The sequence below is a fragment of the Hippichthys cyanospilos genome, chromosome 8 (genome assembly GCF_059441005.1).
Source record: "Hippichthys cyanospilos isolate Australia breed blue-spotted pipefish chromosome 8, RoL_Hcya_1.0, whole genome shotgun sequence".
Taxonomy (NCBI): Eukaryota; Metazoa; Chordata; class Actinopteri; order Syngnathiformes; family Syngnathidae; genus Hippichthys; species Hippichthys cyanospilos.
Window position 1 is genome coordinate 16,537,093 of NC_142376.1, and position 144,179 is coordinate 16,681,271.

Sequence of the window (144,179 nt, forward strand, 5' to 3'; positions counted from 1 at the left end):
GTTCGTTCTCAGTCTTTCCACATTCATTGCTGCCAGTCAGCATCCAATATTCATTTGGTGTTGTTCACCACAGTAGTTGTAAATGTAATTTGGGTCCCTTTCACTACGGTAAAGACTTGTTAATTCATTGAGAAGTACAAGGCTCTGTGCCACATGGCTTGAAGCAGCTGAATTTGAGAATACTGCTGGCAGCCTTGAAGGAAGCAGCTGTGATCCACTCACTTCTCTATCCAGATGTTAGCTGTTGAAGGCTTAATCTTAATGGAGAAAATCAGAATCCGAAACAGATAAAAAGTCACTGCGCCAGTGAAGCCCAACTTTTATTGTCACTGTTAGATTTGCCTCAGTTTTGAAAATGAAATTAGTGCTTTGTTAGCTAGATAAAATCCACATTAAACATCCACCCATTATCCTCTATCTTCATTGCTTATCCTCAAGCGGGTTGCCGGCATACTGGATCATATTCCAACTATCTAAAGACTCAGGCACCATAACACTAGAAGCGGAGGAAAACGCCTATAGAGCACATTGTTTCATTCTCAACCTTGAATAGCACAGACAACAATAGGTTGGAATCTTTTACCTTATTATGTAGTAGTAAACTAGATGAATGTAACCAGAAAGAAAAGTGTGTGTAGAAGGTAGCACATATTTTTGCACTTCTCAGGAACACATACAAGAGCTTACTTTTTTTTTTTAAATAAATATATAATACACATTTTACTCAATATTAATAGTTTCAGTAGTTAAGGTGGACCTCTGCCTCTTACTCTTCCGATTTTTGTGTCTAGTCCTGCATTTGCCAAAACAGTTCAAGTGTCACTAGTTATCTTAAATGAGTGACACCATTTTGGGAAAGGATATGACTGGTCATTGACTGGCCCATCCCTTGCACCCACCACTTGATATGTCAGCTCTTTATTGTCATCGCTAAAATCAAGTATTCTGACGAAAGTCAACAAGGAATTGGCCAATATGAATTTTTGAGCCAAAAAGGGCTTCTGATTCAGAATCTAGCAATGAAAAGCACGAGACTGATCGACAACCAAGTTTTTGAATACATCTTTGATGCTGAACAAAAATAATGTGACAGAGGGGTGTGAGACCCAGAAGCCCACTTCGGGCACGTAGGAGTTGATTTCAGTTATCTGTTAATTAAAAAAAAAGGCAGAATTGGAGCACATAGATAGCAGCAGGAGACAGGCAGGTTTAGGATCCAGCAGGTGTTGCACAAAAATGTGCGCCAATCCGACAAAGACTTCACAGAAGGAATCTAGCTTTGTACTGTAAGCAGTATAAAGGCTTAATGACATGTTGTGTTTTACAGATCTTTGCGGCTTACAAGTTGTGACATACTGCACGGTTTGTGACGCCTTAACTGTTTCCCACTGGTTATTTAATTGCTATTTAACATTAAAGGATGGTTTGATTAAATACATAAAATTCCCTCTACAGACCTTTCAGTGTCATAGTCAATATTATTTCGATTAGTCTAGAGAAAATGTTTTTTAATCAGAGTTAGAAGTCAATGAATTGACTTGAGCCCTGAAGTTAAAGTAAAAAAATCAACTTCTATTAGGCTTTTTGATTTCCCCCCTCCTTTATTTAATATGGTTGTTGAATGATTTCATGATCCTGTTATTGTTTTTTGCTTCTTTCTTTTAATTAAAAATGCATGAAGAAAATGGATGGATGGATGAAAATTGCATGTGTTGTAAAATCCCTATAATATTCTAGATGTAGGAAAGATTTTTGAACACAGATCTCAAGATTTTAGCAAAACTGATTGGCCTCATGAGCATCATACAAAATACTAGCACAATACAATAGTGTTAAACCGCCTGAAAAAAATACTCATAAAAATGAAGTCAAATTCATGTATATATTTAGTGGAAAAAGAAGTCATGAATTTGCTAAGAGACTTAAAACAGGGAGTAGCCCAGTGTTCACATGTCTGCCACTAAGTCGAAGGGTCCAGATAAGCAACAAATCGAAGCGTGATTGGATCAGAAAACCAAAATCACGTCTGTAGTCTGAATCACATGCAACAAACTGTGACGAAAAAGCTGAGTTTCAATAAATTTCTGCACACTTGTTTCTGCTTGCCTCACAATAGGTGAATCACGAGCTAAAAGTATCCACGCAGCAGGTCATCTGTCAGGGCGGCTGACAGTACCAGCTGCTCCGTTCTGGTTGCCAGGGGTACGGGCGGGTTAGAGGGTGTACCTCCTGCAGTTATGGTTCTCCTTTCTAGAACAGGGACTGAATATAATGCCAAAGCTCTTGTTGTGGTGTACTGGCCCCACCGGACAACACAATAATAGCAGAATGGATCCAAGGAATTGAGGGAAAAACAGCAACAGAAGGAAAGGAGGAGCAGATTGCCCTTGCAGCTATTCATGAACATGAGTGCGGGTCAAAATGGGTCAAGGAGGAAGTATAAGAAGCATCTATAAATATGGTCTGTTGGAACCCACTCATATCACAATATTTTATATTTGGTGAAGAATTTAAAAAAGAAAGAGGACAGGGGTGGCACGGTGAAGGAGTGGTTATCACGTCAGCCTCAAAGTTGAGAGCCCCGAGTTGAATTCCAGCTCGCTCCGGCCTTCCTGTGTGGAGTTTGCATGTTTTCCCCATGCCCGTGTGGGCTCTCACTTCCTTCACCATTTCCAAAAACATGGCTGCTGGGTGTACCGGACTCTCTAAATTGTCCTTAGGTGTCATTGGGTGCGTGGATGGTTGTTTGTCCATGTGTGCCCTGCAAAACAGCTGGGATAGGCACCAAGGAGCCAGCAACCCAAGTGAGGAGAAGCGGCGAGAGAAAATGAATGGGTGGAAGAGGATAATCATCCCTGTTTTCTAAAGACAATCATCTGTTAGACATAACAAGGACTATAGTACTATATTTTTTATTGTCCCAGTTGAGAGCTGCTTTTATCTCTTTCTAGCTTCCAAATGCCACACTTGCTTGCTTGCTGAGTTGTGTACATGGGCTTCATCCAAGCTCCTTTAGCTCAATTATAAATGAAGTTGATGAGACCGGTGAACCAAAGCAGTAAAGCTGCAGGCTGTAAAATGAAAATATTGAGCCTAAAGACCAGGAACTCCACAGTCAGATGATAATTAGTCACTGCATGCAGCGTACGACCCTTTTCTTGTCACGGCGTGCGGCCTTTTTCTTGTCACGGCTGGGCGTTCTAGCCATTGTTGGTGTAATAATGAGGGATTTGTTAAACCTCCTAAGTATAAATGATGTGTATGTGCCCAGAATTAAAACATGAAAAGCTAAGGAAAAAATACAAACTTTAAATATTCATATTACACTCTAAATTGGAAGGTAAAGCTGGATTTGATTTGAGTAATGTACAATATTTTACAAAATGTGCAGACATAAACCAGGGATGTACATGCAACCTAATGGGCTATAGATTACAAGGAACCATTGGTTACATCAGAGTCAATCATTAATCAGTGACAACAAAGCGTAACATCGTAATTACATTATAATCATTAATTACTTTAATTTTTTTTAGGCTATAAAACAAGTGAATGAAAAATAGTATGTACAAGTGGTAAGTAAACAGACCTTGTGCTGCATAGCAATTTTCCCAATGACTTCTGTCCAAATAATATAAATTCAGTCCAATGTTATTGTCTTGGGGACAACAATAATGTTTGCTACCATAAATCAAACGGTTTGCCATTTGTAGCTAAGAAACATCGTAAGCCGAAACTGCTGTAAATTAAGAATGTACCGTAGTTAAATCTAACAGGTCAAAGTTATCACTTTTTAAGCAGAAGGGCAGAATGCAGCACCATGAAGAAGGTGACAATTTAGGTGTTCTCACAGGTGAGGCTAATTCTCCGAGGTAATTACCAACCCAGAGGCACTTTGTGAAATACCTGACAATTAACTTTGTGTCTCCCTTCAATAAGCTCCCCTAACTACTATTTTTTTTTTCCTGTGGAGAGAAGGTCGAAGAATAGCCAGTGCCCCTTGTAAAAACACTGGCAAGTAAGTTAAGTGACACTCAGGGAGAATGGAGTGTACAATGGAATTAGCACAGTAGTTTGGCAGCGTACGTCAGCATGCCAGCAGTGCTGAGGGTGAGAAGCCAAACGGACTGCTGTGAGGAAGCTTGGGTCAAAACTGCAGATGCATCAATTATTTAGTCAAGTTTAAATAGTAGAAGAAATAAAGGGGGCAGGGAGATGCTTGTCTTCAGTTTTCTCTTTGACTGCAAATTGCTGATAGTAAAATCAGATCAAAAGGCAATGAACGTGACCAGCTTCTATAGAACCAAATAAAAATGGTTCTTTTGTGATAATGTCCAGATGTCATCAGGTTCCCAGAGGTGCACACATCATCAGCACTGACAGACTGTCCCTCAGTCCGTCGCCGATGGACGCCCGTTTTGCCGATGGACAGACGAATGACAGGAACGCTTAAAAAAAATGATGAATTAAAAATGTCCAACTGGCATTTTAGCCGTCCTTGAAATCGTTGGGATAGGCATCACCTCAGATGTCTGTCAGCACACCATGCCCCTTTATGCTGACCGTAAAATTCAACTGACTTAGATGATTATCTGCTATATTACTGCCTCTTTAGAGTACAAACAATCAAGTAGTGGTGAAATATGTTCAGTTGGGTGAATAAACTGGGATCACTCAATTCACTACTTGTCATTCACAGCTCTATCAGAGTCGACGTTCCCAGAGATTTATTTGTAGTTGCCCCGTGTTTTAGTCCTGGTTTTAGGTTTCTTGCTAATAAGAGCATTCTGGGATGCATTTCAAGTAATCAATGAGTGCAGACCAATTTGCAATCTTTCTCTGTCCAGGAACTGTAAGATATCATGTTTTTAATTTCCTAATTGAATACGTTTTATTTTAGTGAATTCAGCCTCAGCGATACTTTGTTTTACTTGTGGTGTAATTGACAGAAGATATTTAAATAAATTAAGATAAATATAAATATAAATATTTAAATAAATATAAGATAAAAATAAGATAAATTAAGATAAATTAAGATATTTAAATAAATTAAGACAAATGTTAATGAAACAGTTTTCTATAGTTGTACTGCAGGCAGTTATGAATGAAAAACAAAAATCCATTACTTCAGAGTAATGCAAAGCATGGTAATGCCATCCAGTAGACCTGATTGTTAATTGCATGCTCATTCCCTGTATTAAACATCATGATGTAATATAGCCTAGGCTTAAACTCCTTCGCTGGTTTTGTTTTCATGTTACACTTATGTTTCTGTTGAACCACAGGCATAGTGCTAACTTTAAGGGTAAGTACAAAAACAGAAAAAAAAAACTTCATATAAATGCAGACTGAAGTAGACCATAAAAAATATTGTCAAATATTGTCAAATATAGCAACGGACTGACCGACCCATGAGAAAAATGACAGACCGACGATGACGAAAAGGGGCGGGGCTCTGAGGAATTTTGGACCACCAAAAAAATGGAAGTTGTCCACCTCCGGTAGTTTCACAGGTCACACCCAGAAACAAGTTTAAACGTCCATCTCTCACATCCTGGGCTCAAATACAAATATATGATTATGCAGTCCAGGAGTTTTCTCAATTTCTGATTTTCTTTTAGACTTTGGAACTATGTTTACCCTAGGTAAGAATGGAAATAATAGACAAGTAGTTTCATACTAAACCTGTTAGACACGTTATTCAAACCAAAGCAAATCTTTTTTTTTTTTTTTAATAAGCAATAATTAGGTGAGCAATGTAAGCAAGTTGTGTCAATAATTGACCTTGACGCTATTACTTCAAACACGACCTGAAATCACAGTTTGTTTAAAAATATTTATGTAATACTGTATACATAGGGCAACATAAATTAAGCATAATTCTGTTAAATGTGACATCAATTCAGTTGAATTGCTAATTGTACAGTAATCATTGGCATTGTACTTTTGAGGTCTCGCTATAATTTAAGATAGTGTGAATTGAATTTCATCAGAAGATTCAGTCACATCCAACATCGATTCCAAAGAATGAGGAGTAAATTAGTCTTTTGATCTTCGAAATGTTTTTGCAACACACCTTATCCCAAAATGCCAGTTGCCAATTGCTCATCTATGCATATCGTTTGACTATTTTTCTGAGGTGCTGTGGTCAAACTGCTTCTTGTCAAAGCTGGGCAATCTGTTGCCAAAGCGATGAGTTGTTGACAAATGCCCAACTTCGGAAAGCGTTTCCCTATTTTGGCGTGTATTTTATGACGCAAAGCCTCGAAAACAAATACACAGATTGAGCACTGATTGTAGCGAATTTAGGTCTGTCGATCGGGGGTCAGTACATGCGCTCCTTCTCAAGGTTTCCCCACATGCTTTATCTCATAATATATCCAGTATCAAATTGATGAGTCAAATATGAACAGAGCAAAATGTGATATATGTGGCATTATGTCTTACCATCTCAATAGATGCACATTTAGAGCATTGGCGTGACATTGACATACTCCTGGCCAAATGTTACCACAAATCATTTTTATTCTTATTAGTTTGCCCACTGTGTTCCAATTGACAAGTGCGTTGACTTGCACCTTGTCTAAAGGCGTTAACTGTGAACGCACTGAGATGTGTGCACAAAGGTCATCGGCTGACAGCGCCCAAATCACCAAAAGGTCAGACTCGTTGTGCCATTTGGAAAAGAAGTGGCATGATACAGAGCTGCCAATACACTTCCTGCTTCTCTATTTCATCACTGTGCTAAAACAACACTTTGTTTGCTAAACACTTCACAGTGTCCAAATCACAAATTATGTGAGAGGCTGGGTTTCTTAGGGTGAGTCATGGATACACTGTAAATGTAGACATGATACATTTTCAGATACAACTTCAAAACAAGGGCTACACGGATGACTCTGTGACTAGCATGCCTGCCTTACAATTCTGCTGAATCTCAGCTCCAGCTGTCCTGTGGGAAATGTGCTTGCATGGGGTTTCTCTGACTTCCTCCCACAGTCTCAAAGCACAAGGCCTATTAAAACAATAAAGGGTAAATGTGTGAGTGTAAATCCATTAAAACGCATCCTAGATACTGTATCTCTCTCTCTCGCTTTCTCTCTCTCTCTTTCTCTTTATAATTATATATATTGTGCCGGAACTATAGTTTGTTTCATTTAACTTTTCATTTATCTATGTTGCTACCCGAGTCATGGGGATCAAAAAGTCCATACGCCCAGACCAGTGGCATCATGTGACCACTGACCACGATCCAGCAGACCACGCCACTGGACTTATTCTTGCAGGTCTTTTGGAGCACGCCACTTGGTTCTGTGGTCCTGCATTCCTTAAGCAAGTTGAATTAAGAGAATCCACAGATGAGTCATAAACAAAGTTTGAGCTTATGGACCCTGAGACAGATGGAGAGATACCGCAACAGGTCATCACCCTTTCAACCAAGGCTGAGGGAGAATTTGGCATGTTTATTACAGTTTTACAGAAAAGAAATGAGTATTGAGATTGGCTCTAATTAGTTGTACAAGGCTGGAAAAATGAGGAAAGAACTTAAACTTCCACGCCTCAGGCTTTCATTGGACCACCTCAACTCACATGTAGGCTTTCTGTCTAGTTTGACACTAGAGTCACAAACGAGGACAGCATATATATATATATATATATATATATATATATATATATATATATATATATATATATATATATAAGGAGCCTGCCACTTTTAGCCCATTAGATAACGATCCACATGTATTAATGTTAAAGGAATAGTGTGTAAGATTTAGACCGTTTTTTATTACGGACAGTAGGGGGTGCTGCAGATGCTGCATTTACCATTGTCCATAGCAATAACAAACATGGCTGCCACCAAAGAAGTGCCACACCTCATGTAATATCATTTAATGATAACTAGACCTATATTTAAAACATACTGTTGGTCATTAAGAACACATTCATTTGCAAGTTTTTGAAATTTACAATCATTCAATGTATTCCTTCTTAACGAAAAACCGTCTAAATCTTACACACTGTCCCTTGAATGAAATTTACCAGTTTGTGACTAACAAGGTTTCAACTTGGTGCCAGTGATACATGCCTGGCGACTGGCTGGCCATCTCTTTCATAATGAACCTTTAATGTTTCCATGAAAAAAAAAACAAAACAAAAAAAAAAACAACATACCAACATTCTTACCGGTACTATTGGTGTTAAAACATATTTTAAAAAGCCAGTTCTGCTGGACATACTTAGACTGTTTACTATATTCTACAAATAAATAGAATACAGTATGTTAATCAAATTACCATGTTTGGATTTGGGATCCTTGATATATTAAATTTATTATCATTTCTCTGATGATTTACTGCAGCAGTAGAGGTAAGCATACTTAATTCCTTTATTTGTGTATGTGTGCTGGGTGTTACTAAGCTTTTTCATTGATTTAGTTCAATAAATGCCGTCTCTCAGGTAAGTGTGTAAATAATTATATATAAGGAAAATTACCACCTGACAGAATACATGTGGTAAATACCACAAGGAATTCCCAAGTTGCTTTCTGTAACTCAAGATCCCTGCCTGTGCAAATCACATTTCTTAATACATCATGTGGGATTTTTTATATTATAATTGTTCTTGGAACAGAATATATGAGGAACAAAATGTATCAAACCAGCATCATGACTATGCTGGTAAAAAGTACTCTGTGAACATCCCAGCAAAGGTTTTGCGTCGGTGTAGACTCGTATCTGAGGAACCAATCCTGTCAGCTGTTGTGGGGTTGCTTTGAGCCATCTCCATATCGTTAGCACGCTGCAGCAGTGGTTTGAGACCAGGCGCCAGGTGCTCTACTGCAGATTGGAGAGCTATGCTGATCAAATTAGTTCTTCCCAACAGCACATCTGAGTGTTTACCTTAGCAGATCTGTACTGAGGAAGATTTAAATTCAACATTGTCAACACTGAAAATTGCCATCATGTGTCAAAGTCAATACTAAGTTACATTAAAACACATAAGAATAAGTTTAACATTCTTCAGCATTAATTAGTCAGGCAGACACATGAGTTACAAATGACTTTAATTCTGGTTCAAACCAGCCCTGCAAACATAACCATAAAACATAGAAATGCCACTTTGGCAAATTCTGTGTTTTATGGTTATATTTGAATGAACTGGAAAAGAAATGGGCTAAGCACTGTTAGAACACGTCTAACTAAATTTGACAATTAAATGTCCAACAAATAAACCACTAAAAAGTGAGAGAAAAAAATCAGTATTAAAAACCACTTCCATAAAGAAAGAAAGAAAGAAAAAAAAGATACAACCTCTGAGCCGCTATAATAATAATTTTAAAAAAAACGGAACCCCACAGCGTTTAATAAATACAACCTTTGGTTGTTCAAATGGTTCTACAACCATTGGCCATAGATAGACGCAAAACTTCTAGTCTTCACCAATCACCAAACGAAATCATCTTCACTTCAATTACCAAACAAAGGCAGAAGAAAAAAAAAAAAAAAAACCCTACCCACTCCACAATCTCACTACAAAACAACTTGCAGACAATTAGGATCATGTCTTATAGCAGTGCTTCTCAATTATATTTTGCCAAGCCCCCCAGGAAAGAGAAATCTTTTTGCTCCCCCCAACTTGATGCACTAAGTAAAAATTTGATTATCTATAAAAATTGTATATGTATAAATAAAGATGTATCCTTTTTAACATTATCAAAAAATAAAGCAATGTAAATCAACTTTCGACAAGTGTTAATTATATTTTTACAGCGTGTATACGGGTTCGGCATATTGTAAACAGAAAAAAAAAATCAAGTGCATCAAATTGCCTGAAACTAAAAATGATGAAAACTGTATTGCAATTACACTTGACATGACAAAAACAAAGCCTTTTCCATAGCGTCACCTCACGCCCCCTCGGCTTCACCTCACGCCCCCCCAGGGGGTCCCGCCCCCCTATTTGAGAAGCACTGTCCTATAGTCACACTTCTGGACACTCCTTTTAAAGTGATAAGATTTTTCAGTCAGGCAAAAGCCACAGAAGAAAAAACGCGACTTACCTCAGAGTGTGCCATATTAATTGGTTGCAAACAAAAGAGAGAGGAAATATCCCTTGCTTTGAATTCTCATGATGGCACTGGAAATGAAACGATTCTTCCTGTTGCAGCATTCACTAAGATGATCTGTAGTTTCCTCATAGGGAGCAGACTGTAGCATTGTTTGGACAGCAGTGTCAAGAAGGCAAAGAAGCCCTGAATTTACTCGAACTGCAGATGCCAGTGAAGGGCCAGTGCTACCTGTGAGAGTCAAATACAAGCAGCCTGGGAAACCCTCTTAGAGCACTGAAAGAGAACGTCCTGCCCTTTCATAAGTGGTGGCATGCATGCCAGCGCCGACTCCATCATCTCAGAGCGGTAGGCGAGGCTCTCACCCAACAGGTTGCCACCCAGTCGCAGGGCACACAGAGACACAAACACTACATCAGAAGGCCGAAATTCGAATTGAACCCAAAATCTTCTCATACAAGGTGGACGCGCTAAGCAGTCTGTGCCTCTTCTTAAAGGACTGGTAGAGCCAAAAATCATTTTACTCCAATCTACAGTATATGTACTTGCTCTTGCGTTTATGGGAAGATATCTTCTGTTTCATTTTTATTTATATTTTCGAACTACTGGAGTGTCAAATAATATGAATCGCCTATATACAGGGTGTTCCAAAATGGTTGACCCCATTCTAAATGCCCATATCTCAGAAGTTACTTGAAGAATCTTAATGAAACTAAATATACTTTATTTTGAAGGTCATAACTTTTGTTGGTTAAATTTTACAAAGGAAAGTACAAATATTGGTTGGTTCTCTCTCAGATTTTCATAAATGTTCAATATGAATGCCGCCTATGACTGCACACGTTGATGGCCGTTCTGGCGATTTAGGTATGCATAAGCAGCCGTTTTCTTGAAATTAATGGTGCCAAGTCTGAATTTGTCTTGTCCCTGGGATTTTTGGTCCGATCAATTTTTTTGAAAATAATAATAATAATAATAATAACAATAATACTAATAATAATAATAATAATAATAATTATTATTGTTATTATTATTATTATTATTATTATTATTATTATTATTATTATTATTATTATTATTATAGTATAAACTTGCCAGAGAAACAAAAATTAACACCAAAGGACTATAATACATAGTAATCAGTGTAATCTATAGTAACTCACATATATAGCACATATTATCAATATATGTCCGCAGTACTGGATCATTATTTCACGAGAAATTGTACAAAGCAAGCTACCTTGTTGACAGTCGCCCCAGCACTGGCTTTTTGAAGATGTAAAAGTTACTTAATGCCACTAGAATCTGTAAATAGATTTCTATGAATCCTACACCCCCTGCCATTTTTTGAAAAGCTGTGGGACGCATTGTCCCAACGGTAGTGAAAGGGTTAAGCAGTGTCCTCTGCCTGCATATGTCCATTCCATTTGACATTAAAAATCTTGCCAAAATGGAAATGCTTGGTGACAAAGTACTTAAACCAAATGTTTATGAACTCAACATTCTTGCCATCAAATAGATAATGGCAGATAGGCTGTAGTTCTGCGATAAATCATAAATTGGCTTCCTTTATAAGGAGCTTTTCTACCTTCGGCAGTCTACATCGACAGATACGTCAAGAATGATCAATATGACATTTACACAGACCTGTCACCACGAGCCTGCCTTTGGGGGTCGTGCCAGCTCAAGAAGTTGCTTCTGCTTTACCGAATGATAATAAAAAGCGACTTCACGTGACGTATTTGTCTAATGTAACGACAATGGGGCTACCATAAACAGTGGTCGGAGTTAATTTTGCAGTGTGTCGGTGACCAGTATGCTCTGTGATTCTTATTTACATGTCTGTAGGCACATAGTTAGAATGAGCCATAGTCAAGTTTATTTATAATGCACTTTTTTTTTTTTTAAATAGCAACCTCAAAGGACTGACCAAGTGTTGTGCAGTTACCAAAATACGAAACGATTGGGCTAGAATACATAAAAGCAGTGATAAGAATAGAAGGCATAGGAATAAAAGGAATGAAAGAGAAGGTGAAACAGACAGAGCTGAGATTACTCGCCTAACATTAAGTGAGCAAAGTTTTCAGCAGAACTTTAAAATGTGCAACAGACTGTGCAGCTCTTACCTTGAATTGTAGGGGGTTCCACAGATTTGGGGCTGCCACAGAGAAAGCTTGATCCCCACGAGTGGAGAGCCTGGAGTGAGGAACTTGCAGGAGCAACTGGTTGGATGATCTAAATGCCCAGATAGTGATGTGAGGCTGAACAAGTTCTGATAGGTACGATGCTGCCAAACCTTTTCAGCATTTAAAAACAATTAATAAAACTTTGAACTAGGTCCTAAAATTAAGGGGCAGTCAGTGCAAGGATGAAAGGAAAGAACTAATGTGATCACACTTTTTCTTTCTCGTCGGCAGATGGGTAGATGTGTTTTGGAAAGCAGAGTGGTTGAGATCAACAAACAAAGAATTGCGGTAGTCTAGGCATGATGTAACAAAGGTATGGTCCAAATGGCACTGTCACATAGATCCAGGTTTTGTTGGCCAAATAAAATGTTCTCACTTGTATTTTCCTTTGTTGAACCAAATCGATTTTTTAAAGAGTTTTGACAGAGTTTGCAGCAACATTTTGCTGCTAGAGGGTTTCAAGGCGATATTTTCCATATACCCACGTGACTGCCAAGAACCAAAGGCCAATGACGGGGGCATTGGGTGATATCGCGCCGGGAGATAATCACTTGTCTTGTAGAAGTGCTCGCATGTGCAGTTACAGTCAACTTGTCTCTGTTTTGCATGCAGGAAAACCTTCACAGAGGGTCTATCTGGAATTTAGCTTTATTTTTTTAATGAGAAAAAAATGCAAAGCACTGAAGGCGCAACAGATAAAGCGTGAAGTTGCAAGTGAACACTCAGGTAGTATGATTATTCTTTGCACATCTATAGAATGAACACCTCATCTCATTCATCTCCACATGGAGGAGCAGCAGCTCAACTCTGACCCCCTCCCGGATGACCAAGTTTCTCACCCTATCTCTAGGGAAGAGCCCAGAAACCCTGTGGAGGAAAGCTATCTCGGCCACTTGCATCCAGGATCTTGTTCTGGAATCTTGGATTTTTTTTAGATCTAGAATCTTGAATCTTGAACATTTTCTTGCTTCAGATTAGTTTAGTGCCAAATGTGCTTCAAAAGGCAGTCCTTCTCAAAGAACCTGAAGAAATCTCAATCTTGCATTCGAGCCATATACTCTAGGGTGACCACACATCCTGTTTTAACTCAGTCTTAAAACATTATACAAGTTACATCGCCCACTGCCCGAAGACGGCTGGGATAGGCACTAGCAAGCCAATGACCCCACTGAGAATAAGCGGTGGAGGAAAATGGATGGGTTTTGAAGAAAAACATGTGCTTGCATCTAACAATCGATAAAAATGCAGAAGCAGAGAAAGTGAGTGCTGTAGTCACACAGTTGACGAGATGTGCAATGATCATCAACACAGAAGAATATCTCAAACATCATTATAAATAATAATTCAATAAAACAAACAATGACTAGTACTGTACATGAACACTTTGCAAGGGTACGTGGAAATATTTTATTATTCGTTTGACAAACCAAAATCAAAACAGCCATTGTCAACTCAGGTCACAGGGACAGGGGATGCGCATTTTACTACATTGGCGCAATGCAGGACCGATCCAATCCAATCCAATCCAACTTTATTTGTTAAGCACTTTAAAACAACCACAACTGACTAGAGTGCTGGACAGAAAAATAGGTACAAGCAAAAAACGTTGGATCATGGCGAGTGCATTGACTTGTTTGGGGTTTTTCAGCTGTCATTCAAGATAGCATTTAGCATTAGCTAAGATATAAACACATCCACCACTTACCAGATTGATGGGCAATTACTATAAATAATTCCTGATGATGATCTATCTATTTTATATTTCAACTTTTAGTTCTTGTGTCAGTTTTAAATTTGGAAAATTGCATGCAGTGGTTTGTAGGATAACAATATTTTCCAACTCAATGTATGTAATGTAGCCTGGAGACTGAAATCTACTGAAGGGTCTGCATAGACCTATTGTCATATTTGACAAGCGAAACATGTAGAAAGGCTGCACAAGACTCAATACCAAATGCCATTAATGTGTACTTTCAGAGATCTCAAATTTAAGTCTTCATGGGTAAAGTGAACAATATTGTTCGGTAAATATCTGGTGCTCCAATTTTTGTGTCTCATCCTGTATTTGCCAAAACAGTTCACTCAAATTACCCTAGTTAGTTTTAAAAGGCACCATTTTGTAGATTGGATGTCATGTCAAGTCCAGGGCCATTCTTGACCTCACAGACTGACATGCCAGATCGTTGTTATTATTGCTAAAATTGAGGATTCTGGTGAAGCTCAAGAATGAGTGGGCCAACATGGATATTAATTTGGGCCAGAAAGGGCCTATGATTTGGAATTCGACGAAAATAGCACGACTGCTTTGTCACACGAAAGAAAAATTAGCTGTTGCATTGGAAAGGAGGTGGGGCAAAGATGGAGGTTGCTGTTTTGATCGGATGCCAAAAAGTTTTTTTTTTCAACCCGAGTCCTTATTATGGCAAGTGGTGTCTTTTCTCATCACTCCTTCTCAGTCTTGCTATTCATTATGTATTTTTGGGGGGACACATACAATCTCACCTGCAAACAGCGATGCCTAACCTCTAATTACCGTCAGTCCTTTAGAGCCATCCCTTTAGCCCGCCCCTGACACTTACCTACACCCACACAGAAAGGCATACAAACTGAATTCAATCTAGCTAGCAGCAGAACTTTTGTTATGTTCTCTTTGCAACTCCGCTCTGTCACACACCCACCCACACAGATATGCATACACACTACAGTAGATCAAATTCAGCAGCTTGTTCTGTAACCAACCTTGTTCACTTGTAGCACAAAGACAATGGTCCTTGAAACCTACCAAATTTCTGCCAAATGGGTAAGTTTTCACCAAATGTTCGAGATCCATGCTATGTAACCACATTTCTGTGATGAAATTACATTCTGAATCAATAGGTTTAGGCATACAATGTAGGGCTAGGCTTTGTTTTTCCTCTTATTTATGGGGCACCCGTACGATTTACATTTTGACATTATAGCGTTCATAGACCTTTGCGAGCAGGTGCTGCCTCCCACAAGACTTGCTTATCAATGACTCTACATCACGGCTCCCCAAGAACCGAGAAAGAGTAAATCTGGTTGCCGCTATGGTGTCTTTGAAAATAAAACTGCCACAGAATCTTTGATACGTGCTCTAATTAAGCAAGTGTAACCAAAATACGATTGGATACCATTTTACCTTATTAAACATATACATTCTTCCTTCCGAGCTCCAGAGATACACTTTAAGAAACCATGCAGAATGTGACAATATTGATCTGTCATCTGACACATTCCTGTGTATTTTTGGACTGAAGATTGAAGAAGAGCTTCTAATCTTGCTGGAGACTCAAGTGTCAAAACACATTTTTCTCCACTCTAAATTATGTTAATACGCTTGAAGAAATGACAGTTGTATCAATTATGGATAGAGTGAGGTACGTATGAATGGCATCAATGCAAAGCAGGTTTACTCCATGGATAGCAAAGTGGAATGAATTGAAATGTTTGCATTAGAGAGTTGTGCTCATGCTCTGGGGGAAAAAATGCATGAATCAATGAAAACATAGATGGCACACTTCCAATCTTATATTATGTTTAGGGATTTGTGTGCAGTGATGCCGTTTTCTGAATGGTGTTTGTTATAGGTCAGTCAACATTGCATTTTTAGAATTGGTCTGGTGGCCTACTGTCAATCAACAACGTGTCTGGGTGAAATTCTCACAGAAACTTCAGCCACATCAAGCAGTAGACTGCTCAAAAAATAAATAAACAGAATTCTTAGCAAAATCAAATATGAATATGCTGTGCTTAGCACAATGAGCAGAATGTGTCAGTATGATGTCCTAGCTGATTCCTGAAGGTGAAAAAAATAAATGTATAAATCATAATAATAATTATGAAAATACAATAAAAACTAGTAAAACTAATAGGTGTTAGCTGCAATTGGCTCAGTCTTTCATTGCCCCATCAATCTAAGTGGCCATAACGATGACTCTAAATTCCATATTCTTACTAACAATGTAATAACCATTATTATGTCGGAAAAAAACGGCTTTTTTCTCGTACCTCTGCCATATTGAGTCCACGTAGCTTGACGTCACCAGGTAATTACTTTCTGCAGCTCGTACATCCATCCATCTTCTAGAGCCATTTATCCTCACAAGGGTCGCAGGCTTGCTGGTGCCTATCCCAGATGACTTTGGGCAAAAGGCGGAGGACACCCTGAACTGCTTGCCAGTGAATTGCAGGGCATACAGACACGAAAACCAGAGTGCCCTGAAAGAACCTACGCAGGCTCGGGGAGAACATGCAAAGACAACTTATTGGAGTTTAAAAAGGAGTTTTCAAAATCTGCACTTTATAAACTCAACGTGTACATCAATACTTAATTGTCAGATGTGACTCTGATATATCCTACTTTAATGATACAATAGTTTCCATGGAAACAAGCCTGTGATTCATCTGATTGTATCTCGCCGTCAATTCATCCTTTAAAGAAGTTGCATGCAAATATCAATCAATAAGTAATATCGACACTGTGGACAATGGTGAGTTACAGCTATAAGGTAAACGTGGATGTGTTTGAGGTAAAAAGATTTTATGGGGCGTTTGTGTTCCTGAATCGTCTCCTCTTGTCCAAAATACGCTCCCTCTAATCCTCTCTTTGTATAAGAGTGAGCGTTATCATCGCGTCCCACTCACAGGAGGATTATTCCCATATCAACAGCTCCACCAAGAGGTAAAATATAAAATGCAATTGTCCAGACGCCCAGGACACGCGCCGTCTCGCTGGCCAAAAAACAAACCCCCTGTCTGCAAATGATGTTGAAAAGAAGGGGCAAAACACTTACCTGTAACTCTGACAGGCAGAAGAACATTGCGTATCATCTGCCAGTACCCGGGAGCCCCTCTTCACGTCACCAGTGGCATAATGTTGTTGCAACAACAATAGCAAGCGCCACTGTACTTTACACAATAACCAAAACAATGGAGACGATATTCTCTCCAATTAATTCACGTCGATTACACAACTTAATTGGCCAAATACTGACCGCTGTACTGTGTAAAATGTACAGGATTGGTATAATCATTATTTGTATTTAAAACCACAAGCTTTAAAACATGTTATTGTGAGAACCATAGGAACATTAAGCATAAATATGTCTATCTTCTATGTGATTCACAATCATTCCTGGTGAGCCTGTTTGCAGACGCCGTGCTTCACATCAAATGTCAAATTTTGACGTGAAAAGACCTTTCTGAAAGTAATAGCGTTAAAAGTTGAAGATGCAATCATCAGGCGAAGAGTGAAGAGGTCCAGGGTGCCGGAGAATTTTGAATAATGGACCAGCATAACAATGTATAAAATGTACACCTCTGTTTGAGACTACTGTACCAAAAAGTCATGGCACGTATAGTGTGAACACTAACGCCATAAACAAATATAGCCATGGGAAAATGAAGCAATGTATATGTATTCATCTATTGCTGGTCACAGGGGCCACCAGCCTTTGCGAAACAGCTACTTCACAGGTTCAGATCAATGTGAAGATGGTGATGATCATGATGAGGAGAATTCCATAGTCGTCGTAGTAGTAGTTGTTATTGTAGTAGTAGTGGCATATTTATATCAAAAGATCCTTGACACAATATGTATGAAATTGAAGGATACTCCTCCCTTCGTAAGAGGTCAGTGTTTTGCCTAGTTATTGTGAATATTATAATACTGATTATTTGTATTCACTGTGTAATGTGTATTGTGTTATGTATTTTTGGTTGATTTGCTTTGATGCAGGGCTTCCTCATCTTTTTCATGTTATGTTGACAGAGAAGAGTATTAGTCTTCAGAAATAGGGTTTTCCTCTATGGACCATAGTGCACAGATAATACAGAATATTTACTTGAACAAAAGTGCTCAAGCAACGCATTTCTGAAGTCATAAACAATGGTTACATTTATAAAAGCCAGCAACATCAATATTTATTTATTTATTTATTTATTAGCGTCGTTTCGTTAAGCCCTTTACCACCAGGGCAGTGGCTCTCAAACTAGGGTCCATGGGTTTATTGCAAGGGATCCATGACATAATTTGGGTTATAACACATATATATTTGTGCTAATTTCATTTTATTTTATATTAAATTGTGAATGTATATATTACTCTTTAATAAAGCAATCAATGAAATTAGTTTTTTTTATTTTATTTAATAATTTTGACATTTGTTAAATGGACCTACGTAACCACGTTATCATCAAAGAGCTTGCTTATTTAGTCACTATATATTTGGCAGCAACCTTTTGGGGGGGGGGGGGGGGGATTCACCCACTTTGTTATGAGACGTGCAATTCACATTTTTTATTTTGTAAACTTCAGATAGCTGAAAAGGAACAAATATACTTGTCAAATTGGATATGTTGGTGAATAAAAAGGGCACTTGTGTTTGACTTGATTGTTTTTTTCCCGCAAAAATTCCGCAATGGGGGTCCTTTTAAAATGTGCTCTCCTAACAGGGGCCCCTGACTTCAAAATGTTTGATAACCTATACCCGAGAGAATAAAATAAACATGAATTCAGTTGAAGATCGAAGCCGGAGGCTACCAATGGATGTCGCTGCGGTTATTTCAGCACAAAAAAAAACCCAACCGGAAATGGACGTGGCAAGTTTAACAGCTCACTTCCTGAATTTTGCTACCGTGTTGACATCGCGAAGACTCGAAGTAATTTATAACCAATGTCAAGCCTGAGTTTGTCGGACCGGTTTTGAATCTACCTCGCAGGTTGGGGTGATTGTGATAAACACGCCGGAGTTGTACATGAGGAGCGCCCAGTTGGCGCTCGCTGGCGGGACAGAGAGATGATGGCTGGTCATGTTTTGATGCTCGGTTGGCTTCTGGATCTCTGTGTCGGCGTCTTGGCACACGGGGACGGCTATCCCTCCTTCACTGATGAAATTCCTTTTAAAATCACCTGGCCCGGGCCTGAAGTCACACTGGTATGCTACCCTTGATGTCAGTTCCTGACTGTTGGTGCTAACATAAAAAAAGGGCTCTAACAAGGTAATATCTGTATTTCAGCCTACTTCAGGCGCACTTTACAGGGAAGACAACTTTGTTATCATGACCACACTAGAGAAGGAGAAGTATAAATGTCTCCTACCTTCGCTAACCTCTGGAGAAGAGGTAATGTTTGCATTTAGTCACTACGGCATAATTTTCCCATTCAAAGAGTTTTATTTTGGCGTATAACCTATCTTCTGTTATGCAGTGAAAAATTAAACATTTTACTGTCTTTGTGTTCATTCCATAACCATAGTTTGATTTAAAATATATGTACTGCATTATTATTATTATTATTTTGCTCTACTCCCATCTTGTGGAATCACCTTACTAAGGAACTATTTTGAAGTGAGGTGATGCACTCCCTGTGTTATTGGTTTGTTATTGGTTTGTCACAATAATTAAGAAACAGCTGTAGTAAATATGTAAATCAAGAGTAATATATAATGTATGTAATGTATATGTCATATATGCATAATCTTCCTAGAAGATCACAATGTTCTATCACCTGTAAACTATTTGCAGAACAGGTCTGCGGGCTACTCATGTGATACTCGGGGGCTACCCAGTGGCCACGGGCACCACATTGGTGACCCCTGCTTTAATAAATATATTTTGCCATTTTGTGGTATCTATTGACAAAATAAGGCAGTTTGACCTTTTTTAGGTGTCCATTCTGTTCAGCTTTTTGCTAATATTGCCAAGGCTTGGTACACTGTATGATATTATTGTTTCAGCACAGTTGACAGTCATTAGCTAATCTTCCTCACATGCGTTTTGCCATGTCAAAATCATTAATGCGAATTACATAATGTTTTGTTTGTTTTTTTTCTGGACTCAGGATGATGACAAAGAGTACAGCGGGCCAAGTCCATCTGAACTTTTGGAACCTCTGTTCAAACGAAGTAGCTGCTCCTACAGAGTAAGCTTCATAATCTTTGCTTGTGTCTAATTGCACCAGCAAAATGTGTGCTCGCTGAGTGGAGTGTAACAAAAAGCCTTTTTTTCTTCGTTGGCTGGCAGATTGAATCTTACTGGACGTATGAAGTATGTCATGGAAAACATGTAAGACAGTATCATGAAGAGAAGGAGACGGGTCAGGTTGGTGTTTTTCAGAAGAACATGAATATAAAGCTACAACTGTTTTGAGAGTACGAGATATCTGTACTGTTGTGTCCACAGAAAATAAGTGTTCAGGAGTACTTTTTGGGGAATTTAGCAGGAAAGAGAAAAAACAAAGAAAATGGTATGCCTTTTTTTCATCTTCCAACAATATTTGAGAGCAAGCATACATTGAAAAATGTCTGTCTCATTTGGATTTTATCTAGATCTACATTTGTTGCAATTTGAAAATGCAATTTGGTTCAATTCCAATCCATTATCTACCATTTATTTGGGGTCAGGTCACAAGGTAAGTAGCCTTAGCAGGGAAGTCCAGACATCGTTCTTGCAAGCGACATCATCCATTTCCTCTGAGGGGGGTTCCCAGGCTAGGTCAGCTGAGAGACTTAGTCTATCTTGGTGGGACATGCCTGAAACACCTCACCAAAAACGCATCCAGGGGGCATCCAAAGCGAATGCCCGAGCCACCTCAACTGGCTCCTGGCAACGTGGAGTAGCAGCCTTAGAGTCAACTAAGGCGGAGTCGAGCCGCTACCCCTTGATTGATGTCAAATCAATAATTTGATGTCTTGATCTTACTGCGTATGTGTTTTTCTTGTCAGCTAAAGTTGAAGAGACAGACACGGCTCATTCAGCACCCGAAACAGAAGTAAGGTTCGCAATTTGAGCCTTCCACGACATTTGCCCAAATAAAGTGACCCTTTTTGTATGTGTTGTCTTGTAGGTGCCGTCTAAGAACATCGAAGGTCAGCTGACTCCGTATTACTCACTGGAGATGGGAAACGGGACACCTTGTCCGCTGAAACAGAACGAGCCACGCTCCTCGTCCGTGTTGTACGTGTGTCACCCGGAGGCCAAACATGAGATCCTGTCCATAGCTGAGGTCACCACCTGTGAATATGAGGTGGTGGTGCTGACCCCCTTGCTCTGCGCGCACCCAAAATTCAGGTAGAAAGTAGTAACCGATGTCGATCATCTTACGCGACGAGTAAGCCGGTGAAATGTGATGCGCAGGTTCAAGTCGTCCCCGATTAATGCCATCTTCTGCCAGGCGATGGCTGGCTCGCCACTGCGACCTCAGCGCCTTGCCCAGCTGGATAAGGCGCAAGAGGAGCAGCTCAAGCCTCCTTTCAGTACCACTGCAGAGCATAAAGAGGTCAGTTATTTACCAGTCTTATAAGAAGTATCCTAATAGAAACTAACTCGGAGGTAAAAGCCATTGAGTACAAGAGTGGTTGTCAACCTTTTTTCAATCATCTACCCTCTGTGAAATATATTTTCATCTAGGTACCGCCTAACCAATGCAAAACAATCGATCTTTTATGCCTCATGAGGTAAAAAAAATATCATATAAGCAGATACAATGTTTCTCTTAACATTATTAACATGTGAGATGTCACTGACCAAAGTTCAGAAGTTTTATTTTTAGTTTCGGCTATTTACATTGTATTTGTTTATCGGTGTAATTAAGTTCAGGGTTTAACGAGTGCAGTGCAAAATATTTACAAATCAATGATGGTGTGTTTCATACAATATGAAAAGGTGCATACATTCAAGTAGTAAAGCCACTTAAGTTTAATTTGTACTGTACATGTATGTAGCATGTTTACATTATCTTCCATAATTGTTCAACCCTACTTCAGACAGCTTGTTTTAGCTAGCCACTCCAGATGCTACTATAGATCACGTAACATCATCTGTTTTATTTCTGGCTCATCTGCTGGAAAATTGTCGCTGATGACAATGCACATCCTTATAAAGCTTAAAAATTAAAATAACGGACTCCTTTGCACAATGGTATAGGGCCTATAATAATAACATAAATCACAATAACATAAATTACGAATAATAGATATGATATAAATATACAGTATGTATATATGTGAGGACTGGTGACTAGTTGTAATATACTATAAAGAATATGGGCTGGAGTCCATGAATTGCTTCATGTTGCATTTTATTTGCTTTTAATTTCTATATCTGTATTTTTGTAAGATCTGTATCTGATCTTTTAATGGCAGTGTGAATGACACATTTTTTTAAATGCGACCAAGGCCACTTGGGTATGTGTTACCAAATCTCATAGGTATCTGATCTTTTGAGGTGTGACTTCAGTCTGAACGGCCAAGTCGCATTCATCCGACTCGCACGTAACAAACAAGCGACAAACGTCACAGTTCTGCGCTCAAAAATGCGGAAAAAAACAAAGCAACAATAACGGACCAGGCGTAGAAGTTTGAAAATATTCTGAGGGAGAACAAAATGTATTTTCTAAGTGTGCGTCTGTCTGTCTCCCGCTCGCTAGGAGCGAGCTGATTGCTCCAACATCCTGTGAACATCCTCACAGAAAAATTCAGAATGAAGCATTCAGCCCTCCAGAGTGAAACTCGCTTCTTTTACTTAAATATTGAAATTAGATTTCTGATATTAAATTCATTGGATGGTATTGGACTTCAACCAAAGCCCAAACACGGAATGTAATAATATCTTGATCGGCCACTTTGCGACCTACAGGAGGAGTCTTCACCACCAAGAGAGGAAGCCTTCACTTCCACACACAAGCCCATGGCCGTAGGCGGGCAGGCCCAGGTGGCTGTGGGCACCACTCACATATCACGGCTGACAGACGAGCAGCTCGTCAAGGAGTTCCTCAGCGGCTCCTACTGTTTACATGGGGTGAGGCATCGTCAGCTGAGCTGGAGGGGATTCACTCATCGCATTGAGACGTACATGAGATGTTAAATGTACCAATGGTGTGTTCTTCAGGGGGTTGGATGGTGGAAGTATGAATTTTGTTATGGAAAACACGTCCATCAGTACCATGAGGTGAGACGCAGCTCTTTCTCATCAATGTGTATCTTTTGGCTGCTTTGAGGTTCACATCCAAAAAAGACATGCACAATAGCAAGATTTAGACCGTTTTTCATTACGGCCAGCAGGAGGTGCTGCATTTACCATTGTCAATAGCAAACATGGCCGCCTCCAGAGAAGTGCCACCCCTCATTTAATATCATTTAATGATAACTCGACCTATGATTATATTTAAAACATACTGTTGGTCATTTAAGAACACATTCTTTTGCACGTTTTTGAAATTAACAAGCATTTAATTTATTCCTTTTTAATGAAAAACGGTCTAAATCTTACACACTGTCCCTTTAATGTCTTCAATTGGTTTTTGGAAGCAGACGCATCCAGTAGTTGTTTAGAGTTCGTGTTTGTTTGGCATTTTAGGATAAGGAGCAAGCCAAGAACATTGTGGTTGTCGGGAGCTGGAATGCCGAGGAACACATCGAGTGGTCCAAGAAGAACGTGGCTCGATCTTACCAGCTAAAAGATAGTGGAATGCAGAAAGTCAAGTATGTCGTTTTTTTGTTTTTTTTTGTACGACCAGCCTCAATCCAATAGTCATCAGTTATTCATCTTCACTTTTTTTATGGCCCTCTGCAGGCTGGTCTCCCATTTCTATGGCCACGGGGATTTGTGCGATCTGACGGGAAAACCTCGCCAAGTCATTGTTAAGTTAAAGTATGTTAATAATGTGACTGGGATGTGAGGTACGTTCCTAACTGCCTCTTGTTCTTCCATCAGATGTAAAGAGTCAGACTCTCCCCATGCGGTCACCGTCTATATGCTGGAACCACACACTTGCCAATACGTCCTTGGGGTATGTTTTCTTTTCAAACTGCTTTTGTGCAAAACGAGTGTTTTCCCGCTGTGTTGTAATTTTTTTTCTTTTACTTTTTTTTTTATGCTCCTTACAAACACTTTGGGCATACGAACTCTTCCATTGTAAAACAAACAGCTTGAAACGAGTATTCTGTGCCGCTTATTTGAAGAACTTTATGAATGAGGAAAGGAGAGAGAGAGGGCAGGCTCGAAGTGGCACTCAGAAACATATTTGAATATTTTGTAAGTGTCCCGTATTGAAGGGGGGGTGGATCCCTGTCAGCGTTATCAATAAATAGAGAGGAGGCAAGAATACAGTCTGAGCACTTGTCTTAATTCCTTCTGCAGAGAGCCTCTCCTCTTCTGCCTTTTTTTTTGTATCTCAAGCAGGGAGTGGTTTACAATGTCAGCAAAGGAATAGTGTACAACGTAAATGCATAGTTTGCCACTTAAATGCAAAACTTCATCTGTCTTTGTTAAGCCAGATCCGGTGCAGACAAAGACTTTATCCCATTGGGTCTTTCCCAAAGGCCGTAGTCTCTCCAATCTATAGAGAAATGGTTGAAAAACTTGGTTTGACCAATAATGGCATGCAGCTGTCCCATTTACATCAACATTGTTTACATTTATCTTGTTAACATACCACAAGCAAATACATGGTTTATACAGTATGTGTTTTACAGTATGTGTAACTTGTGCAGTATTTTGCATTCATCAAGAATATAGTTCCTGTGAAAAACAAGTTGATTTTGAGTCGGTTTTAAGCAATGTATCTTTAAGGAATCAGTTATTTGTTTCCGGGACCACATTAAATCTTTTTTCTTGTCCCAGGTTGAATCTTCAGTCATTTGCAGGATTCTTGACTCTGCAGACGAACACGGACTTCTGTCCATCTCCACTTAAACGAGCCAAAGATAAGAACACAAGAAGAAGGCCAAGTGGTGCAGTGGTGCAAGTGCCAGACGGACAAATGGTCAAGATGCAAAGGTTCCAACTGTGGTCATGTTGAAGCTGGACTTGAGGAGCCGAACTGCTGAAGAGACTAGTCAGTTCTCCTGTTCTGAGCAGTGGAACAAACCACATCACTGCCTCACCCAGCGGGGTTGTAGCTTCAGTAAATCACTTGAGGAGAATGTCTTGTGGATTCACCGTCCACATTCATATCTCTGCTTAGAAGATTTTATAATGTACAAGATCATGATTGACTGTGTGCATTTGAGCCATGGCGAATGGTGGGCGGATACTTTGCACTTGTAGTCTTAAAATGTTTTTTTGCAACAGCGAGGTGTGCTTTTTTTCATTTTATTAGGGGTGAGTGTAACTTATGCATCAGTGGGTGTTTTAAAATGACATGTACATTTCATTAAAATTTCCTTTTAACTTTATGGTGTGTTGTGAAGTGAAACTGTATTAACACAAAAATTTAGGAGCCGCAACGGAGAACCATACAATCATTTATTTATTTCAAACTAAGAGTGCAAAGACAAAAAGCACTTGCTAAACATTTATTAGGGGAAAAAGTGCACAGGGTTCACAAATAAATCCTCGAAGGATTGGCGTGGACACAGTCGCCAGGTTGTGGAGGTTGCAACAGCACGTGCATGTGCAACACAGCTGGCAGGAACATTGCTACGTACTTAAGTCAAATAATGAGAAATCTTTCAGTTACAAGTCTGTCTTTTTACATCCATTTTCTATGCCTGTGACCAATTACATTGTCATGTTGGAGAGTGGAGTCTGGAACAAGCACCTGCCAATCATAGGGCTGACACACAGACCTAAACAGCACTCGTATATTAGCACCAGTTTAGAGTATTCAATCAACTTCGGTTCTCTGTTCTGGGTTCATAAGGAATTAAAAAAAAAAAAAAAAAACAGCGATCATAATTTCAGATTTGCAGGGGTCACCTGGACCTTGATAGTATGCCTCATCAATCCACGTATTCAGCTCACGGTGTGGAGCCAAGCATTCCATTTTCACTCGCGAAGACAGCACTTCATCACAAGTCGTCCACTCGCAGTTGGCAATTTTGGGGGGAATCAGTATGTGGTGCATGCAGCGGACACATCACTAGACATTTTTGGAAACAAGCAGCTCACAAAATGTCGCTTTTGAGCAGAATCCTTGTACCGCCAAAATTTGACACATATCAAATCAAGTTCACGTTGCTAAAAATAAAATGCTGTAATTAAAGACCATGTTCAGGATTTGATCAATTTGAAAACAATACTTGAACAATTTTTCAATGAATTGAAGCCTGAATATTGACTGTGATGGATGTTTTCTTTCAGTGTGACTGCTTACATACTCCAAACATCAGACTTAATCTCCTGACTGGACAGTTCCTCGTGCACCCAAGCATTACAGCAATGACTTCAACAAAACGGGCTCACTCAAATGTGTAGAACCCATTTTCAGTCGTTGAAGAAGAAAAAAAAAAAAAAAAACAACAACGAGAGGCAACAAAATGCTGCTCGGTTCTGAGTGAGCAAGAGCCTGAGGTTTACAACATTTCTCACAGATTTCAGGTGGGAACGTGTTAATACTGTATATTTATTCACAAGCGTTTTGTTCTCCACTTTAGTTAAATAACGTGTGAAAAAACGTGACGACTTGGGACAGACAATTAGTGTCCACCAGACGGGGACAACTGAGTCGCTTGCTTTGGACATTTTTGATTTGGGAGAGCAAACTATCTGTATACAAGCAAAGAATTGCCATTATAAAGTATAGCGTATATTCCATTAAAGGTATTAAAGGGGCATTACACAAATTTAGCCATTTTGAGCAGTAAAATATAATTTGTCTATCGTTCATTTGATAGTAATTATTTTCGTCATCCAATTAATACCTTCAAAAATGTACTCTGTCACTCGCTGTCGATTGAAAATGACATCACGTGTTCAAGGCCCAGGTGAAAATCAATCAGGGCTGGCCTGTTTTCTGGGTTTGGCCCTGTGCCATTCAAAACCACATCTATGTTGATGAACTAAGGCAGGGGTGTCCAAAGTCGATCCTCGAGGGCCGCTGTCCTACATGTTTTCCAGCTTTCTTTTCCTGACACACCTGCTTCAAATGATCAGCTCATCAGCAAGCTCAGCAGGAACCTGATAACGATCCTGATCGTTTGAATCAGGAGTTTCAGGAAAAGAAACCCGGAAAACATGCAGGGCAGCGGCCCTCGAGGAACGACTTTGGACACCCCTGGACTAAGGGAAGGGGTCAGCTGTTTGCAGAAAACAGCGGGAATCCTAAACGGGTTCAGACAGAGGAACCTGATAACGATCCTGATCGTTTGAATCAGGAGTGTCGGGAAAAGAAACCCGGAAAACACGCAGGGCAGCGGCCCTCGAGGACCGACTTTGGACACCCCTGGACTAAGGGAAGGGGTCAGCTGTTTGCAGAAAACAGCGGGAATCCTAAACGGGTTCAGACAGAGGGGACTGGGATTTGTTGCACTGAGGTGCTCTCAAAGTCCTGCAGGGTGTCCTGGTGAGTGTGGTAGTGCATGGCCACGTAAGACTTGGCGAAGGCGAACGTCTGCGAGCTGGCAGGCTGGAGGCTGGTGGGCGAGCTGGGTCCAGCAGAAGGACTGCTGTTGTATATACTGTAGTAGGGTTCGATGCGCGTGTTGATGGGCGTGGACGTGCTTGCGGGGCGAGGTCTCCGCGCGCCCCTGGGACTGCCGCCGCAATCTCTGGACTGGCTCGGCCCGCAAGCCTGGTCCACCAGCCTCCTCTGCGCCTTGGGTGAGAGCACGTACGCCGAGTTGGTCTCGTGGTGCGAGGATTTATTGCGGTTGACTTCCAGGCTTCCCTTGCCCATGGCGTGCAAGCGAGTCTTGTGCTTGCAGCACAGCAGTCCCAGCGCGGCCCAGTGCATGCAGCAGAGCACGCGGCGGCGTAGGCCGGCGCTGTTTCGCGAGTACACGAAGGGATTGATGCCCGACTTGAGGAAGATGAGCACGAAGCCGCACAGTTCAAACTGGAAATGGGCAAAGTTGCTCTCGGGCGACAGAACGTCCTGCGCCAAGGAGATCCCCATCGGCAGGCAGCACAGCAGCACCGAGAACACGATGACCACACAGGTGACGACAGCCTTGGAGTCCTTGGCGGTGGCCAAGTTGACCGTGGAGACCAGCTGGCAACAGGTGGCCCCCTGGGCGGCCCCCGGGACCACCGGTTGCTTGGTCCTGTTGGCGTAAGAGTGCGTCTGAACGTTGTGCAACTTGTTATACATCTGGTTCCGGTACAAGGGGCCTTGGCTGCTCCGCTGCGTCCCCTCGAAGCCCGTGGCTGCCACAGGCGGGAGAGGTGGGGTGCACGTGGCCGCCACGGTGATAATGGGACACTTCCTCACTTGCACGTTCTTCCTCAGGGTCTGGGCGATCATCAGATAGGAGACGGACACCACGGCCACGCAAAAAGCAAAGTCAGCAAGATACGCGTACAGCACCAACCTGGCTTGGCCCCCTCCCAGACCAAAGTGGGGCAGGCAGGGCCCGTCCCTGCGTGGGTACGCCCGCATGGTAAGCATGGCCGCCATGGTGAAGCTGGACGTCCACAGCAAGGCGGTGAGGGCCAGGGTGCAAGGGAACGATGCGGTGCGATTGGGCTGCTGGCCCAGGACCATGCGCAGACGGTGCAGGGCGATGACCGCCACCGTCTCCAGCGACATGATGATGAAGCCCGAGCTGGTCAGGTGGAAGGCGAAGCAGAAGCTCTTGGACACGCCGTCCACGCCGCTCGCATCTAGGTAAAGCACCAAGGCGAACATCGGAGCCGTCACACAGCAAATGAACAGATCGCAGAAGGACAGGTTGAGGATCATAAAGTCGAAGTTGGTGCGGAACTTGCGGAAGGCCGGGTCGAAGAATGACAGGAACACGACGAGGTTTCCGTAGGAGCCCAGGCAGAAAATGAAGACCAGGAAGAGGGAGCAAAAGGTCAAGGTGGCCGTGTGGACGACTGCCCAAACTGGGGGGTTGTTTGGCGCCTGGGTGCCATTCAAGTTCACTTGCTTGGGCACATCAGCCAGCTCAGATGGCGTCTCCGTGCCGTTCATCATCTTATTAGCCGCCCGCCCTTAAAGAGGCAAACATTGTTCCCCTGAAAAGGAGGACGCTGGTGCCACCATTGGTGCCTTCTGAAATACAGACACATAAGGAACGCTCGCTCAATCACAAAAATTAGATTCCATGCTTATTTGTGGAACAACTAAACGACGATGCGCATGCACGCACGCGCGCGCGCAATACACACATCTTTGTGCACATCTCAGTTTATCTTGGTAGCTCAAATATGTACAAATCTTACCGTTATTGGTCAAGCCCTTGCAGACGATCATTTAACAAAGCCCATCTTCGTTATTCTAAAAACGGCTGTACGTGAAAGACCGCAGCTGCGAAGCGAATTCTCCATGTAAATGTTACGTACGTACACTCATAAAACGCATCAGCTCGTCGCCTGCTTTACGATCGAAAGCGTGCATTGTGCACCGATCGAATTCTCAATAACGTACTTCATTGCTGTGCATTTCTCGCCTTCTTGACGATGTATCCTTGCGTTGCACACAGGAGGCACCGGACGCGCAATAGTTAAAAAAAATCGAGCATGAAGTCACAGCGACGCACGCGAACAGAGCCCTCAAACACCGCACTCAACTAGTGCATTGAAAAATACTGTAATGCTGTATTTGTATTATTTTAGAAAATTTGGTCATTTGAAGCGCATTATTGCATCCAACGACAAATACTCTATTTAAAACGTTTGCTGAAAAAGTCATATTCGAACGTTTTCTTAAAAAGGTCATAGTAGTTACCATTTATGACACCTCTTAAGCATGAGCATATTAACCACAATTTCATTCTGATATTTTGCAGTTTTATTTCTTCCGATCAATTATTTGCTTTCAAACAAACAGTTACAAAACACGGCATAACCTTTTATTCGATTGACAATCCATCATTTTCTGTCACTTGTCTTCTACACTAGACGACTTTGGGTAAGAGGCAAGGTCACCAGCCCAGGGGCACATGACTAGCAACCAGTCACTCACGTTCACACTAATGACTACGTCTTCAGTTGGCACAAGAATGTTTTGGAGGTGTGAAAGGAAAATTCCACACAGGACACAGGCTTGCTAACCACAAGGTCTGCATAAGGTCATGTTGGAAACTTTGGAGTCAGGTGTAGTTTTATAAACAATTTATTCATACATATAATACCATAGGCAAACATCTAAAAGAAAAAAAAAGTCGCTGCAAATTTGGCACTACACTATTACAATGTGAGGTACTAAATGCTTGCATGTTTGGACATATTTCAGGTCATCAACTTAAAACAAGCTGAATCAAAAAATCTACAACGAAGGGGGACAAATTGATGAGAATTTGAAATACAAATTGTATAGTGTACACCATTTTGCACTGGAGAACCTTGAAAACTGCTCAGGTCTTCACAAAACAAACATGACAGCACCGCATTGGGGAGTGCACCCTCTCCCTTTTCTTTGCAAGTGTAGATGAAAATAGGCTCTAGTGCTTTAAAAAAAAAAAAAAAAAAAAAATCACACCCACCTGCTACAAAAACAGCAGAACGACTTGCTAGAAAAAAAATGCAGCACTTCAAGAATAAGAATAAATAAATATGTCTGTGCATATTTGCCGAAGCATGATATGTACACACACACACACACACACTCACGCGCACACGCACAGATTATCATATCTTGATCAAACAAACTTGTTTACAGTCTAGAGTTCTGTTGACAATTTTCTGAGTCAAAACAAAAGCTTCACTTGTAGAAGATGATAATAATAATAAAGAGCATGTCCTACACTAGGACACTGTGTTGGCTCAGAGTTGATTCTTGGGACGTAATCCTGAGAAATGTGTCCGACACCCCACAGGACTACAAGTGTGCACACGCGCGACAAAAGAACCAAAAAAAAAAAAAAACTGTACAGAAATGTTACACATTGCAGGTCACCCATTCCTGCCATGATTGATCCTTAAATATTAAGTATAGAAGAAATGTAAATGAACTACATAGATAATACACCACATTTCCAATTTGAGTGCCACTTTGTGGTGTCTTGAAACTGCAGCCACATCCTGGATGCAGGGTCTGGGAGTATTAAAACGAAAGAGGGGGCGGACGGGGGACCTAAGAAAGGAAAGTAGTGAAAATATTGTCGCTCAGCCCCGGAGAAAAGAAAAAATACGAAGCATTTTGTTTAGGTTGTCTTGTTAAATTGCTTTCGCGGGTTTTAGGCATAATAGCACGGGGAAACCAGCAGGTCAGTCAGCACCAACAACTGGTCGTCTGTGAACTGCTGCTTATGCTGCTGCCAGTTGTCGTGATGCGTCCTACGAAAGTTGGAAAGGGTTTTCTTCACAGTCATCTGCGGGGAAAGAAAATGCGGGCTGAAACACAACGGTTCATAACATAAACCATCACCCAATAACAAGACGTACTTCAATGGGTTGGGTATCATTGAGGTGGGCACTGAGGTCCATTAATAGCTGAGGCATCCAGGTGGGCACGTCGTACGGGCTCGAGAGAATGCAAGCACTCAGCCCGAGAACACCGGCATGGCGTCGCACCAGGTCTGACGCGACACCGAATCAAATTGAGTTACGCCAGAACTTCACCTGGATTGCAAAGTTATTTCCTGAAAGACAGTCAAGACTCACCCCCAGAAGGTATAGTGTCCACTACTGAGCCGACGCCCCTCTTTCTTTTTTTAGGCAGGCGGGTCTTGCACAGAGCCTCAAAGTGAGCCTGCATGGGGGCGTCCATGCGCAGGAAATTGCACTGGAGGAAGCCACTGAGCGTGGTGGCAGCCATTTCTCTTACCTGCAGAGGAAGTAGATGAGGTGGGGGTTAGGAGGGTAGCATTCTGTACACTTAAATAATCCAACAAAATCCAAAACAAGATGCGTGAATGGATGCTTTGTTCCATGTCAAAAAAACAAACAAACAAAAAAAAAAAAACATCAACCATTGGTGATGTGCAGGGCGTAACCTTTTTTCCTAAATCCCTGAGTGTTAACACAGGGGGCTCGTGCTATTTGCAATGAATTCAAGATATATGCAACGCTTTCTAATGATCACCAAGAATTATTTGGACGGGCTAACCCTGAAATCAGTTTCACACCTTTGCAGTTAAACGTATACTATAGAGGCCTAACAAAAATGACTACTTCCAGCTATCCCCCACTCATATCATTGTCTCTACTCCATCTCTTTCGTCCTCATTCAATCTGAAAGTTATCTCCATAGCAACAGATTACTGCAGCCTGTGGTTTCCATAGCAACAGTTAGAGGACCAGTGTGAGGGATGGGGGGTGCGAGTGGGGAGCCAGGAGGTGAATGCTGAATCACTACCGTGAAGCTAAAAGATGACAAAGGACCGCGAGCAAAATCAAGCATGTATTCATTTATTGTAATGACCAGATTTAAGAGTTTTATTATGCCGGACTTACATGATATAACCCAATTATATTTACATTTCACATGTAAATACATTTGTAGATACATGCTCGCTTTGTTTTTTTTTTGTTTTTTTTTTTTTTACCTCCAGCTGCTCGTCCTCCAGTAGTTTTATAACCAGCGCTCGTACGTCATTCACTGCTTTCTGGTCACTCATGAAGGTGAACAAATTGTAAAACGCCATGATCTGGAGGTATGTCAACACGGTGTAGCGAGCGTGCCAGGAGCTGCTGCCTGCAATCTGCAAACACACACGTCATCACATGTCAATAATGAGCTGCGCTTGTGTCACATCCGCGGAACAAGGCGCACAGTTTAGTTGTTGATAGCGGTTTGTCCTTAGGGAATTTTTAGCAATTCATGCAACAGCAAAGGGGGCCTTAATGAGTTCGGATTGATATTATATGACAGAAAGCTGCTGCATTCATTGACGTTATCTAATAGCATACCTTTAATATACTGTACGAGCTGTTGTTCCACAATCAAGTGCTGGGTCAATTACCCACTTAAACGTTTTACCTCAAATACACATTTTGTTTCCCTTCAGGAGAGAAAAAATATATATCCAGGTAGCTTTAATCGACTTTACTATAGCCAGGTTTGCACTCAGGGGTACAGTTTGGAACATTACACAATCGTGATGGGGAGAAAATCTAATCAACCGTGTTTCCAATACCACAATAGGAGTGACGCAAGAACAACAGAGCGTGTATGTACGGTGAAATATAGAAGAAAAATATGACTGTACAATTCCTTGTGCAGTGATGATCTATGGAAACAACCAACTTTACAGCCTGTGACATAGTCCAGAGCCAAATGTATTTGCATACCTCCAAACAAAAATATCATACCATCCAACACTGAAATAATCATGATATTGTCTTACTCACAAATGTTCTTTCGTCAGTGTGTGCTCTGACTTAATTCTGTTTATAGAAAATCAAGAGGTGATACAAAGGTTAAATTGAATATTTATTATTTACTGGGATTAAATGTCCCAGTACAGAGGTTGGAAATCGCTGCTTTAGGTACAAAGCAATGACAATTGGGTTAGAGAGTGCAAATGTGTGAAAATCTGAAGAAAATGAATTAATGGATGCGATGGGAAATTAGCTTAGGAACTTCTGCTTACAAAGAGACAGCATTACTGATAGTAGCTAAAAACAAGTTATTGGGAGGCAGTTGCACATTCCAATCCACACTGCTATTGCCACGCAGCGAACATAACTACCAAACTCATCTTTATCTTTCTCCAGTTTAAAGGTTAGTGCCTAACTCACCAGCGTATCACAAGCAATAGTACATTATTGTATGCAACTGGTAAATCTGGTTTGCGCTTACCAGAGCAACATTTTGATTGGACTGCAGAGTCATTTTCTGCAAAAAATCTGACTATATATGAATTCAAAACATAACAGACAACTTGGGGAAAAACCCACAATCAACTTTAAAATATATACTGACAGGTACTATCTCTTCAAATAAATGCCTCATCTTGAATAAACATCTCTGTAGTAGAGTAAATATACTGCTATTGTTCATCAAGTAAAGTGACCATTAAGAAAATTGAAAATCTTGTTAGGTCAGCAATTGTTGCTCAATGGCTTACCTCCTGAAGGGCATTGAGCACCATGGGGATCTGCTCAGTGTAGAGGAGCCCCTGGGACATGAGAGACAGGCAAGTCTTTGCATCCCTCTTCAGCTCATCATAACTGTCATCATTCTCTACTGGGGCAATCTAAAAGTGAACACAAATGTCAAAATTGGTCAGCTTGTGTCTATTTAAGTGAGTCTAGCGTATGTGAAGGAGCTACCTTGAAGAGTAAGGGCAGCAAGCGCAGGTGCTCTGGGACAGCGGTAGAGTAGGAGCGGCCGGCACTTGCAATCAACCACTTTAACACTGCAAAAGGTTCATGTGGAGCATATTACATGGAAGATGTTTGAGATGGGCCAACCTCCCTTTACTCACCTGTTTTGAGAAGTTTGATGGCTTGAGTTCGTTCATCCTGCTCCCCCACCTCATTCTCCTCAACCACGTGGTTCTGTATCTCCTCATCACCCTCAGTCAGGGGCTTTAGCTGTACCAAAATTCTGTCGGTGAAGTCCGAGATGCGAGGCGAGGTGGTTGGCTGAGTGTAAGGCAGGTTGACATCTATCATGAAGATGTAGGTCAGCACACTGGAGGGAGGGGGAAACAAAATGCAGGGTTAATACACCTAATTCAAGATCAAGTTTTTTTTTTTGTTTTTTAATCATTTAGGGCTGAGGGTTTAGGCAGATGACACAGTATATCCTTACTGTATCTCAAGTTGATCAACAAATATAAAAAAATATTAAAAACAAAACACTGTAAAAATCTTAATTGAAAATCAAAGTAAGTTGCATGGATAGATGCATTACAGGACTATTGAGTACAAGATTTTAACCTTCCCAAAATGACAACCTAGTGACAGTCAAAACACAGAATCTCACTTGGATAGTCTCTTAAACCTGTGTTGGGGGAGAGATAGTGTTTTAGGAGAATTTTCTTGTGTGATATTGCCTGCAGAACAACAACAAAAAATACACAGAGTAAAACATAATAACTGATTATCTTTCATCATAACTCTTATTTTGTGCTACCCACGGTCTCCTTCTCTGATTGGTAGACACATTTAATTTACAATGATCCTCTAATATGTTTGGACAAGGGTGGCACGGTGGCAGACTGGTTAGCACATATTTCACAGTTCAGAGGTCCCGGGTTCAATTGCCCCTGGCATTCTTGTGTGGAGTTTGCATGTTCTCCGTACTCGCATAAGTTTTCTCCCACATTCCAAAACATCCAAGATAGGTATATTGGACACTCCAAATTGTCTTTAGGTGTCTTTAGGTGTGATTGTGAGTATGAGTAATTGTTTGTCTCTGTGTGACCTGCGATTGGCTGGCAACCAGCCCGAGGTGTCCCCCACCTACTGCCTGTAGACAGCTCGAATAGGTGCCAGCAAGCCAGCGACCCTAGTGAGGATAAGTAGCTTAGGAAGATGGATGGATAGATGGATGGATGTTTGCACAAGGAAAAAAATCTGAAGATTTCTCCAAGTCAAAGTGTCAAATTACAGTGATGTTAGAAACAGTGCTACTTGCCCTAAAACCCCTAAACTTGAAGGGCCTGTATTATGCAATTTCAACTTTTTGGAGCTTTTATCCATGTTAGAAATACCACCCCCCACACATAGTCTTTTTTCTTTTCCTCCATTCATGCATCTCTTATCATTCCTGCTCATTGCTGTGCTTTTAGTACCAGCCTCGCCCAATCAGAGAAAAAAACCTGGTCCTCACTTTGTAATGTCACTAATTGAGAACCATTCCCACGCTGCCCAAAGAGACTAAACACACATTCACATTTGTCAAGCAGTCAGCAGTGACTAGGACGACTTCATGAAAGGGGAGCCATTAAGGTTAAGAAACAATTTCAAATTGATCCATTTTCTCCTCACCTTCCAATTCGCTCCCGTACATTCTTGTAAACCTGAGTCAGTTTGGGCTCCAGGTACTGCAACAATCTGTGAAGGAGCTCTGGCACACGCCACTCCTGCTGAGCAAGGCCTCCCTGTAGCACATAGAGGCGACTGGGGGTGGGAGAGTCAATGTTTTTTTAGGGGTTTGAACATTATTACTATTATTGCATTATTACGATCGTCTTACTGACCAAGCATCAACAAATGAGCCTCCTTCCCCGTTGACTGGCGACTCCATGAGCATCTCAAATAGCCAGTGAAGTTTACGAGGGTCTCTACTCTCCTGTAGATGGGGAAAGAAAAGACATAAAATTCATGAACTCCAGATATTTTTTGTTTTTGTAAACAAAAAGACAAGAGGAATAGAGAGTGTGGAGTCTTACACAGGCTGTGGCAATGCAGGTGCCCCAGTCTGCATACGTTTCTATGGTGATGTTGGACAAAGCGGTACGAAGGAGTGGGCACAGCATTTGCCAAAGGCTTTCAACCTACAAATTTAGCATTTTAATTGAAGTCAAATTCAAACAAAGAAAGAGCAATCGTTTCTGATTGTAATTGCACCTTTGAGTAATTCCAATGCTTGCATCCTCTGATTAGGCCAGATATGATCTCGGCAACGCAACGTTGCTTACTCTCATGGGTGTCTGCGACCAAGCGCTCCATGTGAGGCTGCAGAAGAGGCAGGAAGGTGTCGCTGAAATTGCGGAACAGACCCTGGAAACAGAAAACAAAAGCGGTTTTCACCAGCCTTTCCGAGAAACTGAAAGAATGCTTAAGAAATGTGCTTGCCTTGAACAAACAGAATCTGCGTGTGCTAAACTTGTCTTTGCCCTTTCGATCTTCGAGAGAGAGAAACTCTATGAATTGATTGATAAATACGGGGTCTGAGAAATGGTCATAGATGATTTGCTCCCGCTGCAGAAAAATAAAAAGTTTAAGATAATGCAGTTATATAGGTATCAGCGATAGGTATCATTGTATATTAATCTAGACAAACCTCTGTCATTTCCTCCCTTGTTAGGTTCTGTTTGGGCTGCTCTTCTTCAGGAGCATACATCATCAGTTTCCTAGAAAATAATGTGACCAAAAAAAAACAAAAACACAACCGCTAAATACAACAGCATCAGCCACAACCAGCAACACAAAAGTCTCAAACATGAACCTTGGCCAACTGTAATAACCCCAGTGAGTCTTTTCGACAAAAACACAGTGATCCCAGTCCTGCTGACTTCTTGGCAGGCTGCTGCTGTTATATTGCAGCCATTTGTTGTCTGGGCGGTCACCAGCCACTATAACGCCCTCTGTCTCTTCAAGTGCACCTTACACAGCAAAACGACAAAACACAAAAATGGAAATTCAAGTTTGTTCAAACAATTATTTTAGAAAAGCAAACATACAGAACGGGAAAATTTTTTGTGCTGCTTACAAAGATCAGACGGACTGACTGGCACTTTTTTATGAGGCCTTTTTATTTGTTTCATGATCCCTGCTACAGCTGATATTGCCACCTATTGGACAAAACACAACATTTCAATTACTCTAGCCGCCAACCATCAACGTGTAACCATAGTTTGCCCACGATTGCGAGACATGGACTAGACCCACTCACCTTTCGGACGTAGAGGGAATCATGGTTGAGGGTTTTGACAAAGAACAGGACAGCTGCTGGCGGGAGTTGGTGGTCATCTCTCAGGAGCAATGACAAGAAGCCAATAGCGATATGTTCAAATTTCCAAGGCCTGTAAGATTAAAAGCAAAGTTCTAGACAAACATACACTGAATGGTTATGCACTAAATATCAAAGAAACCTACAAATTCCTATTTCCAAGGCAGTTCAGTAAATCACCAATGAGCTGCTCGTACTTCCTAAAACATGGTTGAAAGCATATCTGGGTTAATATTGACACGTCTTAAAGAATGCACAAGTTATGATATCGTATCAGAAATAACTTACTCGCCAGACTCTAAATTCTTGAGTTCCTGTCTCTCAATACCTCTTGATGTTTCTTCTTCTGAAGGAACAGGGTCTTTAGGAAAAGGGTTTCCTGTGATCATAAGTTGTTTGGCCACATTACAGGTCTCTTCGGGAAGCTACAGGATGAAAATGTACATTGGGTAAAGTACATGTGGTAAGGTAAATACCTTGTTAGATTTTGTTTGGGGGCTTCTGTGTTTGCTAAGATCATCAAACAATATTAACATTTTCTTTAAAATGTAAATCTTACGGAGAAATCAATGCCAATGGTCTCATACTGCCGGTGGATTTTGTCTGCAAGGTCGTCAAAAAGCCGCACAATAGAAGGCTTCTCCAAAGACATGGCTGAACTGAGGCCAGATCGAACAATAGCAGGCCACGTCAGGGCAATGCACTCCCAGTCATGTAAATTGGCCAGGCACACTCCGCTGTGATTCCCAAGGAGACAATACAAGGCACCCTGGAAAGGCAGAGACAATCATATGCCAAAATTTAACACCTACACCTATCCAAATCATAAATAAGACATGATAGAGAAATATAATAGTTTGGATATGTCATACTTTGAACTGCTGCTGTGTGACACTGCTGTTGTCAGGGTTGAGAAACGCAAGGACATGGGGTATCACATCCCTGCAGCAGAAATTGTATGTGCCAAGTGCCGTGAACAGTACACTTTGAGCTTTGCTACGTACCTGCAAAGAAAAGGATATTTTGAAGTTCAATACAAAATATTGGATGAGGCAAAAATGTAACATATTGATATGAACAAATGAAAACAAAGCAATGCCAGAAAGGACTCAAAAAAGTGTGGAGACAGGAGACTTTGAGGTGTCCTCACTTGGCTGTAAGTGCTTGTGGACAGTCGCAACAGATCTCTCATCAGCTCCTGGTGAACGCTCCTGTACTGACACCCTTCCACTGTCAGCTTACGCAGCTAATAATCCACAAAGTGCCAAAGTAATAAGAATTATCCGCCATGATGACATAACTTGCAAATATGTCCATGATCAACTTACTTCATGCTGGAGCATGACTCTGTCTATGAGCAGAGCTCTGATATGTTTCTTTCTGCCATGCAGCTGACAAAAAAAAAAAAAAAAAAAAGTTGAAATGGTTTAACATTAGTCTTGAGGATATTTATTTTTATGAGTTTAAATTACACACATCGAATGGCAGCATAACATAAACATAACAAAGATCCTTACCCTGTTTTCCATTGATTTTTTCACAAGGTTGAAGCTCTTCCAGCGAGAGTCAAATTCATGTTTGTGGGAACCTTTAAAATGCAGCAATTCACTGATAATCTGAAAGATATTAAAGACAACAACAGGTTTGTGTTTGATGAGATATTACACCACTGTCCTTAAATGTAACAAATCAATCCAAAATGTTTTCAAATGATGACGAATAAACTCTCTTTATCTTCAAAACACATCTTTTTCAAATGTATTTTGGAATCAGGTGATGCACAAGGATTCAAGATGAAACAAAGCAACATTGTTCAACACAACTATGCTACTCTCATGTTTTTCACCTAAAAGTACGTTCTAAACAATATATATATATTTTTTTTTTTAAAAGACGACTGTTGGTGCTTACCTTGATAATGGAAAAAAGAGACTTGGTGTCATCTTCGGAGTTCTCCAAAATGTAATCTGCAAAAAGACATCAAATAATCTCCCAATGAAAACTGATTAAGGGTGATAATTTGTGATATGGCCAAAACACTTACGAAGCAACTGCCTCATAACATCACAAATGGAATCTCTGTAGTTCTCTTTGGACTCATCTGCAAACCAGTATTGCATTACACTTACATTATAGGGTCAAATTCACACAAAAACATTATTTCACATTCAATTCTCTGAACAAAAAGGGCTGTGCATACCATACTTCATTCCAGTATACAGTGTGGTCTCATCAAGATTCACCATACTATGGACCCTGTACACAAAGTTATGTAGCTGTGTGTTTATTTTTTTTTCAGAAAAACAATGCAACTATCACATGGATGGCTTTGTAATTGGAACCATTTCATAACCATAACACAACCATCACATGGATGACTTTGTAGAAGGAACCAATTTTAAAATAAAACAGAAAAATTGCTTACAAATCAGGTATAGGCTCTCCTTTCAAGGGAGGCATAATACCACCAGCACCCAAGAGGCAGTGCTGAACAATGGTGAGACTCTGAAGGACATCATCCCTATAGAAAAGACAGAAATCAAGCACAACTTCACAATTAAGCTTAAACAACATTAAGTGAAACAAAAGGTGAAAAAGATGGGGGGCAAAAAAGTGTTGTACGTTCCAAAATATAATTGCATTATACCTGCTCATTTCTTGTTCTCCCTCTGCATAACTTTGAAGCCTCTTCAGTTCTGGCTTTAGGATGAGGTCCAGTATATAAAAGGTAAAGGTGGTCTCATCAGCACTGGGCACATGCCACCGGATGTCCAAGTTCCACAAGTCACCTGGACGACCCCAATCCTGTTTGGGATTATTAAAATTAAGTAAATAAATGAATAAAACCAAAGTAAAAGTTGAAGTTCAAGATACATTTTCACTACCTGTCATGACAGTTTATAATAAATGTCATGGTGAATAACATAAAAACTGACTATGTTCACACAGCAGGGCTAAATGCTCAATTCAGATTTTTTTTTTTTGTAAAATGTGATTTTTTTTTTTTGGTGAGGTTCAGATTAGTAAACAAATGTGACCTGTGTTTGAAACAGGCCCAAACTGTCCCACATGCGCATTGAGAACACTGTGATGTCACACAGCAGGCGTGCTTAACTTTTGTGTTACTTATGCAGCAACACAATATAATATACGTCATATGTAGAGACATCACCTTGATGGGTAAGTAGTCTGTGATTGGTTGGCGGAAGCCACTTGGCACACTGCAGTACTCCGTAGGATAAATGAGGGTAGTGGAGCGGAGGATGTGATGCAGCAAGTTGCACGCAAGGATGTAGCCCTGCTTACACTTGAGGTGAAGGGTCAACTGCAAAATCTGGACCAAGTCAGAGGAATAGGGCAGGAGCTTGTGACCATCTACCCGAGTAACCTGTTGGCGCACAAGGTGAGACCAAATGATGGTGAAGGGAGGAACGTAAATAAATGTGTAGCTGTGAAACCAGACAAGGATCTTTGTTCACCTCTGACAGTAGCTGAAGACTCCATAAAAACTCCTTGTCAAGTTCCTCTTCGTGTAACACCTCCTCATCTATTTTAATAAAATCAAAGTATATATTATAGGAAATACTAAAGACCTAAATTCGTTACTTTGTGAGAAACTGCTGTTTTGGCTAGCAGTGTACTTACTGGCAGCAATTTGGTGTATTTGGCTGCAGCAGTGAGGCACAAACATCTTAAGAGACTCTGCAGGGTGACACTGAAACAAAAAGAATGAGCAAAGTAAGCAGTAAGCTCCAAAAAAACGATTAATGCATAACCACACAGATTGGCCAGATTGGATAAGGTGACTATAGTGGCTTTCAGACAAAAAGCACAAGAACTCTGAGTATATGGTACCAAGTGTTCCAGGGGCTAAGAACTGGTGTGTGGCCCACGGTTTGGATTCACACCAAGCGACACAGGGTGAGATAGTTCATTCAAATAAGGCAGATGGTGTATATCAGAAAAAAAACAAAAAACAAAAACCTGCATTACCCTTGCTCTCAAGAAAAAAAAAAAAAAACTGACTACAGTAGTGAAGTTAACTGCTGAGTTAATAATAATGACTTTTGATGGTGAAACAACAGAATACCTACTCAAAACAGCATACCCAAGTTCAACCAACCACTCAGCATTAATAAGCACAACACGCTCCGCTAGATGGTTCCAAGTTAGTCCACAAAGACCCAAGTGTCCTAGTACCTCCGTGGTACGTGGGTCTTTGTGGAACCTTCCTGACCTAGAACATTTTTTTTATTTGTGAAAAAGGGAAGTACAAACTCCTTGGGTACACCAGGAAGTTCTTAAAAGTGGTTTTTGTAGTCTGAAAGAGAGAAATTTTCACCCGACGCACTGACTAAAAATAAGATTATTATCAATAAAAATTGTATGAGTATACAGTAACTAAATATGTACCCTTTTTCAGCCAGCTGAGCTCTCAATGTGGGGACACGCCCAAGCAAGGGCAGATTTGTACAATTGTCAGGAGATTGGAATATCTAGTATATACGGTGTGTACTTTTTTTTGTTTTGTTTCCCAACAGCTGTTGAACTGTACCAGAAAAGCAGATAGTGCAGCATGACGTGGGCTTGGGCCTGTCTAAACAGGCAAAAACGGCCTTTATTGGGCACATGTTTTTCTATTTTTAAGTCCTAAACAGGCAAGAATACACTCGTGTAAAAAAAAAAAAAAGATAATATGAACTGTTAATGAATTGTGATTTACCTTTGAAGCAGCACGACACATGTCCGCAACCATCCTTCCAGCTACACGTGTCTCAAAAATGTTGGTGGTTGCGAAGTTAAAAACCTTTTCTAGAGCCACCTGTAAAAATAACAAACATGATGGGAATTAAATGTTACGCACGTTTTTCAAACTACAGAATGTTCTTCAGTGTGTACCTTGAATATGTCCAGGGAGCACTGAGTGAGGATAGTACTGAAAGTAGAAGACAAGCCGAGCTCCACCAAACTCTCCAAATGGGTCATTTTTTCAGTTTCAGTTTCCTCACGAGTTTGTTCTAGAGTGCTGCTGTCAATTAAGGCAAAGCACCTGCAGACATAATCGAGCAAATAAACAAGCAAATAAACACTCATAATGGTAGTGTTAAGAGAAGAAAAATACAGTATTTATATTCTTCAAAATTCAAAACAAAAACCAACAAAATGGGTAGTAACAATCAGATAATATATCTATCCATTTTCTGAGTTTTTTTTTTTTTTTTTACACAGTGTAAATTGTATCCTGCAAATAACATATTGATTGCAATGTCACAGTCATCCTCCATTTGCCAATCGCACAATTTAAATATATTTTTAACCCCACCTGTCCATGAACTGAAGCACAAAGTCTTCGAATTCCGCAGAGGCTGAGCACATTTCCCTTTCCACCTTAAAAGTTAGGTAAAGTTTAACACAGATCAATAAACATGCATACATTGTTATTCTAATTGAGAAACTTGAATGAACAGCTCTATCACCTCTGTCAAGTCTGTTCTTTCATGTAGAGCAGACGAACAGTCGACCAAAGGCACAAGTGTCACAAATGTAGCAATAAACTGGAAAGTGATCTGTATGGCGAGAAATACTTGGATATCTATTTGTTTGCTATAATAATAAAGGTTTAAGAGTGGTGGAAAAAGGATCCTACCATGCACTTGCTGAAATCATTTGGATCAACGCCAGGCAGGGACCTCATGAGTAGGGGCAACATGTGAGTCGGCCCCTCAGGAAGGTACTTTCCACCTGACACTAAACTCCGTGCAACACCGATCATGCAGCTTAGGGTAGCTGTCAGCTGGTGTGGCTCAGTTAGCGTTTCCAGCGCGGGGTACGTTCTGCAGAAAAGACAGCAATTAGTCCTTTGTGCTCATCCCGAAGTGTGTGCTTCTTTCTGGTTCAAAGCGGAAAACTAGCAGCAGCTTGTCAGAAAATAAAAACGCATCACTTGGGGTATAAAATAAATACTATTAAACTTACCTCTCCAGAACTGGAGGAATGACCAACTCAGGCCTCATCAGTGCAAGGTTCTGCAGAGCCTGAGCAGCATCAAGGCTGCCTGTTTTGCTGAACATGGCCAGCAAAACTGGCTGCATCATACTCTCCACAAAGCGTGTGATGTCGTCCTCTGTGAGCTTGTGAGTGTCAGGGATCGGTGTGAGCCACGACGGCTTTCTGTAGCGCTCTCGATGCAGCCGGCGGACAACACTTGCTGGGAGACGCTGTAGCAACTTCATGAGCTTCATCTAAATAGAACACAGACAGGACATATTACAGTAATCTGTATGTTTAATCAATCCAAATGCAGTTTTAAATACTGTGGTTGATACCAGAAGAAGCTCAAATATCAGAAGAGAGTTTGCAACATTTTTAATACTTCATAAAAAATTGTGAATGCAAAAGAGACTAGCTCAAATACAATAAGTGTTTTTAAATAAATAGCAATGTTTTTTTTATTGTTTATGTGACATTTTAAAGATATTTGATGATGTTAATTGTTTATGTGACATTTTAAAGATATTTTAGGATAGCAATGATATTTATTGTGTGACATTTTAAAGATGTTTGAAAGATGGAGTTCACGAATAAGCGTTACTTAAAGAGGAAGTCAAACATTAACAAAACATGTTCTACGCAGACCCACTTGTCTAAACGCCATAATCTGGTTAATATTTCTTTTGTGAAAATGGAATCAAGCCATTTCAGGGGATGTAAAATCCATCCTTTTTTTCCATCTCAGGGGGTGGCCATTTTGTCACTTGCTCAGGGCTCAGCAAATGAGAATTTTGCTGCTTAACCCTTTACTGGGCACAGCGACCTCTTTCAGCCGCTAGTCTAAACACGCAAAAATGGCCTTTAGGAACAGGTTTTTCTTGTTTTTAAGTCGTAAACAGGCAATAATTCCCAAGATTTTAAAGAAATGTAGGGGTACGTTGGAATTTAAGCAATGGCTGTTACAGACGCTTTTGGCCGTTTTGCCTGTTTAGACTAATGGCTGAAAGTGGCCGCTGTGCAGAGTAAAGGGTGAGGTCACATTTCACAAATAACATCATTATTCAGAGAACTGTGTTTAACTCTTTCAGTGCCATTGATGAGAATTCTCATCATGCAAAATACACTGTGTGCTAGTGAGAGAAATAACAAATATCAACTATTTTTAACCAGGAAATAGGGCTGCATGATTATGTCCAAAATAATAATCATGATTATTTTGGTCAATATTGAAATCACGATTATTAACCACGATTATTCCTCATGTTTGGTTAGACATGTCTATTTATTGCCCCCCCCCCCCCTTTTTTTTTTTAACAAAAAAGGCTTCAAGGCTTGATACAAATAATACTAATAATAAATAATATAAATAATAACAAAACAAACAATAAATTAAAATAAATTAAAGTAAATGATACTTAAAATGAATTCAACCAAAACATGGCAAAAACTTGGACACACCTAACCTACTTGCTGAATGCAAACCAATGAAAACAATTAAGCCTACTTAGAAGCAACCACATTATTTACTTTTAAGCAAATTTTACTCAATTAGCAGTCAAAATGCTGCAATGCAATTTTTTGCCAATTGGATTTTTCGAAATGGGTCTCAAGTGACATCTAGCACGGTATAATGTACATTATGAATCAGATGAGAAACTCAATGCCAATTCACACTTGTAAATAATAAATTAGGGTGAGAAAAGCAGAGGCTTTTGTCATGCAAACATGTGGGGAACACTGTCATCTAGAGGCTTCTAAGGTGGAATTGAAAGCTGAAATCTTGACACACGCTGTGAAGTTTCAGCATCGTCATCACGTCCCACTCTCTCAGTTGAGGCTGCTCGAGCGGCTCCACGCATCAAAATGAAGCCATCATTCAGCAACCACACCCCTCCGCGCAGGAAAGATTTTCTGGAACGTGTACCTTCCAGAAATTCTTTCTGCGTGGAAAATATGGCCGATCAATGATTGCAAATGGAAGTTCGCCGGTGCAAACTTGTTTCTGATTCAGCTGAAAAGGACTATTGTGACTTAAATACCGTAGACACCTCCTAGAGAACATGCACACTGGGGAGAGGTGAGGAGTCTGTTAAAAAAGCTTTGAAGGCTTTAGATCATTTGACTCTACTCGCTTCTCTACCTCTGTTAAAGTGTTATTTGTATGCTGTAGACGCTATTTACTGCCATTTACATTACATATTTAGTATGTAATGTTGCTGCCCTTCTTACCGCTGCAACAGGATTTGCTTGCTTGCTATTTCTTAAGCTTATTGAAATCTGAACCTTGCGTTTGCCCCCTGATCATAGGATGACAAAAGGCTTTGATTTGACTTTTGTATGGTAGCCAACTTTTTAAATGTTAATATCGCCGAGGATCAGCTTAATTAATCATGACAGCCAATATCGTGATCACAATTAAAATTTGATTAATTGTGCAGCTCAACCAGGAAGTAAAATGTCTTATTAGCAAAGACCGCACCGCTGACCGTATGCCTACCTAGCCCCCTTCAATGCCGGCAAACATGCATCCAACCATCATATTGACCGTTCATTCTCATGAGGCTCGCGGCTGAATGAGACTATGCCAAAGAGTAGATAACGGGGCCAAAAACATGCATTTTGCTCCCATTAAATGCAAAACGGCGTCAACATACCGCTTTCACTAACACGCCTTTCTCCTATCAAATCGTGGGAACCCAACTCTCATTACAATAGTTCCGCCCGACGATGAATTATTTACTACTGATGTTGATTGTCTAACCTGTGTGCTCCAAACACAAATTTTTGCCACTTCAGCAGTTTCTACATTAAAAAAGATAAAACAAGGAATGTTTAGAAATGATCAATGAAGAAAAATAACACTTTGGAGACAGGAGCGAGACAGGAGGAGTCGAAACATTAGAACATGTTACGGGCCCTTCTAAGCCAGTTGGGCACTATAGTGATTAACTGTGACCATTGGATGACAGCGTTGATGTCGCTGGCTAAGAAACATTATCAGCCAACTCCAATAAAAAGAGCAGTGGAGAGCCATGCAGTTGGGTGGACTTGGGGATCTGGAACACCTCTGGGAGAATGTGAAAAAACAAAAAAAAAAAAAAAAAAAACAAAACAAAAAAAAACTCATTTTTACACAAACAGCTCATTTTCGACTTATTTTGTCCAAAATAGCTTGGTGTCACTCAAAATCTATTTACAAACAGTGATTACTAATGTACGGAAAATGATAGATTCTTACTTTTTCTAGATAAAGAAAGGAATCCAATCTTTCATATGGTACCTCAAATGTTTAAGAGTTAAGTGGAAGTGGTTTTGCAGCGCACTTATTATTGGAAAGGACATTTTGGGGTTGACCGCAACTTTAACAGTTAAGAATTTCTAGATCATCCTAAGAGTGACAAAGAGACAGACTGGCATTGACACTCACAGCTACAGGCAAATTGATATGTTCAATTTACCTAGATATTAATAGATAAGACGCTTTTGAGAACAAACGACTAACTGGACACGGAAAGCAAAATGTCCATGCAAGGACAGTCTTTGAACTTCAAAACCTTGTTGTGACATGCTACAGCACTGGCACAGTGTGTCACACAACACATCCCTTCTCTAAAAATAAAAGTTGCACATCACTGCTCGTGCTGTGTCGAATTGGGAAGAGTGGCTTCCTCATACAGAATGGCATGTGCGCCTGCTCATGGGGGCATTTAATACTATTGCAGCTATCTCACTCACGTGTTTTCTTGTTATTTCTGCACTAGACATGTACACCTAGTCAGCCAATGGAATTCAAGAAGCAATGACAAATTTGTAAGCCCCCTCTGACGCAGTTCATATTGCTAACATGATTTGGAAAGAATCATAGCCAAAGACTGGAGTTGTACTGGCAAAACTATCACTTACTGGTATGCAAGACTTGTCAGATGATGTGTTTTATTCACACACACATACACATTCACACACACACCTATACACACACATTTTATATATATATATATATATATATATATATATATATATATATATATATATAGACACACACACGTGGACAAAATTGTTGGTACCCCTCAGTTAAAGAAGGAAAAACCCACAATTCTCACTGAAATCACTTGAAACAATGAAACAAAAGTAACAATAAATTAAAATTTATTGAAAATTAAAAATTCAAAATCAGCCATCACTTTTGAATTGCTGATTAACATAATTATTTAAAAAAACCAAACTAATGAAACAAGCCAAAAATGATGGTACCTCTATAAAAGATTGAAAACTATTTGACCAGACCATATATATACACATATATATATATATATATATATATATATATATATACATACATATACATATATACATATACATATATATACATACATATATACATATACATATATATATATATATATATATATATATATACATATACATATATATACATACATATATACATATACATATATATATATATATATATATATATATACATATACACATATATATATATATATATATATATATATATATATATATATATATAAATAAAATCAGTCATTGGGGAAGGAAAAAAAAAAGGAACTCACCAACCACCGGCCATGGTTTGATGGGTGGAAGAAAGATGTAATGCTGTTGAAAAGGCCAGTGAGCTGTGCTTGAGTTTGTTTACTTGGTCCACCCTGAAATTAACAGTAAGGATACTTTTGGACTTTTGGATATTTTGACTGAGGGTACCACGTTGTGTAAACGGACCAGAAGTGATGATATCCATAGTACCACATGGCCGATGTCGTAGGCATTGGTCAAGTATCGTGGGAACATCATTTGGCTGGTCCCCACGGGAAGATTGAAACTCCTCAAGACTCTTGTAAAAATCTGAAATGTGGTCAAAGTGTAACTAACTTTTCAGACCATAAAAAACACAAAATTCCATTGGTCCTCAAATTTAGTAAGAGCAAAGTTAGAAAAAAGTTTGTTCATTATGTTTTTCAGAGAAGAGTCATGCAGTAGGAACATCACAAGCTACATTATACCAATGACTAATTGCGTAAACAAAGAAACATGATATTTTGTTTCTCAGAAGCTGTGGTGGCTGTGAAACACACACCTTGAGTTATAAACACACCAGCATGAGAGAACACATGCATGAATTGCTAAAAATGCTGAACCTAATATGCTGTGGTGTATAATTAAAAAGTACCTTCGGAATATAAGGATCCCAGTCAATGTAGCCAATGTTGTCATTGGCCAAGCGAGCAAAAAGATTCACCAGATTCTATAAGATGAACACATATACATATTAGCAGGATTAAAACTAGTTTTTACATGTAATTAAAATAAATATCCGCTGATCTCACCAATTCCCAGCTTGGCAGATTCTGCACAGACACCCACAAGCTGATCAACTCTTCAAACCACAATCTGTTGGAAAATCAGCTTAGTATAAATACATTCTCATTTTATAGTTTTGTGAAGGAAAGACTGAAGTTGCAAAAATCAGGAGATGATAGGTAGTTTTTTTATTTATTAGCAAAAAACACAGAATCAAGTCAAAACTGATTGCGTTTACATGCACAATGGAGAAAGCAAGTTGTGTATGTCAAGGCACTCTTACTTGAAGCCCTTATGGTGAAGCTCCGGTGGTAGGGTTGTGGGTAGAAAGAGTTCAAAGTAGCAGATTCCTCTTTGCATGGTGACATCAAAAGGACAAAACAGCGGTCTCCATTCATCCAGCATCTCTTGGGTTGCAGACTCTGGAAAATATCTGTATGAAAAGAGTCACATTAAGACCAATGAGAGTTTTAATCATTAGGTATTATGTAAAAGGATCTTGTCTTTCTGGAATGTAAAAAACATGTTTATAACGATGGGTATACTGCACTGACAAACAATTGCAATAAACAGACCCCAGCACTAGCAATAACTAAAATGTATGTTCAGCAGCAGTGAGAGGATAAGTCACACACCTGGCACATTCTGGCTGTTAGCATCAATCCAGTGGTTCTAATGGACTCATAATCTCACAGGGGCATTTCAATGGTTCATTATTTGTGCGTAGACTCAGTAGGTTATGTCAGGTCACTAGGCTCCTTTTGGGGAACCGCAGACAATGTTACTTGTAGCCAAAGGCCACTTGGCCCTGCCTCATGCTGCTGTACCAGCTCACCACAAATTACACATTCTAGTCCCAGTGACAGGAAACTCACACAAGACAGAATTAGATGAGATAATAGGATTATCTGACTTAGTGCGAAGTGAGGGACATCCTAGTGCTTGCTTAAGATGCATGCACATATAACCATGGTGGACAAAGTCAAGGACCAGCTTATTTATGGACAACGGGATCATACTGCTTGTCTTATGCAAATAGTCCTATCCCTAATTTTCTCCCATTTCAACAACAAACACAATCATTCCATCACTCCTTTGTGATGAAAAAATTTTCCAGCAGGCATTTCATTTATTCTACAAATTTGAATCCCTGAAGTTCGGTTTGATTTTATTTATTATATTGAATAATAATCATTTTATGCTCTTTACTGAATTTTTGGTGATCATTAAAAACACAATGAATGTTAGGATTTGGCAACTTTTGGATTTCACGATCACCTTGACTTGTTTTTGTACAGCTATTGAAATGTATGTCTAAATCAAGGTAGCAAGATATACGTACGGCCTGCAGCTTTTCACAAGTGTCTTCAGCACACCTTCCACAGAGCTGTAATAATAAAAACACAGAAAAAGATATCATGGTTATGTCCAAATTGCAAAATCATTTTTAAAAAAAAATAAAATAATAAAAATATATATATATATATATCTCATTCACAGATGCAGTTTGACTAAGACCCCATGCTTACAGCAGCCTTGTACACAATTTTGAGGATGCACTAAAAAAAATTGAGAATAGTATTTGTGGCTGTAATAATTAATTTCAAAAAAAGCAAAACAAAGAAATTTGTCCCAATATGTGGCTGTAACAATCTTAAAAACACACAGAAAGTGTGTCACTTGTTTGTAATCCTATCCTGTCATGATAACGTTGGTAGTCAATGTTCAGAGCAGAATACTCAGGACTGGAGTCATAAGTACCAATATAACTCAAGCTTTGGAGCGCCTTGTCCACAATCCCATCTAACTGTGCTCACATGCACGCTAAAGCCATGCCTTGTTGGGAAATGGCCGGCCAAACAAAATCATCAACGCAAGTTGCTCTATGCTTTTTAGAGCTCACACAATTGGACTATACTTTGGTAGTCTCCCCAGGTAAAATTATGAGTGAAAGTGGTCAAAGCTTTAAGCTCACAAAGTAAAAGGGACACATGCGTCACAAAACTGTCACTCCAGAGTCTGTCATAAGGAGTCAATTTAATGGAACTAGACACTCAATGAGGTAGATCCTGATTCCCAAATAGGTTAGGAATGAACCCTCAAGTTTCTCCAGACACATTCCAGGAAGGGAAGAAACGTGACAGAAGTTCCTGCTGCTCTCACACTAGTGGAAGTACTGTGTAGTGTTGTGTTTTACTAGCAGTACATATACTAGCAATTCTTATCCGTACAGTATAGAGGGCATTTTTATAATGATCTCTCAGGGAGACTGGTTAAGAGGGCAAGGAGGTAAAATATGTTAGCTACAGCGTGTCAATCTCAAATATGTATGGGTTAAATGTTAACATTGATTTATCTTCTGATCCCAAGCTGCATATGGGCTCTCCAGTTTTCACATGCAATGTGGAGTGAAAAAAAAATAGTGTGAGTGTCTCGAAAAATATATTCAAAAGGAAAACACAATGAGGAACGGTGTCCTTACCACCTCTGAACCAATTTTATCATAATGAGTTTAGAGGATGAGCGAGGCCATGGAGAACTGAATGTGAAAGGGGGACAAAGGCATAAAGAACACATTCAGCACCAAGCAATGTGTCATTCACGCAGAATATGCACATATGACAGCTATACTCTGGTTTAAAGTGCATTTATGTCATTTTTGAAAAATGAACAACTGGCTCTCAGCCAAAGCAGCTTGTTCACATAGGCAGTAACAACATAGATTTCCTAGCAAAGCATCATATACATGCAACATTCCCATTAGCACCATAAATGAGCACCTCTCACTGCTTGCCTTAAGAATACAATGGATGAGCAACATTTAATTGGCTCTCAAAAACCGAATGAAATGTAATTGTGAAAGGACTTGAATATTGGTAGGGTCAAGTCCATGTTGCCACTAAAAACAAGAACAAATATTGTGTTATGACCATGGGCCTGATTTACTAATATCCCAAATCACATTCTGTGTGTTAAAGTAATATATTTGCACATACTGATGCCAGAGTGCAAAAAATGTACAACACAGCCTTTCTTATTTGGCAGATGCAATCCTGGGTATGCCTGTTCTGAGTGAGCAATCAAGTTTGCGCTCATTTTTGCACATGCAAATCTGTAAAATCAACCAGGATATTAATAAAATTAAAATGAGTTTCAAAACACAAACCGTATATTGAGAACTATTGTATGGTATCGTTGTGTGTGGAGTAACCTACATAGCAAGGCAGCTTTTTGGGAATGTTGGCAGATGTACACAGAGGGAGGACATACAGTACAGTGACGCCTCCAAAGATGAACACCTCATACAACGGCCATCCAATTTGGAACTGTCCAAAAAAATTGGATTAAATTATCCTGCCTGCAAGCCACAAAAACATGGGAGCTCAAGCCCCACTTGTTTACTTTTTTTGGGTCTATACCAGTAGTGTCAAACACAAGGCCAATGGGCCAGTTCTGACACACAAATAGGTTTAATCCGGCCCGCAACATAATTTTGTAATGTAAAGTAGAAAGAGCAGATTTTTTTTCAATAAATGAAAAACTTGAAATGTTTTATGATTAATAGTAATGTTAATGTTTTACGATTAGTAATGTTGTGCTTGTACTATTTTGGACAGTATCAAAAAAGGATAATACATGTGAAGATGTTTTTTGAAGTTATATGAATATATGCCATGGTTTTATTGGGGATAGATTTTCCTCTATGCAGCCTGCAAGCTCAAACGAGTTTGACACTCCTGGTCTATACAATATTTTGTTGGAATAGCAAAAAGAAAAAGTACAATGCCAGCTATAGCATTATATCTTGCTGTACTGTAGCTGTGGCACACATGCATCAGTGTCCTAAATTGTAAAATAAGTTAACATTGACAGACATAGGGAAATATCCTCCTGAGACCCAGCCTATGAATGTATGTCCACTGTCGTGAACATCTGTTTTTGGTCAGTATCTTTTCACTCATTTGAGTTTCCCTACGAGTGTGCTCTGTAGAGGTCATTTTGGCCCTTCCAATAACGTCAAATAATGTGTTTGGGTGATACACAATTAACTTGTCTGTTTTGCAAAGACAAAATGGACTCGACTTAAGACACAAATGAATAAACTGATAACAGGAGGATAAGGCAACAACTATTTTTCTTTTAAATGTAAGCCCTGTGGACACTCACAAGTGTTTCCTCTTAGTAAAGGAAAAGAGGCACATGCTATCTCATTTTCAACATGCATCTCAGTTCAGACTGCAATGCTTAGTAGAATATGACAGTCAACAATAACTTTACAACTAAAATCCTAGAACAGTCCCCCCCTATTTATTCATAACCATGTTTCCTGACATATATACTGCACTACATTTCTTAATTTCATGTCTTGTTTTTAACACACGGCCTACTTATTTACCAATTGTATGCGAGGTGGGACTATTAGAATTCTACGGTTTTTAAAACATTGACTGTATTGTTAAAGATTTACTAATGGTTGCAGTTTGACCCTTTTTATTCAATTACCCTATCTAAATTGTTTTGATATATGGACAAATCAACAGGTCGACAAGTGTTCAAGTTTAGAGGTTACACTGAATAGCATTCAAGCACTAGATGATTGATGAGGTACAAGCCTTAAGTAATGTCTGCCAAAGCTTATAAAGATTCTAATGAACAAATGGAAATAAATGTGTGAAAAGAAGATGAAGTCATTTGGGAGTGTGCATTCATTTATGTCACAGCATAAGCAACAAAAGCCTACTTGGGAAACCAATTGAGGCCCAGATGCTCTGTCTTGGAGAAAAGTATCCTGTCGTGCAGCTCATATAGAGGCCTCCAAGGCAATTCCAGGTCCTCCCTTGAGAGAAGCTCTCTTTTCCTTAGAAGGACAAGAAACAGCCATGCTAATGTGTAAACAGGTTCACTGCCTCAAACAGTGTGGGTCTTACTTGAGCAGGTTGATGAGGAGGCGAGCCAGGCCTTGCATCATGCTGATCTCTAGACGGGGAATGGTGACTAGCTCATAGAGCAACTTGATAAATAGCACATGGTCTTCTTTGCTGAACTTCCGGCCGTAAAGACGTATATACCTATATTAGAGTGGAAAACATTTAGGTATGTACATGTTGGTTTTGTTCTTATGACTTACAGTGTCATGTGTTTATGCCTGAAAAAAAAATCATGACACACTTCGCAAAAAGCCAACTTTCATAACTTTGTCTTGTAGTCCCATGAAAAGCCTGCGGAGCTGTGAAACGGACTCTTTTGAATTGGTTGTGTCACCACATGTATGCCATAATAGCAGTGAGCAGAATCTGGGTCAAACCCCATAGTGAACTTTCCATCTCTCTGAGCCGGTAGTGCTTCACTCTCTGGGACACAGCAATGTGCCAACATGGGGACAGAAACGGATTAATCAGCCCAGCAACAAAGTACAAATTGAAACAGCACTCTAACTAATCCAATGTCATGTTGACAGATGCCATCATGTGATTCATCACTATGGACACAAAAAACGCACGGCGAACTAAGTGGAGACCATTCGTGACAATAATTGTCTAGTATTAATGAGTTTGTCGAGCAAAACTGAACGTATATATTACCCAACATTTTGATTCTTTGGATTAAATGTGTTGCAAATGCTATGATTTCATACATTTGGCAGTTGGCACAACAATTACACGAATTGCAGTGTTTCCATTATCCTCTTAAGAATGTATTACGATATCAAATAGATTATACAGATCCAGCAAATACAAACCAAAACGATCACGGGGACATACAGCCATGTCTCCATCCAATTATAATAACGCTGTTTTAAAGATTTTTTGTTAAAAGTCAATTTCAAGCGAATTTGGACAAAGCTAAAAATCTCGACGTTTTAGCATAACTTTCGTTAACTTGTCGTATTACAAAGAAACAAACTTAGCAGCTGTTTCTAACTAACTTCTTTTGACTTGGACTCAAGTCTCGCTAATTAAAACAAAACAAAAAACGGATGACTAATTGGATGCCGAAACATATTTTAATACTTACGTGGAAAGTTTCCTCGTCCAAAACAGCACGCCAGGCCATATTTCTCTAAACTGAACAGCCCGGGCCAAATTTCCCTTAATTTTACTCAAAATATCGTTTGATTCTTCATCGAGCCTATCCGCATAAGGAAGAAGTTTGTTGTATACTATGTCTTTTTGAGGTACAAATCCCAATCTATCCGACTGTGCCTCTTTCATATTATCAAATACAAAACGGCAAGTTTAGATAAGAAAATATTCTTCTGATTTTGTTGTTGTGGTATATAGTAAAATCAAATATACAAATTTCTGCGCTAGCTTAGCCAGCTGTTGGCCGATTATGTGACTAAATTAAGTCACAAGTTGATGACAAGCTCGGTAGCCATTTAGTCCAAGTTAAGTTAGCTTCTCTCCACAGTAAACGCTAGCAGGAGCCAATCAAAATATGTTAAGGCCAAATCAAGGAAGAAAAATAATCGACAGGATAACCGTTGGCACTCCAGCGCTTCTTCTCTTCGGCAAACGGATTCCCTAAATACGACAAGCAGCTAGCAGCCTAGCTAAAGTTAGCCTTCCACTACAAAAGCTCAGTCACTTCCCAGAGACCATTCAACGTCGACTGATTCATCCAACTACAGTTTAGCACAAGGGCAGACAACAACCAGTCGCCAAGCGCAGTTCTGGCGTCATATCCGATTGTCTGCAATTACTACATTTCCCAAGGTTCCAGGTGTCGGAAAAAAAATCGGTTCAAATTACGTCGCAGTACTTTACCTGCATTTTGTAGACGAATGTGATTCATCTTCTCGGCTTCTTTTTTTTCCAGTATTTATTTCTAGCTTCCTAGTTTAAACTACCGTATAGCTACAGTACTTACACGTCGTCAAACTATACAAACCAATCCAACAACATTTTGCTTTTCGAGTATCATCATACCGACCAGTAAAGGAGTTGCATTTACTTATTATTTATACTTTTTTTTCAATTATACTAAATGTTGCACAATCACGGCTGTTTATTTTATGCGCATTTTCTGCTGATATTGTTCAGTTGGGTATTTTTTTTTTACTTTATTACACGTTTTCAACTGTTTTTTAATCACTTATTTCGTTTCTTTCTCTTAATGTGTAATGAATTATTGATCACTAAAAACAACAACTAAAAATCAATGTGTCGCATGTCACGGCCAGTTTACACACCAACTATTGACTGCCATCTGGTGGTTGAAGATGGTGCTAACAAACAACAATGAGACTTGATTACCTAAAACAGACGTCCCACTCTGAAACGAATTTCTGTACGACTGACGCCATAATAAAAGAGATAGACACATCAATCAATAGACAATCTTCATCTGTACATAGCCACAGGTCTCCTAGCAACCGCAAATGTTTGCGTGACCACACGAGACTTTGTAATCTTGTGGAAAGTATTCGTTAAGGCTGACCAAACGTAGTTTTTGAGTTAACGTAATTTTTGAAAGTAATGGCTGCTCGTTATAATTGTCTGAGTTGCTAGCATATTATGCTAACAAGTAACGCCTTAGGTTAATGGTTTGCCGTAGATAAGTAAGATGATCATTGAAAGATTCAAATGGACTTGCGACAGACTTGTATCGTGCCAGCAGCTAGCTTGCAACCCCTATTACTGTGGCATCTCTCAACATGGCAAGGAAATTCTCATTTACAGTAACGTGGACGTTGGGCAGAAGGTTTGTCACCTCAACGTTTAGATGCTTGTGACGTCACATTAAGGTTAAAGTAATGCTATATGCGTAGAATGGAATGTATATTGTAATTTATGAAATATTTGTATGAAAAAATACTTCACGTGGGGGGGGGGGGGGGTCATAATTTATAACTGTGATGTTGAAGTAATGTATTATTTGGGGAATATTTATGTTTAAAAAAATAGCCAACGTGGCGAAAATAAAGGATGCTATGTTGGATTTTTTTTTTCAACTTTATTCAGCGACATTCAGCCCCAGCCAGAAGAAACACCTGGCTGGCCCCCCCACCTAAACTCAAACTTTGCTCATGCACTTGAAACATTTGCACAGACTTGCTGCTGCCATATTTATTTATAATTATACTTCTATTGCACTAGCGATTACACTTAGAACTATAACTACCACCTCAAATGCACACAACAGGGACAAACACAGTCAGAGTTGTCTTGCTTTGTCTCGTACTGTTGGATTGTTTTGTCATATGCTGCTACTTATGTCTTGCCTTGGGGTACTCTTGCCATACCTGGTTTTTCGTATTTAGTTTTTAGTTTTAGGTATTAGTTTAGCAACACTAGGCAAAGTAGATCTAACATACTGCACTTTACATTACAATAGATAATAATCTAGTTTTTAGGATTGTCTCATCTTGCGCACCTGCACTTTGTTATTGCACATGTAAAACGCAGAGGATAGTGAGAAACGCAATTTTGATTCCTTTGTATGCTAAGCACATGTGAAGAAATTGACAATAAACTTGACTTTGACTTTGACTTTGAAAACTAAAATGAAAATCGGACATATAGTGTGAACATCCAAATTGTGTTTTATTGTATCTCCACAGGCTTTGCTGCTCACTGGCCATCACGGTGAAATAACATCCATGACTTTTGGGAAAAGAAACTCACCTGTCCTTCTCTGTTCTGCATCTGCTGATTACATTATCGTCTGGAATGTAGAAGTATGTCAGACAAGAGTCAGCCAAGGTATAGAAATGGAAAGTTGCTTTGTGCAAATCAGATATCCAGAGACAAGTGCAAATAATCAATCCGCTTTTACAACAATAATTGTTGAAATTGTTGCAGTGATTTTCATTTTGATTTTTATTGATCCATAAGTGTACCACATCATTGTGATTTTAATTTGTATTGCTGAGCAACTCTACCTCCTCATAGTGATCTTATGTAAATAACTGCATTTGACCAAAGGTGAAATTGCAGCTGGGACAATTATTGGAACCTTACCGGGTGCAGTGGTCCATCTTTCTTTCTGTTCATCTGATGAAAGAGTAGCTGCATGTTATGGGGCCACTGCATATATTCTCAGCTCACAGGTACATTAAAAACATTAAATGCAGCAGTTTTAGGATTTGAATTCTAAAGCAGAGCTTACACCTGTAATGCAAAAGTAGATACAGATGACAAGCTATTATGCTTTTCTTTTTCCTCATCAGAAAAAAGAAACAATCTCAACATTAAATGGCCATTTGGGACCTGTGACATCCGCAGAGTTTTGCACGTGGGATAATCGCATTCTTGTCACCACATCAGAGGACCGAACATTCAGGGTACTTTGTTAATGCTCTGAATGAATGATATACTGTATTGTTACACAAAAAAATGTTTTGGTCCAGAATTGTACAAAAGTATCTTTCAGGTTTGGGATCTTCAAACGGAATCTGTTTTCTATCAATCGTATGTGCTGTCAGGTAAGACATTTGAAAATAAAACACAACTGGGCTTTTTAATCATTTAACGCACTTACCCAAACTCTTATTTTTAAGCGTATCCACTGCTCAGTGTGTTCTTCATGAAGGAAAATGGACACATAATCACCGGCTCTGCAGATGGACAGGTTGCTACATTAAACGCTAACAGTAAAGTGACCCTCAGAAAAAGTACTTCCATACTGTGGACAAACATCTATTTTTTGTCTGTTTTAGATTTGGTGCTTTTCTCTCCATGCTGACTGTTCTTGTCATCTAGTGAGCAAAATGGACCTTCACAAGAGTGAACAAAGACACCAAGCAGGTGATAACAAACAGAAGTACAAGTTACTTCATTTAGTTTGAGAAGTGACTATTACTAATACATGAATATGATATACTAAAACTATACTAATCCTGTGTTTTATTTAATGATGTGTTTCGTGAACTCTTAGGAGTGCGAGAAAAGTCATCAGAAGTGGATGTTTCAAAGCCCATTCTTCAGATAGCTTCTTTCCCCTTATGTAATGACAACTCTGATACAGAGAAAAGGTAAGTGTGAAATCAATCTATCCATCCATCCATCCCATCATCATCAGCCCATCCTGTCCACATTACTGGTTGTGCTTTACTTGTCTTCTAACTCATTTCCTGCCAGCCCACTTAATTTGATTTTGTGAAATATAGCTTTTTTTAAATAGTTGCACTGAAATAGCAACACTGTGTGTGGTAACGGTTAGCACATCTGCCTCACAGTTAAGTTTTTTGCGTTCAAGTCTCCGACAAGCGTTATCCTGGCTTCCTCACATGTTCCAAAATCATCAGCGTAGTAATGATACTCTTAACGACTAACGATTGCATAATACTTGACAATCCTCAAATTTCATCTCCTCTCTTTACTTGTTGTATCTATCGGTTGTTTCCAAGAAGTTGTTCTCCAAAATACACCTTTTTAAATGCTGTGACTTGATGCACTTTTTAAAACAACTTAACACCTGCAACAGTTTTTCTATTTTTCTAGAGAAGAGAGCTGGTTATGTGTTGGAAGCACTGATGGTCTGTATGTAGTCAATCTGGCTACATCAGAGCTAGTAACAATTCTACATTTCAAAGGTAGGCATTTATAGTGCTCCTGGTACAATTGCTATTATGATTGCAAAATTCATTGCCGTGTGTTAACATTACTCAGAACGACTGTGACTGTTTCAACTGATTCTAGACAACCCCAGTTTGAGCATCACAATGGCTGGATCTTGGGTCTTTTCAGACAAGCAAAATAACTCTGTGAGTATACTTGAAGTATTTTCCCATAAGCAATGTATTATCTCACTTTAATTAACACCCATTGAAATTTGATTTCTCAAAGTATTGTAAAATGTGGTTGCTATACACACATAAAAACTTGAGTATTCACTTTAAGTTTGTGCTTTTCGGCTTTACCAATAAATAAAGTCTTTGTCAATTGGTAAAAATCAGGGATGTTTTATGTTTATTTTTTTAAAATTATTTTATTTTTATTTTTGTATTTTTTATTTTAAAAGTTCTGTTTGTTTTTTTTTATTCCTGCCAAGAGGAATGCAACAATGTGTTTAACATCCCAAATTGTTTAATTTCATATTGTAATATAACAGATGATCAAATTTACTTTGACAATTATTAAATTCTTGTCACACAGATGCTGTTTTTAGTGAGCTCTTTGTTCACTCCATGTGTCAACCTGTTGGAGTTCTGTTTAGGTAACGCAGAGAAAATCCCCACTGGAAGTCAAGGCTTTTCAATATTTCCAGGGTAATCTTGAAATGTCATCTTACTCACACTCATGCACACAAACACACACATGCACTGGCATGGACACGTTCACACACAATGATATTAAGAAGGGGACGAGACTCAAATCCCATGTCTCATGAGATTTGAGACCATTAAATCAGACAAAAAATTCTCAATCTAGTGTGCAAACAGTCTAGCGTGCATACAGAATGTAAATATAAAAGAAGCAAATTGTCTTCTTCAAATTTGCCAATATATGGGAACAACTTCAAAATAGAATTATACCAAGCGGTTAGTGTCTTAATGCTATTTGATATGGTCATTTATTTTGGAGTTCGCACCATATTTGTCAGCATGTTTTACTGCCGTGCAGCGCAGTGCATTAACAGGTTAGCAGACTCCTCTATACCCTATTTCAAAAACAGCCAAAAGAAATAGTCTTGTGTTCTCCAGGTATGAGAAATATTGTGGCCTTCTAATCTCATGAGATGTTGTCATAGGAGATCTCATTCCATTCCTGTATAACTTTCATGTATAACTTATATTGTGGTTCTGATAATGGGTGGATAGATACCCAAGAAACAGTGAGGTAGAGAGAGCTAAACAACTTAACACATATGTATTATCTGGTGTGAGTGTGAGTGTTTATCCATACTGTATATGCCCTGCAAATGATTGGTGACCATTATAGCGTGTGCACCACTACTCACCTAAAATCTTCTTAACCACAACACAATCCATACTTTAATGAATCGATGTTTAACCTCTGAACCTTTGGCACAATGGAAAAGTGCAAGGAACAATCTGCAGTCTTGATTTCTGCTTCTAAATAAGATCTTTGATGAGTCAACAACGTTAAGCCAAAACAACTAATAATCTAGCACTGGAAAAGCTTATAAGCATTCAATTCCAGTAACTATCCCCCCCCCCCCCCCCCCCCCCCCTTTTTCCAGTTCCCCACCACTGCTAGAGTCTCCTCTTAATGCTGAGTTGAAGAAGAAAGAGACGAATCATTTGAAGAAAAAAGGTCAGGATGTGTTGTCTTTTTTATGGTTACAAAATCATTGCCTGTTGTTAAAGTCACAATATATGGATATCAATTTGACCCGCACGGCTTCAAAGTCATCTTATTGGTACACTATTTCCCTTCGTTACCATGGCGACCCTGTATCACAAAATGTTTGCAGTTTAAAACGGACAACACTCATGTGTTAGTGCTAGACTTATTAGCACTTTAAATTTACATAATGGAGAGCTTACACACATTGTTGTACCCCCAATTAATTATACCTGTACATTAATAGAAAGTGGATGATACCACATTTTCCACTCTCAATTTATACTTTGCCTTAAAGTGAATTATATTTTACAAGTGTACAGGAAAACTCCTAAAGGAAAACAAAATAATTGTGTTTTTACATCTGTTTTAAATTCTACTTCACAAAACGTCCACATTAAAAATGAGAGAATGGAAAACATTATTTCCTTTGCACGGCAAGGGATACTAATTACCTATTTAACTCTATTCAATTTCATCACTTTCAGCACTTTAACAGGCACTTGAGATATAAGGGCAGACAAACACATTGCAACGAATATGTGGGTGTTAATTTTGTTCTGTTTTGTGCAGTCATGGGTTCTCTGGTCAACGCCTGTTTGTGGCCCGGGTGTATAATTAGACTCTGGCAGCTGCTCAATTCCCTTCTCTGGGGCAGTCAGTGATTTTTTTTGTGGTTTTCATGTTGCTCTCAGGCAGAGGTAATGGTATATACTGGAGCTGCATGGAGATGCAGAAGCAGCTGAGCCACACTGTGGAGTTGTTGAGATGTATTGTGTGACTGCTATGTCAGATCCAAAGCCACAAACATTTACTGACTAATGTGGCCTTAATCACACTGCATTATTAAGCGTACAGTATCTGCTGAATTTAAACATGTTAAACCATAAACCTCCCAGGTTCTTGGAATAGAAAACATTATTCCATTGTAAGACTGGAATGAGTCTGCAGGAGCTCTTTTTAAAGAGCCGAGAAAGGATGTAACAATTCACTTAATTATGATGTAGAGCTGGTGACCAGGATCACTCACAACTTTAATGTACTGTCATGATTTGAATTTAATTCATTTAGTTCAAAAAGTTTATTGAAATGATAATTAAACTTGAATTGTATCCCTTCATTTAAAGGCGGCCGCCACTACTAGTCAGCCATACATATTCTATATTGAACAGGTCATAATTTTTTAATTATATAATTTTCAGAAATAATTAGAAACTGGATAATGGATCTGTTGCATCATACTGTGAAGAGAAAATAACAGGGAGATACAGGAAGCAACACAGACAGCTCAGAAAATTACCACAGCTAATACTATATGCATGCATCATTCAAGAAAAAAATAATTGAATGTAGGTGTAGCCTATCTTGTATACTGCTACCCCCAAATTTTGGTCTCTGTTACACCCATTAGTTTAGCTAAACATTGGCTACTTTAGGACATATAGACGCAGTATTTCATACATTTTTGGAAGCCTGAATTATTATCTTTGTATTTTTCTTGGACCTTTTTCACCATGTAAATTTCCTCCTGGGCTATGTCTAAGAAAACGTCTTCAGAATGAGCTAGAGTCGCTGTTAAATCAATCATTTTTATGTCTTAAAAATCCCAGAATGTAATATACTTATTTGCATCCAAAGAGCTTAATGACTCATGACTTTTAGTCCCACAGATGCAGTAGATTGTTCGGGCAATTATTGTTTCCAGGAAAAAAATATTTAAAACAACACTAATAGATGTGTTTATGATCTCTTCCAGTCCTCCATAAAACCCTTGTGAATTTAAAGTCTATAGCTGTGGCCTTTTATAATTATTACATCTTTACTAAGAGTAGGTACAGTATATGCATTTTTTGTATAATTCATGTCAAGAAGGATTTTTTATATTTGTTTTTTTTTCTCGTCTTGTGTTAATAAAAAGTAAGCAATATGAAAGTAGTGATTATCAGGAAAGTGTACAGTTTGAGTGTAACCCTAAAGCTAATGTAAAATATTTTTTTCACGATTTGGAAACCACTCATAAACTGCACTTTCATACGGACATATTTTCTGCCATACTTTACAAGCTTTTTGGGTGGGTATTGTTTTTCCCACAGGTGGTGTAAAGGAACAGCCACTTGTCTTCCACTCCAAGGTGAAATCGTCAGGATACACAAGTTCCCCAAGGTATTGTAATCAATATTGATAAATATTTGCCTGTACATTTCAATTGAATTGAATTAGGTGGAAACGGTCTTTCAGCCAGAATCTTAACAATTCCACCTCAAACCCGTTTATTCTAGCATGTCCTTTCCTGTCCTGCAGCAATAATATTTTTGTTTATTACAGAAAGCTTATATTTTCACCAAAAACAGCTTCTCAGAAAAGTCAGACGTCGAAGAACAAAAAGAAAAAGTAAGTGCAATATAAAAAAAACATTTAAAGCCGATATGGAAACTACAGTATTTTTTAATTAGGTTCTAAGTATATAATAATAATAATAATAATCATAATAATAATCATAATCTTGGCAATTTCCAATTAGAGGTTTACTGCTCAATGATTACCCAGAAGACACTGCAGCACCTTCAGTTCTTCATGCCCATCTAAGTCTAACAAACAAGCCAGTCTATTGCCTTGAATATTCAGGTGAGTTTTAAAGGCTACTTTGTAATCTAAATAGTACTAATCCACCTCACAATATTAAAAGGAGAGGATTTTGTCTCATAATAGCTATTTAAATTTATCCGACATATTTGTGATGTCTTGCATTTCGTCCAGGTGATGGGAAACAAATCCTGTGTGGTCTGGGTGACAACTCTGTGTTCATGTACAAGTCTTCACTTACTGGAAATCCAGCTGTCTATACAGGTATATGGGGCCTTTACAATTACCACCTCATGGCCACCTATCAAATTGAGCTGTTTTACAAAAGCACTCTCACGGTTGGCAAAAATGGTACGGTTCTTTTTAGTTTTATTTTGCTCAATTGACTCCCAAGAGAGTGCATACATTCCAGTGTAGTTCAAGGCTTATCTATTCTCTTGTTGTAATCATTTTACGAGACAAGAATGACAAATTTGATTTGTTACTAAGAGAAAAGCCTTTCTTGGACTACAGTAAATAACTTTAAATTGAATTTTTGTCTTGAGATGAAACACTTCACAGACATTACTGCATCAACTATAACTGTCAAATTTATACGTGAAGATTTTTACTGCCAATCCTTTGTATTCCTCGAATGGCCTTTTAGCACCGTATACAAAGGCGCCAGAAGGGGGCAGCACAGATACAATGAGCAATGTAAAGCGACATAGGGATTCTACAATCTTACTGTCCACGTCCCACGGGATTTCCATGAAAGTAAATGTTGCAAACAGACACTGTATTTCTAGGTGATCACGAAAGGCGTTCTTTGTGTGCAGGGCATGACAAGCCAGTGAGCAGTGTGAGCTGGAGCCTTAACAGGCAGTACTGGTTAAGTGCATCACATGACCAGACTCTGCGACTTTGGGCTCATGAAATCCCAGAGCCTGCTGTTATCATGGTATATGTCTCATTCCAATTCTACGCTATTTTGGGTCTTCTGTGTCATTTCTATTAAATACCAGCCTTATTTAGATTCAATCATTCACGTGCTATTAGCACATAGAGTGTTCATATACCGGTAGTTTATTTGCCTTTCTGTAGTATCTCACAACTGTCTTTTTACGAACTTGACAGCGTACTGTATTTGCAAAAGCAACCGAGCAACTGTAAAGATACAAATTTATTGTACTAGAGTTAAAATTTCAATTGTAAAAATAAAGCTGTAACCTAAACAAAACAATACGGTACATGCTTATTGATTAATTCAGTCATTATCAGTCCCTGTTATTTATTAGAAGTCTTCATGAAGTGTTTGATTTGGAGTATACCTGTATATAGTAAATACCATAAGGATATTTTAAGATTATGAATATGTCTTTTGTATCATTTTCTTACAGGGAAAAAATATGTTCTCTAAACATATAAAAGCTGCTCAATTTTATTACTTGGACAAATTTTTGCTGCTTGCTTCTGGAGACTCACTATGCTTGTATTTGTATCATGTGGACGTTACACATGATGACATCAAAAGGTATTGTGGGCTAAAAGGAGGGTTGATACTTTTTTGTTAGGTCATTTTTGCCAAGTATTGCATAATTAACAATGTCAGTCATATTTTTTTGTTCATTTTATACTATTTGTCAATGGAACAATTTTACATATACGGTACATATATTTACAGTATTGATGGAAGGTAATATTTTATTTGTTAGTAAATAATAGTTATTGAAGCTGTAACGACTGACTGATTAAAAAACACCTGAACATTAACATAATCTATACGTTCATTTGTAAGGAATAAGACTACTTCACTGTATACTGGTCTTCGTTTTTTAATTTTTCAATACCAGGTATCAGCAACGAAGTTATGCCAAATTGTCAAGCTGCTTTTCAACATCCTCAGGAACGGATATTACAGACTTGTCTGCTATCAATGATTTCTTCGTCTGTATCCTTTCATTTCTCTTACCTACTGTTATCTCGTTACCTAGCCCTATGAACCTGATGCGATGAAAGCTGGCCTCCTTTGAAGCCCCTGCTGCTGGTTTTATTGTAATATATATATAAAATTTCATTATTAATTATCCTGGTAACCTGGTTTCCTCACACGTTCCAATAATAATTATTATTGTTTAATTGTGATGTCAACCAAACTGGTGGTCTACTTGTTGACTACAGTATTATACATGGGCAAAGTAAAATACTGATAATAATGCCTACTCTTTCTTTTTATCTTATGTCATTTTTCCCTTAATTTGAACTTGATTCTGTACTTGTCTTGATCCCACAATAGTTCCCATAACTTTCCTGCCTCAGACATTGTTCTGGCATGTGCTTCCAATCGTTCTATTCAAGTGTTTGACCTGAACAAAGGTATGGTCGCTGCAGAGGTGCCTGATGCTCACAGCAGAGCTGTCCATTGTATCACACAAAACAAGGTAGTTCTCTCAAAATTTTACTGCCCCTATTCAAAATGTATTGTTTTTTTTTAACTGTACTTAGGTTTGTCATGCTACTGTTTTTGTGTCAATTTCAGTAACACCTGTTTTAAGCTAAATAACCTAGAAACCCCATCTATACCGTGTGACAAATTGAAGTTATAAGGTCTGTTGGATGCATTAAAAATATACATAGAGATGAAAAATTGTTTTAAGACAATATATTGTTTTAAGACAATATATTTACTATCAATGTCTCCACACAGCTGAGAGGTTTTCAATCCTGGGCCCATGTTGGAAACACTCTAGATATCTAATTTTTTCGTGTACCGGTACTCTAGATTCTTCCCACATTGCAAAAACATATGTGTTAAGTTAATTGAAGACCCTGGAAAACCGGTTTGTCTTCTGTGTGGAGAAATTTTGGTGGTAGTTAAACAGTATACTTTGAGAAAACGGCATTGTAAAGTGAAACATGGAGACAAAAACAACAACAAAAAAAACATGAAACAAAGGCTACAGAAGGTGGAAGGAATTAAACAAGGTCTTAAAACCTGGCAGGTTCTGTTCAGAAAAAAAAAAAAAAAAAAAAAAAATATATATATATATATATATATATATATATATATATATATATATAAAGGGAGGCAGAAGTGTTCGCGAAATCAGCCCGGCCATTTACGGAGTGGGATTTTATCAAAAACTTTATGCTTCAAGATTTTGACGCAATTTGCCCAGACAAAAGGCAACTCTTTTTAAATGTGAGCCTGAGCAGAAACACCATTGCTGAGCGTGTTTAGCAATCTAAAAGAGCAAAGCTGAGATAAAGGAAAAATATTTAATCGCATTTTCCATGCTGTAGATGAGAGCATGACACTTCTGACATTACCCAGCTATCAATTTTCCGCAGAGTGCACGCCAGCCAGTTGTTAAGTGTTACGTCCTATGCGTGGCACAACTACACTCTGTATAGAGTGGTGTCCAGACCCCAGGAACTAGTGTATGGTAGGCGAAGGCCAAAGATGATTCTCTCAGGTCGGTTATATGGACAGTGTTTGAGTCCCCCTGTGAAAAATTTACCCCCTGAAGTTGAAGTGCCCCTAGATTTAAATAAATTACCACTAAGTTATTTTTCAGACACCATAAATTGGTTGCCAGACAATTGCAGGGCATATGGAGAAAAATAACTACTCACACTCACACATAAGGGCAATTTGGAGTGTCCAGTTCACTTACCTATGTTTTTGAGTTATGGGAGGAAGGAAACTGAACTACTTGGAGAAAACACATGCGGGCACGGAGAGAATATGCTAACCGTACACAAGGAAGGCCTGTGCGGGAATTGAACTCGATCTGTGAGGCGAAAGTGCCACTCCTAAAGTGCCAACCCTAATCCGTGCCACCCAATATTAATGTATTAATTCAAGTGAGGAGGGAGGGGGGTGCAGTGAGCCGTTCCACCTCAAAGACTGACACTTGCTCATACTCAGTGTTACTGTGTTATTTTTGCAATGCCTGTTCAGCTAAATGACTAGGTGATAAAAAGGATATAAACATGGACAACCCGTTTCTTTTATTTGGCAGCTCCCATGGTTTGTTTTTGCTGCCACTTTTGTTGTTTGTTTTTCCTTGTTTGTCTGTTACTGTGCATACTTAAAATAAAAAAAATAAATAATTCAACTAAAAATGTTAGACTACAAAAAATCAAGATGACTGATAAATACTAGTGTAAAAAATAAAACCATATTAATCAGTGAAGTTTGTTATATAGCCCAATGTACCATTCAAAAAAATGCAACTAAAGTGCAGCAGTTCATACATTTTTTAACTTAATGTACTCTTTGTTTTTACAAGACAGAACTCCAATAATCTTTAAAAGGAGTAACCTTTGCTTCATGAAATAGCATGAAATACGCTGACACGTTTAATTCCCCTTATCTAATTTATAACTCAATGTTTCCACAGTTTAAGAGCTTAACCCAGTTAAATTCCTTAAAACTCATCCAACTGTCACTACAATGTTTAGCACATATCTCACTTGTAGTTGAACTAAAATGCATATTGTTACTGTATATAGGTCATTTGTTTTGTGATTGGGAAGACTCAAAGAATACCCTTATCTAGACCAGACCCACACAAAGGGAAATTTATTTGTTTTGGCATTAAAAGGTCATGCAAGTTCCATCTTCAATGTGAAGGATCATCTATTTGGCAGATGTTATGTAGTTGCGTAAGACATCTATGAGCGTTAGTGTGGTTACATAAGGAGCACATTATCTGTCGGGCAGCAAACATGTTAGCTCGTGGTGTGATGAGGCAAGTCAGTGGCTAAAAATTCATGGTCATTATCATTCATCTCGTTGTCTGTTTGAACCCTTGGTTTATTGAGATTATAAGTGCCATGTGAGATGGCAGGAGGATATTCCACGTAAAATGATGGCCTTGGAACACCCCTGTTCCATGATCCCGTTTTGGTTTCTGTTTTTCAGCGTGCGCGCAGTTTGCTGTTGTCTAACAAGTAGACACCTCGGGCCTGCGTCCATAGCCATTATTGTGCTCTGAAGAACAGAATTGTGAATCACTCACAATGAAAACTGTAAATATCAGATTAATTTAAACGGGCGATGTCTGCTGATTATTTACAGTCAATTAAGTAAATGTCTTAAACAAAACCATGAGAACTGTCCCTTTCCAAGTGAACAAGGATGGACTCAGACATTGGTTCAGTCTGCTCACTTCTTTTTTTTTAAATGATGACGTAACAACCTCAGCTAGCATGAGCTGCTGTTAGCTGCAACACGCACTGGCAGCTAACAGCCAAGAGCAGTCTCTAGCTCGTACCTTTACAGTAATTATTGTAAGAAAGAAAACAAGCCGATATAAAAATGCACATGTGACAAAACTCGGCTTGTGTGGCTGACAGAGCAATTCTCCTCCCAAAAAAAACCGTTTATAAGATGCACCTATACATTTGGCCTTCATTTTTAGGAAAAAATGTGCGTATTATATTTGGAGAATCATGGTACTTGGGAGCATGGAAGTGTAAACACAGTCTAAATAGGCAGCAACCATACATGTATGAACCCAGGAATTATTGGCTGAGTGGTAGAGCATTAGTATGGAACACTGAGCCATATTTAATCCATATTGAAGGTAGCCCACATCGGATGTCAATTTAATGAATGAATTAGATACTGTAGTACACAATCTTGCAAAGTGCAATCATTATACAGGCCTAAAGTAAAAAGCAATTTTTAGAATTAAGTTTTAAGAGTTTTGTGTTATTAATATGATTTCAATGAATGAATTGCTTACACATAGTTGAGCAAAGCATTCTGAGATGCCTGGGAGGTGATGGCATTCAAGTAACCAATGGGCACATCCAAAAGTGACTCTGATCTCTCTTACATGTAGCGTCCATCATCATTTGCTTTGGGCCTTAAGTTACTTTTTAGAAGATCCCAGAATCTTTGTCAGGACAGACAAGTCCACTGTGCATTTTTTCTGTGAAATAATTGTGAATGTTTTAAAAATGTGTCCCACAACTTGATGATGGGGAAAATGTTTTTCCTCCTGAAGGTAAACCATTTGAGAACTACTGCACTATCCGGAGCAGGGGTGTCAAACTTGTTTAAGATTGTGGGCGCATGGAGGAAAATCTATTCTGATCTATTATTCTATTATTTATTAATCTATTATTTAAAACAACAACTTCATATATTTTTTTCAAAAATACTGTCTTATATGAGTACAACATCATAAATCATAACATTTATTACGTTACTTTTTTCAGTAGGATCAAAATGACGGACAAAGTTGTTGATAATGTTCATAAGGCGTCAAGTTTTGTTGAATTAAAGAGTTGATGGACAATGATTAATATTTTGATGTATTAAAAAAAACAATGCGTCCGAGGGAAGCATGTTGATTTGAAAGTATGTGTCCCCTGGCAAAAGCTATGCATCGTGGATGCAGGGACACAGGCGAAATGGAACACTGTAATATGTATCAAGTGAATTTAGTTTTATGCTAGCATTTCTGAAAAAAAAATGCCCAGAAAGATAAATGTGCCTGAATCACAGCAGTTTGTGTGTGCTCCCGAGTGAATGTGATTCACAATGATGTGTGTGTGTGTGGTCTCTAGCGAATGTAATTGCTATCTGCAGTCTATAGTCCTGACAGCACAAATTGAACATACATGCTGTTTGATATGTATGCTCCCATGTGGACATGATTGCTTAGTGCAGTGCCAAGGGAACACACACTACACATTTGTGGTGTATGATTAGTTTATTTTGTCTCACACTCATCTTATTTAGTTTGGATGATTGAAGTGAAGACTTAGCTTTTGCTTTTTACTTAAAGGGGCCGTAACATAATATTTAAGCACTTTCCACAGTGTAATGTGTGCATATAAATTATGTTTGGGACATTAACAATTTTACTTCTAATTGAATCTGAGTTTTATGGTACCTATTTTTCTAACCAGGAAGTAAAACATCTCGTTTGCTCTGACTGTGTAGCTGCCATGCCATCTTTTCTAAAACTTGTCATGTTACGGCCCCTTTAAGGCCAAGCTGTGTAAAGTAGTTTAATATGATTTTTTTCAGAGGTTTAATCATTTTTATTTTTTAGTAAGATGACGGAGAGTTTTTTTATTCTTTGAGGAGGACAGAAGTGAGTGACAGACCAAACGATTGGCTGACAAAACGACAGAATGACGATCATAAGTTATGCTCTGAAAGAAACGGCAGACCGGCAATGACAGACCGGGCGGGGCACCAACGACTGACAACTGATGGACCAGCAAAAAATGTAAAATGCCCACCACTAATCATTCTCAAGATCCTCACCAAAATAAATGTGTGAACCTTGGCAGCGCTTGTACCTCATTACCCCGTGCGGTTGCATCCCATTCTTTCTGGATTAGCTAGATACACTGCAGCCAGTGGCATGGATCAAATGAATGCGTTCGTGTGTTGTGTACGCCCTACCCTCACAGGTGCCCCTTTACTGTCACGCCAGCTAATGTGCACCATCATTGTTGACAGTGTTGTTTCAGCTGAGCTATTGCATCAATGGGTGCTCGAGGGGTAATACCAGAGAGGATCGTCAGGATTGCCTCAGCCTGGACACATGAAGTCGCTTATCATTTACCTTGCTTTCGTGTCAAAGCTGACCAATCTGAAGAACTGCAGCATGGGAAACAACATTCCCCTATTGAAATTTCCATTGTCTTTTCAGTAAAACCTCACCTGGAACTCATCAAAGCAGAAGCGCAGAGGACTTCTCGGAAAACTGAACTGGAAATGCCCTCTCAGACACCCGTTTTCACACTCTTAATGGAAATCCAAACACGAAACCTCTCCCTCTATTTCAGACACACTTTTATGCTTCATCTGATAAGTTGGTAGGGATGCCATATGTGTGCTGTGGAAACTTTATATCTTACAGAGTGTGATCTCTGTGGAGGATCAAGGATGGAAAACAAATTGTTGAAAAGAAAACATCTCACATTCCAGCTTCACTACCATTGGCTTCAGTTCTATTTCTCTGCACAATATTGTGCGAGGAATAAAATATTTGGAAGCCGTTTGCTTATACAGACTATATTGCAAAAGTAGTTTCCAGCACTTGATATTCTAAGAAGCTAAGTCGCAAACTATTTGAGTGATGCGTGTCCTGACGAGGCATTTTTCTCCATTTGTGTATGCTTCACAGGGTTCAATGTTCAGCACACAGGCAGCAGAATCCTATAACCTCTTCCTCACCAGTGCAGTTACGGATGGCTTGAAGATGTGGGATCTTCGCACCCTTCGGTTAGTGTTAACTTTTTTTTTTAAATATAGGTGACCAAATTCATTTTGATTTTGTATAAGCCAGTAGCAATTCAATTCAATAAATTGAACAAATTAAATTGAAAACTTATTTTGCACAAAATAAAATATTGTGTTTATATATACCGATCAGAAATACTTTAAACTAAAGCATTCTTAACTTGGCTTGATGTTAAGGGAAGAGATTTGATAATGCATATGCCTCTTGTTTTGTTTTTTTGTGGTCTGTTGAAACCATCTACAAACATATTTTCTCAAGAATAACATATTTTTCATTGGACAAAAGTGAGGTTAGCAAAAATACATCAAAATGCTTGGTCATATTCTTGAACACGTGACACAGAGCCAAGAATTTTTTTTTTCATAGTTTTTGCGACATCACACGAGATGGCTCCATCTCACACTAGAAAGCGGAAACCGCTCTTAGGAAGGTTTGAGTTTTGACAGCCAAAACTGTTGTTGGTAAGAGAACTTATTTTACAAATAAAACAATGTGTCTAAAGACAAGAAATGAAATTAAAAGAAAATAGAGTAGAAAAAAACTATAAATAGTAAGGAAAATAATGTTTAACAGGCATTTTTTTTTTGACATTAAAGAAGGAACATCTTACTGGCCTCATTAATTGCATCCTCAGTGTATCCATCACTGAGGAATTAGGTCAAAATTAGAAACATCAGAAAAAGTAACTTTTTTTCACAAAATGTATCTTACTCCTCCCAATAGCAAACTGAACAATTTCCCACATATGCACCAATGATAAGTAGTTTTCCTAAGGCTACAGAGCTGTTTAGCACAAAATTATTTGATTTATTTTTGCATAATGGGTTTACTTCTTCTATTAAACATAGCTGTTGACTGTATACCTCTTGACCTCACCAAATATCAAAATGATCTCTCAAGATTATTTTCCAGCCAAACATCTTTCCAGAAAAATATGATTCAATGGTCATTTTACCTCTGAAAACTGTTGGGTCCCCAAGACTCACATAACTGTACTGTAAAACAATTGGTCCCAATAGAAATGTTCGGAGTCTCAAAAATCGCGTAAAAAAAAAAAAAAAAAAAAAAGAACAATGGCTATTACCAAATGTTGCAGTAAAATCTATTAAAATAGAATGAATTTACATATAGCATCCATCATCATCATCTTCTCATTGCAACCACTGATAGTTTTAAGTAGCACGTGTTATGTGTGCTCTGAAGGGTTTTTTTTTTCTTTTAATTGATGAAATTAGCATGTGTCTCGATGAGCCATGATGCGGCTGGTTGTAAGGAAAGACAACACACAATGCTTCAAAATAAAACAATTTTAATCTGAAGTTACTCCGAAAGCATGGTCATAACAATAATCTGGTTGTCATCTCCTTGATCCCCATTCTTTGGGAGGCTGAGAAAATAGGAATAGTATAAATATATTTTAAAATATCAAATAAAATATTGCATGGTATTAACAGCACGAATTTATGATGACGCTATGGAAATCCAGTTTACACCCAGTATAGAACCTACCCATGTAGACTGGTTGGGTGAACTTCCTTGCAGCCTTGTGGATCCTGCTGAGGATCCCGCCCCTCCGGGTCTCATTTTTATTGCCCACATGAGCATTGAAATCCCTCAGCAAGGGAGTACCCAGAGGGAGCAGTCCGCAGCAGCACACCCTCCAAAGACTCCAAAAACTGTTGTTTGGTGCAAAGGCACAGACAACAGTCACGAACCGTCCCCCTACCCAAAGGCAGAGGGAGGCTACCCTCTCATCCACCGGGGTGAACCACGTTGTACAGGCGTCGAGCCGGGCAATAAGTATGCACACTCCTGCTCTGCTCCTCTCACCGTGGGTAACTCAAGAGTGGAAGAAAGTCTAACCCCTTTCAAGAGGATTGGCAACAAAACTTAAGATGTGTGTGGAGGCAAGTCCAAACTTAGTCTATTCTGAAATGTTCTGCCTCATACACATCTCAGGCTCCTTCCCTGTCAGAGAGGTGACATTCCATGTCCCGAGAGCCAGCTTCTGCAACTGGAAATGGGAGGTCCCCATCCCTGGCTGCTGCCCAACTCACACTGCACCCGACCCCGATGGACCCTCCCACAGGTGGTGAGCCCATAGGGAAGGGGTACCCACGTTGCCTTTTTGGATTATGCCCGGCTCCAACGCTAGCCAAAAAGTCCCACCCCCAGGCCTGGTTCCAAAGGGGGCAGGGAAACCTGGCAAGGGAAACCTGTGTCCATTATTATTACTCATTATATGGGTTCTATGAACCGTGCTTAATCTGGTCCCTCACTTAGGATCTATTTGCCGTGGGTATGGGTGACCCTGACAGGGGCATAAAGCCCCAGACAACTCTGCCCCTCGGATTATTGGGACATGCAAACCCCTCCCCACGGTAAGGTGACGGCTCATGGAGGGGACCTTAAAAACCAAAGAAGTGTTTAAACTCGAACTGGGTACACTGCTTATTGTCAGAGTTGTGTTGATCGGTTGGGTCATCTTTTTTTACATCTCCACATGTTTTTCATTCAACAGTTCAAAATTAGTATTGGACAACAGTGTAAGAGCTGGGTCACATTTGACATTCGATATGTGGACCTTTCCCACCAAATGGGAAAGTTCCTCTGTGAGGTCAAAGACAACAGACTGTTTCAGAATTTAGGTTTTACTCCCAACAGTGCTACTCTCTTCCTGTTTTTCTTATATCTCCCAAGTTTTACTAGCTCCCATTTACTTGACATGTTGTCACCGCTATAATATGTCACTGTACTTCACATTTTTATTTTTAAGTGTCTGTTTTCTCTATTTACTGTTTTTAACTGGGTCACAGTACTGGGAAATACCTTTCTCGTTTTGTCTAACTGGGCTTGAACTCATGCCAGCATAGTTGACAGTGCTATTTGATGTTCCCCAGGGGATCCAGAAGGGATGTTTTTTCAGTTAACTTTTTTTTTTCCCCTTTCGGTCGCCAACTAGTTCCACTCAATGTGTTTTAACACTAAATGTTCAAATGTATTTTTGTGTCAGTAAAAATTACTTGGTAAATACAAAAATGATGAACTGTCCCTCAAGTGTTCATGTATGCATGCATCCATGCCTGCATCCCTTCTCCACCACTTACGATTTTAAGGATTATGGGTTAGCTTGGCGGCAGCCCATTTCATCGTATTTTGGGCAGGGAATATCTTGGCTTGGAAATATTTTCTTTTTTGGTGTTATTTCTTGCTTCTAAGGTGCATAAAATAAGGAGTCTGATTAGAACTTAATTGGCCGTGGATTACTCATGGGTCGCTATGTCTCAGTTTTCAACCGATTTCTGACTAACTCCATGTGAATACAATTTGATATGTTATTAATTATTTGTTTTCTAATTGCCCGCCAGCCTTGTGAGGATAAGCAGTCAGGATAATGGATGTATGTTATTAATTCAAAGATACTGGGCATCTTTCTACCGGTCAGTAGGTCACAATATTTAAAGTAATTAAAATGCAATGTTGAGACTGTTAAAGATAATGGTCAAGACGTCTTGTGTGTGACATCTTTGTATGATGTGTTAACGTTTTTTTTTTTTTCGTATAATTGTAGTTCAAGTAAACTGTGATATATTACATACATCGCGCCTACCTAACAGGAGGCTGACATTATTTGCACTATGAGTAGGAGAACTTGGTGAAGGTAGGGTGGTCACTAAATTCTACACATTGTCACTTTAAACCATTTCTGTTGAGGGACCTTCGCAAGACAGAGACAGGTGAAGTCAAAAGAAATACAGGTGAAGTCACAGTCAGTGTGACCTATTTCCTCAGATGTACCAGCAAGGCACCTTTTTGAAACAACTCCAAGAACATTTTACAACTATGATGTTGAAAAAAAACTGCAATGGTCTATTAAAAAGTACACTATATATTATAATTCTCTCCACTTTCATATTGGAAATTCAGTAGCCTATGTCTTTGACCTAATTTTTGCTCAGTTTGATTACAACAACATGAATGTCAAAGGCATGTTCTCACCAGATCCGGTTCAGGCTTGAATCTGCCAACATTTCAGTTTATATAGCGAGACCTTAGCTCAAATAGCTGTCAGTGGCATTGTAAAGACATTTCATGCTGTTGCAAAGCAAGCGCACAGCCCAGCATGTGGTGACAGGCAGCCATTTGTCATCCATTGCCTCCTCTTTCCTGCATTTTATTTTAGCCACGGTCAAATTCTTCACCACCACAGATTCACATTTTTGTGAAATGTAAAGAAAACATTGGCTGAGGCAGCAGTTGGTTTCCGTTGTGTGCTGCTATGATCTAAGCGTACCTACACATAAATCATGCTGTAGTGCACAAGGAGCACTGTCCTGGATATCCATCTTTCAAATAACTGACCTTTAAATGCATGGTACAATATTGAAACACTCCATCAATTACCAATGATGCATATGTTCATGTTGAATTATTAGTAACCCAGTATTAGTACTTTGAATGTCATCACCTTGTGACATGAAAAGCCAAAGAAAAAGTAAAACACAATTATCATAGTTCATCTGTAGGTCTTGTGAGGTATACTATGGCGTCAAGTCATAATGTGAACGTTGAAATTGTTTGTTCTTGTTTTTGCTCATTTAAATACCTAGTCCCCTGCTAAATTGGGTTAAATTTCAAAGCAGAAAAAGTTAATTTGACATATTTTGATACTTGACTCTCGTGGAAGATGAAGTAGTTTTTTCAGGTAAATGATTAGTACTGCATCCCCTTTGTTTTGTATAACTCAGAATTCCTTCCCATTGTACGCATCTTCTCAGGTGTGTACGCCGTTACGACAACCATGTGAACCGTTGCCATTCCTGCTCTTCTGCTTTTTCGCCGTGTGGTCGATTCGTTGCGTGCGGCTCAGAGGACAGATGTGTAAGTAGTAGCTACATAAAATTTTCCGTGTGCCCTTCAAAGTGACAAATTAATGCCTGAAAATCAGCTAACAAAGCAAAAAGGAAAGAAAAACCACAGAGTGCCTGTGAATGAAGTCATTTTAGGTTCTGGATGAACATTTGATTTACGGGACGATTAAGACCTGTGCCATCACTGTGTGGTTACGATGTGGTTTCACAACATGTAATTCAATGCACAAATTGCATCTTAATCTAGGCCAATATATCAGAAATTTGATGAATATAGAGTCTATATACAGGACATTTTCATACTTGCCAATATACGTTTAGGATTTGTTTAGCTAAAAAAAAAAAGTAATGAACTCTTTAAAGTACTTAATTGTTGAAATATTCAGAAACTCAAAACTCTGAACTCAAATAACAACACAATACAAAGCTTCTTTGCTTTTGTTCCATTTTATTTGTACGGTCGTATTTCAATACTATGTTATATCATTGTACTACCAGTTATGTGGTGAATGAATGTTTTTTTCCGTATTGTAATTTTTTTCACTGATTGGATGGGAAAAATCATGACATTCTATTGCCCCACAGTGATGTGTTTGGGGTTTCCAATTTAACACCAAGATTTAACACAAGATTTTACAACACAAGATTTTTTTTTTTTAACTTGACGTCGACACTTTTAATTGGTCTCAGACCTTTTTCCAAAGTCCGACTCAACATCATGTTGAAATAGTGTTTTGAAATTGTTTTTCCAGACAGTGACTTACACTTGCCTTCAAAGTCTTTTGGAAAATGTACTGTTTCTTTTTATGCTGTTTGTTTGAGTAAAACTCAGTGGAAGGAAATATTCACTTTTTAACATTTATTTGGACAATGCGAAGATTTGAAAATACTGCGAGCAAATGTGTGTTGCTGTTAAAGATAAGCTAAGCAGATTCTACATATATATATATATATATATATATATATATATATATATATATATATATATATATATATATATATATATATATTTTTTTTTTTTTTTTTTTTTTTTTTTTTTTTTTCTAAGTACTGCTCCCACAATAATAGTAATATAAATATCAGGTTGGCAACCAGGGAAGGATATATACTGCCTCTTGCCCAAAGTCAGCGATAGATTCCAGCTTACCCTCTATCCTAGCAGAATATGCAGAACAGGCAACGGAAAGAAAAAGTATAAAATGAATCGAAATTATTGAATTAGCGTAAGCTAAATTGCTGCTCTGCTGTTCTTATAAATGGAGATGTCTGAGGTCTCACGTTACATTGAATTGACAAAATGTCCCCAGCAGTCAAGTCATGCCCTGTTAGACAGCAAATGTATCACAAGCCTTGGAGAGGAAACCTTCTACCCATGGATGGTTTTCCAGTTTTCCTTTATCCTTTTTCGGAGAATCCCAATACAAAACAGCTGCAGGAATCTGATGAGTCGTCGTCTGGTAGAGAACATGTATCTCCAAATCTGTTTGTATCTGCTTGGTGCACTCAAGCAAGCACAAGGCTCTTAAAGCTTGATGATTGCAGGCAGAAAAGGAAAAAAGTTGGGCAAATGATTCATAAATTCATATCTCTGAGAATCTTCACATCTTCAATGTAAGTGTTCCTAACAAGCTGTCCTTGACCACAAGTGCTGCTCTTGACTGCCGATACAAACAACACAACTTTGTTCTGAAAACACATTCAACCCACAACTTTGTTCTGAAAACACATTCAACCGATGATTCAGGATGTCAACAAACAGCTTACCGTAATTCCCAAACTATCAGATGTATTTTTTCCTAAAAATGAAGGCCAAAAGTATGGTGCATACCATGAAAGGTAAGTTAAAGATTTGGTTTTTTTTGTTTTTTTTCTTTGACACCATCAGAGGAAGATTGATCCGTCAGCCACATATGCCGGGTTTTAACGCACAGATGCACATTTTCATATTGGTCGTATTTTTACTTAAAATAATTACCATAAGTGGACAAGCTATAGAGCGGACGTCAGTTGGCTGTTAACAGCCAGTGCCTGTTGCAGCTAACAGCAGCTCGTGTTCGCAGAGGTTGTTTCAGCATTATTTTCAATTTTAAAAAAAAACAAAAAAACCAAGTAAACTGAACTAACGTCCGAGGACAATACTTCTTTACACACAGGAATATGACTAAAGCAGAGAGTTTATGATGTCTCCAACTGATTCAATTAACAGTGGAAAGGTATTGAGCTGTGTGCACCAGTTAGAGAACTCAGTTTTCTCCATTTGACTCATTTTTTAATTGTGATCTTTTGGCATATACACAATCATAAACAATAATGGAGCACCATGGTGCTCAACTTCGGGTATTTATGGCAAAAAGAACTCAAGCTGCGCCGCGAGGAAAAAGAAAAATAACTGTATGGAGTGCATTCAACATTACACTGAAGCTGCATTCAGATTTATTCTGTTTTGCTATAGTTTTTACATTATTGCCAAAGTGTTGGTGTGTCTTACACACAGTAACAAAGAAAAGACCAGAATTTTACCCTAAAATTAAGGGTGTTATACAGTGCTCTCATTTCCTGGGTACCTGCATCCAAGACGCATCTTGTTTGACCAGGACACATACTTTCAAATGAACAGGCGTCCTTTGGATGCATTGTTTTTTGACATCAAAAAATGAATCATTGTCCATCTACTCTTTTATTCAACCAAACTTGGCGACTTACGAACATTTTTGACAACTTCGTCAGCATGTTTGTTTTGATCTTGCTTAAAAAAAGAACGCATTTTTCTTTACATAAATGCTGGTCACGCCGTGAGGTAATGATCAAGTAGATGACAACTACATCATTGTCACGACCATGCAGGTAAAGGTATTTTGTAATGAATTATTGCAATTTATTACAAAATACTTTTACACTACCCTACCTTATAGTGTAAACTGTGATTGTTATCATGTTTGGTCAGTTACAGGCTTCACTTTAATTAGACTTCTGGGCACCGCTAATATAATTGTGTCTCTCCATGAGACCACAGTGAAATGGGGGAGGGACAACCGTACAGTTACAAGTTAGTAAATTTGTCTTGAATATATATAGTATGAAGACTTTTCACATTTAAAAATTCAGCTACCTACATAACACATGCATGAAAAGGTAAACAAAATGTTGGTGATAGAAAAGACTTTTCAACATGAATGCATGTTACATTTCAGAAAGTTTGTACAGTATCACTCTCAAAATATATCAGCTTTACGGATGTTGTGATGAAATCTTGGTACTGTATGTGATGTTCTTTTTGGGGATACTTTGATTTATGTTCAGTTGCTGGGGAGACACTTACACAAATTTTGATACATATTCATGTTCTCATCTCCATAATAGGCCTCAGTTGCAGGTGTTCATTTAGTCCATCATCTTGATTTCAGGCATATGTGTATGACATAAGAAGTAGCAGCTACCTCCACAAGCTCCAGAGACACTCTGAGACGGTGCTCAGTGTGGCCTTCAACCCTGCCACTCCACAGGTAGGAGATGAGATGATTTAGAGTTAACTAACCCTGTGGTAAATACACATAGATATACACATTCCAGGCATTAGTAGTTACACGCTCTAAATGCTGTTTGATGATTATCGTTATTGGTGTGGGAACCATAGAGTCAAAAGGCAAATAAGTAAAGATCACTAAATAATTAAGATTAGTATTTCAGAGGCACATGAACAATATTTTACTGTCTGGTATAATAGCTCATTCCTCCCACTCTTCCATAAGATCTGTTGTTGTTTGGCATCGAGATCACCTGTTAGAAGTCTACAAGTCTTTGTGTATCACACAACATAAGGGTTCATTCAAATTCCCAAGTGGAAAATTTAATCCTTGGCCACTGACTGGCTGAAATACAGTAATCTGAACTGTTGGGAAGCACACGTTGTCAATCAGTACCTAATTGCTCTTTGTCATAACTTTTTTTTTTTTTTTTTAATATTGTAGCATGAGCAAAAAGTATGCATGCTCTCTTTAAGTTTTTTCCTATGCATGAGTTGCTAGAGATGAAATAGTGTTTCATATTACTAAGGCAAACTATTCATTTACCAATATACATTCAATCACTTTTTTACATTCTTTTTTAATTATTTAATTTATTTTAGCAATAAAATTCTCACTCTTAATTAATATCAGGCGGTTAAAGAAATAACGGGAATATGTATTCAGTCAAGACCAGGCCAACTAGTAAAAATGATGTGCACGCATACATTTTAAATCTTATTAAAATAATAGTATTATTCAAAATATTTAAAATATTCATAAAATCCTGTCAATTCATGCTATACATTCTTCTTTCTTTGAATTTGACAGATGTTAGTTACATTACTCTTGAATAGTTATTTTGATAGTGCCACATAATTGGTCAACATTACTATCGCTTATACTAAGCAGTATAGGGTGGATAATTTGTGCGAGTACCACGGAGGGACAATTGTAATGGCACGTGATGCATAAGGACTTTTTTTTTCCTTTGACCTTGCGGACCAGTCAAAAGTTTGGAAACACCTTCAAAACCAATGTCTTTCTTTTATTCCAACATTGGAAATTATTACCAAAGCTATCCACACTATGCAGCAACATATTCAAAAAAAAAAATCAACCCTTTACCAGAATGACAACTTTGCACATTTTTTTTTCCTGCAGCTTTAAATTGTGAGTGATGCTTTATGACCTGTAATGACTTTCAGTTCACAGCTGTGCATTTTTAAGAGTTAATTTAAGCGACCGTATTAGTTGAAACATGTTTCCAAAGTTTTTACCCAGCTATGTTACTAAAGATAAATGCAATCATCTTTTCCTATGAAGGAGTATAAATAATTGTAATTACTATTCTACAACTTTCATTGAGGGCTGGTGTCTTTTAATGATTGGGTGAACTTATGACGATCCTAAACATTATTCAGTTTACAACATTGGCCCGTTTTTACAGGAATTGTAAAATTTCCTTCCCCTTTACTCCAATTATTTGCCATTTGTTATGCATCAATGAAATATTTCCCTATTTAATAAAGTAGCTTCTTGTTAAATTTGACAAACAATGTTATTTTATGAATAAGTCCAGAAAATTAACTCTGCTAGTGTAATGTTTTTGGGAAAACTATTCTCTACAGGGAAACACAACATCAAAAGAGTTCACCCAACCTGTGCTCATCTTGCTTTTTTGAGGCCATATCTCTAGGCCAGATGTTGTTCATATTTACTGCTGTGAGAACTCTCCACCGCAAGGCCCAGACAGATAATGCAATGCATATTTTCCACTCATTTACCACTCATGTTTTCCACGGCTAATACTCAAAAGACCACCAGATCCAAGTCAGTGGTTCAATCCCCCAGGTTTGGAGTATTTGCTGCTTAACATTCTTTTGAGAAATCCCAGCATTTGACTGCCACTTTGTTGAGTTGTAATTTCATATTATACTGTAAGGATTTCAGGAGGCATACATGTGTAAATTAATTTTTTGTATAAATGTTTGTTAGATTCTTCAGTTTTTTTGTTTTTTTTTGCATGAGAGAGTTCCATTTTTAGCAATACCTCAAAGCCAATACAATTTGGTGCTACGTTCCGTCGTAGGGAATGTACCGGTACATGTTTCAGTGTCACATATAGAGACAAAGCAAAGTGTAGTTAGCTCAAGGCAAATGAACAAACAGCTCTGAGAAACAGGTTAGTGGGTCATACAAGGGAAATAGCCTGAGGGAGCCTGTGTTTTATTTGGGTTACCGTTCTGTTTTCTAATCTGAAGCTGATGATAGTTTGTCTCGTGATGTTCCACACCAGAGATGGAAAACATCATCATCACATTAAAAATCTATACAATTGGCTGGAAAAGTGTGTAAATTGTTGCCGTCTGTTTGCATTTCACTGTCCCAATTTTCTTTCTTTGCCATATGTGGTTTAGAAAAGTGGATTTGTGGTGTAAAATTCACAATGAATTGTTAATGTCCAAACACAATATTCAGTAGTTAATGCACATAGTTGTTGTAATTAATTTTAGATTTAAAATGAATATTAATGAATGGATATCAAATTGAAGATTGCACAACATTAGTACATTTGTTGCTAATGTCTGAAATTATAAGAGGATATGAATGTGATCTGAGCAGGGGAATGTAGATCAGTGCTTTGTGGGAAATAACAGACATTCTAGGCCTACAGCAGCATTACTGAGGGATGATGCTGGACAAGCCCGAGCCAGTTTGAGCTCAAAGCTTTCAATCATGCAAACACACTTGTCAAATGACACAGTTCATCTCTTAAATAATCTGCTACCTCCTTGTTTGAGTGGAAAGAGCTTTTTTGATCCATTTCCAATTCCAATGAAGAAAAAATTGGCTCAATAAAAGGTTAACACATCAGGGTAGGAGATAAATGCACACAAAGAACCAATGTGGTAAGCTGTTTTTATATTGGCTACATATTGTAAAATATGAGAGCTACATAATTAAGTGTGTTTTTGTCCATTGGCTGACTTGAGTAGACATGTCTCATACAAGGATTGGAATATTCACAAAAGTTCTCAGAACCAAGCTAGATTATGGAATTTACAAGTTAAGAAGTCATATACGAGATACCTGTACATCTGACAAATCTCGAGATCTGTACCATGATTTCCAGACTATAAAATGCTACACATTGAAACTTGCATCTTAAAAAATGACAAAGTTGATTTATGGATTTATTTTTATTTTTTACACTTTTTAAAGACTTATGTCCACTGTGATGTCATGTTCAATTGAGTCAGAATTTAGAGCTCACGACACTGTAATGGCAGATTTGGTCCTCCGAGTGCTTTCTTGCCTCATGTGGGCAAAAAAAGAAAAAAAACATGTTGGGTTAATATCATGTTGGCATGGTTACAGATAACATTCATTCTATGTCAGCCTGGTAACAGCCTCTGCCTTGCTGAGTTTGACAGCCGAACTCAGTAAGTCATTAACATTTTGATTCAGAAATGCAAATTATTGTATTTTCTTAGTAGTTGGGAAACAACATGTGCCTTCCAGGCACAGATATTTTTGTTGCCTTAAATGGAGGAAAGTGGAGGGAGGGATCCTTGTTTATGAAACAACGAGACATGCATCTTTCCTTCCCCTTTGCCATCTGCACCCATTCACATGGGCACCTCTCAATTGCGTTTTTGCATGTGTACTTTTCTTCAGACCATACTCTTAAATATTACATTGTCGATTGAGTATCTGTAGCGTTAGCTGCACTAGTTCAGAGAGCTATGACCGCTTCATGACACCCAGCAGATGTTCTGTCAGTCCTCCACCCGCCACCCCCCTTTTTGGAAGACCAAGTGAATCATCCCATTGGCTCTTGTCCCCAAGGGTCCACATGTATCATCTTTGCTCTTTCCAGTCTGGAAAAAAAAAATGCAGCTGGCGTCCCCCTCTGCTTTCTTCATTGCATTATTTCATTTGTGGCCAGTTGGCATTTGAAATTATTCCCACTACCTTGCCCCTATTTTCATTTTCCTGCCCCAGGAATGCTCTCCACTTGATGCTCAGACAGCAAATACAGAGCCTCCTTTTCCAGAATGTCACATCCGAGTGAGACTCAGACCGAGCCGAGACAGAACTTCTATGAGAACGGCAGGCATGTGTTCAGAAGAGGTGGAACAGCGTTAAAGAGGAAGCCATGATTCTTTCTAAGCCGATAAAGTATGTGAGAAAAAGTATTGTGTCACCTACAGGAACTGGAAATTGAGTTCAGTCGCAGGACACTTAGTCCAGACCAGACTGATGCCTCAAAATGTCTGATCTGAAAAATTCACTCTAATGTCCCAACAGTAGTAGGAGTGTTTTGAGAAGATTCCATGATGTAAGCAATGCACCCATTTGTTTGTTGCTGTTATGATTAACAAGACTACTGTAAACATTAGCTACAGTGGTCGTTTCAATCACGCTGCTGAACCAGCAATTTTAGAAAACAAAAAACAAAAACAAAAAAACTCACCATGTTCAATGAATGTCAAGTCAAATTTATGTATATAGCCCTTAATCAAAAGAGTCTCAAAGGGCTTAACAAATCCACAACGGCATTCCTTGCACTAGGTTCCCAAAAGGGCAAGGAAAAACTTTAAAAAAATAATATCTGGGGCAAAAGATCAAACCTTGAGAAGGTTCCACTAGTGGAATGAAGTCATTTAATCCTCAGTCAGCAAACAACTCTCACATCTTGCTTGTATACAGTATCCAATTCTCCTGCCTGACGCTCCGGCCGATCCGTGTACCCATTTCCGTGTACCCATTTAGAACAGCTCCGGAAACCCAACACTGACCTAGTAAGCGCCGGGAGGCACACTGATCATGTGTATGGGATCATGTAACCATTCAAGACAACTAGCTCTGAGGTGTTTGTCCTTGTCTTTTCATTCTGTCTTGACATCGCTATAGGCAGGTGTAATTTTGCCAAAGATAAATTAATTCATACTCTCGGAGTAGGAATTAGTTGACGGTGCCTAATTTGTGTATGAAGAGCGCATGTGCCACGCCCAAGGCCAATCGCCATATGCGTTGTTGGCTCACGTTCCTTGCACACAGAGCACCAAAATTATCTAACTATTTGGATATCAATGGTCTAGAAAAACGGCCCCACATACTAGGCGGCAATGGTAAAATACCAAGCGCCAGCGTTGACTGAACGCCGATGGCACCTCATGTGCTCCTGGCTAATTACCAGAGAAACTGAAAAACGGTCAAGTGAAGAATCAACAGATTATCTTAGATGTTCATTCAACCTTCATGTCCGGGGCTATGTTCATACTGTAGAGCATGTTGGCTTTAAATGACCGCAGAAACTGACAAATGGTCAATTTAAGAATCAATAGATTATTTTAGATGATCATTTTCCTTCTTAACAGATGCTGTGCTCACACTGTAGTCTGTTGCCCAATTCATATTTTACTGGTAAATCTGATTTTTTTTATCTGTTTACATTATAAAAACATATCGCTAGCCTTGAATGGAATTCTCGGATCTCCAAACTCTTAATTTTTCAGGTAACCTAAAACGTGTTTGTTCACCCATTATCTTTGCTTTGTGAAAGTGAGCAAGCAATTTACAACACTTTAGATTGGTCAAAAAAAAATTAAAATCACATATACATGTATGGGCTGACCAATAGTGTAAATGATTGAAAAATATGGCACATTGTGTTCATGGGATAGGTTCCCCAGGTCTCAGTACCTGACATGGCAATTTCAAGCTATTTTGTGTTATGCACATATATGCTATCTAATGCATAGATGCTATAGTGCTTCTCATGTCTTTCTGTGATGTAGCACATGTCTCATAGATGACTTACGGCGTCGTCTCCCGTCTCTCATGTGCATGTTGATTTCCGTCTGTACAGAACATTCTGTTACTTTGGTCATAGTCTGTGCTCTCCGTGTGCTCATTTAAATCATCCGTGAGGATGAACATTGCATTTTATTCATTCAAAAGCTCACTTAACGGACACTTTGTATGATTCCAATTGACAGCATTTAACACTATTTGCTGACACTTTTGGCAATATTTGAATAGAAGCCATCATAAAATTAAACCCACATTTGTTCCTACTTTGAACTATGTGTATGTAGTATGTTTTTCCCCAGGTGTCTAGGAAGCTTGCCCAGCAATAACTTAGATTGTGTAATGTCGATGACACGTCTTGCAGCTTTTTACTTTGATTTATGGCTTAGAGGGAGAGTTCAGTATAACTATTAAAAATGCTGCAACTTCCTCTCATATCTAAGGCTGTGTCTTGACAATATAAAAGACCACTTCTTGTAAAACCCTCTCAAAAGGGAAAAACAAATTTCACAAGTCACCATAACTCTATAAACATTAATCTGGCACTGTCATAACTTATTACATAATGATTTATGACCCCGCTGGTAAATTTTTCATGCAAGATCGTATCAATGTAAACTGTTCTTTTTTTGTAAGCTAAAAATCCTGGGAAGTCACACAGTTGGAAGGCAAGCTTTACCCTCACATCTACATTGAAACAGTGCTTGAAAAAAAAAAGGGTCTGATCTGTGACCCTTAAAAGCCAGTCGTCGTCAGCTTTGCTCAAGTTAGTCTCAGTGAACAAAGGTCGGGGGTGCTTAGATGGAATGTGTCTGATTACAGATGCTTGCTGCAAATGTACAAAGGTAAAACAATCTCAACACTTTAGTTTATGCTTCAACGCCATAGGTAACATGTCAGACCTGTTGCTGTTCTTGCTAATGAAGCTGCTTGCTGACCCTTTCAACTCCTGAGCGTATACTGCAGCAGCCAGGGGCAGAGGCGATTCAGGATTAAGGTCAATGAACAGGAAGTCACGGTGAAAAAGTAAAAAAAAATAGTGAAATGCTTTCTTAGATCAGTTATTTAGTGGTGGGCCGTCAGGGCCAGCAAGGCATTCTCTGCTGGCCTAACATAACCTGACATCATTATCATAACTTTAATAAACTATAATAATTATAATAACCATAATGAAAGTCAATTTCATTTTAAATTTATTTTTACTAAATAAATATACTTATTTTTATATATAAAATGATAGTCTTATTATATCCATTTGGTTACGTTCCTGCCAGTGTGGTAGTTTTAAGTTGGAGTTTTTAGCCAATTCAGGTAACTTGCGTTGCTTGGCAGTATGAAATCTAACTGTACCCAGGCAGGGGCTTGGGCATTTGCCGCAAAAGTTGCAGGCTTCTGCGCAACTTCTGGATATGTGAGTGGCCGTATACTTAATAGACAGTTGTAATAGCCAATCGAGTCATAAGATCGCCATCTAGAGGCCTCACAAATCACATACTATGCTCAGCAACCAAGCTGTTGGTTTGTGGCTTGGTTGGTCTACGTTAAAGACGTAGAACGTGGGCGTGGGAACGTATTTTGTCCACTACTTCCAATCAGCGCACTATAAGTGGCCATTTTTCTGGTCAGGGCATGAGCTCGTCTTCTCTGTTTTACTGGCTGGGCAAACAGGGCCGTTCACTGGACTTTTCTGGGGTGCTAAACCTGGCAAACACTTCTGCTGTGAATGCCTTTTTTTTTTGCAAGGGATCAATTTGGTGTTTGGAGCAACACTGGATTTTCAAACTTTAAAAGTAACATGGGTGATTTGAGACTAACTGTTTTGGCAAATACAGAACGAGACACACTAATTGACACTACACTAGACACTAGAACACTAGATATTTAGCAAACTCTACAATATTTCTGCCTTTACCCATCAAGACTTCAATTTGGGATTTCTGTAAGTACACTTTCAAGCCAAAGAAATGAGAATTGTGTCAATATCTCATTTATGGACCAAGCTGTCATTTGTGTTCATAAACTGGTCAATTACAGGTGTACTAGTTGTTTGCTCAGCACTGAAATACAGTTGGGTATGACATTAGAATCCTCCTCAGACTGCTGCTGGCTACAGCAGCATTACTCGCTGAAGATTTGTGTACGTCAAAGCGCGTTAAAATGTGCATGAGAAATATGGTGGTCTGTTGTTGAGCTAAATGTGTTTCCTATCACTAATTGGCAGATACTGTCGTTCCCCCCCACATTCCGACTGTTCACGTGTTTGAAAAGATGCTCTACTGCAGACCATACTTGACATTTAACTAAAGGGAAACTTTAACCCCTGATTGGAATACACAACATTTATACTCATGATCGGGCCACAAGTCTCACCATAGAGCGTTACGATTAAAATTTTGAGAAAATAAGTATCAAAATTGACTGCAATGATTAGCAAGGTGTGAAAGTTAAATATTTTAAGTGATTTAATGAATGTACCACAAAACTATTAAACATTCATATCCAAGTTTTCCATTTTAGGATATTACTTGACTACGGGTCAATTAAATTTGTTTTGTTGTGACTAGTGCTGGAAAAGTAAATTCTGTAAAATATATCATCGTATTCTATATAATGCACTTGTCAAATTGCTGCTTTCACTCAGTGCTGAGATGAAAGTTGATCTGCTGACTGTTAGAAATGAGGTAATGCTTCCTTTTACAAAGAAACATCGCTGTGATTGCATAAACATGTGCTTGTGTGAGTGTGTGTGTGCGCATGTGCCTCATCTGTATCTTGTGTGGGTTCTGTGTGTGTTTACACGTGTGCAAGCTTCTAGCAAAACTGCAGATTTTTCCATAGCATCTTGTTATGATGTACTATAGTAATTGAATAGGGACATGGGAATGTGTACCATTTTTTCTGCACCAGAATGACTTGTATTACCAATATATAATTTTACAGTTGACGAGCGGTGAGTTTTGGACCTGAGCCTTCACCGAGTACCACTCCCCACCCCCTTGTCGTCAGTTATTGCCAGGCAGCACATTGAGATGGGCAACAATTTGCGCTTACTTTTGCACAACAATTTGCATTTACTTTTGCACAACAATTTGCACTTACTTTTACGCCACTGACTTAACGTGTGAAGTGAACCCACACTACGTGCACTAACATCGGGTGATTTACAGTGTTCAACTTCAAATTTTCTCGCAAGAGTTGAACAGTTTACCTTCTTATTATCTAATAACGTCATAAAAGGCATAGTATTTTGGTACGCACCCTTTCTTTCATTAAAATCTTCCTGTTGTCCTTCTTGTCTCTTCAATATTAGCAGCACATTGTCTGTGTGCACACAGCCAGCCTGCTTCAGTAAACAAACAAATATCCTCAGATTAAGAATACTTGAAGATTAAGAATGATTAAGATTAAGATTAGATTAAGAAAAGATTAAGATTAAGAATACAGGAAGATTTCTTTCATTAAAATCTTCCTGTTGTCCTTCTTGTCGCTTCAATATTAGCAGCACATTGTCTGTGTGCACACAGCCAGCCTGCTTCAGTAAACAAACAAATATCCTCAGATTAAGAATACTTGGGATGTGCATTCTTAGCTGAAAGGCCAGAGGAAAACTAATTGAAAGAGCTTGCTTTGTCCTTGTGGTTTGTCTCTCCATCTAGAAAGAGGGCGATGAACTTTTGCTTCTCAATTAGCTTGTTTGTTCGCCATAAGTTGAGCTACATTCACATGTTCTTTTCTTATTTGTCAAATAAAGGATGACAAAAAAAATGTCCTCTGGCAGGCCCTGGAAAATATAAATGGAAAAACAGTGATTCCTTGCTACTCCAGGCCTCTCCTATCACACCCTCAATGCATTGCAGTTTTTCCCCTTTCCCGGGGCATTTTTGGTCCCCATTAACCGTAAAAAAAAAGAGGGGTTACTGTATGATTGTTTCAACATCTTAAGGAAAAAGTTAAATAATAAGAATGATAATTAAAAAAAGGTGGCTCGTGGCGCAGTGAATAGCATGTCTGCCTCACAGGCACCTGAGTTCAAATCCACCTCGCTCTGCTTTCCCGTGTGGCGTTTGCATGTTCCTCCGGTTTCCTCCCACATTCCAAAAACATGCATGGCAGGGGAATTGGTTTGTTCATCTCTGTGTGCCCTGCGATTGGCTGACAACCAGTTCTGAAGCCAGTTAGGATAGGCACCAGCAAGCCCGAGACCCTTGTGAGAATAAGCGGCTCTAGAAATGGATGGATGATAATAAAAATAATAATAATAATAATGGTGTTCATAAGAAATTACACAATAATAATGAAAAATTAAACAATTTCACTAATAATAATAATTATAATAAGAATATATTGATAATAATTAATAATAATCTATCTATATTTGAATGGGGCCTACAAAATTGAGTCTGAAGGCCTTTGGAATGTAATGCTAGCCTAGCAACAACACACAGAAGCTGAAGTCTGATCAGACAGAAAAATTATAATAATGACCCATTTAAAAAAAAAAAAAAAAAAAATTGGGCTGCCCAAGCAAGTCCTACACAAATAAATAAGGGCGAAAAAAACTTGTTGGAAAAACATTTCTACAATACTCTATGCATTTTTACAAAGTTTATTCCTTCAATGATGGCACACCACTGATCTTGACACAAAGTGCTTTCTTCCCCTTTAGCCAATACGTAATCTGTTATTCTACTTAAATATCAATATGATAAAGTTTCTGATGTATTTTTCTGCAGCTTCTGACTGGGACTCTGGATGGGAAGATAAGCCTCTTTGACCCCAGCAGCGGACACCGTCTATCTCGTGACATCAACTCAGCTGCACATAGCATGTCTAATTCACCTTTGTAATCATGGGATGTTTCTGCAAGGTCCACAGAAGTCCATCCTGGCTGGTGTGTATTTAAAAAATGCTGATGAATGAATGTTCGTTCGATGTAATGTGGTCCCATACGCAGTGGACATGAAAAAAATTAACAACCCTGTTCAAATGTCAGGTTATTGTGATGTATAAAATAAATGACACCTCCAAAATAATTTCAAAACATGTTTCACCTTTGTGATATAACACTTGTACAACCTTACTGGAGAAAAAGAAAAAAATTGAAAGGAGAAAATAATTAGACATATTTGTATACCAGGAGATGGGGCCATGTTCAAAATGTACTTAGTGACATTCACACTCATGTTAAATGGGAGTTAGAACAGCATTGTTGTCTTTTCTAGTGCCTCTGACTCACCCCAAATACATATACATATCACTAAATAAAAAAACACAACAGAGGTTATGGTGTTTAGTTCCAGTGGCCCTTGTACATTCATTCTATTGACCTGGGCTTCCAGGTTTCCAGGTGCTTCCAGGTGCTGTTGTTGAACGCATCTTTTTTCATCTCAGGCAAATTGCCTTAGGTCCTCTTTTTCCAACAGCTCTTCAAAACAGCAACTCATACCTATGTTCCATCTTGTGGTGGTTTAGGGGTGGTTTGAGTGCTGTAGAAATCAAGTTGAATTCATCAGTTCTAGTAGGCGTTTCCTGACTTTTTTTCCTTCCGAAGATTTTTTTTCCCTCACTGACTGCTATTTGGAATCGTTTATAATACCCTTCACCTTGAACCCCCCCTAAGCAAAAGGAAAACAGGCCCAAAGCATAATGCATTGTTGCATTTGCACCAAATATAAAAGGTTTTTTTCAACAAAGCTTTTATTGTCCATTTTCTTAACCACTTGTCCTCACGCGTCATGGGCGTGCTTGAGCCTATCCAGCTGTCATTGGGCAGTAGGTGAGGTACACCCACTGGTGTCCAGCCAATCACAGGGCACGCAGTGGCAAACAACCAATCACACTCACAAACACAACTAAAGGCAATTTGGACTGTCCAATATACGTTGCATGTTTTTTGAATTGTGGGAGGCAACTGAAGCACCCGGAGAAAAGCCACTTGGCCATGGGGAAACTGTTGTGGTGAACCGTGAGGTGGACGTGCTAACCACTTTGCCCCCATGCAGCTTTCTTCATATTACGTACATTTTCCAACATGTGGTGAATAGACTTCAAGTGTGGTTTTGCTTAGGTTTAAAACCAAGATTGATCTTTAGGCCCGATTTCCGCATGGTGTGTTTAGTGCAAACACAATACCGCTCACAACCAAAAGAACACCATAAGGGTCATTTCAGAATTAGAGGACATTTTATGTCGCACCCATCAAATTTTAAATAATCTACATACACATCTAAAACACGCAGTTTCTGAGTAAGTGTACTTATCCTGAGACCAGATCTAAAAAAAAACGTGTTCCACAACATGCATGCAACCCTGTTATCATAATTTTTTTGACATGGTAGAAAAGATGAAAACAGTGACTGACATGATAGGCTGGAGGTGACATTGTGAAACAGTTGTCCAAAAAACCACCTAGAGCAATGCTATGCCCTCTCTTCTATTTAGCATCTTTTTATAAAATAGTTAACCTTACTTGAATGTCTCACTCTAGGCAACACTGCAATGCATATACCCAGAATAAGACAATGATTTTTTTCTTCTACTTTTTTACATAAATTGGTTTGTCCTCTAGGTCAGCAGTAATAGCTAGCCTCCTCCTGAGAAAAAGCTAACATTAACACATATTTGAAACCCTGTTACTGTGATTAGAGTCAATATATCTTTTTTTGTTAACAAAATCATGTAATAAATAGTGTAGCAATGATCTGTAGGCTGTACTAATCACGCCTATGATGGTTGATTACCTACTACTGATCAATATGTTGCAGAAAAAAAAACTGAAGGTTGATTTTTGAAGAGTTTTGAAATCAAAATGTCCTCCATTTCTGGAACGACCCATAACTACAGTGAAGCGTGATGGTGTCAGATTCATGGGTTGAATCTGTTTTTCTTCAGGTAGAACTAGGATGATTTTCATCGTCAGCAGAATAATGTGCACTTCCAAATACCAGGTCGCACAAAAGCTACTGTATATGCATCTATATACATGTATGTTGCCAAATCAGACGTGCTTTGAAAAGTACCTGGTTGTGAGCTGCCTCCCATTTAACTTGAGTTTGAATGTGATATGTTATAGTATGTTTATGTCACCAAAATCTGGCACATGAATCGGGTGAGTAATTATTATCTACCGTACATGAGCTTGTCAAAGAAATAACACCCACCAAAAGCCCAATTTGTATTTTTCCAAACCCTAAATTGATGTCATTAGACAAAAACAATCCCATCAAGTTGTTCCCAGCCGTTTACCCACATTGAGCTCAGAGGCAGGTCAAGGATCGAAATGATGTAGAACAGCTGTAGTATTGCATGGCTGGCCGTGATCACCACTTAGCACACGAGGCCATGACGTCAAGTGGGTGCAACCTGTGAGGCTGCCAGGCCCGCAGATGCTGCTACTACTGCCTGTCACATTGGGCTCAAAACGTTTTTCTCTCAGACCAAACCAAAATGTCACACTTGCCTGCAAGGGTTCACGATGTAAGTGAACATGCTGCGTGTTGCTATGGTTTCTGATGGATACAACTAAAACATTGCCTCATCATGATTACTCTCTCAATTATTTTACAGTTTTTACACTGACTTGCAGTTTCACTACAAAACAATGGTCACCATACTACACATGTTTTTCGACTTGGGACTACATCGCATACTGTATGAGTCCAATCCATCCTTTAGGAATTATTTCTTGCCAAGCTCCAAACCTGTGAATTCAAACTGAATTATCACTGGGTCAAAAGTGGAATGAGTATATTACTGTATATAGTATGTATCGCAGTTTTCAACTAATATCCTTACAAACTGCTGTGATTATGGTTTTTTTGCTACACAAGAAGCCAGACGATCCCAAAATGTTAAGATGACGAGGTAGTATCTTCAAAGGTGAAATCTCAGGAAAAAGTTGCAAGTTCTAGTTCATAGCTACTGTCGATCAAACTCAATTTTCCACTGAACGTTAAAAGTAATGTAATATCACTGTAGAAAGCTGATAAATAATTGGCATGTGACCAGTGCTGTCTAGAGATAATTAAGAAGGGTGGCACGTCTGCTTCACAGTTTGAGTCCCTTACTTACTCCTGTGTGAATTTGCATGCTCGCCCCAAGCCTCTGTGGGTTCTTTCCAGGCACTCTGGCTTCCTCCCACATTGCAAAAACATACACGAGAGGTGTATTGGACATACTTTGTTGTCCTTAGAAGTGATAGGGTGCGTGAATGGTTGTTTGTCCCTGTGTGCCCTGCAATTGGCTGGCAACCAGTTTGGGGTGTCCCCCGTCTACTGGCCGATAATGCCTGTGATAGGCACCAGCAAGCCTGCAACCCCAGGGAAATTAAGTGGCTATAGAAAATGGATGGATGGATAATTAAGATTTGTAATTTATTGATCTATTTAATCTTTTGATTTCACCTAAAAATTCCTGAGAAAAAAAACCCCTCAACCAATACATTCAGCTGTATTTGAGACTAGTCCAAAGTGTTGGCTGGACTCACCTAAACATTTCTGAGAAAAACCCTAAACCAGAATTTGTTTTGTACTTGATATACATTGTCTTTTTGTGTTATATGAAAAGATTCATATACCGTATAACAATTAAAAAGTGGATTCAGTCATTATACTTTCTCAGACTTGAACAGTTGCAACCATTAAGTTGTAGCCATGCCGATTTTGAGACTAGTCCCAAGCGCTGGCTGTAAATGATCGTTTCAACCATCAGGGGTAACGGTGCTGTTTTCTTCCATCACTCGCACAAATACGTAGAAATTAACATTTAAATAAATCATTGCCCACACTGTCTGTCACAAAGGTTGTGGCTGCAGTTTAGCTGGCTGTTTTGTATTTATGTGGTAGGCTAAACTTCAGCTGTTTCTATGGTAAGCAAACTCCTTACAAGGAATGCATATCACTCTACTTTCATCAAAGGAGCCCTTAAGGCATTTTTTTCAAATTTACATTTACTATTCATCAGACCGACAACACTCACATGCTCTTCCATTTTCACATCTTCCTTCTGCTCTCCCACCCAAAAGTGGAGCCCATCAAGTGATGCCAAACTCAATGACCATCAAGCAGTTTCTACGAAAGGGTGTGATTGAGCTTTCCAACCCCTTGTAATCAAGTACAAAATGCCCTATGGATAAAAACAAATCTATTCATCATACATAAAGCATTACAAAAGAGATGAAATATTAGATTATGGTTTAGGTCTCAAACTCCAGTCCTTGAGGGCCGCAATCCTGCATCTTTTGGATGCGGCTCTCTTAAACACACCTGATTCATATGATTAGGATATTTTCAAGATCCTGCAGCACTTGCTGGCGAGCTGATAATTTGAATCAGGTGTGTTTAAGACAGAAGCATCAAATACATTCAGGACTGAAGCCCTTGAGGACTGGAGTTTGAGACCTATGGATTAAGGCAAAAAAAAACAATCTTTTACTGACATCCAGTTTATTTTATAATTTTATTTCAGGATTAACCGGGTTCTATCACAGTAATCCCAAATCATCACAGCAAACTATTTATAGATACTAAGGAACAATCAGATCATCTACCAAAAACGAAGACGCACTCATACATGCCCCATAAATTAGACATAATGTGTTTAATCTGGCTGGTTATCTGATCTTAAAGCTAATTACACATTGATGAATCATTCACGTGTCTCTCTTTGAAAAAAAAAAAAAACTGCTCCCATCTGCCTCATCCAGTAGTATGTGCATAATTAATAGCAATACATGCAGATGTTGAGCTATTTGAGTGAGTAACCAAAATAAGAGAGGACTGAAGACACATGAGATTTATTGGGTGAGTAGCTCCGTAGGTTTATCAAACACCATGTTTTGTGTGTGTGTGTGTGTGTGTGTGTGTGCGTTTGTATATATGGTATAGACCGCCAAAATACCAGACTTTTCACCTGGGAAAAGTGGACACTTGTGAATAAATTGACAAACCAAGTGTCAGTCTAATTCAAGACTTATATTTTAATTTTTTAGGGCATAAAAGAACGTTTTTTTGAAAAAAAAGAGGAAAATGTGAGCCTACTACTCAGCTGGGACAATAATTATGCTGTATTTATTTTCTAAATAACTTATAAATATGATTTTTGGAGCTGTCAATGTATTACACCTTGCATGACTTCTGTGTGTGTGTATGACACCCTGCTGGTCGTTTTTTATTATTGCACTTTCATACACACACACAAAAAACACACACGCTGGAGGCGGAGACATGACGTAGAAGTTGGCGTGGCCTAGCACCAAATTTCCCGGGAAAGACTTCAATTTGCCGCGAAAGGGACATTGGACTGGCCTTTTAGGTAAGTATTCAATAAATAATCACTGTAAATACTTCTAGTTATACGTGAGTACGGTCAGCTTAGGTTTCACGAGGTTATTTTTTCATGAGAGGGCCTGTTAAGCCTTTTTTTTTTTAAAGACGTTTTTATGATTGATAACACGGGACGTTTTGTGCATTAGTTTATATGCAAAGGGGGCTGTAACAGGTGGATCTCTAGGTTTATATGTGTTAAATGTTTTTGCTTGCTTGGCCTCGTTCGTTCGATCCTAGACCTGTACATTTAATTGAATGGACCAGGTAATTAACGGAATACTTTTCCGCGTTTGTTTACACAAACTATTTGCAGCTAGTTAGCTGCAAGAGCTAACGGACTTCCTCATCCTTGTCCCGTTACGGTGATATATGTAAGCAAGAATACGGTTGATATATAAATGCACATCTGAGCGTAAAAATTCTACTTATTTGGCGGACATATCAATCTAACTTTATTTCTGTCGAAAAAAATATATATAATTTTGAGGTTACTGTTGAGAAGACACACCCATACTTTTGACCTTCATTTTTGGGGGAAAAAGTCCATATTTTACTTGGGGAGTTATAGTACATTCTGCCTGGATCAGACAGTTGCTCTACCATAATAATTGTATCTTATTTGGAAGAAATGGCGGACATGCATACTGCACATTGATGGGATTCTGCATTGTGACAGATTCACTCTTAATTTTGTCACGTACTGATGAATTCATTGAATAATGAGTGCCTTTTGTGTAGTGCCTTTAAAACCCTTTTTTTTCTTTGGCTTTATTTGAATGAAGGAGCTCTTGATTCAAAATCAGAAAAAAAAAAAAATGCCAAGGCGAAGGTGTCTGGATCCAAAAAATGAAGCAAGACTTTACATTGATTCTGGAAAAGACAAGCTTGGAATGCATGTGAAATACATCAATGCATTCAAAGGTAAGCTAAATCTCACAATGACATTTGACAATTGATTCTTTCACCTTACATCATTAATGTTGTTTTTTCAATTCTAGGGCGAGGAGTCTTTGCTTGCGCTTCTTTTGAAAAAGGAGACTTCTTGCTAGAATATCGTGGTGAACTTATCAACATACAAGAATGTGAGAGAAGACAGAGGGTGTACCATAACAACATGAAAGCCTTCATGTTTGAGTTTCGCTTCAATGGAAGAGCTTGGTGGTGTTTATCAAGTCCATGTTTAACCAGATTTTTTTTAAATTTATTTAATAGGATCGTAAATCATGATAGTCTACACTTCCAAGCATATACTTTAATAATGTGTTTTCTTTTTCAAGTTTTGATGCAGCAAAAGAGGATGGATCGCTGGGAAGACTGGTCAATGATGACCACATCAACCCAAATGCCAAAATGAAGTCTTTAAATGTGCAAGGAAAGCCCCACTTGTGTTTGTTTGCAACACAGGACATTTACCCAGGAGAGGAGATCACATATGATTACGGAGACTCTGAATGGCCATGGAGAGACAAGGTGATCATAACAGCATGTGATGAGATTGGTTATTGTTAATAGAAAAAAAAAAAAGCAATCAGAAAAAACAGTGCTGACTGTATGCCGTTTCAATCTCAGGATTCTGGCCTATGTAAAAAGTCCCAAAACAAATTCATGACAGGGGAAAATACAACTGCAGCCCCCTTAAATGCTCTGAAATCATTTCAGGAGGTAAATTATGCATTCTTTTCACAGCTAATACACTTTTTGGCTTGAAAAGGTTCACAGTATAAGGTTAGCATGCATCCGAAAATAACAGTAGAAATTAAGAAGTCCACTAAGTATGTGTGTGTTTTGACCCTTTATTTTTCTGTATGTCAGTGTGTGATGGAGAAAAGGGACCTAATGACCTTGAGCCAGACTAAACCTGGTTCAATACAACAGCCTCTAACCAGTTGTGAAAAGGTAAATCACCTTAGCACCACTAAGTATCATCTAGAATCCAACTTCCGATGGAGTTCAGCAACTACAGTATTTTCCATGTTCTTTGTCAAATCACCAGTACTAAAACTATCTATTTCGAGGCTTATTAATATTAATAGACAAGAGTGCGATTTACAGTGTTTTTTTTTAGTCATTATTGCATTCTTAAGTCACACCAACGTCCAAATATATATATATATATATATATATATATATATATATATATATATATGTCTGTGTGTGTGTGTTTCCAGTTTAGAATATGGCTTACACTGACACTGGCATATGCTGCCATTCACACCAAAACTATTTAGTGTAGAGGTTGAGGAGTAAAACTACATGTGTATGTGTGTGTTCACATACTGTAGGCATATGATTTAAATTGACATTTCACCTCGCTCTATCTACAAGTCTCACAGTCACATATAATCACCTATCTGTTAGTCTTCAATAACTTCACTTTATCGAACTTTGTTTATTAACAACTCACATTGCTCTCGTATACACATGTTAATCCCCGCCAAAAATGACTGTCCCTTTTTCTCCTTTGTCATCAGTATGCACTTACTTTCAATTGCTTTAGAATTGTATTAAATGACATAACAAACAGTCATAAAAATTCAGCCTAACACGATCTATGGTCATCGAAGTTTAAGTTTTCTTTCCTTTCTGTTTACAGTATCCTGATATGGAGATGTCTCTCCAGCCCTCAAACCTTGAAGACTTTGAACAGGTACATCTGTATACATATGATATATAACATCAAAATATAAACATAATAATAACATAATATAAATTTAACACCATCACTGGAGTGAAAAACTGGCAAAGGTTTACCTTTCAGGCATATCCCTGCAACTTTATTCAATTTGTAATCAAACAATTCCCTGGAGTCTGACTGTTCCTGTGCATATCTGTGTGTTTTGACCCTGTATTTTCGTGTATTTTAGTGTGTGATGGAGAGAAGCAACATAATGACTTTGAGCAAGACTGAACCTGGTCCAGTACTGCAGCCACTGACCAATTCTGAAAAGGTAAATCATCTCAGCGCCAATAAGCATCATTAAGAATCCAACTTCCGGTTGAGTTCAACAACTACAGTATTTTCTAAGTTCTGTGTCAAGTCACCAGTACTAAAACTATTTAGAGGCTTATTAATATTAATAGACTTGAGCCAGATCCACTGGATTTGTAGTGTATTATACAGTCATTATTACATTTTTAAGTCACACCAACGGCTGTGTGTGTGTGTGTGTGTTCATCTTCGTATATGACTTACACTGACACAGGCATATGCAGACATTCCCACCGAAACAATTCAGTATGGAGGTTTAGGAGTCAAACTCACCTCCGTATGTATGTGTGTGAGCTTGTAGGCATATGGTTTAAAGTGACATTTCACCTCACTTTATCTACAAGTCTCACAGTCACATATTATCACCTATCAGATAGTCTTCAATAAGTTCATGCTATCAAACTGTGTTTGTTTATTAACTTCTACATTGCCCTTATACACACATTACTCCCCGCTAAAACATACTGTTCCTTTTCGTACAATGTCATCAGTATGCGCTTACTTTCAATTGCTTAAGAATTGCATTAAATGACAGAATGAACAGAATACAAATTCAATTTAACAGTCTCCGGAGATCAGGATAAACTGACACTCTATCAGTACTCTGTGCACTACTGTTTGTGAAATGACTAAGTAAAACTCAATGATTCTTGATCCTGTATCACTCAAAATCACCCCTGTGATGTCATACGATGTGCCTCTGAAGGTAGGGTCATCGAAGTTTGAGTTTTCTTTCCTTTCTATTTACAGCATCCTGATGTGGAAATGTCTCTCCAGCCCTCAAATGTTGAAGACTTTGAACCGGTACATCCATTTTGTTGAATAGAAATTTAGCGGCATCACTGGGAGTGAAAAACTGTCAAAAGTTTACTTTTCAGGCATATTCTTGCAACTTTATTCAATTTGTAATCAAACAATTCCCTGGAGTCTGATTGTTCCTGTGCATATCTGTGTGTTTTGACCCTGTATTTTCTTGTATTTCAGTGTGCGATGGAGAGAAGGGACTTAATGACCTCGAACAAGACTGAACCTCATCCAGTACTACAGCTGCAGACCAATTCTGAAAAGGTAAATCATCTCAGCACCAATAAGCATCATTAAGAATCCAACTTCCCAGTTAGTTCAACAACTTCAGTATTTTCTAGGTTCTGTGTCAAGTCACCAGTACTAAAACTATTTAGAGGCTTATTAATATTAATAGACTTGAGCCAGATCCACTGGATTTATAGTGTATTATGCAGTCATTATTACATTATTAAGTCTCATCAACGTCCGTGTGTGTGTGTTCATCTTAGAATATGGCTTACACTGACACAGGCATATGCTGACATTCCCACCAAAACTATTCAGTGTAGAGGTTTAGGAGTCAAACTCACCTCCGTGTGTATGTGTGTGTGCTTGTAGGATTATGGTTTAAAGTGACGTTTCACCTCGCTTTATCTACAAGTCTCACAGTCACATTTTATCACCTTTCTGATAGTCTTCAATAAGTTCACGCTATCAAACTGTGTTAGTTTATTAACTTCTACATTGCTCTCATATACACGTGTTAATCCCTGCTAAAACATACTGTCCCTTTTTCTACAATGGCATCAGTATGCGCTTAGTTTCATTTGCTTTAGAATTGCATTACATGACAGAATGAACAGAATTTAAATTCAATTTAACAGTCTCCGTGGATCAGAATAAACTGACACTATCAGTACTTGGTGCACTATTGTTTGTGAAATGACCAAGTAAAACTCAATGATTCTTGATCCTGTATCAGTCAAAATCACCCCTGTGATGTAATGCATTGTGCCTCTGAAGGTATGGTCATCGAAGTTTGAGTTTTCTTTCCTTTCTATTTACAGCATCCTGATGTGGAGATGCCTCCCCAGCCCTCAAATGTTGAAGACTTTGAACCGGTACATCCATTTTGTTAATATAAAATTAACGGCGTCGCTGGGAGTGAAGAACTGCCAAAAGTGTACCTTTCAGGCATATTCTTGCAACTTTATTCAATTTGTAATCAAACAATTCCCTGGAATCTGATTGTTCTTGTGCATTTCTGTGTGTTTTGACCCTGTATCTTCCTGTATTTCAGTGTGCGATGGAGAGAAGGGACTTTATGACCTTGAGCAAGACTGAACCTCATGCAGTACTACAGCCACAGACCAATTCTGAAAAGGTAAATCATCTCAGCCCCAATAAGCATCATTAAGAATCCAACTTCCCGGTTAGTTCAACAACTTCAGTATTTTCTACATTCTGTGTCAAGTCACCAGTACTAAAACTATTTAGAGGCTTATTAATATTAATAGACTTGAGCCAGATCCACTGGATTTATAGTGTATTATGCAGTCATTATTACATTTTTAAGTCTCACCAACGTCCGTGTGTGTATGTTCATCTTAGAATATGGCTTACACTGACACAGGCATATGCTGACATTCCCACCCAAACTATTCAGTCTAGAGATTTAGGAGTCAAACTCATCTCCGTGTGTGTACTTGTAGGATTATGGTTTAAAGTGACATTTCACCTCACTTTATCTACAAGTCTCACAGTCACATATTATCTCCTATCTGATAGTCTTCAATAAGTTCACGCTATCAAACTGTGTTAGTTTATTAAGTCTTCTACATTGCTCTTATACACACGTTAATCCCTGCTAAAACATACTGTCTCATTTCCTACAATGTCATCAGTATGCGCTTACTTTCAATTGCTTTAGAATTGCATTAAATGACAGAATGAACAGAATACAAATTCAATTTAACAGTCTCCATAGATCAGAACAAACTGACACTCTATCAGTACTTGGTGCATTATTGTTTGTGAAATGACCAGGTAAAACTCAATGATTCTTGATCCTGTATCACTCAAAATCACCTCCCTGTGATGTAATGCGTTGTGCCTCTGAAGGTATGAGCATCAAAGTTTGAATTTTCTTTCCTGTCTATTTACAGCATCCTGATGTGGAGATGTCTCCCCAGCCCTCAAATGTTGAAGACTTTGAACCGGTACACACATTTTGTTGAATATAAATTTAACAGCATCACTGGGAGTGAAAAACTGTCAAAAGTTTACCTTTCAGGCATATTCTTGCAACTTTATTCAATTTGTAATTAAACAATTCCATGGAGTTTGATTGTTCCTGTGCATATCTGTGTGTTTTGACCCTGTATTTCAGTGTACGATGGAGAGAAGGGACTTAATGACCTCGAGCAAGACTGAACTTGGTCCAGTACTGCAGCCACTGACCAATTCTGAAAAGGTAAATCATCTCAGCGCCAATAAGCATCATTAAGAATCCAACTTCTGGTTGAGTTCAACAACTACAGTATTTTCTAAGTTCTGTGTCAAGTCACCAGTACTAAAACTATTTAGAGGCTTATTAATATTAATAGACTTGAGCCAGATCCACTGGATTTGTAGTGTATTATACAGTCATTATTACATTTTTAAGTCACACCAACGGCTGTGTGTGTGTGTGTGTGTTCATCTTCGTATATGGTTTACACTGACACAGGCATATGCAGACATTCCCACCGAAACTATTCAGTGTGGAGGTTTAGGAGTCAAACTCACCTCCATGTCTATGTGTGTGTGCTTGCAGGATTATGGTTTAAAGTGACATTTCACCTGGCTTTATCTACAAGTCTCGCAGTCACATATTATCACCTATCTGACAGTCTTCAATAAGTTCACGCTATCAAACTGTGTTAGTTTATTAAGTCTTCTACATTGCTCTTATACACACGTTAATCCCTGCTAAAACATACTGCCCCTTTTCGTACAATAAAATCGTACGATTGTTCTTCGACACGACCGATTTGTGTCATGTGTTTTGACAGTTAAGAGCAAGTTGCCGACTTCAAAACCTACGGAAGCATCATGCTCAGCGTGAGGAAGCATTTGATAAGGCCAATAAAAAACTGCTTGAGGGAGGGAAGCAAATGATTTTGAATCTGGTTAAGAGAATTAATGATTCGGTGAGTTTTTAATTCTAAGCAAAATTAAAATGCTCTTTTGGCCGTATGCCAATAAATCACTATAAAAGTGTATATGAGAACATTATTCTTAGAACACTAATTTGCTTGCAAATGTAGCCAAATTTCTCAAAACATTCAAATTCACCATGAATAAATGGGAAGGTTTCAACAGATTCCTTACTTACTAATTAATATAATTATTGCTATGGCTAACCTACCGCAAAGTAGGCTAGCCATAGTAGTTTACATTAGTTTCACATCGTATACCAACACATCATGTCATGTGTGGTTGTCTTTGAGATTTTCAAAACCCTAACCTGCTACACATTTTCAATAGTGCAGCAGATTTTCTTATGTTAAATGCGCAGTGTCAAGAAAACTATTGGGTCATTTCCAATTGAAAACAACAGAGACAATATTACGCTAAGGAGGGAACTGAGGGAATATTAATTACATAAATAATGTTTCATTTATGTAATTTGATAATGGTGGAGTAATGACATTTTGTAGGCTTGATAATGAATCATTAATATGGCATTGTCAAATACAATTGTGTGCAGGAATTCAAATGTTACTATCAATGTAATCATTTAAAAATATATATGCTCTTTAGGATAGTATTGTGGGGAAGTAATACTACTTGTATATAAACAGACTGTCCCTTTTTCTCCTGTCAGCAGTATGCTCTTACTTTCAGTTGCTTTATAAATGTATTAAATGACAGTACAAACAGGAATACGAATTCAACCTAACACTATACATGGATCAGAAGAAACGGACACTCTGTCAGTAGTTGTTAGACGATTGTTTGTGAAATGACCAAGTAAAACGCAATGATTCTTGATCCTGTATCACTAAGAATCCCCACTGTGATGTAATGTGTTGTGCCTACAACGGTTTGGTCATCTGAGGTTAATTTTTTCTTCATTTCTCTTTACAGCAGCCTGATGTAGCGCTGCCATCCCTAAGCTCAGAGTTTGAAGGCATTGAACAGGTAAATTCAGTTGGTAAATTGAATTCATCCATCTGTCCGTCCATTATCTTCCGCTTATCTGGGGTCTGGTACCAGGGGCCGCATCCTCAGCAGGGAAGCCTAGACTTCCACATCGTCCAGCTCCTCCATGGCTATCTCCAGGCATTCCTAGGCCAGCCGAGAAACATATTCTCTCCAGCGTGCCCTGGGTAATCCCCGGGGGCTCGTCCCGGTCTGACATACCCGGTGGTAAACGGGGGAGATGCCGGTCAGACCTGACAGACCCAAACATATTGTGCGGGTCTGCTGGGAATATCTGGTAGAGTCCCACCTCAGAAGGCGTTTCAACTCCCAACTCTGGAAGAATTTGTCCCACGTTTCGGGGGAGGGGGACCATGTTCCGCGTCTCCATTATCGAGGCGCCTGATTGAAGTTTCGTAAGGTAGTAGGCGCCTGTCGTGATGTAAATCCCTGTAACCTTTGGTTGACAAGGGTAAGGAATGCCTTCAAGCTGAAGAAGGAGTTCTATTGGGTCTTTTTGGCTTGTAGGAATCCAGAGGCAGCTGACAAATACTGACTGGCCAAGCGGAGTGCAGCTTGGGTATTTGACGAGGCAAAAACCGGGGTATGAGAGAAGTTCGGTGAGGCCATGGAAAATGAGATCCTGATTACTTTGAGAAAATTTTGGTCCACTATCTGGCGTCTCAGGAGGGGTAAGCAGTGCACCATAAATATTATTTACAAAGGATATAGCGCGCTGCTGACCTGTGGGCAGAATACTTCGAAGACCTCCTCAATTCCTCCGACATGTCTTCCTCAGAGGAAGCAGAGTCTGGAAGCACGTGGGCTCTCCCATCTCTGTGGCTGAAGTGCCAAGGTGGTCAAAAAAAAAAGTCCTTGGTGGAAGGCCCCCAGGGGTGGATGAGAACTGCCTGGAGTTCTTAAAGGCTCTGGATGTTGTGGTGCTGTCCTGGTCGACACGCCTCTGCAACATCACTCGGACATCGGGGACAGCGCTTCTAGATCGGCAGACCGGTGCGATGATTCCCCTTTTTAAGAAGCGGGACCAGAGGGTGTGTTCCAATTATAGAGAGATCACACTCTTAAGCCTTCTCTATAAGATATATTGGGGGTGCTGGAAAGAAGGGTGCGTCAGGAAGTCGAACCTCAGATTCAGGAAGAGCAGTGTGGTTTTTGTCCCGGCCGAGGCACAATGGACCAGCACTACACCCTTCGCAGGATCCTCAAGCATTTATGGGAGTTCGCCCAACCAGTCTGTGTGTGCTTTTTGGACTTTGAGAAGGAGTGAAGGCCTTAGACAGTGTCTCTCATTGAATTCTGTGGGGGCTGTTTCAGGAGGGGGGGTACCTAGCCCTCTGATACGGACTGTTCGGGCCCTGTACCATCCATGTCAGAGTTTAGTCTGTATTTCCGACGGGAAGTTGAATTCGTTTCCAGTGAGAGGTGGACACTGCCAAGGATGCCCTTTGTCACGGAGTCCGTTCATTACCTTTATGGACAGAATTTATCGTTGCATCAGAAGTAATGGGGGTCTCAGTATTGCTTCTCTGTTCTCTGCTACTAGTGATGATGTGGTGTTGTTGGCGTCTTCAGGCAAGGACCTCCAACTTACAGAGCGATTTGAATATGAAACCTATCCATCCATCATCTTCAGCTTATCGTGGTTCAGATTGCGGGGGCAGCACCCTCAGCAGTGAAGCCCGGACTTCCCTCTCTCCGGCCATTTCGTCCAGCTCCTCTAGGGGAATCCCCATGTGTTCCCGCACCAAGAAAGAGGCATAGTCCCTCCAGCGTGTCCTGGGTCGTCCCTGGGGTCTCCTCCTGGTTGGACATGTCCGTAACACCTCACCAGGGAGATGTCTGGGAGGCATGATAACAAGATGCCCGAACTACTACACCTCTACTGGCTCCTCTCAACGGAGAGGAGCAGCAGCTCGACACTGGGTCCTTCCCGGATGACCGAGCTACTCACCCTGGCTCTAGGGGAGAGCCTAGACAGCTTGCAGAGGAATCTCATTTCGGCTGCGTGTCTCTGAGATCTCGTTCTTTTGGTCATAAACGACAGCTTGTGAGGGCAGGAACGTAGATTGCTTTGCCTTTTTGGTTCAGCTCTCTCTTTACCAGGGTTTGGAACACAGCAGATGTTGAATCGATCCGCCTGTCGATCTTCCATTCCATTTTACCCTCACTCATGAAGACCCCAAGATACTTGAACTCCTCCACTTGGGGCAGGACCTCATCTCTGACCCCGAGAGGGCACACCACCCTTTTCCGACTGAGGACCATGATCTCTAATTTGGAGATGCTGATCTTCATCCTTCTGCTTCACACTCAGCTGCGAACTGCTCCAATGAGAGTTGGAGGTCACGGTCTGAAAAAACCAACAACACCACATCATCCGCAAATAGCAGAAATGAAACTCTGAAACCAGACCCCTCCTCAATGCTTTGGCTGCGCCTACAGATTCTGTGAATAAAGGTAATGAAAAGAAATGGTGAAAATGGGCAGCCTTGGCGGAGTCCAACCACAACTGGAAACGGATTCAACTAACTGCCAGAAATGTGGTGTTAAAGGGACAAAATTGGCAGTATCAAGGCTTTGGGTACACCGTACTTCCAAAGCGACTCCCACAGAATTTCCCAAGGGACACGATTCAACACCTTCTGCAAGTCTACAACACACATGTAGACTGGATGAGCGAAATTACTTGTACTATTGAGGATCCTGCCGAGGGTGTAGATTTGGTCCACTTTTCCACGGCCAGGACAAAAACCACCCTGCTCCTCCTGAAATCGAGATTCGACCCCTGAATAGAATTTACCGAGGAGGCTGAGGAGTGTGATTCCTCTATAGGTGGAACACACCCTCCAGTCCCCCTTATTAAAAAGCGGAACCACCACCCCAATCTACTAATCCAGAGGTGTTGTCCCGGATGACTATGCGATGTTGCAGAAGCGTGTCTGCCAGGACAGCTCTACTACATCCAGAGCCTTTAGAAATGCCGGGCGGATCTCATCCACCCCCAAGGCCTTGCCACCAAGGAGTTTTTTTGACCACGATGGTGACTTCAGCCCCAGAAGCCCGCCTCAGAGCTTCCGGACTCTGCTTACTCAGAAGAAGGCGTGTCGATGGGTTTTATGATGTCTTCAGAGTATTCTGTCCACTGGTTCACGGCGTCCCAAGTTGAGGTCAGCAGCACCCCATCCCCACTGCCATAGAGGTGACATTCCATGTCCCAAGAGCTAGCTTCTGCAGCTGGAGTTGGAGCGCCAAGTTTCCTGTCTTTGGCCGCCGCCCAGCTCACACTCCACCCGACCTACGGCCCATCCCACAGGTGCTGAGCCCCATGGGCTGAACCCGGCTGAGCCCCATGGGCTGAACCCGGCTGAGCCCCATGGGTGTGGGCTTGGCTACCAGGTACTCGCCAGCTAGCCCCACCTTCAGGCTTTGCTTCGGAGGGGGGCCACAGTGACCGGCGTCTGAATGTGGGCACCTCGACTCCATGTATTTTATCCATCATTAGAGGAAAATGGTTCATGCTTAGTCTGGTTCCTTACTTAGGACTTGTTTGCCCTGGGTGACCTTTCTAGGGGCATTAAGCCCCAGACAACTTAGCTCCTCGGATCATTGGGGCGTGCAAACCCCTCCACCATGATAAAGTGACGGCCCAGAGAGGGACGAGTGTGAAGTCTTGGGTCGATGATGATCAGAATCATGGTCTTTGTTGGAAAAAAGGTGGAGTACACTTTCCCAGTCGGGAGTAGATAACGTCCTGCCCCAAGTGTCGGAGTTTAAGTATCTTGGGATAATTTTTGAAAGTGTTGGTAGGAGGGAAAGGACCAAGCTCTCCATTAACCAGTCGATCTACAATCCTGCCCTCATCTATGTGTCATGGGTGAAAGAATGAGATCCCGGACACAAGTGACTGAATTGAGTTTCCTTCACATGATGATCTTACCCTAAGAGATAGGGTGAGAAGCATTGTCATACTGGAGGGTCTCAGTGTCAAGCCGTTGCTCCTCGGCATTGAGAGTAGCTAGTTGAGGTGGACGCCTCCCTGGTAAAGTGTTCCGTGCATGGGAAAAGGGCCTGGGATGACCCAGGACATGTCAGAGAGATTATGTGTTTGGGCTGGCCTGAGAACGCCTAGGGATCCTCCCAGGGGAGCTTGACGAAATGACCAGGGAGAGGAAAATCTGGGCTTCCCTGCTCAAGCTGGTACCCTCACAACCCAACCGTACTGTAGAATGAAGCGCTTGAAAATGAATGGATGGGTGGTAAGGGCGCGGTGTTGAGGCGGTATGAAAGCCGTTAATTGTCCTGTTTTATAATTTATCATGTCAACAGCAGTATTTTGGTGCCCACAAAAACTTGGGTAATACTTTGTAATTGCAGCCACATTTGATCTATGCATCTTTGTTGTACTTTTTTTTTTTTAGTGTGCAATCCCATATGGTTTTGAAATGTTCTGCCAACATGTTCTACAGAGATTTTTTCTTTTGTCCTCAGGAATGTTGTGAACATCTTCTTGAGACAATAATACTGTCTGCCTTTGACAAGTGTGTTATATGCTTGGGACCTATATCTTCTTTGACATGGACTGGATACAAATGCAAAGGTAAAGTAAATTGAACGCATTGCTTTTTCCAAAGTGTCCACAGTGAGCCATTATAGTCAGAAACCAAACAGCCTTGTAACCAAATATCCACAGGACCCTTGTTTCTGACTATGGTCCTCATGGTGTAACTATATAATTGATTGTAAAATTGTGTTGCAACTCTGACTGTATATTGGCCTAACATTTTCAAACTCTGTTACAGTTTGTTCAAGAGTCTGGCATCTATCCTGCTACAGACGGAAGAACGATGGGGATAGAATATTAGACTCCGATGAGAACAGCCAAAGTGAATATGTCCCAGATTCAGAATCTGATTCAGATTCAAGCATGATTTTGGAAAGAATACCATCATTGCCCAGTAGTAGTTCATCCAACAGATTAGACACATATGTAACAAACGAAGCCAGCATGACAAAATGTTTGCCCCTTCCTGCCAAGCCCGCAGAAGTCTCTCCCAGTGAAACACCAGATTCAGAGGTTTCTAATGAAGACTCATCAAATAGGCATGTGACAAATACAGATAAACAAACTCCACCTCTTGAGTTGAGCAACAGAAACTACTGTTTTGTATGTGGTAAACCACAAAGTAGACTGACTCGCCACCTGAAAGTACACATGTCTCACCCTGAAGTTTCATATGCATTTTATCTCCCTGAACACTCACAGGAACGCAAAGCGCTATTTCTTAAAATGCGAAACCGGGGCAATTTTCAACATAACACTGGGATCCTCAGAGGTGAAAAAGGACAATTAAAAGTAAAAAGGAGGCCTAAAGCTCCGGCTGTGACTCAAAAATTCTTGCACTGTCTGCACTGTCAGGGATTATTTGTACGCAAAGAACTGTGGAGACATGTCCGAAGATGTCCTTTTAGGCCAGAAAGTGAGAATTTGGATAAACAAGAAGGACGAGCCAGAGTTCTGTGTTTGGCTACAGCCCAACAGACTGTATTCAGCCAACACTTCTCAAGTGGAATTTGGAAGATTCTGACTCGAATGAACACGGATGATATTGGCCTGGCTGTGCGAAATGACCTATCCATTGTTCAGTTGGCCCAGTCCTTGTACAGCAAACATGGACAAGACTCAACAAAGCATGAATACATTCGTCAAAAGCTCCGGGAAGTGGGACGACTGCTGATTTGTCTGCGTGCTGACTTCTCTATCAACAGCATGGAAGAAGCCATAAAGCCCTCAAACTTCCTGACAGTTATTCAAGCTGTCAAGAAAGTTGCTGGGTTTAATGACGAAAGCCTCTCCTATGAAACACCCAGCCTAGCTTTGAAATTGGGACAATCGCTCAAGAAAATTTGCGACCACATTCATTCTCGTGCCCTAATGGCAGAAGATGACACATTGGTGAAGTCAACAGAAACTTTCATGAAACTGTACAGATCTCAGTGGTGTGAGCTGGTTTCCCACAAAGCTCTGCACACCCTGAGCAGTGCCAAGTATAATAAACCAACAACACTGCCTTTCACAGAGGATGTCCAGGTACTTCACCAGTACCTCCAGAAGACGGCACACAGTGCAGTTACTAACTTGAAGGAGCAAGCAACACCAAAGAACTACGCTGAGCTTGCTAAAGTTACTTTAGCACAAATTATTGTATTCAATCGTAGACGCGCTGGAGAAGTCTCAAAAATGCTCGTCAAAAGTTTTGACGAGAGGGACAGAACACAGCTGCATAAAGATGTAGCCATGGGCCTGTCTAAGCTGGAGCAGAGGTTGTGCAACTATTTCACCAGAGTAGAAATTGTTGGGAAAAGAGAGAGAAAGGTTGTGGTTCTTCTTGCGCCGTCTACGGTTGAAGCTCTATCACTGCTGAGTAGCAAAAGGAAGGAATGCAGTGTCCCGCATGACAATGTTTTTTTATTTGGAAGGCCTAAAACCCTGACCCACTACAGGGGACATGATTGCTTGCGTGTTTATGCAAGCTTGTGTGGAGCAAAACAGCCAGAGTTCCTCAGGTCAACTCACCTTCGAAAACATGTCGCCACACTATCACAAATCCTGAATTTGAAAAAAAATGAACTCGACCAGGTTGCAGATTTTCTGGGACATGATATTCGGGTCCATCGGGATTTCTACAGGTTGCCAGTCCCAACCACACAATTGGCAAAGATATCCAAACTGCTACTTTCCATAGAGAAAGGTGATCTTTCCGGGCTACAAGGAAAATCTCTGGATGAAATTGAAATCGAAGGTAAGCTAATGTTTTCTTTAGAAGCCCCCCACCCTCACCACACACGCATACATACACATACATCCTTTCGCGCTTGTGTCAATGGTTCATTGGTCATGTGAGCTAAGATCATTCTGTACTAATACAGACCAGTTTCTTCAGTTAAGGGTCTGATGGCTCACTGTTCTTTCATTATGACAACGTTTTTTTGTCTAGAAAGCTTGTCATTTAGTGAGACTGAAGATAATGACAGTGAGCCTAAGGGCATCACCAAAGGGATCAAACAACCATTGCCTGAACATGGCGAAGACCTGGATCCAGCATCAGTCTGTACGATCCTGAAACATGAACAGGAGTCTGGATTCAAGGGTGTGTTCTCAGTTTTCTTGATTTTTTTTTTTCTTTCATTAGATGGGACAAGAATAGTCTTCTTGACAAGTCATTTATCACAAGTAATTTTTGTTTTTTTTTTATTAGATACACAATCACATGTGATGTCTACAGGAGAAGACACAGTCCCTACATCTAGCGGTAAGGCAAAATTTAAGATCTTTGAATGTTAAAACCCTCTTCCCATGGGTTCTCCTTTGGGAAGCACGGCTCTCAAGCACGCCTCCAAGATACATGATTCGTGACTGCTGCCCTCATTGGTCGATAGAAGGAGGACAGGGCAGGAGTTTTAATATACCCCAACTCCCATGATCACGCCGGGAGCCAATCACGACGTGTCTTGTAGGCGTGCTTGAGAGCCGGGCTTTTCAACGTCCCATATGCTGTTGTGACAGAGACTCAGAATGGAGCAATCGGGCATTGTAAAGAGAACTTTAGTCCTCTTTTCCAACCTGCAGCCATTCGAAAGCCTGCATTAGTCCCTTACCAAAAACTGTGAAGAGCAGCGGTTTCACGTATTTGTTTTGCAGCCTTTTTAATTTTCACACATTAGTCAGACTTACTTCTGATTGTTCAAGTACTTGTGTATAACTTTTGTTCTGTTTTTGACCATGCATATCTCTCAGGAAAAGATGATGCTGGTCAAGATTATGACGCTAGAAGACAGCCAAAGAGAATGTGGACCAAACCAGAAATCGCTGCAGTGATGCGACATTTTGGAGGCCACATTAGGAAAGGAAAACTTGCCTCTAAAGTTGAATGCAGGCAGTGCAAGGAGGCAGAAGACTCTGCGTTGTCACAACGTACGGTACAAAATATAAGAGACTTTGTAAGGAACCGAATCCTCACAATCAAGAGGCAGCAGGCTCAGAAAAAGCTGTAAACCCATAGCCATTTTCAGCAATAAAAAGGTTTTTTTTTTCGATAATCAATCAATCAATTTCATGTACTCTTAATACTTTTACAAATATATTTTACTACTCAACTGAAAATTTCATCACCTATACTCAAGGCTCACATAGCGACAAATCCCGGCTCATCTTGGGAACGTCACATAGAGAATCCCCCAAAAAACAGTTGGAAAATGTGTTTTTAAATGTATTAATTGGACAGGAAATGCTAAAAAATGCTAAGAAAATGCTAAATAGGTGTATCAACTCTTTAGTTTACATTATTGCACTTGGATTAAAGTTGTTCAGATGCTATCCACATTTCCATGTTTAAGTTTGGAGTTCCACAATAGTTTTGCATTTGTTTAATATTAATAAACAGCTCCACTATAAAACTCACACATAACCAAAAGTGATTTGAGTTAGTGGATTTTTTTTTCTTGATCTTGATAGACTCCGTTGGGTCTCTTGTTATTGTTAACTGAGAATGTCTGATTCAGTATTTTTGACAGACATTGTTTACAGTTTGATAATCAGGAATCGTTATAATTTTATATAATGCTGTTAATTTCATAATGGCAGGCTACTTGGTCTTTTCATTGAAAGAGCCTGGGTTAAATGAACCATTGTTAATAAAGACAATTGTCTACACCCTTCATGCAGTTGCTTCTTAATTTGGTAAATTGTAGTTATGACAACATTGCCGTTTTAAGGTCTCAACATTGTTGATACTCTTTACTGTCTTGTGTCTATTAATTAGTTGTGAATGAGCACTTACAAGGTTGAAATCATCACTCATCTACAGCCAATACTCACGTTTGCTTCTGTGCACTTATTGTATAGAGGTGTCTGGTTAGTGTTTTTATGTTAATTTTAGGTGTTGGGGGTGTGCCCTCGTTGTCCATTTAAAGTCAACATATTCTTGTTGTGTCCATGTATACCACAATTCAAGTGTCGTCATTGGTGTCTGGTTGGTGTGTTTATGTTAATTTTGGGTGGTGAGGGTGTGCCCTCGTTGTCCATTTAAAGTCATCATAATCCTGGTTTTGTCCATGCATACCACAATTCAAGTGTCATCCGAAACCACCATCTAGTCAGGTCTTGTGATCTCAGGTTCTGAACCTCTTTTCTAAGAGCTAAAGTGTTCTAAAATTTTCTCAATTTTTTGGTAGTGATTTGACCTTACTTCTATTGTTCTAGGCCCTTTTAAAAGGTGTGTCAACTTAAACCACCATCGAGCCGGTTTGTGACACTTGTCAATTTATACCCTATAAACACGTATGTGTGTGTGTGTGTGTGTGTGTGTGTGTGTGTGTGTGTGTGTGTATGCGTGTGTATGCGTTTGCGTATTTATGCCACAAGATGAGCTGGCAAGGTTGACTTTGCTCTGTCATAGTGAGCTTTAGTGTTCCTGCATACAGCAGCAACTTTCTGCCGGGACAAACACTCATAAATTGTCTTTAGACTCCCATTTATGTGGCCAGGTCTTTTGTCTGTTTCATTGTGTTGGAATGTGCATGTGTTAGTCAGTGCATATGAGTGGAGGCTTTCTCCCATTTTTCTCTGTATGAATTAACATTATACATGTTTCTGTGTGCTGGTACTGATATGTATGTTACATTATGGAGAACGAGGGTATTTTTTTGTATTTGTGAGCTCATTGATGTCATCGGAAAAGAATGATGTGTTCTTCCTACTGTCACACCCTAACATCCTAACATCTGGTCTAAAGTGTGATCTGCAATGTTTTCATTGAAATGACAAAAATCTTGTTTGCCTCCAGTTTTGTTAATGTGGGACACAGATACACTCTTATGACTGAAAGAGACAGGGCCGCCACATTTTGCGACATTTAACAATAAATTGACCTTCTTTGCTTCCACTGCATTGTGGCTTTGCATCCTGGTAAGCCTATACACCTCAATCTTAAATTCATGCCACTTGAGATTCAAATTTCCAAGAAGGCTTTCCCATATGAAATAATACAAATAAAAAAATTGGTCATCTGTACATGCAATACATACATTGTAATCCTCAGCTGCATTGTAGGAAACAGAACTTGTATTTTTTAAACGCAAAAAGGAATCTTAAGTGGGAATTGTTTTTTAAGATAATCTTTATTCGCACTAAAAAAGCAAACACATTGCTCCTCATAAATTTGCTGTTATTTTTAATTTGAGTATAACCCAATGTGTATTACTACAGTATAAGGGACAATTAGTTCTGTTAAGTCTTATTTCTTTGCTGAATGCAAAAGGTAAACCGACCGACAGTCTGTCAGTAGAGACAAACTGTTGTTAATTATGGACATTTTTTTTTTCGACTGAAAATAGCCAATAAGTGAGCAATCTCCTTTAACCTGTAACAACATGAGACAATGTGACAGATTTTCACTGATTTTATTAATTTTTTTTGCCAGCAAATGTCAGAATAAATTTTGAGTTTTTGTTTTCTGAGCTATGCTTTCATCTCTCGCCCAGCATTATCTAGTGTCTCTAGTGAAGTCATAACGGTGGTGCATTTTTGTGCATGTTTTTACACAATGAGTTTTGGACCTTTGATTGTGAGAGCAATAAATATATACATATATATAAAAAATACTATAGACTGTCCAAACAGGTAAATGTTCACACCCAGGTAAGAGTCGTTCAATTAAATTTAGAAGTTCTTCTGTCCTTTATCCCATGAGTAGAATGTCAGTGTAGATGTCTGTGAAGTGATTATCATCCTTCAAACTCAGATTGTTCCCTTTTCAAGTGTTTGGACTTGAAGTCAAAATGAAGGGTGGGTGAATATTTGCACACAGTGTCATACACATGTGACTCATTCTGTTCTCACACAAAACATTCCAATTGTCGTATAATGCATGAATAAAATTTACAAGTATCACTTTTTATTGGATGTTTATTCACTTGGGATGTGTCACATTGTCCCACAACAAAGCATGTCACACTTTTTGGGAGTCTCTGACTTGGTCAAAGCTTGCTTCTTAAAACGAGAGTGCGTTCATCCAGGCTATCTCATCTGCAAGTGTCACATTGTTTTTGATCGCATAAACTTCTGTCCAATGGCATGATTCCATATTTCAAAGTTATGATATGAAGGAACTCTGAAATGCTGGCAAAAACAGCTGACAATATCTGTCAACAATGCGTAAACAAAATACAGATTCTATATAAAATGAACAACTAAAATGTCTACATTTTTTTTCTCTGTCAAATCCTACTACAATGGCAATGATGAAAAAAGTATGGCTTACTATTGCCAGTGGATCAGCTGGTCACAGTTTATTGCAAGGTTATAGCCATTTGCTGCTGTATATTATTCCATAATTGGAGGCCATTTTATTTCCAGCCTATCCATCCGTCCATCTTCTATAGCCGCTTATCCTCTCTAGGGCCGCTGGCTTGCTGGTGCCTATCCCAGCTGTCTATAGGTAGTAGGCGCAGGGACCGTCTGAATTGGTCACCAGCCAATTGCAGGGCACACAGGACAAACAGCCATTTGCGCACACAATTAAACCTAAGGACAATTTAGAGTGTCCAAATTACCAATCATGCATGTTTTTAGAATGTGGGAGGAAGCCAGAGTGCCAGGAGGGAACCCACGCAGGCATGGAGAGAACATGCAAACTCCACACAGAGATGCTGGGGCAAATTGGAATTGAACTCAGGACCCTGAATACACAAGATGTTTCAAATAATACTGATTATTCATGGAGAGTATATCCCACAACTTGCAAGCAAGTTATATGCTGGACTTGACATCAATCAAACTGTTTTAATAAAGAAGGGCTAGAGCAAAGTTATGCCCTGTCATTTATTTTTCATGTTTTTATGAAATAGTTAGCCTGACTTGAATGTCTCATTCTACCTCTTGCAACACTGCTATCCATGTAATCAGAAGGAGACAATGATCCTTTCATATTTACATACTGTAAGTAAGTTTGTCCTCTTCGTCAGCAGCAACAGCTAGCTCACACAGATAGTTTGCACTCCTGAGAGAAAGCTAATATAAATAAACAAATTTGCAACCCTTTTACCTGCAACCTGTTACTGTGATTAGTCCATTTATTTATTTATTAAATTCAGTTTTTTTTAAATTGTGCCATTAATATGTAAGCTGAGCTAATCAAGCCTATGATAGTTTATCACCAATTATTGATGAATATGTGGCAGAAAATCAGAGAAGTAAACTTTTATTTTGCAAAGGTTTTGAAGGCCAAATGTCCAACAAGTCTGGAATGACTCATGTACAGCATGTATACAGGTCAGTATGTGTATGTATATACTGTAGCTATGTATCAGAAACAGTATGCAGTTTAAAAGATGAGAGTATGTATGTCAAATGGAGGCAAAAATCTTGTCACGGGTGAATAGGTGCTTGTTGAGCACCTATACAGAACTGTACGTTGAGACTATGCAAGCCCAACCATCAAAGTTCTAAACCTGATCCATGCCTCTTGAGTTATATTGAATGGATTTGAACCGCTTGCCAAAAATACGATGAAATCGATGAAATAACCGTATTTAGTCTCAAGTCAGCATGTTGCCTAGACAGCCCAATAAATTCACATTAATCCTGCTAAGCAAGGAAGATAATTGATTGGAACCTTTCAAAAGGTGGAATCGTCACTTGTAAGAGTTATGGTCTTCTCTAGACAATAACAGAAATTTAAGATTAGTAGGAGATGGTCTGAATATGACTCTTCTTGCGTCATCTAACTTCTGATGTTTTGACTTTTCTGCTCTCATTTAACCCTCACCCTCTTGAAGTGTGTCTGTGGTGCTGAGAATGAAAAATAAACATGGCTTTTCAAGAAAAACTGTATTCAAATGCATTTTTGTTTTCACTTGTTGTAGTAAGGCAGGCTTAGAATACCTGAGGGAGCCTATTCTCCCAGACATCATGGTTTATCAGGGAAAACTGTATTCAATGACATTTTTGCTTTCATTGGCTATGAGAAGGCAAGCTTAGAATAGCTGGGGCAGCCTATTTGTCCAGACAGTTGCGTGACTGTCATACATGCCAGCAGCGGGCAGAGACGTGACACGGCATCATTGAAAGCGGGTTCGGCTGCCATTCATTTCCCATCCAATACGCATTATTTTCTTGGTCAGATTCTGACATATCTGAATCGGTCTCACAATTTTCCAGTGTCAATACTGAAGAAAGGTCTACTAATCCATCAGTATCAAATCTGGAAAATTGTGAAAGTGACTCAGATTCATCAAACTCTGAACTGGAGAACATTGCGCATTGAAACGGAGATGAAATGGAACCCCTGCCCCTTATTGGCAAGTATTGTTGCGCACATGTTGTCTCGAAAAGTAGGTTCCTCCAACAATTCTACGCTTGTTATCGTAAACCCCAAATTTAATTGGATGCAGTCTTTCTTAATAAACCATGTATAATTTCCCTTCTCAACTGGACAGGTATACTTTAAAAACGTGCTATACAAAAAGCCAAAAAAAAGCAAAATACTAAAAAAAAAGTAGGTTTTTGATACTTACCGAAATTTGGACTTTAAAGTGAGGCTTTTTTCCCCCTCACTGTATTCCTCAATTAGGTTAAAATGCATTTTGTTTCAATGTAAGTGAATACCCCAACAAACTTTCAATTTGACCTTTTCATCAGATTCTACACTTAAATATTCAACACAAAAGTACTTTGAGAAGGTCTGCCTTCTTTCTTCTCATCTCTCTGTCTGATCAGAGCAGTTGGATACCTTCCGTGAACGTTTGCTCTTTTGACTGTTAGTTATTCCTACTCACTCTTGCCAAACGCTTCCTCAGCATGTATTTGGAAGGATTAACTGCATGTGTATTTACAACTACTGTTACCAGGAAACCTTGACAGCCACAGTTGATGATTGTTAGCATCAGGCAGCAAAGCCTATTAATAAAAAGGTTACGTTTTTGATTAGTTCTATCGTTTGGTATTTGATTGCGTCTTTAAAATACTAATATATTTCCTTTTCACCATGAAAAAAAACAAACCTGTATTAAATACTTTGGCCCAAGATGGTTGAATCTCTTCCATCAGTCTGTGAAATGGGACAGCTTTTTAACAACTTTATGACGCACTTTTTGTCATTTCCAGGTTTTGATGGTCGCATCCCCAGAATCGGGACACAAAATCTCTTCTGATTTAATTGACGGACCACCTAGAAGCCATATGGAGCAAAGGTGTAACTGAATCTTACTGGGTAGTGTTTTTCAGTCTCAGGTTCCGTACTTGAACTTCTTTTTCAGGTCATGTGATTACTATCACCTACTTGACAAGTTCAGGTTGCGGCGATGCTCTATTTCACTTTGGTGGCAGCTTTTAAATCCCCACAAATTAGCTCCAATTCTTAAGTAAGGAAAATCTTCTTCAGCTCCCACTGTGCTCATTTCTCCAAATGACAAATGTGACTCACACACTCATTTACCTTGAGAGTTTAAAACGTTCTGTGAACCGATAGAAGCCAACTGCAAAACCTGGAGTCAATAATAAGCAGGAAATTCTTCACTCAGAACATTCTGTATTCAATGTATGATTTCTCCTAAGTGAACCTAAATGAACCTTCGTGGAGCATAGGAGTCGAGGGATTAGCGTAAAACTGCAAAGGAAAAAAACTTGTGTATGTTGACAGAATGAATTAGCGAGATCATTCGGCCAGTATTGATTACATTATCAGTTCATATCAGATTGTCCCATTTGAATCCACTCTGGACTGGGCGCCAGTTCATCACAGGGTATGTTTAGACTATTCACACCATCACTGGGTGAGATATGAATCCAAGCTGCCTGCACATATGCAAGGAAAGTAAACTGCTATAACATCAATGAGAAAAACATTTCCCTAAACATGTAAATACTGTATAATAATAGTGTAAAATGACCAGCTGACCGTTGGTGTAGTTTGGCAATATCAGAGACGCTTATTTTAAGGCAGTGTGTGATCTAAATGATTTGGACGCTGTTATGTTAAGGTCAATGAAGAACATATCGTTGCTTCAAGTACATATGGTTGAATACATCTGTGTTGTTGTGACCGTATAGTCAGTATGTTTATTTATAACGATTGTATAGCTTTATAATTCACCTCCACATGCCATGACCACATACACTATGATGATTTCATGAAGGATCTGAGCGTCAGCGAGGCTGTAGCACCTCCTGTGCCCAGGGACCCAAGGCCAAAGCTCCTCCCCCTCTTCATCCACCTCCTCTTCCTCTGCCGCATAGGATCACCACTCTCCCTGTCTTCTCTCTCAGAGAATACACATTATTTAGTCTCTTCTTGTTCACACATAATATTAAGAATATAAAAAACGATTGTCGGTGAAAGTTCTTTTTGAAATGTCATTTGTAGAATGGGTCACACTTCTTCAAGTTGGTAGGCATATATAATCCTGCGACATTCATCTCATTCTGCCTTACAGTAAATCCGTACAGCCCATCAGCACAAGCAAAGAATTGAAAAGTCTGGAAGTCATTACAGGATGATTGCATCTCACAAATGAAAATGCAATTGGGTGGGGGGGAGTAGAAGTAAAATAATGTTTCCGCTGCAATGTCCCCATAGTGTATGTAGGCGGAATTTAGTTAAGTATGCATCAAAGTAAGTAGATGTATGCAGAACGCGTCTTTTTTTTTTCATTTCACATACTATTATACAATACATTTGACAAGCTTCTCCCTTTTTTGCAGTTGAATTATGAATAGAAAGAAGAGACGGACATAGCTTGAACTGTGAGGCACACAAAGACCAAAAACCACTCACACTCACACACATATCTAAGGACAATTTAGAGTCTTCTATATACCTAGACTGCATGTTTTTGTAAAGTGGGAGAAAATCCATCCGGGCATGGGGAAAAAATGCAAACTAACCGGATGGCCGGAGGTGGAACTTAACTCACAACCCCTGCACTGTGAGGCAAAAGTGCTAACCAATCTTCCACCATGCCACCCTGTCCAGTTAGTTCGTAAATTCCATTTTATGTTATTTTGTCTTTCAGTTTTGATATAACCATGCAAGTTTTTTTGTTTTTTTTTTAATAGCTAAGATGTTTGATGCATATGTAATTCATTATGAATGGAGCCAGAAGATAAACATTGAGTGGCGTGTCTTGAAAACTGGAACATTTTCCATTCTAAATCGTGATACTATTTTGCTGGTTGTCTTCTATCCTGGTCTCCAAGGATGTGGTTAGGTGCCAGGCTGGTGTGGATTCCTGAAATAAAAAATAAACTGTGTCATCACTTCAAAGGCAAGAATATGGGAGGAGGATACAGCTTGACATGAGTTTGCTGCAAAAAGTAAAAGAAATAAACCAGAGTGCACCAGTGTTCAAAATTGAGACTAGAAACAAAAACAACGCAAATCTGGACAAGAACAGTGAACTCATCTGTGGTTAGCTTGAGAAAGCAGTGGTAAAGTATTGGACAGAAACGATCCATTGTCGGGGCACTTGCAGAATAGTACAGTTACACATGACCAATTCTCCTGTACATTTCTCATTTGAACGCACCTAGTGTCAGAATAAAAACAATGAATTAGTCTTAAGTGATCCAAACTCCTCAGTGAGCATCTAAAGGCCAATGTGGCCCACAAAAGCAAATAGTCGTAATGTTTCTTGATAAACACATGTGTTCCTTACGTTTTGACAGAAGATCCGTACTAAATAGAAAGAAAAAAAATCAATCTAATAGATGTTACAAAGGTTTTTTTCAGCCTTTTCTTTCTGTACATGAACAAAACAGAAAAGAATTGTATACTAAGGCCCAATAACATTCTGGTTGTTAAGAGCACACATGACCTCAAATGCAGTTAGTCTTAGCTTCCATGACCAAATTCTACACACTGATGAGTGCTCTTTTTTATGTGTTTACATATTTAATATTTGACTTCAAATGCACCAGGAGCCAAAAATCTATTGGGGAGATTGTGCAAGAATATTTTATAATGCCAGCCCTTGAAGCCAAATGTGGTTCATTGGTATTGCTCAGTTTTTGGCAGGATCCTCAGCCAAAGCCTGTTTGAAGTAAATCCTCATGAAATAAATTTTTCTCATCTCTCCCCCCAACGATTATATTTTTGACTCTCACGTCACGTCTGTGTGTCTCTCACCTGCTTGCAGTATTTCAAATCTCTCAGGAGCCAGACGTGTGTACTTTTGTCATACTGAAATGTTTTGTATCTGTGTGTGTGTGTTTTTAATGTTAAAAACACTTTAAACCTCAATGGTGAGGTCACAGTTTGGAGAAGACACTCGGTGTCTGCAGTTGTTTATCAACCTAAGTGACACCGCTTCACATATATTGATCTTGTGCCTGTGGAGCTTTGCTTGGTGGTTCATGGTCAATAATTGTTGAATGATCTTATGGGAACAAATGTAAAAAAAAGTGTTGGAAATTATTTTTAACTATTATTTGGGATAGGATTAACAAGCCATTTTTATTATCCTTGCCATGGAGTCATAGAGCTAATGTGTCTTGGGCACTTAACAATAATTAAGTCGAGCTGTCACTTTGCTTGAAATCTTTATTTGTGGAATACTGTATATTACAGTATATGTTGATTGTCCTACTATATTTCTGTGGTGTCACTGACTTTAGTGGCGGCAATGTGTTTTTAGTTCCACTAGTGTGTTTTCAGTTCCACTAAACCAGTTGTTCTCAACCTTTTTTCAGTGACGTACCTCTGATGAAATATGTCTTCAGCCAAGTACCGCTTAACTCACAGGTGTCAAACTCAAGGCCCTGGGGTCAAATCCGGTCCACTACATCATTTTATATGGCCTGAGAAATGCTAATTATGACTTTCTGGCTCAAATACTACACTTTCAAGTTGTCTGCAGCTTACACGTTTTGTTTTGTTATCAATAAAAACTGAGCACAATTGAGCAATGACGTCTTTAAAATTGTGTGATGATCATACATAAAATGTTTTGACTTCACAGTCATAACGGTCCTCCAACAGAATTGGAGGACCGTTATGACAGGTAACAATAGTTACAATGTGGCCTACGGTAACGAGGAGTTTGACACCAGTGCAAAGCAAAAAGACTTAAAACATACCATCAGTGTCTGATTTATTAAACTATAGAACCTTATTTTGAATTGGTCCACAAAAAAATAATCAACATAGTGTTGGATTATTTATAGAAGACATCTGTTGTCAGAAAGAAATAACTTAATTATTGATAAATATTTGTCCACACAAAATCAACGTAAAGTGTCATATAATTTCCCAAAAAGAAATAATTATAACTAAATATTTGTCCACAGAAAGATATTCAACTTAAAGTGTCCTCTTTTGGGATAATAGTAGAAATCTGTTGACAAAAAGAAATCATTAACTTGACAGGTAACGAGAGGTGGCACATGACAAGTTGGGTCGAACCATTCTGGTATGGGAAAAGTCTGGCTTTTTAAAATAAAGTTATTGAATAACCTACTGAACATAAAATTTGTTTTATGAACTTATCATAAAACATTTCACTTATTCAGATTATTAAAAAAAATAATTTAAAGGATTTTTGCAAGTTTGCTTGTTTTACTTAAAAACCCGAGTCCCGCCTGGAGTTCCTTCAAGTACCCCCAGGGGTACCCGTAAACCCTATTTGAGAACCAATGCACTAAACAGTTTTATAATAATAATCACCCCAAAAATAATAAAAGCAGGGTAAAAATGAACAGTACCATGATAGTGTCATGTAAAATAGTTTTGTAACACAATATACTTTGCAAGACAAACATTATTAAAATGCACAAGTGCACTTTATTAAGTTTCCTGTGTGTTATATCCAAGTGTCATGCACTCTTGTTATAATTAAGCCTTCCATTTTTATAACACTACTTATACTCATTAGGGTATAAGTGGTGAGCTATTGAGCATATTCAACTTGACCTTGGATGTGAGTTTCATTACGGCCTGGATTGTATGGCAAATTTAGAATCTTCAATAACTTTACAATGCGTGTTTTTGGAATGCATAAGGAAACCCGGGTGTTTGTGAAAATTAAAACAAACAAGACTCGAACCCCAAATCTCAGAAGTGCCACCTGTTATGATGGATATACGTTTTATTGTAATATATCGAAGTGTTCAGACTTTCAGAGGAACTGACAGTTGTGAGGCTACTTTTCATTCTTCAAATCCCTGTTTGAAGTTTCCCATGCATTGTTTTTCATCATGCATGAGCCGAGTGACATTCTTCTACATGTAATTATTCACTACTGCTTTGAATTTGTGTCACTGTAGTGAATCCAAATTGTTCAAAGACAAATCAGAAACTGTCTGTACTTTCTTTTGTTCCCAAAATGCAATGCGCATTGGCAGTGGCGTTCATCGTTTTTGAGATGTAACCCATCACGTAGATCCATGTCCAGCCCTCCTGGTCCCTCCGCAGGACTCCAAGAATGAGATGCAATATCAGCTTTTCTTCCTCTTACACCACAGAGGGAAGCCTTTGCAAAACCCTGATGATCTCCAGACGCAAGTTAGCGCTTGCAAGCAAATGGAAACACTTTTGTATCACATTCTTACATTCTTTAATCCAGTCTCACATTGCAGACATAGCAGGAATTCTATTTCGGATTTGTGGCTTTCAAATAGCTTTTCTGTTGAAACATCTTCAAGTTCACTCATCGAAGACGCCATGTTCTTCATGAAAATTCAATGATGTCTTCTGTCACATTCCAGCCTTTATCGAGACACAATAAGGGACATACTGTGACCAAAATTTATCTCTGGAATATTCAATGGTAGGTTGGGAGAAAGGGAGAGATGGACTGGCCCATCCTGGGTGATTCATTCATCTCCCTGAATTCCACGCCGTATGTGCCATGAACCATTGATCTAACTGGCCATATCAAACAACCTGCCAATGGGGACCAATCTTATCCCACCTCCTGCTCAAAGCCACCTTGTTTAGGCTCATTTCACCAGCAACTCTAATTAGGATAAGTTGTCTTGAGCAGTGGTTCTCAAAGTGGGGTCACCTGAGGGTCCGTGGCCTGAGTGCAGGGGTCTGTGAAATAATTTGGGTTATTAATAAAAAATATACAAGTGCGCTAATTTTATTTTAAATTGCGAAAGTATTCATGACTTTTCAATAAAGTAGTCAATTCAACCAGTGTAATACATTTTTAAAAATGTAATCATTTTAAAATTTGTTAAAATGCCAACGAGGCAATGAAGGCACCAAAGTCAAAGCGGCATTTTATTTCATAATGCTGTTTTGGATTAAATAACTGGCAACAACCCGCTTGGGGGAAACTGACCCAGTTTTGTTACTTTGCATGAAAAAAAATTAAAAAAAACGGCCTTTATGTTCATCTTAAATTTTTTTTCTTGTTTTGTTTCCACAAACATTTGCAAATGGGGTCCTTGGAAAATTAGCTTTCTAGAAGGGGTCCCTGACGCCACAGTTTTAGAACCCCTGATATAGAGTAACGGTTTTCAAATAAGGGTATGAATACGCCTGTGGGGTTTGAAAAGGCGCTTGAGAAGGTGTTTCAAAAGTGCTTATTCAAATATCAGTAAATCTAACTCCATGCCATGACAGGAACAGTACGTAGTTTTCTTTTCAAATTAAGAACACATTAATTAGAACACGAAGCATGAACCTATTGCTAAATTGTCTTATCGTAACCCCTTTGCAAAAAGTATATCTTAATTTGGTTAAGTTTCATACATATGGATGCGTATTGTTATTTGTGATGCAATTTTCCAGCTGATAAGCAACAAATAAAAGAGGTGATCTGTCTATTGGATTTGCCGACTAAAATACGTCTAGGAATAGCACTATAACTGTAGTCTCAAAGTTTAATCAAACAGATACAGATGGCATGGCACTCTTTTTGTTTTTGTTCTTTGTCATCACTAAATGCTTTACTTCAAAATAAACTCTGATCATAAGGGGCAGTGAAAAAGTACTGAAAGGCCTCTAAAAAGTGATTTCAAGTGAATGGGCTAGTGAGTGCCAAGGGGAGGATGGGCAGCATGTGGGAGGCGTCACGTGCCAGCGTGCCTGTTTGTGTTATTGTGTGCGGGGCTCGTGCAAATGACGCCATCGGAAGGTAATTATGTAACTGTGCTTCCGAGCGGCCCGTTACAAACGGGTCACAGTGGCTAGATTTGATTGACGGCGCTCCCTCCCCGAGGGCCCACTATAAGAGTCGGGAGGAGTGGCTCGGTCTTCCAGTCTGTGGATGTAGTCACACGGAGTGGGATTCTCCTACTCCGGTACTGGAGGTGCCGCTTTGTCATCTCGCCTAAACTTGTCGCCTTTTTATTTCATCTTTGTTGCTGGATTAACACGGTTTTCGGTAAGTTGTTGTGCTTTTACTGGATCATGTGCAGATACTAATTCATCAACCAGTGCTTGTCAAAAGACTGTTTCATGGCATCTGTTACATTAAGAAAAATTGAGCTTAGATGATGATGTTAACACTTGTGAAGGCTGCAAACTAATAAGAATATTTCTGTTGTGTTTAAAGGCAAGATGATACTCAGATACTTGATGACATTATCAATCCTCATCCTCCACACTCTAGCTCAAGGTAATAATAATTTACTTTTAACAAAATAGATCGTTTAATCTGAAGCCTTTTTTTTTTTTTTTTTTAATGTAACCATGTCGTATTCGTAGATGGTGAGCAGGAGGATGACACCTCCTTCGACTTGTTCGAAGTTAGTCACATCAGCCGCAGGACATTGGGGGCCAAACTGTTCCGGGGCCAGAACTCTGATGCCCCGGCGTACCGCTTCATCCGTTTTGACCACCTGCCCCCAGTGAGCCCCGCCATCCTTGGGCAAATCGTACGCCAGATCCAAAACAACGAGGGCTTCGTGTTCGTGGCCAGCATCCGGCAGGACCGCAGCTCTCGGGGGACCCTGCTGGGTTTCGAGGATGCCGACGGCCGGCGCCAGTTTGAGATCGTGTCCAACGGACGCGCCAATTCCCTGGACCTGGTCTACTGGCTGGAAGGAACCCAGAACATTGTTTCGTTCGAGGACGTGGACCTCTCCGACTCGCAGTGGAAGAACCTAACGCTGCAGGTCCACGGGGAGAACGCCAACCTGTACGTGGGATGCAGCCTGGTAGACAGCGTCATCCTGGACGAGCCTTTCTACGAGCACCTGCAGGCCGAGGGCAGCCGCATGTATGTGGCCAAAGGATCCATCCGGGAGAACCACTTCAGGGTGAGTGAGTCAGGCCTCCCATGCACTGGTGCTGGGTATGACTTTGCCGTTTTGACTTTGAATTATGGGGTAGTTCCATTTTAGCCGACAGTTTGTACATTCCAGAGCAACTCATTGTTCCACATTTAGACTCTAAATTGCAACTTTCCATGTACCAATGAATGAATGTGGAGAATGCAAGCATGAAGTCTTCGTTTCTTTAATACGTACTATCATGAATAGACGCGGGAGTGAGGGGCGCTTATATCATTTAAACAATGGCTGTTCTACTCTTCGTGGCCCCCCTCTCCAGGACTTGACAGGTGTCGGTTCCTCAATGCATGAAGTATTGGATTCTTGAAATTGCGCTGCGAAAGTGCCCTTCAGCTAATTGCCGAAGCCACAAAGAGCCTACCTTCGAGCTGCTCCCTCCCTCACTTGCTTGCTAATCTGCCTGTGCCTGTGCGTGGATCAATTTTAATTTGTCATACTCCTTATATCACATTATAAACGATTTCTAACATCAAGTTTCACTTGATGCTCTGTAGATTTTCCAAGCTCCAAAAATGTGAAAACGTAACAATAATAACCACAATACCAAAAAAATCTACTGCAATAAAATGCCTTACAAATCCACAATTATGCTGACCTGTAGCTAAAGAAAGACAGTTGAAAAATAAAACAAAAGCAAGTGTTTATTCCAACATTTTTTTTAGAGTATTAAGAATAATTATATAGTAAGGCTACGTAGGAAATTGCTGGTAGAACAGCATATTCACTGATCCTTGTTTTTGTTTTTTTGTTTTACATTGAGGTCCTAATTGTCCACAGTGAATTCTATTCCCATTTTTTATTAATTTAAAGTTTTGAATTTTTCAATTCGGACAAAGCGACCTTGATATTTCCTCATTTGACTTTCTTATGCCTTGAACAACCCTTTAGAAGCTCGTTACTTAAAGTGCAATGATTAAAACACATGATAGGATTGTGATGATTTTTTGTTGGATTCACCAAACAGGGTCTTCTGCAGAATGTGCGTTTCATCTTCGATACCACAATCGAGGACCTCCTGTTGAGTCGAGACTGTGAAGTTTCCAAACAAGGTAAAGTGTCTTTTATTTCGGACCCCTCTTGACTTAATGTTCAGCACGTTCTCTGGTACTCAAAGCAGAAGTCACCCACCGAAAAATTCCCCAATGTGTTAGCCGGAGTGGTTTCTATTTCTGTGACCTTGAGAAGCCAAAGGTTGTGTCAAACATAATTATATTTGCAGATGTGGGCCACTCACATGCGAGTGCGCAGTCAGATCGGAACCGCACTAACTTCCCACACCAAACGTTTGACTGCGTGCGCTCAGCTGACTCACAATTTGAACTTTGTTTTAAAGTGGGTCAAATGAAATGCAGATTAGATGTGTGGCAAGACTTCCCAGCATTACTACCAAGAAAAAAAGGAGTTCGCGGCTGAAGGTTGTGAAGGTAGTGTGGACCGCAAAAATATACGCGCACACTATTATTTCCACTGCACAGAGCCTTGGGAAAGAAAATATGAAAGGGAAAGTGAATACCACACTGCGGAGGGAGCCTCCACATGCAGCTGCACATACTGTACGCTCGCACACACAGTGAAGTCACAACGTTGGCTGATTAGGTTGCTTTTGTCAACTCAATCAATGCTCTCATGAGAAATTGAAGCTGCTGATTCTCAGTGGTTCTCAAAAAGACTCAATATGTATCCAATCATGTTACACATTCTAGATACAGTGGGACAAAGTGATTCCATGTGAGGTATGCTTTGCATAACAGTTGTCAAAAAAATAAATAAAAAAAATGTCTGCATGACAAGACTGAGGATTAAAAGGGCCATAAACTCATCATTTGTTGCTTTTGAAAGAAAAAGCAGTGCGTGTACTTCAGGGATTGAATGATGGTGTATGGATCCTTTCATACTCGTCATGCACACGAAGCATGAAATCCTCCCGAGTTTTGAATGAATCCACCAGACCAAGCAGGAAAGGAAACACATTTGACCTCCAGCTGCTTTGTCGTTGGGTAATTTCGGATGATTCTTGATTTTAAAATGTCCTATTCTGCCATCAATCTGCCTATTTATAATGCTTGGTCCAAAACCTTTGCAGATTTACTTTGTCTGTCATGCATTCACTTAAGTCATTGTGTTATAACTCATGCTTTGTGGCTTCAGGAAGAAAAAGAATCTTAAACTGGGTGGAAGTAAAATCTTAAATTGTCATGTGGCTCATTGTGCCATAAAGATGTCATATGCTTGGATGGCATCTGTGCTACTGAGATCATAGTGAGCTACTAGCAACAGTTTCTCATTTCTTTGGAATGAGGGATACAAGAAGTACAGTTCGGTTAAAGCAGTGCTTCTCAATTAGTGAGACGGGCCCCCATGGGGTGGCGTGGATAACCCCAGGGAAGTTGTTTTTTTCTTTCTTTTTCATGTGAAGTGTCATTCCAATAAAATAAGAATTTTCTTTTTTTTTTTTTTTTACATTCAGGCACTTTGATGCACTTGTTTTTTTCTGTTTTAGACTAAGATGTAATCGTATAAAGGCTGTAAAAAATAATTCACAGATGTTGAAAGTTGAAAGTTTTCTTTTGTTAAGGTTAAAAGAAAGTTTCCTCCTTCCTTGGATGGGCTTGGCAAAATATAATTGAGAAGCACTGAGTTAAAGAGATACTAAACTTATTTAGCCATTTGCAGTTTTGGAGTCAGTACCCTCTCCATAATTAATATGATAGCCAAATTATTTTTCACATACTGTTAATACCTTTAAAATCAATTTTTTCCTCTTGCTGTACTGTAATAATGTATTTTAAATGTTTTACTTTTACACGAAAAAAAATTGCAATCAAATTCATTATAAACTAAATGTGAACTTTTTTACTGCTAAAAAAATAGATAAAAAGGTTTGAGTTTTGTTGTCTGTTTGCAATATGTTTGGATTTTGTATAGTTCAAAAGTCCAAATACACAATCTTGCATGCATGCATTGCTTCAAGAAAGGAGATAATGCATTCACTATGATAAATGAAGATAGTCCCTATTCACTTGGCTGCGATTCTGAGGCGCTCACCATCGGACATGCCCGCAGTATAGCGAGCCAGGTCAGTGTTGACTGAACTGTAGTGGAAATGTGGCTTGACAGTTTGACAGCTGGGAAAAAAACCTTCCTGTTGAAAACCAGAAGCCCAAAAGACAGCAACAGAGATTCTGCCGTGTGTTCATCTAGATTAATTGAATTATTTTTGTTTCATGATCTCACCGGAACGTCAAAATAGCCAGGCTCTAAGTAAATTTCACTGTGTGGTCAGCTCATATTTTGTGTCTACTTATCCAAAGGGTCATGGAGATGAATGCAAAACACGTTTTTCTCATTGCGCAGAACACCCACATTTCAGAGATTTCGACTGCTGCCCACTCCTTTTACCCCCACCTTCTCCTCCACTCCCCCACACAGCTAACTGTGGAAAGATTAACCATCTCTTTTACTGCTGACGAAGCATCTGTTTTTGGGAATCCAAACACTACAATCCTCACATTGTGGCAATCATGTAGTGCTTGGCCTTGAATAACTGGGAAATCCCTATACTGCTTGATATTTGTAATGCTGTTTTCCATCCCTCTGATGTGTCTTCTCTTCCAGATGATGCCAATATTGTAAGCGAGAGCACAGATATTGTGGATGTGAGTCCTTCCATCACCACCAACATCATTGGGCAGAAGAGAGACGACGTGGGCTCAGAGATGTGCGACCGCTCCTGCGATGAGCTGAGCACCATGTTTCAGGAGCTCAAAGGCCTCCGAGTGGTTGTCAGTAATCTCATCGACGGCTTGCAAAAAGTGGTAAGAAGCAAAGGGCGGAATGTTGTAGCTCGATTCGCTTTTGGGTGATGTATGGATGAGTATACATTAGGGTCAGGATGAAAGATCTCACAAGATTAGAACGCTATGAAATGTGTCGTCCATGCACAGCCCAAGATTTTTTCTTTTGGCTGTTTTTTGCCTTGTTGGCTCAGAAGTGCAATCGACTAAGTACACAGAAGAATGCACTGCTTGTTGATGCACTGCATGACAGTAAAAAAAACAGCCGCTTCAAAATAAACTTTAGTGTACCATAATATATATGGACGTTAATGCCCTGGTGTGCTATATTTTGAAGTGGTTCCTTGCAACGTGCTACAACATAACAGTTTTAGACTAGGCTGTAACCCGTATAACCGCCGTAAAAAGTAACAGTTGTTTAAAGTTGATTTAATTGCTTTTTTCTTTTGCAATGTTTAAAAAAGGATGCAGTTTCAGGTATACTTCTACAATTTATATGGATAATAATCTTATTTATAGTCAGCGTGTTGAGTCGGGGGTGTGTGTAAAGTTTTCTCTTTCCTGGGGGAGGGCTTAGCAAAATATATAATTGAGAAGCACTTGCTAAGCACAGTTTTAATTTAAATGAAAAGAAATGGGGATTGATTGACTGATTGATTGATTGGATTGATTGATTGATTGATTGATTGATTGATTGATTGATTGATTGATTGATTGATTGATTAAAATTAGCGCTGCAGATATCATAGGTTCTACATATGTGGGTTTTCTCAGGGTAGTCCAGTTTCCTCCCACATTCCAAAAACATGTAGGATAGGTATTGGGGCCTCTAAATTGACCTTAGGTACAATAAAAAAATAACTATAAAAGCTAAAAGATGAGCCTGTAACAAATCTGTTTATGTCTGCAAATGCACACTCAAGCGTTAATTTATCTGTAATCTGCTCTGGTGCAAAAAAATACATCTTGAAATCTGGAAATTCATATTAGGCATTATTTTAAATGACAAATTTTGCTCAATTTTGGATTCAATCTCGTGACACCTCTCAACTAGGGGGATTTGTGTCTCATCCCATCCCTTCATGAATTGAAGGGAGCGGACATTGTCCTGTCAATTTCAAAAGTTAGAGGTTTTGAGGTAACCCAGATTACTTTAACAGCAAGTGAAAGCGTGGCTGTTTATAGCTAGTTGAGGAAGCTCAAACCATATGACTCCTGTGATCTGTGGCATTGTGTCAGGCAGATTTTATGACATGCTGCATGTGGATATAGGAAGTGTTCCCCTGGCAATGTAGGGGTCCAGTCTAAGGTCTGGCTGTATTTAAACAGCCCCTGTGCTTCCTCTGGGAGCCTCTCAGCAATAAGAGAGTCTGGGCATGAAGCTTGGAAAAAAATGGCTGCGATGAGAAGGGTCCCTGAGGCTCGTCCAGATCGACTGGTGTCTTTGACTCCAACGCCGCACGCTGCTGCCTCCCTTCAGCACACAGGCACAAAATGTTGGCAGCAGTTTATCGAGTGACACTTGCCAAGTGTGCAGGAGTCCAGCCACAGACTTATTGCTCTCCATTTGGATTGTAGGTTACAATGAAAATTTCGGAACTATTTCACTGTTTGTTATTTATAATCATTTGAACCACATTTACTAGCATTCACATTTTCTCATCAATCTTTACTCTTTGTGGTCTGTTTACATTTACTCTGAGATGATAGTACCTCAAAGATAGCATGAATGATTGATTTCTCTCTAAATATGGTGCCACTTTGACTGTTTTGGTTGCAATAATTAGCTGTTTGTATTACTTGATTCTTATTTAATTTGAATTTAATTTTATCTGCGCTTATCGTATGTCAGACAGAGGAGAACACCGTCATGAAGGAGGCCCTCGGAAAGATGAAGAACACCAAGGAGAAGAACATGTGCTGGCAGGATGGTCGACTGTTCGATGACAAGGAAGACTGGGTTGTAGACAGCTGCACCAAATGTACCTGCCAGGTACACTTGACTCAAATGGATCAACTCCCTTTCAAAAGAATGGAGTACTATTCACAATGTTTTGAGCGATTCGGCTTGATTTTTTTGCTGAAGCTGGTTTGTTTTTCTGGAAATATGAGAATGATTGCCTCTGTGCGCTCCAAGTACACAAACCCCCTGCATCGTTTTCCAAAATGTAATGTATCCACACACACCACAAAACTGGCAGACAAGGTTTTTTCCACCCAGTACTATATTCTACCATAGCATTAAGAGATTGATGTTATGATTGGATCAGTTTATTTAACTACAACAAAAACTCTCAAAATAAACGTTTTGTATGCATCCAATTTTATTGCAAAATTGTGAAAGCATTTTACATGAAAGGTTTTACACAATTAAATCCAAATTGCCTCGAATATGCATGCAACTGATTTTTTTCTTGATGGCAGGAGTCCAAGGTTGTGTGTCACCAAATTACCTGCCCCGCAGTGGCCTGTGCCAGCCCTACATTTATTGATGGCGAATGTTGTCCCGTGTGTCTGCGTAAGTACTCAACAGCAACTATTGGCCTGAATCTTCCTCCTTCCTGCAATTTCAATCAGTTTGCTGATGTGCACAATTTATCTTTCTTTAAAGAGAAGGTCTCATAATATTTTACCACTTCAATTTCTTCCATAATCCTCCCTCATTAAAAAAAAAAAAAAAAAAAAATCTATGCAAACATTCGCTCACAATACAAACACTGCTTGCCCTCAACTGGACAATAAAATAAATAGGGAAAATTTATTTTGTGTATATATTATTTGATGACTAAATGATGTTTATGTACAACTTTTTTATATTTAATAATTAATATGAAGTTTTAACTTATACATTATTGTGGTTACATTGACACATGTACGACAAGTGAATGTTTATACATCAATTGAACTTAATTTTTTGGTTATTATTTTTAATGTGACTAGCAAAAGGCAGTGATCATGGCTGGTCTCCTTGGTCCGAGTGGACAGAGTGCACTGTCACCTGCGGGACAGGAACTCAACAGAGGGGAAGGTCATGTGACGCGACCAGTAACCCCTGCACAGGACCCTCGATACAGACTCGCAAGTGTAGCCCAGGAAAATGTGACAGTCGCGGTAAGAATACGAATCATATTTTGATGTATTGTTATTTTGACAGTGTCCACAAAGTGTGAAGGGCGGGAAGTGATGTAAATTTGGGAAAAAGTCGCCTCTAAAGATCACCAATGAGATCTGCTCCAGAGCAGCATTCCAAAGTGTTGTTGAATACGAAGGAGGTTGGACTGCATAGTCGGCTTGCTGGGTGTGCCCAGTAGAGGTTATTTCCAAATAAACCCTTAATTCATGTCCCAAAGCCCAGTGACTCACTTTTGGCTGTCATGCAATTTCAATGACTGCTCATTTGTATACAATATAAGAGTGCGGGGATTTGGACTACATATTGTTGGATAAAATGAACATTTGGGCTTCTTGAGAGATTGAAGGACTGTCATGTTTTTTGTTGAGGCTAACATTACAATGCATCTGTGTAAGTGGCTGAATCAGTCTAATCGCTGGGCGATAGCTTACATGGTGGGATGTAAACACTGGGCGCAAGAACCTTGGAGCAGCTTCCAAAGTGAGCCATGGCCTCCAACATCACATAATATTTACTTGTAGAAAACGCGGTTGCCTTTTTTGTGTAATCTTGGCAGATCAGACTGTTTTTTTTTAATATGCTGTGGAAGTCTTACTTGTATTTGTGCTGCTTACGTCACGTTTCAGTTCGCCAGGATGGAGGATGGAGCTTGTGGTCACCTTGGTCATCCTGCTCAGTAACCTGCGGAGAAGGCCAGATCACCAGGATACGACACTGCAATGCCCCCATGCCTCAACTGGGGGGGAAAGACTGTGAAGGCAACGGCCGAGAGACGCAGCGCTGCACTGCAGAGCCTTGTCCGAGTAAGCACGGCAGCACAACTGCCTCGCAGGTTGCCTGAGGCAACATGTGTTTTGGACTAGCCTCCTACAAAAAATGTTGACCTAAATTCTGCTATCTTTCTTGTGGTGTTACTGTAGGTCCCCAGTGTTTGACTCCCCAGAAAGTAGACCATTTTTTTTCTCCTAAATTATCAACTCAATCCATATTTTTTTGAGACTTTACCACTAAATACACTATGGCTATAATATGTGAGCAGTGAACATGCACCTATTGAATTTCTGTGCAAACAACCGCTTATGATCCTGGAGAAGACAACAAAAGTGGAGTCGCCCAAAGTTATTAGCATTAGTGTCAAGATGTTGAAGTGATTTTCCAGCAGGCACTAAAACCGAATTTTTCCTAGCTATTTTCCCGAGCTGCTATCCTGTATGACATGTACGCTACAAAGTTGGAGTTTTTGTGTCACTTTGTAAATTTGCCCGCTTCCAACTGAGTACCAAAGATGTTTTCGAGGCAGTATACCAACTGTTTGTAAGGTGTTGGTGTGAATTCACAACATGTATGTGGATTAACACCAAACTCACTGTTCACTGCCTTTTAATTTACTTTCTCAGACACTGAAGTTATTATCACACAAGCATGATTTTGTAGTATGAGGAAATAAGCAAACAGCTTACAAAACCTCATGTGTTTTATCAGTTGATGGAGGTTGGGGGCCTTGGTCTCCTTGGGCAACCTGCTCAGCAACATGCGGCGGCGGTATCAAAAGTCGGAAACGTGAATGCAACAGCCCTCATCCTCAATACGGTGGCAGAAAGTGTATCGGAGAGGTCAATGATAGTGACAGCTGCAACAAAAAAGATTGTCCTGTTGGTAAGTGTTTGTTTAAGAACTCAAGACTCTTTTCGGATATTGATTTGGTTGACTTTCAGACTTGGGGATGGCTTATTGTTTGCAATGACATGAAATGACATTTATTTAAATACCTTTTGACACTTACCATGTGAATACTTTGCAGATGGCTGTCTATCTAACCCGTGCTTTGCGGGAGTTGACTGCAGCAGTTCTCCAGATGGTTCCTGGGAGTGTGGACCGTGTCCGGCTGGTTTTCGTGGAAATGGTACCCACTGTGAAGATATCAATGAGGTAAATGTTTTTTGTTCCATGACATATGTTAACAAGTGGGATGTTTCAGACTGAGCTATGTCACGATCATCTTTTTTATTTCTTTCACTCTTCCAACAGTGTGACATGGTGTCTGATGTCTGCTTCAACGTGGGCGGACTGCAGCGCTGTGTCAACACCGATCCAGGGTTCCATTGCCTGCCCTGCCCTAAACGCTACAAGGGTACCCAACCTTTCGGGATGGGGGTGGAGGCGGCTAAGAAGAACAAGCAGGTAAAGGCATAAGTCTAGCCTGATGTTGATAGAAAACGGTCATGTCGTAACAGAGACAGCATTTAATCTAACAAAATCAAATAAAGAGAGCAGCCTCCAAAAGACATTATTTTTACACATGCTTGATGCATATTGCAAGTCAAATATTACACTTTTAATGGTGCCTTTAAATACAGTAATATAACATATTTGAAGTCCCTATTTTCCACGGCTAAAGCTACAAATAATACGCTCCCTCTTGCTCCTTTAGTGGCTTTTGCAAATGCTATAATGCCATGTCCCAGTTGCATAGTTATTTGATTTGGGGATACTGGAATTGTCTCACCGCTGGCAGTGAATGATTCCATTTCAGGGTTTTTGATCAAAGGCTTTCCTCTCACTGCCACTCTCTTCTCTTTGAGCTCATGGAGTGGCTTTGAAAGCAGAGTCATATTTTGGTCCGGCGGTAATGAGTGGCAGCTGTGAGTACCTTAAGAAGCGGTGGTGAGCCACAGTGGGATGTGCGATGCATTAAGTGGGATTCTATCAAATCAGCAACACTCTAAAACACTTTGTCTAAGATGTCTTACTCAACCATCTCGATTTGGAGCCAGACAAACAGTTGACAACAATCTCAGACCATTTCGACGTTAACTCCATTTTAAAATCTCACAGGTGTGTGAGCCAGAGAATCCCTGCAAGGACAAGACACACAACTGTCATAGATCTGCTGAATGTATTTACCTCAGCCACTTCAGCGATCCAATGTACAAGTGTGAGTGTCGCACTGGTTATGCTGGTGATGGCTACATTTGCGGGGAGGACTCTGACCTTGATGGATGGCCCAATAACAACCTTGTGTGTGGAGCCAATGCCACCTACCATTGCAAGAAGGTAGTCAAAATTATTTGATTCCCTCTCCTCACATCATTCGTTTCATGGAAACCAGGCTTAGAAGCCCTTCTTCTGTCATTTCAGGACAATTGCCCTAACCTGCCCAACTCTGGACAAGAAGACTTTGATAAAGACGGCCAGGGAGACGCTTGCGATAAGGATGACGACAATGATGGAATCCTGGATGAGAGGGTGTGATATATATATATATATATATATATATATATATATATATATATATATATATATATATATATATATATATATATATATATATATATATATATATATATATATATATATATATATATATATATATATATATATGTACCTGACTTGGACTTGAGCACCAAGATTTGTTTTTCTAACCAATGTACTTTTCCATCCTTAGGACAATTGCGCCCTCCTTTATAACCCTCGCCAGTTTGACTTTGACAAGGATGAAGTAGGTGACCGCTGTGATAACTGTCCTTATGAGCACAACCCGAACCAGATTGACACAGACCACAATGGGGAAGGGGATGCCTGTGCTGTAGACATTGATGGAGATGGTAAAAGAACTCCCAAACTGTGACAATGATTAATGCCACTGTTGTGTCTTCTTAACCCATAGTCCACCTTTGTTTTCGTAGAAATCCTGAATGAGAATGACAACTGCCCTCTCGTGTACAATACTGACCAGAAGGACACAGACATGGATGGAGTTGGTGACCAGTGTGATAATTGTCCCCTGCTGCACAATCCTCTGCAGGCACGTTATAATACACTGCACCTCAAAAGGTACCACAGGTATACATGCTCCTAATCATGTGTGTTGTACCAACAGATGGACATAGATAACGACTTGGTGGGAGATCAGTGTGACAACAACCAGGATATTGATGAAGACGGCCATCAGAACAACCAGGACAACTGTCCCTACGTGGCCAACGCCAACCAGGCCGACCACGACAAAGACGGCAAAGGAGACGCATGCGACTTTGATGACGATAATGATGGCATACCTGATGACAGGGACAATTGCAGACTAACCCCCAATGCTGACCAGCTGGACTCTGATGGTAAGGATCAGATGTTGTTTGCTGTTTTTAATCATTTTCATGACATGTATAGATAAGGCTGGGCAATAAATCAAACTAGTTTGATTAATTCATCCATCCATTTATACTCTGAAATGCTTGTCCTCACATGGGTCGCAGACTTGCTGGTGCCTATATCAGCTGTCTTTGGGCAGCAGGCAGGGTATACCTTGAACTTGTTGCCAGCCAGTTGCAGGACACATAGAGACAAATGAACATTCACACTCACAAACACACAGAATGGCAATCTGGAGTGTCCAATGTACCTGCCATGCACGTTTTTGGGGAATGTGGGAAGAAACCGAAATACCCGGAGAAAATCCACACAGGCACAGAGAGTTTTGCACAAGATTTACACAATATTTTTGAATGAATCAAACCTTTTCAAAACAAATGTTGGATTTATTTTTTCAATTATAGAAAATATAGATGTTATTTTTTGGCCATTTTGCCCAGCACAATGATTTATGACTCACTGCGATGAACTTTATACCCAGCAAAAGGTAGGACATAAAATTTATCAACTACCACTGTCGATTTTTTTTTCCAGAACAATGAATAGAAAACTAGACAACTAGATAATCAGCAGTACTCGAGACCCCAAAACTGCACTACTTTTTCATTATGGCGTTCAATATGTTTTTAACCTGTGTCCAATGAAAAATGCCAAACAGCCACATGGTCAGAGGCTTTGTGGTTGTTATCGGCCACAAATAGTGTTGCCATTCAAAGAAAATTTAATGAATAAATTAGCACCAAAACTTGAAAAGTGGAATACATGTTCATTTTCCTTTACAATGTATGTCCCGCTTATTAACTGTGGATCTAGTTAATTATATACTACTAGCAGTGCCGTCAAGTTTATCAAGGTGATTATGTTTGATTTTTTACATCTGCCTTTTCATAGGTCTCCAATTTCAAGTCATCGAGGGCCGCAATGTTTTCGATTCTTCTCACTCAAAAACACCTCATTCAGATGATTAACTCATCAGCAAGCTCTGCAAGGATCTTGAAAATTATCTTCATCATTTGAAGTGTGTTTTTCATCAGGTGTGTTTGCGAGAGACGAAACGAAAGCATGCAGGATTGCGGCCCTCGAGGACTGGAGTTTAAGACCTATGCTTTAGATCAGGGATGCCCAAGTCCGGTCCTCCAGAGACCCTGTCCAGCCTGTAGGTGGATCAGGTGTACCGGATGCAGGTTACATGGAAAGCAGGGTGGATAGGGGCTCTGCAGGACCGGACCTAGGCACCCCTGCTCTAGATTAACGGTAAAAGAAGCTAGTTGACAAAGCAATTGAATACTTTATATGTAAGTAGGACTATGTATGCATCATTGGCGGTAAATACACAAGTCAGGCACAAAGTTCTGATTAACAAATGCACTTCTGATGATGGCACACTCACTCATCTGGTGTTCAAATTTTGCCCTATTGAGTTTTCCTGAAGTCATGCATGAAATGTAAGAGTGGAAAGAGTGGAGTTCTGTGTTGGCACCGCTAATGTCAATCCAAATGACTTCAGCGAGCAACCCAAAAGGGCACACGCCAGCTTGTTAGGATTTTATTTGTTTTAGCTTTGCTCTTGATTAGTTTGCAGTGCCCAAATTGTGCAGGGTTACCTGGAGTTTATACAGCTGTGTGTAACTGGAAACAGACTGCTGCGAAGGAAGGCCGTGGTCACCGATGCGTTCACTCTCTTCACAGCTTGTCAGATAATGTTTATTTGACAGAAGTGTAGCTTCGTGTGCCATAACAAACATGATGACAGAAAGCAGCGAGCTACTTCCATGCAGCGGCCTTCATGACTCACGGCAACCTTTCCACTGGGAGCTCCAAGCCTGCTGTCTGGCTCGAGAGGACCTCGGATATCATCAGTTGAATAGTTATCACGCCATGACAAAAGATGTCTGCTTTAGCTTCAGTGACTTGGAAAATGTGCTTAACTCTACTCACAGGCCAGTTCATTAGGTACAACTCAGAAAGTTATTCTTTTGTCTTTGGCACACACAGAAGAACACTGACCTCGGCCAAGGAATCTTTCACAAATGTGATTTGTGTTCATCCGTAGCTTAGCAGGGTACCCATGATACAAACTGTGAATGTTAAAGCCCGTCTCTGTGTCTTTGCCAGGTGATGGAAGAGGTGATGCCTGCAAAGATGACTTTGACAATGACAATATCCCAGATATCCTCGACGTGTGCCCAGAGAACTCCGCCATTAGCAGCACAGACTTCAGGAAGTTCCAGATGGTCCACCTGGACCCGAAGGGAACCACTCAAATCGACCCTAACTGGGTGGTGAGGCATCAGGGCAAAGAGCTCGTACAGACTGCCAACTCTGACCCAGGCATTGCCGTCGGTGAGCATCGCTCATTAAAACTGCTTAAAACTATCATTCGAAAAGCGGAAATGTGTGTGAAAGTGATGTTGTTGTCTGGGACCGGCAGGCTTCGATGAGTTCAGTGCTGTGGACTTCAGTGGCACGATGTACGTCAACACAGACAGGGACGATGACTATGCAGGCTTTGTTTTTGGCTACCAGTCGAGTGGGCGCTTTTATGTGGTGATGTGGAAGCAAATCACGCAAACGTACTGGGAAGACAAGCCCTCCAAGGCCTTCGGCATTTCTGGCGTGTCTCTCAAAGTGGTCAACTCCACCACCGGGACTGGAGAACACCTCAGGAATGCTTTGTGGCACACCGGTAACACTCCTGGAGAGGTAGGCTACCTCTTTTTTTTACTTTTTTTTTTTCTTGAAAAGCTCTGTGTTTATTTTCATGTTATCGATTTATGCAGGTACGCACTCTGTGGCATGACCCAAAAAATATTGGCTGGAAAGATTACACAGCTTACAGGTGGCACCTCATCCATAGACCCAAAACCGGTTTCATTAGGTAAAACGTTCACTTAATGTTATTCTGTTTATGAAAACCATACAAGAAGAGACCATCAGAGAAATATTCATTTCATAATTAGTATTATGAGGACCTCCCTGTATGAAGCAATACAATTCTACACCACTGCCATTGACGACTGTGAACTATGAACCAATTATCTATTTTTACTGAGCTGGTCAATGACTAGTTTAAACAAATTATTAAAATTAAAACTCTATTATGCTCGCATTTTGTGCGATAAGTAGAGTGAATATAACGTACACAATGAAGAGTTTGGTTACAGACAAGTAAAGCGTGATTTGTCACATTGTTTGCAGGGTTGTTGTGTACGAGGGTAAACAGATCATGGCTGACTCGGGACCAGTTTATGACAAGACGTTTGCTGGTGGAAGGCTAGGATTGTTTGTCTTCTCACAAGAGCTGGTTTTCTTCTCGGATCTCAAGTATGAGTGCAGAGGTTAGTAGAAACCATTCGAAATCTCTATTTTATTCTTAATTACATTTTTTTCCTATGATTTTAATGAGCTTCCCGTGAGTGTTTTGTTTAAAACCAGCTGTTTTTGCCGTTCAGATATTTTGCTGTTTTTTTTTTTTTCTTTTGGAAATTTATTGTATGTCTGCACTGTACTCTGACTTTGGTTGAGAGCTTAAAAATGAGTAGCATGTATGCATAAATGTGATAATGATGCAAAGTGATGCTCTTAACCCTTGTGTAGTATTTTGGGTCATTTTCTTCCATGTCATTCTAGCTGTATTTTAGCCAAGGGATGGTACACTCCTGGTAGTGTGATAACTAAGCGGTCGAGCCATATTGAACTCTGACATGTCGTTTCCCTTTGCTTTCCCTTTGATGTGAAATGCCTTTGTAGTAAAGATCAAAGGATTGGATAAAGTACCGCACAGGGGTTAAACAGCACATGTGAATCTATATGAAAATATCAGAAAACCAATGCACAACATTTTTGAACGGCCAACTGCCCAACAGATGTTGTTACAAAGTCCAGCCTTGAGTTTGTTTTCAGAATCAATATTTTCTATGGCATACTTTACTACAAAACAGTCCCACATTTAGACAACAGTTTCCAAATAACATTGTTAACGTGACAACACAAATAGTAAAGATAAGTTAATTCAAGTCCATGTTGCAAAAATGAGTCCATGCTATGAAATTCCCCGCAGCAAGTTTATATATTTTAGTCAGCAAAATTACTCAAATTCACCCAGGAGTGAGTTTGATCATCGTCAAAATTCTGGAACTTGAGTTTATGTTGACTGAGAATACAGTAAATGTTGTTTTGGATCCAGAGGACGGGGTAAATCTAATATTTACTCTCCTTTTGGTAACATTGCAATAATCTTTTTGACATTTAGAGAGTACCGAGTGAATGTTTGTGTTTAAAATCATGCATATGCAAAAATGCTCTGCCTTGCCAGAAGCCTTCAATTGTTTATGCAGCTCTCGAATTGGCTCGATTTAAACTGGCAGCTGTGAATATCTGGCTATGCAGAGCTTGGTATTGCAGATACTTTTTCGTAGCAGCAGTGTGATTGTGTGTATGCATTAGAGCACCAGGAAAGCAGAGGTACAGAAGACCTCTTGCTTTTCTTAATGTGATATCAGAACCATCTAAAAACCCATCAACGTGTCTTTTGATATTCAGATGAACTGGAGTTGCCGACAAGGTTGACAAGGTAACATTGTGTGTGTTACGTGTTGCTTGGTTGGCCTAAGCACATTTTTAAAAGATAATGTCATGCTTTGTTTTGCGCTTGTCAGCTTTTTATGTATACAATGCACCAGATGCATTGTGGAAGACCTTGTGAATGTGCGTGCGCACCTGTTTTGTACACGATGTGTGTTTCAAGGACTTCCAACTTTCTGTCCAGTATTGAAATATGGAAAAGCCTGCAGCCTTCTTGCAATCATTCATGATGCCCATGCACCGCGCGCAAACATTTGAGTCATTGCTTTTGACTGCCAGGCCGTCACCCAGTGGCAGTGATGTTGCGCGTCTTGATTAAAAACACGTAAGTAATAGCTACTATTTGTTTCTGCAGATAACTGAATCAAGATGACGGGCGGGGGATCTCAAAGTAAACATCACATGATCACTGAATGCAATGAGACTTTCCATGCTCTTCCATGTCACCACGCTGGTGAAGAAAGCATGAATCTGATTTCCTGTTTTCCGGGTGACTTGTGTCTATACGTTCCCCTCACTGGAGGGTGCTCGGGAGGACGGACGTGAGCGGACGGGTGGCAGAAACTATGCAGAATATTTCATTATAACAAATGTACTTATGACTACGTTTTTTTAAGGATTCATTGTACAACCACTTAGATTCAGTTTGTGCTTTCCTACACAATGTGACCCAAACCGTGGTCTGTTTGTGGCTTCTTTTTATTTTGGCTGCTGTACAGTTTTTCACAATAACAATATCAGTAATCAAAGCATAATTTTACTGTTCCAAGTCTTTTTTATCCTGAATGTGGACTTGAGTGAACAACTTTTTTAAAGCCATTTTAGTAAATGCCAAAGATGTTTATACTAGTTTGTATTATATTTTTTTGTGTAAATTATTTATGCTTGTTGCTTGTTTTATTTTGGACATTTTTGCATTTTTCTTCCCTAGAGTTTGTATATATTATTTATTTGTTTACACTGACAAAGCACATCTTGGAGAACCATAAATGTCCTGAAGAAATAATCATGTGTTTACATCTTCCCTCATTATTGTCAAAGTTCATGCAGCTGAAACACTTTTGCAGCAGTTTACTTTGGCAGTATCATAAGTGAAATAATCTGAATGTGTGTTTTGGAGGCTTGTTTTCACCTTAATTCTTTGGGTCATAGTTATGGTATGTGCTACACAGTGAGACATTATCACATTAACGACAAAGAGTCAGAACGTTACCATGCAGCCATTATGTGCAATGGTTTCCTTAATAATGTTGAATATTCATGTATGGTAACCAATTCTTAAAAAAGGTTTATTTGCTTAGGTAGAATATACCTTCTTCCAGGATACATTATCAAGATGGTCATTGCCTTGCACAAAATGTTATTGTTTTTTTTTTTTGTGAGATTGTTCTTTTTCATAAATAAATCTCTTGTACACCACTGCTTGGACTGCTAAATAATAAAACTTCAATCCGCTGCAAGGATCCACATATCTCTTTTACATTAGATGATGAACAAAGCTATCGACTGGTATAAAGCACAATTTGAAATTTATACAAAACACTGATTATATCACTCGCATGACTATCTAATGTGATGCTTGCTTGCTCGG

At 39.4% G+C, this 144,179-nt stretch overlaps 6 protein-coding genes across 14 annotated transcripts; 4 read left to right on the forward strand and 2 right to left on the reverse strand.

The window, feature by feature from the left end:
- Positions 1-18,882: 18,882 nt before the first annotated feature.
- Positions 18,883-25,451, forward strand: erlec1 (endoplasmic reticulum lectin 1). The gene is made up of 14 exons (XM_088421852.1): positions 18,883-19,211; positions 19,294-19,398; positions 20,117-20,197; positions 20,299-20,376; positions 20,458-20,521; positions 21,000-21,046; positions 21,122-21,345; positions 21,412-21,553; positions 22,912-23,073; positions 23,164-23,223; positions 23,632-23,756; positions 23,848-23,925; positions 23,989-24,064; positions 24,898-25,451. Exons 1-14 carry the CDS (start codon positions 19,074-19,076, stop codon positions 24,967-24,969), a joined length of 1,452 nt encoding a protein of 483 aa, XP_088277978.1. The 5' UTR covers positions 18,883-19,073; the 3' UTR covers positions 24,970-25,451.
- Positions 25,452-25,507: 56 nt separating this feature from the next.
- Positions 25,508-29,647, reverse strand: gpr75 (G protein-coupled receptor 75). The gene is made up of 3 exons (XM_088421851.1): positions 29,588-29,647; positions 29,383-29,467; positions 25,508-29,212 (listed from the first exon to the last, which is right to left on the reverse strand). Exon 3 carries the CDS (start codon positions 29,132-29,134, stop codon positions 27,497-27,499), a length of 1,638 nt encoding a protein of 545 aa, XP_088277977.1. The 5' UTR covers positions 29,135-29,212; positions 29,383-29,467; positions 29,588-29,647; the 3' UTR covers positions 25,508-27,496.
- Positions 29,648-30,258: 611 nt separating this feature from the next.
- psme4a (proteasome activator subunit 4a) lies at positions 30,259-55,652 on the reverse strand. The gene is made up of 46 exons (XM_088421477.1): positions 55,058-55,652; positions 53,971-54,111; positions 53,784-53,900; positions 50,385-50,429; positions 49,326-49,475; positions 49,069-49,132; positions 48,912-48,986; positions 48,464-48,586; positions 48,298-48,390; positions 43,706-43,971; positions 43,377-43,563; positions 43,207-43,296; positions 43,053-43,117; positions 42,629-42,779; positions 42,453-42,551; positions 41,375-41,444; positions 41,209-41,276; positions 40,902-41,117; positions 40,377-40,534; positions 40,155-40,250; positions 39,930-39,985; positions 39,774-39,830; positions 39,641-39,696; positions 39,247-39,345; positions 39,058-39,120; positions 38,880-38,975; positions 38,602-38,733; positions 38,289-38,498; positions 38,018-38,154; positions 37,876-37,929; positions 37,673-37,802; positions 37,490-37,571; positions 37,226-37,382; positions 37,061-37,130; positions 36,853-36,978; positions 36,625-36,777; positions 36,447-36,551; positions 36,255-36,346; positions 36,043-36,174; positions 34,533-34,741; positions 34,378-34,463; positions 34,173-34,301; positions 32,649-32,804; positions 31,765-31,927; positions 31,546-31,679; positions 30,259-31,472 (listed from the first exon to the last, which is right to left on the reverse strand). The coding sequence occupies exons 1-46, from the start codon at positions 55,252-55,254 to the stop codon at positions 31,338-31,340; spliced, it is 5,490 nt and encodes a 1,829-aa protein (XP_088277603.1). The 5' UTR covers positions 55,255-55,652; the 3' UTR covers positions 30,259-31,337.
- A 752-nt stretch (positions 55,653-56,404) lies between these two features.
- Positions 56,405-91,352, forward strand: wdr27 (WD repeat domain 27). 5 transcript variants are annotated; one of them, XM_088421603.1, is made up of 24 exons: positions 56,405-56,746; positions 57,606-57,747; positions 57,970-58,094; positions 58,215-58,328; positions 58,418-58,469; positions 58,545-58,615; positions 58,704-58,791; positions 58,922-59,018; positions 59,488-59,579; positions 59,686-59,750; positions 60,142-60,254; positions 61,190-61,263; positions 63,387-63,456; positions 63,619-63,684; positions 63,815-63,918; positions 64,051-64,140; positions 64,695-64,816; positions 65,256-65,389; positions 65,709-65,806; positions 66,175-66,296; positions 72,018-72,115; positions 76,913-77,015; positions 80,410-80,508; positions 91,062-91,352. In XM_088421603.1, exons 1-24 carry the CDS (start codon positions 56,609-56,611, stop codon positions 91,173-91,175), a joined length of 2,391 nt encoding a protein of 796 aa, XP_088277729.1. In that variant the 5' UTR covers positions 56,405-56,608; the 3' UTR covers positions 91,176-91,352. The 5 variants fall into 5 exon arrangements, 4 of the variants coding, with proteins under 4 accessions (XP_088277729.1, XP_088277730.1, XP_088277731.1 ...); XM_088421604.1 differs by having other exon boundaries at positions 57,982-58,094; XR_015866401.1 differs by lacking the exons at positions 80,410-80,508; positions 91,062-91,352 and adding an exon at positions 71,541-71,706 and having other exon boundaries at positions 76,913-76,943.
- Positions 91,353-97,446: 6,094 nt separating this feature from the next.
- LOC148420338 (uncharacterized) lies at positions 97,447-113,351 on the forward strand. 3 transcript variants are annotated; one of them, XM_088422059.1, is made up of 19 exons: positions 97,447-97,574; positions 97,652-97,814; positions 97,931-98,123; positions 98,223-98,315; positions 98,466-98,549; positions 99,247-99,300; positions 99,518-99,601; positions 100,393-100,446; positions 100,627-100,710; positions 101,496-101,549; positions 101,729-101,812; positions 102,594-102,647; positions 102,818-102,901; positions 104,560-104,613; positions 109,123-109,231; positions 109,434-111,434; positions 111,630-111,782; positions 111,891-111,944; positions 112,430-113,351. In XM_088422059.1, exons 1-19 carry the CDS (start codon positions 97,469-97,471, stop codon positions 112,684-112,686), a joined length of 3,819 nt encoding a protein of 1,272 aa, XP_088278185.1. In that variant the 5' UTR covers positions 97,447-97,468; the 3' UTR covers positions 112,687-113,351. The 3 variants fall into 3 exon arrangements, with proteins under 3 accessions (XP_088278185.1, XP_088278186.1, XP_088278187.1); XM_088422060.1 differs by lacking the exons at positions 100,627-100,710; positions 101,496-101,549; XM_088422061.1 differs by lacking the exons at positions 98,223-98,315; positions 98,466-98,549; positions 99,247-99,300; ... (5 more) ...; positions 102,594-102,647; positions 102,818-102,901 and having other exon boundaries at positions 97,448-97,574.
- A 12,558-nt stretch (positions 113,352-125,909) lies between these two features.
- On the forward strand, positions 125,910-144,007 carry thbs2a (thrombospondin 2a). Of its 3 annotated transcripts, XM_088421199.1 has the most exons (23): positions 125,914-126,018; positions 126,190-126,252; positions 126,342-126,895; positions 127,893-127,977; positions 130,544-130,743; positions 132,575-132,715; positions 133,147-133,240; positions 133,663-133,833; positions 134,482-134,658; positions 135,338-135,511; positions 135,657-135,784; positions 135,884-136,036; positions 136,691-136,909; positions 136,994-137,101; positions 137,301-137,460; positions 137,542-137,660; positions 137,736-137,970; positions 140,120-140,347; positions 140,436-140,707; positions 140,785-140,882; positions 141,203-141,342; positions 142,547-142,577; positions 142,944-144,007. In XM_088421199.1, exons 2-23 carry the CDS (start codon positions 126,195-126,197, stop codon positions 142,945-142,947), a joined length of 3,549 nt encoding a protein of 1,182 aa, XP_088277325.1. In that variant the 5' UTR covers positions 125,914-126,018; positions 126,190-126,194; the 3' UTR covers positions 142,948-144,007. The 3 variants fall into 3 exon arrangements, with proteins under 3 accessions (XP_088277324.1, XP_088277323.1, XP_088277325.1); XM_088421198.1 differs by lacking the exon at positions 142,547-142,577 and having other exon boundaries at positions 125,910-126,018; XM_088421197.1 differs by lacking the exon at positions 142,944-144,007 and having other exon boundaries at positions 125,910-126,018; positions 142,547-142,581.
- Positions 144,008-144,179: the final 172 nt, after the last annotated feature.

What these genes read in the sequence shown, in the direction of transcription:
- erlec1 (XM_088421852.1), top strand. Translation starts at nt 19,074, where the DNA reads ATGATGGCTGGTCATGTTTTGATGCTCGGTTGGCTTCTGGATCTCTGT. An exon ending in GAGAAAAAACAAAGAAAATG is followed by an intron (nt 20,522 to 20,999) that starts GTATGCCTTTTT and finishes TTTTCTTGTCAG; the next exon opens with CTAAAGTTGAAGAGACAGAC. An exon ending in TGCGCGCACCCAAAATTCAG is followed by an intron (nt 21,346 to 21,411) that starts GTAGAAAGTAGT and finishes TGTGATGCGCAG; the next exon opens with GTTCAAGTCGTCCCCGATTA.
- gpr75 (XM_088421851.1), bottom strand. Translation starts at nt 29,134, where the DNA reads ATGATGAACGGCACGGAGACGCCATCTGAGCTGGCTGATGTGCCCAAG.
- psme4a (XM_088421477.1), bottom strand. Translation starts at nt 55,254, where the DNA reads ATGAAAGAGGCACAGTCGGATAGATTGGGATTTGTACCTCAAAAAGAC. An exon ending in TGTTATGAGGCAGTTGCTTC is followed by an intron (nt 39,697 to 39,773) that starts GTAAGTGTTTTG and finishes GTCTTTTTGCAG; the next exon opens with ATTACATTTTGGAGAACTCC. An exon ending in CAAGGGAGGAAATGACAGAG is followed by an intron (nt 36,979 to 37,060) that starts GTTTGTCTAGAT and finishes ATTTTTCTGCAG; the next exon opens with CGGGAGCAAATCATCTATGA.
- wdr27 (XM_088421603.1), top strand. Translation starts at nt 56,609, where the DNA reads ATGATCATTGAAAGATTCAAATGGACTTGCGACAGACTTGTATCGTGC. An exon ending in GGCTTTTCAATATTTCCAGG is followed by an intron (nt 60,255 to 61,189) that starts GTAATCTTGAAA and finishes CCCTTTTTCCAG; the next exon opens with TTCCCCACCACTGCTAGAGT. An exon ending in GCGGCTCAGAGGACAGATGT is followed by an intron (nt 77,016 to 80,409) that starts GTAAGTAGTAGC and finishes TCTTGATTTCAG; the next exon opens with GCATATGTGTATGACATAAG.
- LOC148420338 (XM_088422059.1), top strand. Translation starts at nt 97,469, where the DNA reads ATGCCAAGGCGAAGGTGTCTGGATCCAAAAAATGAAGCAAGACTTTAC. An exon ending in AGTTTGAAGGCATTGAACAG is followed by an intron (nt 104,614 to 109,122) that starts GTAAATTCAGTT and finishes TTTTGTCCTCAG; the next exon opens with GAATGTTGTGAACATCTTCT. An exon ending in GACTGGATACAAATGCAAAG is followed by an intron (nt 109,232 to 109,433) that starts GTAAAGTAAATT and finishes ACTCTGTTACAG; the next exon opens with TTTGTTCAAGAGTCTGGCAT.
- thbs2a (XM_088421197.1), top strand. Translation starts at nt 126,195, where the DNA reads ATGATACTCAGATACTTGATGACATTATCAATCCTCATCCTCCACACT. An exon ending in CTGTGAAGTTTCCAAACAAG is followed by an intron (nt 127,978 to 130,543) that starts GTAAAGTGTCTT and finishes CTTCTCTTCCAG; the next exon opens with ATGATGCCAATATTGTAAGC. An exon ending in CACTGCAGAGCCTTGTCCGA is followed by an intron (nt 134,659 to 135,337) that starts GTAAGCACGGCA and finishes GTGTTTTATCAG; the next exon opens with TTGATGGAGGTTGGGGGCCT.